At 46.0% G+C, this 144,179-nt stretch overlaps 4 protein-coding genes across 5 annotated transcripts in view; 2 read left to right on the top strand and 2 right to left on the bottom strand.

Annotated features, from left to right (window-relative positions):
* Positions 1–37,326: 37,326 nt before the first annotated feature.
* On the bottom strand, positions 37,327–72,140 carry TBC1D16 (TBC1 domain family member 16). 2 transcript variants are annotated; one of them, XM_075279407.1, is made up of 12 exons: positions 71,826–72,140; positions 60,849–61,058; positions 60,076–60,541; positions 55,519–55,707; positions 52,865–53,012; positions 51,813–51,977; positions 50,672–50,820; positions 43,856–43,990; positions 39,944–40,130; positions 39,625–39,804; positions 37,944–38,090; positions 37,327–37,863 (listed from the first exon to the last, which is right to left on the bottom strand). In XM_075279407.1, the coding sequence occupies exons 2-12, from the start codon at positions 61,018–61,020 to the stop codon at positions 37,618–37,620; spliced, it is 2,184 nt and encodes a 727-aa protein (XP_075135508.1). In that variant the 5' UTR covers positions 61,021–61,058; positions 71,826–72,140; the 3' UTR covers positions 37,327–37,617. The 2 variants fall into 2 exon arrangements, with proteins under 2 accessions (XP_075135508.1, XP_075135509.1); XM_075279408.1 differs by lacking the exon at positions 71,826–72,140 and adding an exon at positions 71,716–71,731.
* A 144-nt stretch (positions 72,141–72,284) lies between these two features.
* Positions 72,285–95,963, top strand: CCDC40 (coiled-coil domain 40 molecular ruler complex subunit). The gene is made up of 19 exons (XM_075278217.1): positions 72,285–72,326; positions 72,579–72,636; positions 75,035–75,131; positions 77,201–77,277; positions 77,498–77,581; positions 78,482–78,701; positions 81,956–82,113; positions 83,629–83,751; positions 83,839–83,960; positions 85,196–85,439; positions 86,448–86,630; positions 86,720–86,965; positions 89,376–89,589; positions 91,187–91,356; positions 91,436–91,527; positions 93,776–93,896; positions 94,377–94,565; positions 94,891–95,049; positions 95,631–95,963. The coding sequence occupies exons 1-19, from the start codon at positions 72,310–72,312 to the stop codon at positions 95,892–95,894; spliced, it is 2,838 nt and encodes a 945-aa protein (XP_075134318.1). The 5' UTR covers positions 72,285–72,309; the 3' UTR covers positions 95,895–95,963.
* A 6,089-nt stretch (positions 95,964–102,052) lies between these two features.
* On the top strand, positions 102,053–130,203 carry LOC142210326 (lysosomal alpha-glucosidase-like). The gene is made up of 20 exons (XM_075279404.1): positions 102,053–102,109; positions 110,426–110,858; positions 110,944–111,089; positions 114,800–114,965; positions 115,140–115,236; positions 115,577–115,696; positions 116,887–117,005; positions 118,027–118,158; positions 118,274–118,384; positions 119,540–119,653; positions 120,378–120,462; positions 120,934–121,051; positions 121,132–121,265; positions 121,349–121,500; positions 121,711–121,859; positions 122,877–123,018; positions 125,044–125,142; positions 125,430–125,594; positions 125,714–125,866; positions 127,282–130,203. The coding sequence occupies exons 2-20, from the start codon at positions 110,436–110,438 to the stop codon at positions 127,342–127,344; spliced, it is 2,688 nt and encodes an 895-aa protein (XP_075135505.1). The 5' UTR covers positions 102,053–102,109; positions 110,426–110,435; the 3' UTR covers positions 127,345–130,203.
* A 4,223-nt stretch (positions 130,204–134,426) lies between these two features.
* Positions 134,427–144,179, bottom strand: part of SGSH (N-sulfoglucosamine sulfohydrolase) — a 10,767-nt gene continuing 1,014 nt past the window's right edge. The window contains exons 2-8 of the mRNA XM_075279411.1: positions 143,733–143,893; positions 141,472–141,577; positions 141,242–141,392; positions 140,655–140,811; positions 139,707–139,788; positions 135,289–135,492; positions 134,427–135,170 (exon numbers count right to left, since the gene is read on the bottom strand). Coding sequence (XP_075135512.1) covers positions 134,614–135,170; positions 135,289–135,492; positions 139,707–139,788; positions 140,655–140,811; positions 141,242–141,392; positions 141,472–141,577; positions 143,733–143,893 — 1,418 coding nt within the window. The 3' untranslated portion in view covers positions 134,427–134,613. The remainder of the gene's footprint in view (positions 135,171–135,288; positions 135,493–139,706; positions 139,789–140,654; positions 140,812–141,241; positions 141,393–141,471; positions 141,578–143,732; positions 143,894–144,179) is intronic.

Raw genomic sequence — 144,179 nt, 5'->3', positions numbered from 1 at the left:
TATATAGATAGTCATAAAAGATACTCACCTCCTCTTATACGCTTGCCTGTATAGATAGTCATAGAAGATACTCACCTCCTCTCATACGTTTGCCTATATAGATAGTCATAGAAGATACTCACCTCCTCTCATACGTTTGCCTATATAGATAGTCATAGAAGATACTCACCTCCTCTCATACGTTTGCCTATATAGATAGTTATAAAAGATACTCACCTCCTCTTATACGCTTGCCTATATAGATAGTCATAGAAGATACTCACCTCCTCTCATACGTTTGCCTATATAGATAGTCATAGAAGATACTCACCTCCTCCCATACGTTTGCCTATATAGATAGTCATAGAAGATACTCACCTCCTCTCATACGTTTGCCTATATAGATAGTCATAGAAGATACTCACCTCCTCTCATACGTTTGCCTATATAGATAGTCATAGAAGATACTCACCTCCTCTCATACGTTTGCTTATATAGTCACAGAAAATACTCACCTCCTCTGATATGTTTGCCTATATAGATAGTGATATAAGATACCTCCTCTCATACGTTTGCCTATATAGATAGTCATAGAAGGTACTCACCTCCCTTTATATATGTATTTAATTTATGTAGATGGATAATCTTAGAAGGTACTCACCTCCCCTAATATATATATGTATCTCGATAAAAAAAAATATATATATATTCCCACATTAGTATAGCATCAGTTCACATTGGGATGTGCAGTCTGAATTTTCTTTTACGCATGTATCTAGATAGATAGCCATAGAAGGTACTCACCTCTCTCTCTATAGATAGATAGTCATAGAAGTTACTACTCACTTCTGCTCATATATATACAGTATGTATCTAGATAGTTAGCCATAGAACGTTCTCACTTCTTCTCATAGGAACAATGTGAATGGTAACACCCGTACATTTCTAGGAAGAATAACAGAGGAACGGCACAAGGAAATCAATCAGATACTTTCATGCTCTAGCCATGTGGATAGAACATAGATGTTATTAATGGAGGACTCCTTGTGTTGTTGCCGGTATGTTACAGATGTCGCCCCCTGCAGGCGACTAGTTCAGCTATCTATACCGTGTCTGGTATGTGCGCCCTTTATAGCTCTATTATTTTCCCCTTGTAAGGCTCGGTTACTTCTAATACTATATATGGTCCTGTCCTCTCAGTGTGTGATCACTAGTATTCCTGTCCCGGCTAAGCCTGATTATATATATATGTGTGTGTGTGTGTGTGTGTGTGTGTCTATCTATATATATATATCTTGGATATTTTATATAAGTTTGAATACGTTTCATACAAAACATATTTACTATAGAATATATATATATAATTTCGGATCATTCCATAGTTTACAAAGAATTCCGTATTATATGGATATGTTTATGCTTTTCGTTCCCTTAGGCGAAGATTAGAATAAAAAAATTTCTCAAAAAATATTCCTTACACCGCACGTGTATCAAGACTTTGTGAATACAGTTGTAAAATCCTCCAGTCATGAAGGAGTTAACACTGATGAACTTATCCCTTATTGATAGGATAGAAGATAAGTTCATGATCGTGAGGGTTCAAGCCCTGAAATGTACAGTATTCGGCTACATTGAGCACCGCATAGAGATAACGTCATCACTTGGTAGTAGTAGCCCTTTATGGACATAACATGGCTGTATGTTACAGGGCTGTACAAATTGCTTAGGTCTCTCTGATCAGGGTCGTGGCTATAAGGCGTATAGTGATACCCGGGCCGATGGCGTATGCTAGGTAGAAAACACTTATAGGTTTAATTTTGGGGCTCAGGATCTTTAACCTGTATAACCTGCAGATAGGACACTATATACAATCTGCTCCTCCTGTATAACCTGCAGATAGGACACTATATACAATCTGCTCCTCCTGTATATCCTGCAGATAGGACACTATATACAATCTGCTCCCCCTGTATATCCTGCAGATAGGACACTATATACAATCTGCTCCCCCTGTATATCCTGCAGATAGGACACTGTATACAATCTGCTCCTCCTGTATAACCTGCAGATAGGACACTGTATACAATCTGCTCCTCCTGTATATCCTGCAGATAGGACACTATATACAATCTGCTCCTCCTGTATAACCTGCAGATAGGACACTATATACAATCTGCTCCTCCTGTATAACCTGCAGATAGGACACTATATACAATCTGCTCCTCCTGTATATCCTGCAGATAGGACACTATATACAATCTGCTCCTCCTGTATAACCTGCAGATAGGACACTATATACAATCTGCTCCTCCTGTATATCCTGCAGATAGGACACTATATACAATCTGCTCCCCCTGTATAACCTGCAGATAGGACACTATATACAATCTGCTCCCCCTGTATATCCTGCAGATAGGACACTATATACAATCTGCTCCCCCTGTATATCCTGCAGATAGGACACTATATACAATCTGCTCCCCCTGTATTCCCTGCAGATAGGACACTATATACAATCTGCTCCTCCTGTATAACCTGCAGATAGGACACTGTATACAATCTGCTCCTCCTGTATACCCTGCAGATAGGACACTATATACAATCTGCTCCTCCTGAATATCCTGCAGATAGGACACTATATACAATCTGCTCCCCCTGTATATCCTGCAGATAGGACACTGTATACAATCTGCTCCTCCTGTATAACCTGCAGATAGGGCACTATATACAATCTGCTCCCCCTGTATATCCTGCAGATAGGACACTATATACAATCTGCTCCTCCTGTATATCCTGCAGATAGGACACTATATACAATCTGCTCCTCCTGTATAACCTGCAGATAGGACACTATATACAATCTGCTCCCCCTGTATACCCTGCAGATAGGACACTATATACAATCTGCTCCTCCTGTATAACCTGCAGATAGGACACTATATACAATCTGCTCCTCCTGCTCTATACCCTGCAGATAGGACACTATATACAATCTGCTCCTCCTGTATATCCTGCAGATAGGACACTATATACAATCTGCTCCTCCTGTATACCCTGAAGATAGGACACTATATACAATCTGCTCCTCCTGTATATCCTGCAGATAGGACACTATATACAATCTGCTCCTCCTGTATACCCTGCAGATAGGACACTATATACAATCTGCTCCTCCTGTATACCCTGCAGATAGGACACTATATACAATCTGCTCCTCCTGTATATCCTGCAGATAAGACACTATATACAATCTGCTCCTCCTGTATAACCTGCAGATAGGACACTATATACAATCTGCTCCCCCTGTATAACCTGCAGATAGGACACTATATACAATCTGCTCCTCCTGTATAACCTGCAGATAGGACACTATATACAATCTGCTCCTCCTGTATAACCTGCAGATAGGACACTATATACAATCTGCTCCTCCTGTATATCCTGCAGATAGGACACTATATACAATCTGCTCCTCCTGCTCTATAACCTGCAGATAGGACACTATATACAATCTGCTCCTCCTGTATATCCTGCAGATAGGACACTATATACAATCTGCTCCCCCTGTATAACCTGCAGATAGGACACTATATACAATCTGCTCCTCCTGCTCTATAACCTGCAGATAGGACACTATATACAATCTGCTCCTCCTGTATATCCTGCAGATAGGACACTATATACAATCTGCTCCCCCTGTATATCCTGCAGATAGGACACTATATACAATCTGCTCCTCCTGTATACCCTGCAGATAGGACACTATATACAATCTGCTCCTCCTGTATACCCTGCAGATAGGACACTATATACAATCTGCTCCTCCTGTATATCCTGCAGATAGGACACTATATACAATCTGCTCCCCCTGTATATCCTGCAGATAGGACACTATATACAATCTGCTCCTCCTGCTCTATACCCTGCAGATAGGACACTATATACAATCTGCTCCTCCTGTATAACCTGCAGATAGGACACTATATACAATCTGCTCCTCCTGTATATCCTGCAGATAGGACACTATATACAATCTGCTCCCCCTGTATATCCTGCAGATAGGACACTATATACAATCTGCTCCTCCTGCTCTATACCCTGCAGATAGGACACTATATACAATCTGCTCCTCCTGTATACCCTGCAGATAGGACACTATATACAATCTGCTCCTCCTGTATATCCTGCAGATAGGACACTATATACAATCTGCTCCTCCTGTATACCCTGCAGATAGGACACTATATACAATCTGCTCCTCCTGCTCTATACCCTGCAGATAGGACACTATATACAATCTGCTCCTCCTGTATATCCTGCAGATAGGATACTATATACAATCTGCTCCTCCTGTATACCCTGCAGATAGGACACTATATACAATCTGCTCCTCCTGTATATCCTGCAGATAAGACACTATATACAATCTGCTCCTCCTGTATAACCTGCAGATAGGACACTATATACAATCTGCTCCCCCTGTATAACCTGCAGATAGGACACTATATACAATCTGCTCCTCCTGTATAACCTGCAGATAGGACACTATATACAATCTGCTCCTCCTGTATAACCTGCAGATAGGACACTATATACAATCTGCTCCTCCTGTATATCCTGCAGATAGGACACTATATACAATCTGCTCCTCCTGCTCTATAACCTGCAGATAGGACACTATATACAATCTGCTCCTCCTGTATATCCTGCAGATAGGACACTATATACAATCTGCTCCCCCTGTATAACCTGCAGATAGGACACTATATACAATCTGCTCCCCCTGTATATCCTGCAGATAGGACACTGTATACAATCTGCTCCTCCTGTATAACCTGCAGATAAGACACTATATACAATCTGCTCCCCCTGTATATCCTGCAGATAGGACACTATATACAATCTGCTCCCCCTGTATATCCTGCAGATAGGACACTATATACAATCTGCTCCTCCTGTATATCCTGCAGATAGGACACTATATACAATCTGCTCCTCCTGTATAACCTGCAGATAGGACACTATATACAATCTGCTCCCCCTGTATATCCTGCAGATAGGACACTATATACAATCTGCTCCTTCTGTATACCCTGCAGATAGGACACTATATACAATCTGCTCCCCCTGTATAACCTGCAGATAGGACACTATATACAATCTGCTCCTCCTGTATAACCTGCAGATAGGACACTATATACAATCTGCTCCTCCTGTATAACCTGCAGATAGGACACTATATACAATCTGCTCCTCCTGTATATCCTGCAGATAGGACACTATATACAATCTGCTCCTCCTGTATAACCTGCAGATAGGACACTATATACAATCTGCTCCCCCTGTATATCCTGCAGATAGGACACTATATACAATCTGCTCCTCCTGTATACCCGGCAGATAGGACACTATATACAATCTGCTCCTCCTGTATATCCTGCAGATAGGACACTATATACAATCTGCTCCCCCTGTATATCCTGCAGATAGGACACTATATACAATCTGCTCCTCCTGCTCTATACCCTGCAGATAGGACACTATATACAATCTGCTCCTCCTGTATAACCTGCAGATAGGACACTATATACAATCTGCTCCTCCTGTATATCCTGCAGATAGGACACTATATACAATCTGCTCCCCCTGTATATCCTGCAGATAGGACACTATATACAATCTGCTCCTCCTGCTCTATACCCTGCAGATAGGACACTATATACAATCTGCTCCTCCTGTATACCCTGCAGATAGGACACTATATACAATCTGCTCCTCCTGTATACCCTGCAGATAGGACACTATATACAATCTGCTCCTCCTGTATACCCTGCAGATAGGACACTATATACAATCTGCTCCTCCTGCTCTATACCCTGCAGATAGGACACTATATACAATCTGCTCCTCCTGTATATCCTGCAGATAGGACACTATATACAATCTGCTCCTCCTGTATACCCTGCAGATAGGACACTATATACAATCTGCTCCTCCTGTATACCCTGCAGATAGGACACTATATACAATCTGCTCCTCCTGTATATCCTGCAGATAAGACACTATATACAATCTGCTCCTCCTGTATAACCTGCAGATAGGACACTATATACAATCTGCTCCCCCTGTATAACCTGCAGATAGGACACTATATACAATCTGCTCCTCCTGTATAACCTGCAGATAGGACACTATATACAATCTGCTCCTCCTGTATAACCTGCAGATAGGACACTATATACAATCTGCTCCTCCTGTATATCCTGCAGATAGGACACTATATACAATCTGCTCCCCCTGTATAACCTGCAGATAGGACACTATATACAATCTGCTCCCCCTGTATATCCTGCAGATAGGACACTGTATACAATCTGCTCCTCCTGTATAACCTGCAGATAAGACACTATATACAATCTGCTCCCCCTGTATATCCTGCAGATAGGACACTATATACAATCTGCTCCCCCTGTATATCCTGCAGATAGGACACTATATACAATCTGCTCCCCCTGTATAACCTGCAGATAGGACACTATATACAATCTGCTCCTCCTGTATAACCTGCAGATAGGACACTATATACAATCTGCTCCTCCTGTATACCCTGCAGATAGGACACTATATACAATCTGCTCCTCCTGTATAACCTGCAGATAGGACACTATATACAATCTGCTCCCCCTGTATATCCTGCAGATAGGACACTATATACAATCTGCTCCTCCTGTATACCCTGCAGATAGGACACTATATACAATCTGCTCCTCCTGTATAACCTGCAGATAGGACACTATATACAATCTGCTCCTCCTGTATATCCTGCAGATAGGACACTATATACAATCTGCTCCCCCTGTATATCCTGCAGATAGGACACTATATACAATCTGCTCCTCCTGCTCTATACCCTGCAGATAGGACACTATATACAATCTGCTCCTCCTGTATACCCTGCAGATAGGACACTATATACAATCTGCTCCTCCTGTATATCCTGCAGATAGGACACTATATACAATCTGCTCCTCCTGTATACCCTGCAGATAGGACACTATATACAATCTGCTCCTCCTGCTCTATACCCTGCAGATAGGACACTATATACAATCTGCTCCTCCTGTATATCCTGCAGATAGGACACTATATACAATCTGCTCCTCCTGTATACCCTGCAGATAGGACACTATATACAATCTGCTCCTCCTGTATACCCTGCAGATAGGACACTATATACAATCTGCTCCTCCTGTATATCCTGCAGATAAGACACTATATACAATCTGCTCCTCCTGTATAACCTGCAGATAGGACACTATATACAATCTGCTCCCCCTGTATAACCTGCAGATAGGACACTATATACAATCTGCTCCTCCTGTATAACCTGCAGATAGGACACTATATACAATCTGCTCCTCCTGTATAACCTGCAGATAGGACACTATATACAATCTGCTCCTCCTGTATATCCTGCAGATAGGACACTATATACAATCTGCTCCCCCTGTATAACCTGCAGATAGGACACTATATACAATCTGCTCCCCCTGTATATCCTGCAGATAGGACACTGTATACAATCTGCTCCTCCTGTATAACCTGCAGATAAGACACTATATACAATCTGCTCCCCCTGTATATCCTGCAGATAGGACACTATATACAATCTGCTCCCCCTGTATATCCTGCAGATAGGACACTATATACAATCTGCTCCCCCTATATAACCTGCAGATAGGACACTATATACAATCTGCTCCTCCTGTATAACCTGCAGATAGGACACTATATACAATCTGCTCCTCCTGTATATCCTGCAGATAGGACACTATATACAATCTGCTCCTCCTGTATAACCTGCAGATAGGACACTATATACAATCTGCTCCCCCTGTATATCCTGCAGATAGGACACTATATACAATCTGCTCCTTCTGTATACCCTGCAGATAGGACACTATATACAATCTGCTCCCCCTGTATAACCTGCAGATAGGACACTATATACAATCTGCTCCTCCTGTATACCCTGCAGATAGGACACTATATACAATCTGCTCCTCCTGTATAACCTGCAGATAGGACACTATATACAATCTGCTCCCCCTGTATATCCTGCAGATAGGACACTATATACAATCTGCTCCTCCTGTATACCCTGCAGATAGGACACTATATACAATCTGCTCCTCCTGCTCTATACCCTGCAGATAGGACACTATATACAATCTGCTCCTCCTGTATATCCTGCAGATAGGACACTATATACAATCTGCTCCTCCTGTATACCCTGCAGATAGGACACTATATACAATCTGCTCCTCCTGTATACCCTGCAGATAGGACACTATATACAATCTGCTCCTCCTGTATATCCTGCAGATAAGACACTATATACAATCTGCTCCTCCTGTATAACCTGCAGATAGGACACTATATACAATCTGCTCCCCCTGTATAACCTGCAGATAGGACACTATATACAATCTGCTCCTCCTGTATAACCTGCAGATAGGACACTATATACAATCTGCTCCTCCTGTATAACCTGCAGATAGGACACTATATACAATCTGCTCCTCCTGTATATCCTGCAGATAGGACACTATATACAATCTGCTCCTCCTGCTCTATAACCTGCAGATAGGACACTATATACAATCTGCTCCTCCTGTATATCCTGCAGATAGGACACTATATACAATCTGCTCCCCCTGTATAACCTGCAGATAGGACACTATATACAATCTGCTCCCCCTGTATATCCTGCAGATAGGACACTATATACAATCTGCTCCCCCTGTATATCCTGCAGATAGGACACTATATACAATCTGCTCCCCCTGTATAACCTGCAGATAGGACACTATATACAATCTGCTCCTCCTGTATAACCTGCAGATAGGACACTATATACAATCTGCTCCTCCTGTATATCCTGCAGATAGGACACTATATACAATCTGCTCCCCCTGTATACCCTGCAGATAGGACACTATATACAATCTGCTCCCCCTGTATATCCTGCAGATAGGACACTATATACAATCTGCTCCTCCTGTATAACCTGCAGATAGGACACTATATACAATCTGCTCCTCCTGTATACCCTGCAGATAGGACACTATATACAATCGAATCCTCCTGTATATCCTGCAGATAGGACACTATATACAATCTGCTCCTCCTGTATAACCTGCAGATAGGACACTATATACAATCTGCTCCTCCTGTATAACCTGCAGATAGGACACTATATACAATCTGCTCCTCCTGTATATCCTGCAGATAGGACACTATATACAACCTGCTCCTCCTGTATACCCTGCAGATAGGAAACTATATACAATCTGCTCCTCCTGTATACCCTGCAGATAGGACACTATATACAATCTGCTCCTCCTGCTCTATAACCTGCAGATAGGACACTATATACAATCTGCTCCTCCTGTATATCCTGCAGATAGGACACTATATACAATCTGCTCCTCCTGTATACCCTGCAGATAGGACACTATATACAATCTGCTCCTCCTGTATAACCTGCAGATAGGACACTATATACAATCTGCTCCTCCTGTATAACCTGCAGATAGGACACTATATACTACCTGCTCCTCCTGCTCTATACGCTGCCCCCTACAGACTGCACTGCATTTCCTTGTCACACATTTTCTTCAGCAGTTGTTTCCAGGGTTTCTCTTTGCTTTCCTGCTCTTGTTACTAGGAACATTTTTGACACGTTGTACAACACTGAATAAAACTTGGACTGTTAAATTAAAGGGATCTGTCACTTTAAGATAATTTTCTGTAATGAGCTGTATCCAGCATTATACGGCACTAATATATTGTTATTATGCGATCAGCCCCTATGTCCTCTGTAAATCGCTGCATCTTTGTTTCGTACGCTCTTCTTCTGTCTCTCGTTCATCAGTAGCCTCCATAGAATAACATTGGTAAGTGCATTAGTTTCCCATTCCACGCACAATGTTATTGCCCCGTTTTTTGGGGCTTTTTTTACGAGGACTTTTGGATTTCAATGGTCAGACAACTTAGCCTCCATTAATTCATAGTGTGATTCGGCAATCCATTTACTTATAAATATTGATTCTCCTAAATATCTCTCGCCTTCCGAATTTGCCGCTCACTTCCTGTTACCATAGAAGTTTCATTTTTAGAAACCAACAGGATTAGTCTCTACATGTTTCCAGAGATGTCCACAGCTTCTCACACCTATATAGAAAGCCTACTTACTTCTGACTAGCTGCTTGTGTTATTGCAGATGGGACGTCACAGACAATAGGCATCTCGTCTGATTGGGCTCAAATTTCTCTTTTCCAGGAATCCATTTAGCCGTATCATAATTGAGATTCGCAGTCCAGTGTCCCTGGATCTCCTCTATTATGTTCACTTGGATTTATCTAAGCTATTTGCTTGGTATTATACAGTTACTCCTGGAAGAAGTACATGAAAAGAAAATAGTAGTTGTCAGGAATCTCAGTTTAGCTGCTGTTGTCTTGAGGTTACTGTGCTGACCTATGAAGTTACTGCAGTGTTCAGACATCTTCTAGGCTTAATCAATTAGCAGCTAAGGAGGGATATTTAAACCCTCTTCCTCCTCAGCCAGGTGCCTGCTATTTGGTTGTCCCTAGTGTGGCTTCTATAACCTGATTGTTTGTGCTAGACTACTCTATATTGACCTTTGGCTTGGTATTGGAAATCCGCATGTCATCTGATTTTGGCTCTGACGTTACCTCTCGGACTGACTTTTGTCTTGGGCGTTTACTCTCCTGATTTATCCTCCTGGTTTTGATCTGCCTTGTGAGTTTATCGTGGGTTTTGGTTTGACTTCAGTTTGTAGCCCCAAATTCCGGCTGGCACTGGTGGAGGCATTTGGGTGCCTGGGATCTATCTCACAGTGCTGTATAATATTTGAACAGCTAGTTCTACTGCTCTCTGTCGTCAGCCAGATCCTGCAATTTCTAATATTTTTCCAGAGACTCTATCATCAAACAGTAGTAATAATGGATTGAGTGGACAGACTGTTTTGTATTGGACATGTTCCCTGCCACAGAGAGAAAAGTAAAATGTGCTGCAGCCATAATGGAGCTAATAGCAGCAGAAAATCTGATAGGACACCAGGTATGGAGGTTCTCCAGACAGAGAACAGACTGCCCAGCAGAACCCTGCAGATTAAAGCTCAGGTGCCCTTTACCCAGTTATAATCCCAGGTCCTGATCCTCAGAATAGTCACCAATTAACAACAAGGAACATCAACAATAAGGTTCAGTCCACAGATATTTCAGGTTGACTTATTTATCTTGAACCAGAACTGCTATCATTATACTTTGTAGTCTTTTTACACATCACCCAAGAGGCCAGAAGAGGCCAGAGGAGGATCCCGAGGGAGCACCAGACATCACCAGGATGCCCAGGAGAGGTGAGGGAAGATGCGTATAACTGTCTATTAAATTATGCATCCCTACTTATTATACCATTTGTCCGGAAATTTGTTGCACACCTAATGAACTAACACTGGTGTGGTATACCGTATTTTTCGGACTATAAGACGCACTGGACTGTAAGACGCACCTAGGTTTTAGAGGAGGAAAATAGGGAAAAAAATTTTGAAGCAAAAAATGGTAAAATATTTAATATATGGGAGTTGTAGTTTTGCAACAGCTGCAAGGCCACATTGAGAGGTGACCCTGCAGCTGTACGGGGACGCATAGAGTGGGTTTTTTTGCGGGGCCAGAAGTACTTTTTAGTTATACCATTTTGGGGAATATCTATTGCTTAGATCACCTTGTATTGAAAAAAACCCGGTGGTTTATGATATATGATTTTCTACTTTTATATATATATTCTAGGGACAGGAGGTGATTTAGAACTTTTATTTATTTTATATTTTTATTATATATTTTTAAAGCTTTTTTTTTTTTTTACTATTTTATTCCCCCCCGGGGGCTTGAGCCTGCGGTCACTTGATTGCAAGTCCCATAGACGGCAATACAACTGTATTGCCGTCTATGGGACATTCTGTCTATTAGTATTACGGCTGGTCATAGAGACCAGCCGCAATACTAATATAGCCGTGACAGGCCGGGGAGCCTCATTAGGCTCCCGGCTGTCACCCGAACAGGTCGGCTCCTGCGATATCGCCGTGCAGGAGCCGGCCTGCAACTTTATAGGGGGACAAGGGGCCACCGATACTGACCCGGCATCCACTGTACTAGAGAGGCGGATGCTGGCACGGGATAGACGCCGGGGCCTGAGACATCGCTGCGCTCCTCTGCCCTGCATGAAGCCAGCGGCGGGGGGGACGGAGGAGCAGAATAGCATCGCCCCTGCCGCTGCTGGCTTCATGCAGGGCAGAGGAACGCAGAAATGTCTCAGGCCCCGGCACCTGTGCCGGCGTCTATCCCTTGCCGGCATTCGCCTCTCTATTACGGCGGGCGCCAGGCGCTACATTCAGACTATAAGACGCACACCTTCTTTTCCCCCCAAATTTTGGGGAAAAAAAGTGCGTCTTATAGTCCGAAAAATACGGTATATAGTCAGGGTGTGGGGTTGCTAGTTGGGGTGGCATAGACACAAAAGTCCAGATTCTTTAGTCCAAAACAAAGGTAGAGTTTATTTTCACTCAAAAAGGTAGTGCAGCAACAAAAGGGAACAATACAAAAATAAATACCTGCCTGGATACGCTCTAACTAAACATAGAATAGGTTACCTCACCTAGAATAACAGAAATCCAAAAAAAAAACCAGTTGAATCACTAAGGACACAGCTCCACAAATATGACCTCTCAGTTGGCTCTCCAGCCAAGCTCTGCCAAAGTATTGCTGCTGGACCTGGCTTCTTAAGCCTCCCTTGATGAGCAGACTCTCTGCAGCTCAGTCGCTGCCAGAACATCCCCAAAGTGTGGACTGGAGGGGGGTGGAATGACAGGTCCCACTACCAACCCAACATGTCAGGTTTTTCTGTCCGCTTGAAAAGTTGGACATCTTTACATGCGGACAGTGAAGGACAGGCACGGAATGCAAAATAACGCACCCGATTGCCATTTAAATAAATGACAGGTGTCACGGACACAGCTAGTGTCCGCTCTTAATGTCCGTGCCAGATTTTGAACGGACACTAGGAGCGGACACTACCTGTCGGACACAGACGGTAGTGTGAACGCCCCCTTAGACTTCACCTTCTTCCTCCTCTGTAATTGGGAACATTCCTGTCACGGGATGGTTAGAGTCCGGCAATAGGCAATGTGTAATATATATTTCATGTGGAATGTATTCTCTAACCTGTTATATACATCAGTGTGTAGTTGGCTGATTCGGGTCTAGTGTGTTAGCACATTGTATGCAAATACCTCTAACTAGTGAGGACCAGTGAGGACAATGGGTGGAGATAATCTGATCAGTGTCTCCAAGAAAATGTTGGATGGTGCATTGTCCATAGTAGACAGGGAGTCTGCTCTCCTTGGTATAGGTGAGGGGGGAAGGATCTGTGACTCAGCCCTTCCCACCCACAGATATAGGTGTAACAGTTTTAGTATATAGTTGTAGCTGCAGTTAGTATGTGTTAGCCGGCCTGTGCACAGCTCTGCAGAGAGCCAGGATTTAGTTACAGGACCAAGGAACCAAAGCTATCATTGAGTTGTGACTTCTGTGGACTTATTGTTATTACGGTTGATGTGACCGCCGCCGGCTACTAACTTTGTGGATTACAATAAATTGCTGTTGTCTCCCGACCTCTTGCGTCCGTGTTGATTCAAAAGACCTTCCGGAGGAAGACGTATACCTTTGCTCCGTGACAACTGGTTGGCAGCGGTGGGATCAACAGCGGACAGCGAGATGGACTACAACAGCTCAGCGATTAATGGAGCCACAACCTCAGAATACAGGAACTGGACTATGGCAAGTCTACAAGTAAGGGCCCAGGAACTAAACCTGAGTTACCAGGGAAGAACGAAAGAGCAACTGATCGAGGCACTGGAGGAGATGACCCTGCAAAGCGACCATGAGGAGGGCTGCCCCCAGGAGACAGTAGAGATACGGGAGTGGCAGGTACAGACCCAAAAGAGCAGATGGGTTGTTTTGTATGAGGAGGAATTGGCAGTGCTGGGGCTAGGAGCAACTGCAGAGCAAAGGAGTAGAGCATTACAGAGGGCTCAGGAAACGGAGAAGGAGGAACAGAGAATGGCGTATGAAAAGGAAAGAATGGCGCATGAAAGGCGAATGGCTGAGATAACTACGCGGAATTATAATCAAACGCCGACCCCCAGCCCAACAGTGAGAGAACCACCATATGTCTCCCATAAACACTTCAAGACCTTTGAGGAAGCGGCTGGGGATGTTGATGGATATTTTCAGGACTTCGAACACCAGTGCCGCCTGATGGAAGTCCCAGAGAAGGATTGGGTCCGGTATCTGGTGGGGCACCTACGAGATGGGGCTGCGGAAGCTCTCAGAGCCATGGACCCTAGTGATCAGCGGGACTATGAGGCCATTAAAAGAGCGGTGCAGAAGTATTATGCAGTCACTCCAGAGTCCTACCGAGTTCAGTTCCGCTCTTTGTCTTACAATGGGGGAAGCTCCTTCCACATGTTCGCCCACAAGTTGAAGCAAGCATGCAAGCGCTGGCTAGAAGGAGAGGAGGCTGTCACAGTCGATAAGATCCTCCAAGTCATACTTAAGGAACAGTTCTTTTCCCAGTGCCCCGCTGAGATCCGTGAGTGGGTGCTGGAACGGAACCCAGCCACAGTTGAGCAAGCTGCTTCTCTTGCAGATGAGGGCCTGACCATCAAGCCGCAGTGGAAGAGGTTGTTTGCAGAGGAGCGGAAAACTACCACAGTCCGCCAGACACCCTTCAGCCAGCCACCCACCTTTCGTGCCCGGCCTCAGGATTACAATTTCCCCTCTACCCTTGCCCCAGCCCATCGGCCTCCAGCTATGAACAACCCTGTCCCTAGACAACGACCTACTGGAAGAATGCTAGAGCGCAGATGTTTTGGTTGCGGGCGGCCTGGACATTTGCAAGCTAGTTGCCCTGTTAACATGGGGGCACGGGCCACCGTGGCATCTCGGCCTATTCACTACCTGGGAACCACCCCTAGGACAGAAAGTTTGGCCCCATGTCCAGATGACTCCATGAATGACCCATCTGTTCCACCTCCAGGGGTCTATGGGATTCAGCCTTCCGCCACACATCCCGCAAACCCTCAGCGGAAGCACTTGCAGGAGGTCCTCCTGGATGGCCGAACAGTTGTTGGATTCCGGGACTCGGGAGCTTTCCTAACGGTAGCGGACCCCCGAGTTGTGCGACCCGAGGCCCTAGAGGAGGGCCCTGGCATTTCTATCGAGTTGGCAGAGGGTACTCGGAGACGTATTCCTAAAGCTACCGTGGAACTTGACTATGGTTATGGACCAAAACGATGCACAATTGGTGTGATGAGCGGGCTGCCGGCCGATGTTCTGTTAGGCAACGATGTTGGAAATCTACAGTGCCATTTTGTGGGAGCAGTGACCCGAAGCCAAGCTCAGAGAGAAGCCAACATGGATCCACCGGATTTTCTGCCAGATTCCAGCCCAGCGGCCCCAACTTCCCAACTGGTGAGTGACTCTTTCCTCGGGGCTAATAATCCTGCAATTTGGGACAAGGCACAGTTTAGGAGGGAGGTAGAGACGGACCCTACATTGGATAGTTTCCGAGCACGGGCTGAGATTGGACAGATAGGAGAAAGTGGTGAGAAGATTATTAAGGAAGATGGACTCCTCTACCGGGTTACAGAGGCTTGCTCTCCAGATAAACCCTGGACTTATTGTAGACAGCTTGTTGTGCCCCAGCGATACCGGGCCTCCCTACTGCACCTTGCCCATGACATTCCCATGGCTGGCCATCAAGGGAAAACTCGCACAGAACGGAGGCTTACTCACTTGTTTTATTGGCCTGGGATCTCTCAGGCTGTTGCGCAGTTCTGTCGGACTTGTGATGTATGTCAGCGTAGAGGCCGACCAGGGGACCACCCAAGAGCCCCCTTACAGCCTTTGCCCGTCATCGATGAACCCTTCCAACGAGTGGCTGTTGATATCATCGGGCCTTTGGCTAGACCTAGTAAATCTGGGAAACAATATATATTGACAGTAGTCGACTATGCCACCCGATACCCGGAAGCTGTGGCACTATCCTGTATCTCTGCCACCAAAGTAGCCGAGGCCCTTGTGACTGTCTTCACCAGAGTTGGATTCCCAAGTGAGATCTTGTCAGACCAGGGTACCCAATTTATGTCCGAACTGGTACAGTGTCTATGGCGTACCTGCGGGGTGCGGGCGATCCGGACCACCCCATACCACCCCCAGACCAATGGACTATGTGAGCGTTTTAATGGTACTCTAAAGAACATGTTAAAAGCCTTTACTGAGACTGATCCAGACTGGGAAAGGTACCTACCACATCTCCTGTTTGCATATCGGGAAGTGCCCCAGGAATCTACTGGATTTTCCCCCTTTGAACTGCTGTATGGCCGGAAAGTTCGTGGTCCGTTAACCTTAGTCAAGGAGCACTGGGAGGGGACAGTGGAGGATACCGGAATTCCTGTTGTCCCTTATGTTCTGAAGCTTCGAGACACGCTGGCCCAGTTGGCCCATTTTGCTAAAGAGCAGGTCCAGAGGGCGCAGACTCGACAAAAGACTTGGTACGACCGCAAAGCACGCTATCGGGAATTTACTGAGGGGCAACAAGTTCTTATGATTGTCCCACATCCCCAAAATAAGCTACAGACCACCTGGGAAGGGCCTTTTAGAGTCCTCCGAAAGCTCAATGACACCAACTACCTCTTAGCACTAGATGAGCAGGGGCTCCGACAAAAGACTGTCCATATTAATATGATTAAGGAGTATCACGATCGGGCTCCACCTATGATTGCCATGTGCCAACTTGCCTCTGAGGAGCGCTCAGAAGGAGACTCCCTCCCGGATCTCCTAGAAACGGCCCAACGCATCACCACTGTAGAAGATGTCCCTCTAAAGGACCACCTGCACCCAGCACAGCGAGAGGAAGTGTCCAATATACTTCATCAGCACAGGGCTGCGTTCTCCTCCCGACCAGGGCAAACCAGGCTGACCCAACACAATGTGGACACCCCCGGTGTCCCACCAATGCAACAAGCACCTTACCGGGTCCCTGAATCTGTCAAAAACACCATGTGCAAAGAGCTGGAGGATATGCTAGCCCTAGGGGTTATCCAAGCCTCGCACAGTCCCTGGGCTTCTCCAGTGGTGCTTGTACCCAAAAAGGATGGCAGTACGAGATTTTGTGTGGACTACAGGCGACTGAATGACCATACTATGAGTGACCCCTACCCTATGCCACGCATTGATGAGCTTCTGGACAAACTCGCTGCAGCTGAGTATGTCACCACCTTGGATCTCAGCAAGGGGTACTGGCAGATTCCCCTGACCGCTGCAGGGAGGGAAAGGTCAGCGTTCATAACCCCTTTCGGACTGTTTGAATTCCTAAGCATGCCTTTTGGAATGAAGAATGCCCCAGCAACCTTCCAGAGGATGGTGGACCAGCTACTTCAAGGATGCAGAGACTTTGCCTGTGCTTACTTGGATGATATCGCAATCTTTAGCCACACGTGGGAGGACCACTTGCATCATGTTGAGGCTGTTCTAGATCGGATACAGGAGGCCGGCCTGACAATTAGACCAGACAAATGCCAGATAGGTCTGGGCGAGGTGCAATACTTGGGACATAGAGTGGGAGGGGGAAAACTGCGACCAGAGCCCGCTAAGATACAGGCTATTAGAGACTGGCCCATACCACAGACCAAGAAACAGGTCATGGCGTTCTTAGGTACTGCTAGTTATTACCGAAAATTTGTCTCTAACTTCAGCTCCGTGGCCAAGCCCCTGACGGACCTGACGAAGAAGAACCTGCCCAGAGTGGTGAGCTGGACCCCGGCCTGCGACAGAGCTTTTAACCAACTGAAGGACGCCCTTGCCTGCTCACCTGTCCTTGCTGCCCCGGATTATAAACGAAGGTTTATTGTTCAGACAGACGCCTCCACATATGGACTGGGAGCCGTCCTCAGCCAAGTAAATGCCGCGGGGGAGGAGCACCCCATTGCCTACCTCAGCCGGAAGCTGCAGGACCGGGAAGTAGCATATGCCACTATAGAGAAGGAATGCTTGGCAGTAGTTTGGGCCCTCAAGAAGTTACAGCCGTACCTGTATGGTCGGGAGTTCACCGTAGTTACCGACCACAACCCCCTCACTTGGCTGCAGAGAGTCTCTGGGGACAATGGACGACTGTTGAGGTGGAGTCTGGCCCTTCAACCCTACAACTTTACCATTCAGTACCGCCGAGGGAGCCAACACCAGAACGCGGATGGGTTATCCCGGCAGGAGGACATATGAGCTATAGAGACTGTTGTGCATTCCCCAATTTACCTGTGTAGGCCAATTGTGTCATGCACATGTTTTGAGAGGGGGAGGGGTTGTCACGGGATGGTTAGAGTCCGGCAATAGGCAATGTGTAATATATATTTCATGTGGAATGTATTCTCTAACCTGTTATATACATCAGTGTGTAGTTGGCTGATTCGGGTCTAGTGTGTTAGCACATTGTATGCAAATACCTCTAACTAGTGAGGACCAGTGAGGACAATGGGTGGAGATAATCTGATCAGTGTCTCCAAGAAAATGTTGGATGGTGCATTGTCCATAGTAGACAGGGAGTCTGCTCTCCTTGGTATAGGTGAGGGGGGAAGGATCTGTGACTCAGCCCTTCCCACCCACAGATATAGGTGTAACAGTTTTAGTATATAGTTGTAGCTGCAGTTAGTATGTGTTAGCCGGCCTGTGCACAGCTCTGCAGAGAGCCAGGATTTAGTTACAGGACCAAGGAACCAAAGCTATCATTGAGTTGTGACTTCTGTGGACTTATTGTTATTACGGTTGATGTGACCGCCGCCGGCTACTAACTTTGTGGATTACAATAAATTGCTGTTGTCTCCCGACCTCTTGCGTCCGTGTTGATTCAAAAGACCTTCCGGAGGAAGACGTATACCTTTGCTCCGTGACAATTCCATTAACGTAATTAGCCATTATCTTAGAATTCTTCAATCACCTTCATCGGGGAAGGATCTTCATGAAACTGGATCTGATAGGAAATGTCAACTTTACTGGCATTCACCAAGGTGAGTAGAGGACGGTATTTAGTAGTCGAGATGGCCACAGTGCACTCCACTCCGGATTAGTCCCGGAATCCATGACAAGATAGGGCATCTTCACTACACATTGGTTATTTCTGAATGGCCACTTTATTAGAGACAATCGTCCTTCCATTATTGGAGCTTCCTGTATGGACATTAGACTTGTGATTCCAGAGAGCAGTATAATATCATGTACGTCTTCAATAAATCTAAGTCAGTGTGAATCCACATTACAATGGGAAGATAAAGCAATGGAGTGAGGCCTGGTTATCGGTGGTAGATGGGCCGGAGCCAGGATTTAAAAAAATTGCCAACCTCATAGAGTCTTCTCATAGAATGGTATTAAACGTGCACAAAGAGATAGTTAAGGAGGTAAAACATCCAGAGAAAGGGAATCCTGAGGATGTAAACAACTCATCAATGAAAGACGGGCAACTAATGTGTCCGAGCACCCAACTCATGGTTCTTTAGCAGGGATCGGGCCAGATACAACAGGGGATGGCCGGTTAGAGCAACTTTGATGTGTATAGGACACAGTAATGGTCCATCAGAAGACACCCACATTTAGAGTGTCCTATGGTCTATTTCCTAGGGTCTCAGAATTACATTATCTATTTGCCCAACGAACTTCAGTCTGATGCAGAGACCATGGAAGAAGGCAATGGGAGGCAGAATCTGGGTAAAATCTGCTGCTGATATGGAGTCAGAATCTGCCCCCAAATCAGCATCAAATTCCTACATGTGACCTCCCCATAAAGTTTCATTTTGGATAGATTGTGTGTGTAGAATATTCACAAATGAACAATTCAGCAGAATCTTCCCGGGGATGTGTAAGTTTACAAGCAGTCGATTCTTTTTTCCCAGGTGCCTAAGATGTTTGCACAATTCCCGTAGGTCCCAAATGTCTCATCTCCACATCTGCTTCTGATGCAGCGCTCCGGGTAGATTGCACGATCTTACATCACCACTTGTGCCCTACGGACACAGAACACGTTGGGGGGGGCAACTGGTCTAAGGATTGTTATCTCAAACAAAAACTGTTTCTGTCTTCAGGATAAAATTCTATTACCCGAAAAATACTGGAAAGAGAATTTCTACTGTGCAGGTGACATTTTTGGAATATTGAATTTTTGTATTTTATGTTTCAAATTTTTCAAACAATTCTGCATATTTTAATTTTTTTTAAAAAATTCTGCAGTTATCATAATTTCCACATTAGATAATTCAAGATTGAATCAAATGGGAATTCCAGTCACTCACGTCTAGTAACCCCCTATCCTGTCGATGCTGATCAGTTGGGGGTTTGACCTCTGGGATCCCCACTGACCATAAGGACAGGAGTATTTTGTACCCCAATTTGAATAAAGCGGTGGTTGGAAATACCTGCGCAGTTTCGGAGTTCCGACTACTGAGATTGCACTGGTTAGCAAAATCTAGTCTGTGTTTCCGCAACATGGAGCCTCAGCCTTAGGCATTATTAATAATTAGAGATGAGCGAGTAGTACTCGATCGAGTAGGTATTCAATCGAATACTACGGTATTCGAAATACTCGTACTCAATCGAGTACCACTCGCTGTTCGAATGTAAAAGTTCGATGCAGAACCAGCATTGATTGGCCGAATGCTATACAGTTGGCCAATCAACGCTGGTTCTTCTCCTACCTTTAGAAGTCTTCTCCGTGCAGCTTCCCCGCGGCGTGTTCCGGCTCTTCAATCACTCTGCCAGGCATCGGGCCTGGGTAGAGCCGACCGCGCATGTCTGCTTGTAGTGCGGGCATGCGCAGTCGGCTCTGCCCAGGCCCGATGCCTGGCAGAGTGAATGAAGAGCCGGAAGACGCTGCGGGGACAGAGGTGAACCTACCCCTTTAGCCGCCCGAGGAGGGGCGGAGTGAAGGGCGTGGCTGAGCGAAGGGGGCGTGGCGGCACGAAGGGGGTGGGGCTTAGCGCCGTTCGCAGGCAGAGAGCAGGCACGGATAGGACCTGCTCTCTGCCTGAGCGTGAGGGGAGGCTGCTGGAGCAGCGCTGCTCCAGTGGCCTCCCCAAACCAAAGCTCGGTGCTAAGCCAGTCCTGGACAGCTTGTCCTGGACTGACTTAGGTAATCAAAAATGCCGCCCTCCCTGGGGTCCTGACATAGCGCCGCCTGAAGCGCTCGCTTCAGGTTGCCTCACGGGAGGTGCGGCGCTGCGCGGGGATGCTGCACGGAGAAGACTTCTCGGAGGATCCAGCCCGACCCTCACTCGTGGACTTGGTAAGTGTAATTTGATCGAACGTTGCCTACCCCTGAAATGAGCATTTTCCCCCATAGACTATAATAGGGTTCAATATTTGATTCGAGTAGTCGAATATTGAGGGCTCCTCGAAACGAATATCGAATCTCGAACATTTTACTGTTCGCTCATCTCTATTAATAATATTATTTACTTTATTGAAAGAATATTTGGGGGATTTTGAGTTCTTTTTAGCTATAACTAGAAGTGGAAAACAAAAGATATTCAAAATGAGATTATATTGAGGGTACGTAAGCCCCCGCCATCCACCAAAGGGAAAGTAGGGGCTGCCGAACCGAACCAAGCCTCCTGGCGTCTGTAGCATCGGTAACAAACAACTACGTTTTTTATTTTTTTTGGTTGGGGGTTAGGTGCTTAAATGTTTATGAACCCTTCCGAATTTTATAGATTTCTGCATTTCATCTAGAACTACATCAGATTTTCACACAAATCCTAGAAGTAGATAAGATATACAGTGGGGAAAAAAGTATTTCGTCAGCCACCAATTGTACAAGTTGTCCCACTTACAAAGATGAGGTCGACCTGTAATGGACATCACAGGTAGACCTCAACTATGAGAGACAAAATGAGAAAACAAATCTAGAAAATCACATTGTCTGATTTGGAAAAAATGTATTTGCAAATTATGGTGGAAAATAAGTATTTGGTCACCTACAAATAAGCAAAATTTCTGGCTCTTACAGACCTGTAAGTTTTTCTTTAAGAGGTTCCTCCGTCCTCCACTCCTTACCTGTAGTAATGGCTTCTGTTTATAAAAGACACAACCTCAGTCAGACTCCAAACTCCACTATGGTGAAGACCAAAGAGCTGTCAAAGGACACCAGAAATAAAATTGTAGCCCTGCACCAGGCTGAGAAGACTGAATCTGCAATAGGCAACCAGCTTGGATTGAAGAAATCAACTGTGGGAGCAATAATTAGAAAATGGAAGACATACAAGACCACTGATAATCTCCCTCGATCTGGGGCTCCACGCAAAATCTCACCCCGTGGGGTCAAAATGATCACAAGAACGGTGAGCAATGATCCCAGAACCACGCGGGGGGACCTAGTGAATGAACTGCAGAGAGCTGGGACCAATGTAACAAAGCCTACCATCAGTAACACACTACGCCGCCAGGGACTCAGATCCTGCAGTGCCAGACGTGTCCCACTGCTTAAGCCAGTACATGTCCGGGCCCGTCTGAAGTTTGCTAGAGAGCATTTGGATGATCCAGAAGAGTATTGGGAGAATGTCCTATGGTCTGATGAAACCAAACTGGAACTGTTTGGTAGAAACACAACTCGTCGTTTTTGGAGGAGAAGGAATACTGAGTTGCATCCAAAGAACACCATGCCTACTGTGAAGCATGGTGGAGGCAATATCATGATTTGGGGCTGTTTCTCTGCAAAGGGACCAGGATGACTGATCCGTGTAGATGAAAGAATGAATGGGGCCATGTATCATTATATTTTGAGTGCAAACCTCCTTCCATCAGCAAGGGCATTGAAGATGAAACGTGGATGGGTCTTTAACCATGACAATGAACCCAAGCACACTGCCAGAGCAACGAAGATTTCAAGGTCCTGGAGTGGCCTAGCCTGTCTCCAGATCTCAACCCTATAGAAAACCTTTGGAGGGAGTTGAAGGTCCGTATTGCCCAGTGACAGCCCCAAAACATCACTGCTCTAGAGGAGACCTGCATGGAGGAATGAGCCAACATACCAGGAAGTGTGTGCCAACCTTGTGAAGACTTACCGTAAATGTCTGACCTCTGTCATTGCCAACAAAGGAGATTTCCGAGGACCTCAGAGGAAGAGTTGTTGATGCTTATCAAGCTGGAAAAGAGTTGGAATCCACAGTCAGATACAGATGGAGGAAATTCGAGACCATTATAAGCATTGTCCCCTAACTTTTATGGGATCAGTTTGGATATGTCCCTTTTCTGGTCCAGACTATGCCTATGCCTCAAAGCAAGGTCCATAAAGGCATGGTTGGCTGAGTTTGGTCCTCCCAAAGTCCTGACCTCAAACCCGTCCAAAACATTTGGGATGATCTAGAATGGAGAATGTCATGCCCTCTCTCTCAACATCAGTGTCTGCAAAAATTCCTACAGACACTTCCAAAACTTGTAGAAAACTTTCCCAGAAGCAGTTTTAACTGCAAAGGAGAAAGAAAAAAGAGAAAGAGACACCGAGCGCACTAAGTGTAGTAGTATTACAATCGATGAATAGATAAGAATAAAGAGTGACCAATAAGCCTCTCACCTGGGGGGGTTGTGATGAGATCACAACACCTTAAATCTCCATAAAAAGTCCCTTCTGGTGAGAGTGGCAGCGGTTCCAAGACTATACACCGGAGGACCGGGGAGGCAAATGTAGAGAAGAAAAAAGCGAGGATCCGCGCTCAAAAGGTCATATAGAGAAAACTAATCCACTGGTGGAATTAGATCAAAATTTATTAAAATCAAGTACAGAAAGAGCACAACGCGTTTCGGGTAATTCCAACCCTTTTTCAAGTGCGTAAAATACCAAAGAACAAGTCGGGCAGGGATGCTTGCTAGCATCCCTGCCCGACTTGTTCTTTGGTATTTTACGCACTTGAAAAAGGGTTGGAATTACCCGAAACGCGTTGTGCTCTTTCTGTACTTGATTTTAATAAATTTTGATCTAATTCCACCCGTGGATTAGTTTTCTCTATATGACCTTTTGAGCGCGGATCCTCGCTTTTTTCTTCTCTACATTTAACTGCAAAGGAGGCAACGCTTTGGAGTTGGAGTTATGGATTTAGAGTCAGGACCAATTTGGGGTCGGAAAAAACTTACTCCAACTCGAAAATAAAATGATTATTATAAATGATATTATAGAATTATTAATATACTATAAATAATTAGATACATAGTTGTATGTTTGCCCGACGTGTATCTGTGATTTGTGCACTTGAAAAAGGGTGTCTAAAACCCGAAACGCGTTGTGTGATACTGTTTTTATTCCATTAAAATTGGTCTTATTATTATGATCGTCTCTTGCTCCTCACGACCTTTGAGCGCGGATCTTTGTCTCCACTCCCAGTCCAGACAAGACTTTTCAGGAGGACACAGGTTGTAACCCCGGAACAAGGTGTCAGAAAATAGGTTTACTTATAAGCAAGGACCAAACAGAATCCCTATGGTGAGCAAAGAGAGAGTAATCTACAAGCCAGGGTCAAAAACCAGGAGAGTATGGCTAAAACAATAGCAGAGGCCTCAGTCAAATCCAGGAGGTCACAGATAAAGCCAAAACAGCGGGAGAAGAGTAAGCCAAAATCAGTAAACCAGGAGAACAGCAATGAAAGGAATGGTGGGCGAGAGTTCAAAGAACACAGAGCCTGAAAACTAATGTAATCACAGGCAACTGAGCAAGGAAAGTGTCAGGGTAAATGGGTTTTCCTTTCTCAGAATTTCTCCTCTTCTTTCTATGTCCTGGCTGTCAGCACAGTTATCTATGGATTTGTAGGCAAAGATAACAGGTTCGGATCAGTAGAGAGAGAGAGAAAGAGAAGAAATTATAGGTGGCCAAGAAGAAGCCCGTCATCATGACATCATCAGCCTGACCACTAGATCCAGAAAAGAGAGGTGGTCCGTAACCTAGGCAGTGAGCTATACAGACTGAGGAGACATAATCAGCAGTATCTGGCAAATCAAACAAGACAGATAAAGCAATGTATTGGGTAAAACTCGTAAAGCTTATTGATGACCTTAGTGATGGATATACCCCTTTAAAACACCCCAATTGGCTCTGAATCTCAAGTCACTGACTGGTTGAACAGACCCAGCCAAAGTTTAACCTATAGGCATAACAACCTTAAAGCAACAGTCATACAGAAAATGCAGATACTGAAGAGAAGAGAATGAAGCTGCTGGGCGGAGAAGTAGGAATGAAGAAGATATTTAGATGATGATGATGACTATTGATAGCATGACCCATGTATGGAAAACTGCCTTATTGTCCTCTTTCCTCCATTAGGATACCGTCAGCTACACTCTGACATGCCAACCAATAGCTCTGTATCTGTATTTTGCAGGTATCTCTATCACAGGACAGAGAATGATCTCGCTGGTGTCTCCTATTGGAGTTAGCTCCTTTATTGCAATATCTGACCCTCAAGGCTCAGCTTAACATTATGGATAGCAGACAAGACCCTCGCCCATATGCAGATGGCAGGGGGTTTATCCTTCATAAGCACAGAGTAGGATTTTGCTGACTGAGTGAGATACTTAAGATATCGCTTTGGGCGGTATTGACTTTCCTTCATCAGGATTACATGGAGATTTTTCTTCTACATTTGAATGCAGAAACCAACCCAACCATCATCTATTAGCATTAAAGTCAATGAAAAACTCCCACACATGGTACAGATTTGTCCAACGCTTCAATTGACTTATGGTGGGGTTGTTAAAACCTTCAGAATGCTAATATGCAGATTTTTTCCATAGACTTCTACATCCACATGATACAATGGGAGGTTTTTCTCTTACTAAACTTCAACATTGTATGCTTACTATTACTAAGAGAAAAACCTCCCATTGAGAGTAATGGAAACAATGGCTGCTTTATATGTGAGATCTTGGGGTTCAAAAGCTTCAAATTTTTATTATATATAATTTATGAATATATTTTATGCTTAATTAATATATATCTAGAGTTGATACAATCTTGAGATTTTAGGATCATTTTTAAAATCTGATTTTCGATCATTTTCCAGCCGATCCCGATCGTGAAATTTGCTCGATCGCTGATCGACATCTGATCTTTCCCGATCGTTCAACCCTATCTATATCTTAAAAATTACTAACATTTTAGGGAAAAAATCCCAATAAACTTATTTTAATAATACACTTATTAAATGACTGTCCCAAACGTTGACATATTTGGTATCACCCAAACCGTTGTGGACCATTTGCAAATTGACCTGTGAAGAGTGCTCCAAGGTTGACGTCTCTAGAGATGTCAAACTGGTACCAGAGACAACGTGAAGTGTGTTGTGAAAAATCAAAATGGAGTGTGGTAAAGGGTGGGACAACATTACATCACAGGAAATTATGTACTACGGGTGGATTCTTCATGTGTAGAAATACCCAAAGCAAAAATGGCTTCCAAATTTGCACCAAAACCCCCATCTACTTGTATAAAAACCCGCAGCAAAATCCACACAAGTTGGTGCAGATGTAGGTGCAGATGTTCCTCGTGCAACTCCTGATTGTGTCCTTAGGTGATGGTGTTTTTTAAAAAGTAAAAACGCCTGATTCCTAAAAGACGGGTCCCGACCTAATCTGGAAGCCGTCTCAAATCCTCACCTTAAAAAACAGAACAGACTCAAGTGTAAACATGTTCTGTCTACCTAATGCAATGCACTCAGGTCCCAGGTCGCCAACACTAAAGACAGCGTCAGCCAACAATCCAGTAGATTCTGGCCATTGCTTGACGTTGCGGTGGGTTGGGTGAATGGGCTTCTAGTATCTACCTCTGACTATCTAGAGACATGACCCGGTGACTGGCTTTGGTCATCTAGGGAGATGGGATATCTTAGTGAGCAAGCACTGCCATTGACCCAATGTACTGGGCACAAGAGCATTATGGAACAATAGAAACAGTGTCCTGGTCAGTGGATCATGTGTTCTTATACACGATGTGGACGACTCTATGTATGTGCATCTCATGCATTAAGTTCTTCGGCAATTTCGCCACTGTAGATCTGTTGGATCGGACAAGTCTTCACTCCCAACCCACATTGGTAAACCATAGCCACCCATCACCATGCTGCCATTTCACCGATTGTCTTTCCTTTGACCACTTTTGGCCAAAGGAACATTGCAGGAACATCCCACAAGACCAGCCATGTTGACTAGAGATGAGCGAGTAGTATTCGATCGAGTAGGTATTCGATCGAATACTATGGTATTCGAAGTACTCGTACTCGATCGAGTACCACTCGCTATTCGAATGGTAAAGTTCGATGCAGAACCAGCATTGATTGGCCCAATGCTATACAGTCGGCCAATCAACGCTGGTTCTTCTCCTACCTTTAGAAGTCTTCTCCGTGCATCTTCCCTGCGGCGTCTTCTGGCTCTGAATTCACTCTGCCAGGCATCGGGCCTGGACAGAGCCGACTGCGCATGTCCACTTGTAGTGCTTGTAGTGCGGGCATGCGCATGTACGCTTGTAGTGCCCGATGCCTGGCAGAGTGAATTCAGAGCCGGAAGACGCCGCGGGGACGCTGCACGGAGAAGACTTCTCGGAGGATCCAGCCCGACCCTCACTCGTGGACTTAGTAAGTATAATTTGATCGAACGTTGCCTACCCCTGAAACGAGCATTCCCCCCCCCCCCATAGACTATAATAGGGTTCGATATTCGATTCGAGTAGTCGAATAGTGAGGGGCTACTCGAAACGAATATCGAATCTCGAACATTTTACTGTTCGCTCATCTCTAATGTTGACCCAGTCATCCAGCCATCCCATTTTGACAATTGTCAAACATACCAACGACCCTTTGCCATGTGAACTGAGCCTTATCAATACAAGAACAATTTTTTCAGATCCCAATAAGTTATTGAGGTTTTTGATGTACATCGTAGCAAATTACAGTCCAGTCCAATGCAATTGTTTGCTGGTATTACCAATGATTGTGTCATCCATCAGCACCAGGCGGCCTCCTGTACTATTACGGATTCTCCGAGGCGCCCGAGTCACCTGCGGCTGGGCTCTATTTCCAGCCATACATTACAGTCAACCGACCAGGGATTTACAGGGACTCGGGAGACGTGGCTGACATCAGATGAATTATTCTGCCGGTCCCTGCTCTCATCTTTTTTTTTTCTGTTAAAGCTGCAGCGACTCTACGATCTGTATAGGGCCAGCAATCCCCTCTTACTGACACTCTTAAAGGGTTTACGTTTTTTAACCCCTTTACATATGTTTTACAATACCTTTTAGTTTTCCAGTGTCAACAGGTTTGTGAGTTGTTGACCTATTTTATGGACCTAGACAATTTTTGATGTACATAAGTCTAAAAAACTGCCCATCTATGTCTCCGTCTCGATTGGTGCACCATCCCATTCACCTGATATAAACGCTCAATCCATGGATGGCGTCCGTTTAGTGAAAGATCAATATCACGCTTTGTCCACACACGAGACAGAAAAAAAGTGCTCACTAGGACATGTTCAACTGTAAGCTCTCTCCAAACAGCAAAGGGCCCCCATAAACCTATTCCACAGGCTTACAAATTAAGAGGTCCTTCAAAGGTAGCGGTAGGGGATCAAGAGTCCCCCATGGAGAAGATTCCATCTGGACTTCCATCCCTAGCACCCACCACGAGCCAATAAGGTTTGGTTCTTACAAAAGGGGAACCCAAGATTGCAGGTGGGGAGGTTCATATAGACCGGCAGGGTCATCTGTTCCTGGGATCATGAATACCAAACTAAGAGATAAGATGGCCGGGTGGGTTTGGGGAGATAAAGGGAAATTCTATCTGCAACAGAAGGACAACATTCTGAGTTCTGGAACAGATGTTGGGTCTTAAAGTCATAACCAACACCATAACTGTAACACTAAATTCAGGGGACCCTAATGATGAAGAGCTAGACTTCGGTTTCACCTATATTATATTATATTGACTTTAATGGCGTCTGCCAAGTGTCCGTCCGCTGTCCACCATTTCAAAACTGAAACCAGCGGAGAGAAAAGTCCTCTCCACCAATTTTCTGCAGTTTCTCCAACGAAGACTCCAATGCAGATGTGACCCTCAGCCTGGATAATCTAGAAAAATGATCCATGCAAAAGAAGCTATGGTGGCGTGAAGAAATTTACCAAGATGGATCCAGTAGCTTCTAAGTTCCAGACAGTCCGATGGGAGATGGAAGGACATGTCATGGGCCCTATAGAAGTTGGTATATACTGATGGTCTTGGTGTATCTGAAATGTCCGCAATCTTGCAGTGGTATAGTACACACAATACAATATATACAACTAAGTGGCGGGGTTTCTTTGTAAGTGTCTCCATATCTGGGCCCTACTGATCGGCAGTCTTATCCCAAACATCGGCCCTCCTTCTAAGTCAAGTTGACATGTTTGTCAAGGAGGACCGAATATAAGACCAGTGGATGGAGGGGAGAAGTACGTAACAGAAGGCAGGAAAGTCACAGAGGGAAGAAGTAATTAAAGGGTTTATCTGGTTTCCATATCCGACACCCAGGACTCCCACAGGTCACTGGTACTGAGACATTTTGGTTCGGGGTATTGTTTACATATTTTACATACATAAGATTTCAATGGGACATCACTGCAGTACCTACACCTGACGCTAAGGTTTGTATGAGTGAGCAGTATGGCTCTTGGTATGTAAAGAACCGTACCGGTGACCGGGAGGGGGTTGTCCTGGATGTCAGATCCTAAGGACAGGCCATCAATGTTAGAAACTTGATAACTCCTTTAATAATCTGGACTTGCAGTACATTATACAGTCCTATGAAAAAGTTTGGGCACCCCTATTAATCTTAATCATTTTTAGTTCTAAATATTTTGGTGTTTATAACAGCCATTTCAGTTTGATATATCTAATAACTGATGGACACAGTAATATTTCAGGATTGAAATGAGGTTTATTGTACTAACAGAAAATGTGCAATATGCATTAAACCAAAATTTGACCGGTGCAAAAGTATGGGCACCTCAACAGAAAAGTGACATTAATATTTAGTAGATCCTCCTTTTGCAAAGATAACAGCCTCTAGTCTCTTCCTGTAGCTTTTAATCAGTTCCTGGATCCTGGATAAAGGTATTTTGGACAAACAATTCAAGTTCAGTTAAGTTAGATGGTCGCCGAGCATGGACAGCCCGCTTCAAATCATCCCACAGATGTTCAATGATATTCAGGTCTGGGGACTGGGATGGCCATTCCAGAACATTGTAATTGTTCCTCTGCATGAATGCCTGAGGATTTGGAGCGGTGTTTTGGATCATTGTCTTGCTGAAATATCCATCCCCGGCGTAACTTCAACTTCGTCACTGATTCTTGAACATTATTCTCAAGAATCTGCTGATACTGAGTGGAATCCATGCGACCCTCAACTTTAACAAGATTCCCGATGCCGGCATTGGCTACACAGCCCCAAAGCATGATGGAACCTCCACCAAATTTTACAGTGGGTAGCATGTGTTTTTCTTGGAATGCTGTTTCTTTTTGGACGCCATGCATAACGCCTTTTTTTTATAACCAAACAACTCAATTTTTGTTTCCAAAATGAAGCTGCCTTGTCCAAATGTGCTTTTTCATACCTCAGGCAACTCTATTTGTGGCGTACGTGCAGAAACGGCTTCTTTCTCATCACTCTCCCATACAGCTTCTATTTGTGCAAAGTGTGCTGTATTGTTGACCGATGCACAGTGACACCATCTGCAGCAAGATGATGCTGCAGCTCTTTGGAGGTGGTCTGTGGATTGTCCTTGACTGTTCTCACCATTCTTCTTCTCTGCCTTTCTGATATTTTTCTTGGCCTGCCACTTCTGGGCTTAACAAGAACTGTCCCTGTGGTCTTCCATTTCCTTACTATGTTCCTCACAGTGGAAACTGACAGGTTAAATCTCTGAGACAACGTTTTGTATCCTTCCCCTGAACAACTATGTTGAACAATCTTTGTTTTCAGATCATTTGAGAGTTGTTTTGAGTAGCCCATGATGCCACTCTTCAGAGGAGATTCAAATAGGAGATCAACTTGCAATTGGCCACCTTAAATACCTTTTCTTATGATTGGATACATCTGGCTATGAAGTTCAAAGCTCACTGAGGTTACAAAACCAATTTTGTGCTTCAGTAAGTCAGTAAAAAGTAGTTAGGGGAATTCAAATCAATAAAATGATAAGGGTGCCCATACTTTTGCACCGGTCAAATTTTGGTTTAATGCATATTGCACATTTTCTGTTAGTACAATAAACCTCATTTCAATCCTGAAATATTACTGTGTCCATCAGTTATTAGATATATCAAACTGAAATGGCTGTTGCAAACACCAAAATATTTAGAACAAAAAATGATTAAGATTAATAGGGGTGCCCAAACTTTTTCATAGGACTGTATATCAAGAGGAACCAGAATAGGAAATTCCTGGGAAGGTTCAGTCCTTCCTTTAAAGGGGTTTTCCAAGAATTGGAGCCACCTGGGCGGCAGCCGAGTGAGGCGTAACATAAAAAAGAAAAACATACTCAGCTGTCCTTGGCGCTCCGTTGTCCACCATTGGTGTCTGTTCAGTCTTGTGCAATGAGGATGCTGAGACCAATCGAGTGGTCGCTGGTAAGGACCCGGTTATGTTTGTGTCTGACATCAGTGACCACCGCGGCCACTGATTAGTCTTATGGGCACAGGACATGGCAATCCATTTGCTGGCAACCCATCGCAAACATGGATCATCACCATTGCCTATTTGGTAAGATCTCCCAATATCCCCGATGCGTAATTATAATAATCCACAATTAACGACCCTAGTAATAAAGTGTATAGAGTGGATTATAGAGCCGGTATCTGAGCCCAGACGTCTCCGTAATTGGCGATACGCTCCCTCCGATTCTTCTCATTAACCAGCGAAATGGAAATCTTAAGAATAATATTTGTGGCTGTGAAGCCGAGGTCGACACAAGAATATTCCACAAACATAAATACAGAATCGCCTCCTCCGACATGTTTCTCCATAACCGGCGTCATAACCCACGTCTTCAGAAAAAAGAGGCAGATAAGAGGTTCGCCTCCCCCATGTATCCCACACAGTTGTCTCATTATAGGAAAGCTACCAAAATCCAATAAAAGCCTTCCGAATTTCACCCATGAAAGGAAAAGCGAAATCGTGATGGATTAGATACAGCTCATATGGGGTTATGGGGAGACAAAAACCAACAAGGTATATATAACAGGTGTCTGCGCTTGTACCTACAACAGGATTGTCCGACTATCTAAGCCAGGGGTCCTCAAACTTTTTAAACAGAGGGCCAGTACGCTGTCCCTCAGACCAATGGAGGGCCGAAATATAGTTTTAAAAAAATTAAGATTATACGTTCCACAGTAATTCCCCCATTGTATTATACACTCCACAGCAGGCCCCCCCCCCCACAGTATTATATGCCTCTCAGTACACCCCCCATACACACAGTATTATATGCTCCTCAGTATGCCCCCCCACACAGTATTATATGCTCCTCAATACAGCCCCCTCACTCACACAGTATTATATGCTCCTCAGTACACCCCCCCACAGTATTATATGCTCCTCAGTATGCCCCCCCACACACAGTATTATATGCTCCTCAATACAGCCCCCTCACTCACACACACACCGTCAGTGCCGCACCTCCCATGAGGCGACCTGAAGTGACCGCTGTGCCAGGGCCACAGAGAGGGCGGTATTTTTGCTGACCTAAGCTGGTCCAGGACAAGCTGTCCTGGACTGGCTTAGGGTCACCGTCACTGAGCGGTGGATTGGGGAGGTTGCTGGAGCAGCGCCTGCTCTATGCCTGCTAAAGACAATCGCTCCACTCGGCGCCGCCCCCTCAGCGTGGCCCCGCCCCCTCTGCTCGGCCCCGCCCCATTCCACTCGCCCCCCCCCCCTCCTCGGGATGGGGGGGGCGGCTTTCTGACGTCTGCTTCAGGCGGCAGAAAGCCATGGTTCACCCCTGCAGACAGTATTATATGCTCCTCAGTACACCCCCATACACACAGTATTATATGTTCCTCAGTACACCCCCCCCCCACAATATTATATGTTCCTCAATACCACACACACACACAGTATTATATGCTCCTCAGTGCACCACCCCCACACAATATTATATGCTCCTCAGTACCCCCCCACAGTATTATATGCTCCTCAGCGCATGCACACACAGTATTATATGCTCCTCAGTACACCTCCCCGCCCCACAGTATTATATGCTTTTTTTTTTAAATTATTTTTTATTTTTAAAGTGATGCCAAGTTGTCACCACAGCAGTTTCGGCTTAAGCTGGCCATGCATGAAATATCTGTTGGCCAAATAAGTGTTCAACCAACAGCCCAATTCTCTGATACACATGCACACTTGGCCTAATAGGCATAGGTTTAGAATAAGAAGCAGGGAGTTCATTGTTGACAGACACCCCAAGAACAAAAGCATTGGGCATCAACATGCATGACGCATCTGACAACCATCGAAAAAATTTGGTATGGCCCCAACAAACATTAGATGCCAGAAAAGAGGTGCATGACTGCTGAGATGGGTGTGCATGTGAATGGCGGCGTTGGAAGGAATGGCTTCAAACCACCTGATTGTTCACTAGCTATCTGAAGTAAGTGTCATGCTTATACAGGTATATAGGTATGAGCGTGCCAAACCGCTATCTGCCTCCTTTCCCATGAAGATACCGGTCGCGGGATGTTAGGGGAGGCGATTGTGTATTTCCACTTGCAGGGGATCGTATTCTATAAACAGGGGCATTGCCAGGAGATAATTTTTTGTTTTGAAGCCGATTTCCGAATGACGATTTTACAGGTTTACACTTCACTGGTAATTTAAGAGCAGAGATGGCGGGGAGTACGTCTCCAATTACCGAGACGGTTTGGCATTGACATCTACGTGAGTAATTAAGTTTTCATTAGCTGGAAGATAAAAGGGAAGGATTTTGGTCTGACAGGTATCTGAGTATTTATAGCATGTCGGCCCTCCCGAGCTCTGGGGTGAATTTTTTAATATGTAATTCAATTAAAATCAACATTTTTTTGGGAATCTAAGGACACTCTAATGTCATAGGTGACATCACACACCACCGCCTCGCTCTTCTGAGATCTCCAGGGATGAAGCGTTCCTCTGCTGGTCTTCCAGGATACGATATAATCCCTGGTTCCAAAAATCAGGGATCCACGCAAGAGAAATGTTAACCCAACTTGCCAGTTTTGGTGGATTGGTTATGCAAGGTTCACATGGGTGCCATGGTCTCCGTCGTTTGGCTCCACCAAGGAACTCAAAGAACGGAGAGCTGGACCCCTGTGAGCAGCGTTTACACAGACACGTATTTATAGTCATTGGGGTCCGCCATTGTAAACCATAAAGGTGGTGAAGGACTTTTCTCTCCGCTGATTGTCGGCAGTTTCTGCAAAGGAGTCTTCAACCGCAGATATGAACCCAGAAAGAAGCAAGGTCACATGTCTACCTGCCGACACCGAAGTATAACTGAGCCTGTAGCGCCACCTATTGGAGGGTAGATCCCTATAAATCAGTGGCCAAGGTTTAAGAAGGCTTGTAACATGACGTATCTACCCAACCATTACCTTGCTCTGAACTGACGAAGGGCAATGATCCTAAAAAGCGCATTATTGGGGCTATCAAGGACGTCTGAAGTCTTATGGATGGTGTTAAAGATTCTTATAAGAGACGCCTGGCTATGAACTGTCTCAAGTTCATCCTTTGGAGGACTGACCGCTTTCTCCTCACCCCTTGTAGTGCCTGTTTTTCAATAAAGTTTTGGGCCTGTGATTTCCCTGTCCCCAATCCCTCATCATCCGTCACTTATTGATTGACATGTGAAGCTTTATTGGAATCTTGGTACAGGATGTAATATAGTACACGGTGTAATATATAGTGCAGGGTATAATATATAGCGTAGGATCTCTCACAATACACATACAGCTGCTAATAGGGTTGAGCCGATCTTGAGATTTCAGGATCAATTTCAAAATCGTGAAATTTGCTCGATTGCCGATTGGGATCCGATCTTTTCCGATCCTGATCGTTCATCCCTAGCTGCTGTCAGTGTAGGCCACAGGCACGCGGCTTACACGGACTGCAGAGTATAACCTTCTGCCCCGACACAGGTGCGATGATGTCATTCATCAGCGCCTGCAGTCAGAAGAAGGACAACGCTCTTCGTGGGACGTCAGGTAAGTAGTAGATAATACTGTATGGGGGCCAGAGTGGAGCATATAATACTGTGTGGGGGCCAAAGTGGAGCATATAATACTGTATGGGGGCCAAAGTGGAGCATATAATACTGTATGGGGGCCAAAGTGGAGCATATAATACTGTATGGGGGCCAGAATGGAGCATATAATACTGTGTGGGGGCCAGAGTGGAGCATATAATACTGTGTGGGGGCCAGAGTGGAGCATATAATACTGTGTAGGGGCCAAAGTGGAGCATATAATACTGTGTGGGGGCCAGAATGGAGCATATAATACTGTGTGGGGGCCAAAGTGGAGCATATAATACTGTGTGGAGGCCAAAGTGGAGCATATAATACTGTGTGGGGGCCAGAGTGAAGCATATAATACTGTATGGGGGCCAGTACAAAGTTGTTTGTATTATTGAAAGCTCTCTAAAGCTCCATTTAGATCACTATATCGTGTGCATCTGCCCAGTATTAAAGGTTAAATTGCCGCATTGGCACTTTGCGATGATTTAGTGCGTTTTGGATTGCAGTTTGGGCACTCGATCTCTAAAAGGTTCCCAATCACTGGTGTAGGATCTCTGCCTTTATTGTATGCTCTGCTTCTGTGCCATCATATATTGTAGGGTGTAATAATGTAGGATCTCTACCTTTACTGTATGTTCTGTGTTATTGTACAGTGCGGGGTGTAATATATAGTGTAGGATCTCTGCCTTTACTGTATACTCCGCTACATTATATGATTGTGTTACTTAATGTACTGTATTATAGCTTGCTATGTGTTACAGTACTCTGTACGTTTGCAGTTTGATGACATTATAAATAAAGATATTCCGTCAACCCAAAGCTGCCATCTGGGTGTCATTGCCTTTTGGCAGAAAATTTTATAGCTTGGTTTATACCAGGGGTAGGGAACCTTTGGCTCTCCAGCTGCTGTGAAACTACAACTCCCAGCATGCTCCATTCACTTCCATGGGAGTTCCCAGAACAGCAGAGCCAGTATGCATGCTGGGAGTTGTAGTTTTGCAACAGCTGGAGAGCCGTACGTTCCTTACCCCTGGTTTATACCACTAGGTTGGCATTACAGGCGGCGTTCTCCTTTTTTTCTATATATTTTTTCAAAATTTCCAGGTAAGCATTTCATGGCTAGACCTATATGTCGTCTCCAGCCGAATTGGTCATACTACGCGCACATACCAAATGTATTTGTTTCACTGTCATTAGATTTATGGCTTGTGATTGACTATTGTAGAAACAAATGTCTTCTTTGGCTCTCTGAGATTATATTATTCTTTGTACTTAAGTATTGTTCCTAATCTTTTAGCATTGGCTGGAAATTTCCAGACGTGTAACTTGAGATGATCAGCTTTTCAAAACAACATGATTTTGTAATATTGTCACACAAGGTTTCTTTTATAAACGTGTGAAGCCACCCAGTGGTTGTGTTAGGTATTGCAGGATTTCCCTAGCATTACGCAACAAGCAAAGAAAAATTGGAGTCCTGCACCAAACTCAAGACAAACTTCAGAAAGATTACACAGAACAGACTTCATGTAAATCCTGTTTGTCCTTGACTATGAGATTCCTGCGACATGTTCACTACTTACCAAGCACAGCGCCGTTCATGGTATAGTGGCTGTGCTTGGTATTGCAGCTCAGCCCCATTCGTTTGAATAGAGTGAAACTGCGGCAGTGTCATGTGATCAATGGACAAGACATCACTAGTCTGAGAAGAGGATTTGAGGCTCAATATGACGCCTTTATCACTAGTTTAGGGATCAGTGATTGTAAGACAATTGTTTCGTGCAAAAATAAAAAAAAGAATTAAAAATAATGAAAAAAAGAAAAAACAGAAAACATATAATTAAAAATAAAATTTAATTAGAAAACACCGATTGGTTAAAATTCCATTAACAGATTTATTTGATTTTTTTTTTTTTTGTATATTTTTACGTTGCGATACGAGTTTAGGGGAGAGAAGAGGATCAGGATTGTGCTTCGCTGGCAAAGGCTTCGTCACGAGATCTGAAAAACTTTCCTGAAAACTTTATCACCAATGGAAAAGGATCCTCATCAGTCCAATATAAAAGAAAACCAGCCCCCAACCCAACGAGTCCGACTATACAGTAGTGTAAAGGGTGGCCAACCCGCGGACGGTGCGGTACAATGTGGCGTCCTCCGGGACGTTCCAGTTCAGAGGCAAGGTCTCTATTTCCTGAAGGTGAAGACGTCAAGCGATTTGTGTTTTTTTTTGCTTTCTTTGGGCGACGTTGGCATCGACTCTTCTACGGTTCCTCCATATAAACAACTTTTGGGGTCCGGGTGTTCCCCGGTGCATTCTATGGTGGGTATATAGCCACTGTCCCACATGCCGGGCCCACACAACTTACACAGGTCATGAAGGCTGCAGGGGATTTTAGGCAAGAGACGAAACTGATAGAGCAAACTCCTCGCCTGTGCACGATAAAAACAATAGGTAAGAAATGACGCAACACTATTTAGAGTACAGCAAGGTACGGCCGAAACGTACTCACCTTCTTGAGGACCAGCTCTCCGTTCATGTGCATAGCCAAGTTACTGAAGTGCAGCAACATCTGATCAGTCGGCAGCTGCTGCTCAATGACGTCCTCGCCATATAGGACAATTATCGCAACGCAGAGAAAAAGGTGGAAATAATCTGTCTATAAGGAGAAACATTGTAAGTCACAGCAAAAGATGTTCGAACACATCCCAAAACATCCAGCCATGACTAGGGTCGAGCCGATCTTGAGATTTCAGGATCGATTTTAAAATCCGATTTCCGATCATTCCAGCCAATCCTGATCATGAAATTTGCTCGATCGCCGATCAGGATCCGATCTTTCCCGATCGCTCAACCCTATTTATGATATATACATGAATAGGGTTGAGACGATCTTGAGATAAATTCTGACCTCGATCCCACCAGAAAAGATCAGGATCGGAATTCCGATCGTGAAATTTACTAGATCGCCGATTGGAATCCGATCCCGATCGCTCAGCCCTATCCATGACTCAAAGTGATCCAAGTCTATTCATAACTTAGGTGGCCTGAGCTGCAATACCAGACACAGTCCATGCACAAAAGTGGCGCTGTTTCTGGACTGTTTCACAATACCCCCTTTCCTGTGGCATCTGTTTATGTCTATGGCTTGTGGAAGGTATCGGTGTGTCCGGTTTTCTCACTTTTCGCACAAATACTCTCCGCAGAGTCTCATAGTGATCTACTCTGTGTACAATGGCACCTCCTACTGGTATATAATAAATAGAGATGAGCGAACAGTGAAATATTCGAGATTCATTTCAAATTATCCCCTCAATATTCGACTATTCAAACGAATATCGAACCCCATTATAGTCTATGGGGAAAAATGCTTCTTTTCAGGGGAAGCCACACTTCGACTCAGGAGAGTCACCAAGTCCACTATGTCAGCCCAGGAAATGATGCCAACACCCTGGAATGCAACTGGGACAGCAGGGGAAGCATTTCTGGGGGCATCTAACGTGCCCAAGTCCCTGTATTATCTCGTCGGGATCCCTGTCAGCTTGCGATATGCAGGAGCTGACTTTTTCCCATAGGAATGCGTTGACCACCGTTGATTGGCCGAATGCCATACAGAGAACAGCATTCGGCCAATCAACGCTGGTTCTGCCGGAGAAGGCGGAGTCTAAGATCAGTCCACAGAAGTCTCCATTGTGGTCCGATCTCAGATGTAGCAGTGTTGAGCGCACAGGTGTGTTGAGCTGGCCGTGCGCTGAGCTCTGCTACACCCGAGATGTAGCAGAGCTGAGTGTGCGCTGAGCTCTGCTACACCCGAGATGCATCTCTGGTGTAGTAGAGCTCAGCGCACGGCCAGCTCTGCTACATCTCGGGTGTAGCAGAGCTCAGTGCACACTCAGCTCTGCTACATCTCTGGTGAAGCAGAGCTCAGCGCACACTCAGCTCTGCTTATGCCGTAAGTATTGACGCAACCGATATTGAATAGTGACGTATTCAGTTTTTCTAGGTTTAGTAATGGACTTCTTTGAAACACCCCCAGATTTGTGATCAGTGTGGGGACCGAGCTGTCAGACCCTCAACAATCAACAAGTCCAGAGGACGGGGGCAACTTCCTGTTACCAGAATACCCCTTTAAAATTCATCAGTGCCAAAAAGCCGCCATACATAAGGTGATGTCATGTAACAATGGCTGGTACCTGGTAGTGAGCCCAGCACGCCTCCCACATCCTCAAGGCTTCAGAGTCCGAAAATTCTCTTTTGAAACACAGGAGGATCCAGCGGTGGCAAAACAGCATTTGGAGGCCATCTTCTCCCAACAACAGCAAGTGCTTGTGGAAACGCGGATGCATGAGGCGAAGTAATTCACGGAGATACAGCTGAAAAAAGATGATATGTGATGGTTCACAATAAATGTAATCCAGGACCAGAAGACCGGAATAAACCATAGAAGAGGGTCTGTCTAATGATGGACAACAGACCCGAGGAGCCCCACTGATTAATTGGGGGGTCACTTACTAATTGCTTCTCCATGTCCTCATCACAGGGCGAGCTGATAAAAATCGTATTCTGCATAAGGCCGACAAAGCACCAAAACGTGTCGGACTCATCAAGCACTTCTGTCAGCAGCGGGGCGACCAGGTCGGACATTCCCTGCGAGTAGCCGACCCCGGGGCAGTACACCGCGAAATTCAGTAGTATCCTCCTAGAGAAGAGAAATCAGACACAAGGAAAGGTAATAGAGAGCAATAGACGGAGAAAGACACTGACATAGGACACTATATACAATCTATATCCTGCAGATAGGACACTATATACAATCTGCTCCTCCTGTATAACCTGCAGATAGGACACTATATACAATCTATATCCTGCAGATAGGACACTATATACAATCTGCTCCCCCTGTATACCCTGCAGATAGGACACTATATACAATCTGCTCCTCCTGTATATCCTGCAGATAGGACACTATATACAATCTGCTCCTCCTGTATACCCTGCAGATAGGACACTATATACAATCTGCTCCTCCTGTATAACCTGCAGATAGGACACTATATACAATCTGCTCCTCCTGTATACCCTGCAGATAGGACACTATATACAATCTATATCCTGCAGATAGGACACTATATACAATCTGCTCCTCCTGTATATCCTGCAGATAGGACACTATATACAATCTGCTCCTCCTGTATATCCTGCAGATAGGACACTATATACAATCTGCTCCTCCTGTATAACCTGCAGATAGGACACTATATACAATCTGCTCCTCCTGTATATCCTGCAGATAGGACACTATATACAATCTGCTCCTCCTGTATAACCTGCAGATAGGACACTATATACAATCTGCTCCTCCTGTATACCCTGCAGATAGGACACTATATACAATCTGCTCCTCCTGTATAACCTGCAGATAGGACACTATATACAATCTGCTCCCCCTGTATAACCTGCAGATAGGACACTATATACAATCTGCTCCTCCTGTATATCCTGCAGATAGGACACTATATACAATCTGCTCCTCCTGTATACCCTGCAGATAGGACACTATATACAATCTGCTCCTCCTGTATATCCTGCAGATAGGACACTATATACAATCTGCTCCTCCTGTATATCCTGCAGATAGGACACTATATACAATCTGCTCCTCCTGTATACCCTGCAGATAGGACACTATATACAATCTGCTCCTCCTGTATACCCTGCAGATAGGACACTATATACAATCTGCTCCTCCTGTATACCCTGCAGATAGGACACTATATACAATCTGCTCCTCCTGTATAACCTGCAGATAGGACACTATATACTACCTGCTCCTCCTGTATATCCTGCAGATAGGACACTATATACAATCTGCTCCTCCTGTATATCCTGCAGATAGGACACTATATACAATCTGCTCCTCCTGTATACCCTGCAGATAGGACACTATATACAATCTGCTCCTCCTGTATACCCTGCAGATAGGACACTATATACAATCTGCTCCCCCTGTATACCCTGCAGATAGGACACTATATACAATCTGCTCCTCCTGTATATCCTGCAGATAGGACACTATATACAATCTGCTCCTCCTGTATAACCTGCAGATAGGACACTATATACAATCTATATCCTGCAGATAGGACACTATATACAATCTGCTCCTCCTGTATAACCTGCAGATAGGACACTATATACAATCTGCTCCCCCTGTATACCCTGCAGATAGGACACTATATACAATCTGCTCCTCCTGTATATCCTGCAGATAGGACACTATATACAATCTGCTCCTCCTGTATATCCTGCAGATAGGACACTATATACAATCTGCTCCTCCTGTATACCCTGCAGATAGGACACTATATACAATCTATATCCTGCAGATAGGACACTATATACAATCTGCTCCTCCTGTATATCCTGCAGATAGGACACTATATACAATCTGCTCCTGTATAACCTGCAGATAGGACACTATATACAATCTGCTCCTCCTGTATAACCTGCAGATAGGACACTATATACAATCTGCTCCTCCTGTATATCCTGCAGATAGGACACTATATACAATCTGCTCCTCCTGTATACCCTGCAGATAGGACACTATATACAATCTGCTCCTCCTGTATAACCTGCAGATAGGACACTATATACAGTCTGCTCCTCCTGTATACCCTGCAGATAGGACACTATATACAATCTGCTCCTCCTGTATATCCTGCAGATAGGACACTATATACAATCTGCTCCCCCTGTATAACCTGCAGATAGGACACTATATACAATCTGCTCCTCCTGTATATCCTGCAGATAGGACACTATATACAATCTGCTCCTCCTGTATACCCTGCAGATAGGACACTATATACAATCTGCTCCTCCTGTATACCCTGCAGATAGGACACTATATACAATCTGCTCCTCCTGTATACCCTGCAGATAGGACACTATATACAATCTGCTCCTCCTGTATACCCTGCAGATAGGACACTATATACAATCTGCTCCCCCTGTATACCCTGCAGATAGGACACTATATACAATCTGCTCCTCCTGTATATCCTGCAGATAGGACACTATATACAATCTGCTCCTCCTGTATACCCTGCAGATAGGACACTATATACAATCTGCTCCTCCTGTATATCCTGCAGATAGGACACTATATACAATCTGCTCCTCCTGTATACCCTGCAGATAGGACACTATATACAATCTGCTCCTCCTGTATATCCTGCAGATAGGACACTATATACAATCTGCTCCTCCTGTATATCCTGCAGATAGGACACTATATACAATCTGCTCCTCCTGTATACCCTGCAGATAGGACACTATATACAATCTGCTCCTCCTGTATATCCTGCAGATAGGACACTATATACAATCTGCTCCTCCTGTATATCCTGCAGATAGGACACTATATACAATCTGCTCCTCCTGTATATCCTGCAGATAGGACACTATATACAATCTGCTCCTCCTGTATAACCTGCAGATAGGACACTATATACAATCTGCTCCTCCTGTATACCCTGCAGATAGGACACTATATACAATCTGCTCCTCCTGTATACCCTGCAGATAGGACACTATATACAATCTGCTCCTCCTGTATACCCTGCAGATAGGACACTATATACAATCTGCTCCTCCTGTATATCCTGCAGATAGGACACTATATACAATCTGCTCCTCCTGTATATCCTGCAGATAGGACACTATATACAATCTGCTCCCCCTGTATACCCTGCAGATAGGACACTATATACAATCTGCTCCTCCTGTATACCCTGCAGATAGGACACTATATACAATCTGCTCCTCCTGTATAACCTGCAGATAGGACACTATATACAATCTGCTCCTCCTGTATAACCTGCAGATAGGACACTATATACAATCTGCTCCCCCTGTATAACCTGCAGATAGGACACTATATACAATCTGCTCCTCCTGTATAACCTGCAGATAGGACACTATATACAATCTGCTCCTCCTGTATAACCTGCAGATAGGACACTATATACAATCTGCTCCTCCTGTATATCCTGCAGATAGGACACTATATACAATCTGCTCCTCCTGTATAACCTGCAGATAGGACACTATATACAATCTGCTCCTCCTGTATAACCTGCAGATAGGACACTATATACAATCTGCTCCTCCTGTATACCCTGTAGATAGGACACTATATACAATCTGCTCCTCCTGTATACCCTGCAGATAGGACACTATATACAATCTGCTCCTCCTGTATACACTGCAGATAGGACACTATATACAATCTGCTCCTCCTGTATACCCTGCAGATAGGACACTATATACAATCTGCTCCTCCTGTATACCCTGCAGATAGGACACTATACAATCTGCTCCTCCTGTATACCCTGCCCCTTGTACTAAATCAGTTATCACCTCATGGCCTCCACATTGGGATTATCTTCTCCTCGAAAAAACTGATTACTCCGATCTGTTCTCACAACATCCTTGTCCACAGTAAACTGGACGCTCCTCCAGAAAGATTTTTGGGCATCAGGACTCATGGAAAGTCTGAAGATTGAGAAAAAAATGTGAGTGAAGTAAAAAATTTTTTTTATACATATATATATATATATATATATATATATATATATACATATATATATGTATAATATATATATATATATATATATATATATATATATATATATATATATATATATATATATATATATATATATTGAAGTGCCAATACAGATGTACTATTAGGCTGAGGGTCCATATTGCGGAAACGCAGCTTTATTTGTTGTGGTTTTTTGAACCAAAGCCAAGAGTGGATGGAGCAGAGGGGAAAAGTATAAGAACTTCCTATATACACTCACCGGCCACTTTATTAGGTACACCTGTCCAACTGCTCGTTAACACTTAATTTCTAATCAGCCAATCACATGGCGGCAACTCAGTGCATTTAGGCATGTAGACATGGTCAAGACAATCTCCTGCAGTTCAAACCGAGCATCAGTAGGGGGAAGAAAGGTGATTTGAGTGCCTTTGAACGTGGCATGGTTGTTGGTGCCAGAAGGGCTTGTCTGAGTATTTCAGAAACTGCTGATCTACTGGGATTTTCACGCACAACCATCTCTAGGGTTTACAGAGAATGGTCCGAAAAAGAAAAAACATCCAGTGAGCGGCAGTTCTGTGGGCGGAAATGCGTTGTTGATGCCAGAGGTCAGAGGAGAATGGCCAGACTGGTTCGAGCTGATAGAAAGGCAACAGTGACTGAAATAGCCACCCGTTACAACCAAGGTAGCCAGAAGAGCATCTCTGAACGCACAGTACGTCGAACTTTGAGGCTACAGATGGGCTACAGCAGCAGAAGACCACACCGGGTGCCACTCCTTTCAGCTAAGAACAGGAAACTGAGGCTACAATTTGCACAAGCTCATCGAAATTGGACAATTGAAGATTGGAAAAACGTTGCCTGGTCTGATGAGTCTCGATTTCTGCTGCGACATTCAGATGGTAGGGTCAGAATTTGGCGTCAACAACATGAAAGCATGGATCCATCCTGCCTTGTATCAACGGTTCAGGCTGGTGGTGGTGGTGTCATGGTGTGGGGAATAATTTCTTGGCACTCTTTGGGCCCCTTGGTACCAATTGAGCATCGTTGCAACGCCAAAGCCTACCTGAGTATTGTTGCTGACCATGTCCATCCCTTTATGACCACAATGTACCCAACATCTGATGGCTACTTTCAGCAGGATAATGCGCCATGTCATAAAGCTGGAATCATCTCAGACTGCTTTCTTGAACATGACAAAGAGTTCACTGTACTCCAATGGCCTCCACAGTCACCAGATCTCAATCCAATAGAGCATCTTTGGGATGTGGTGGAACGGGAGATTCGCATCATGGATGTGCAGCCGACAAATCTGCGGCAACTGTGTGATGCCATCATGTCAATATGGACCAAAATCTCTGAGGAATGCTTCCAGCACCTTGTTGTATCTATGCCACGAAGAATTGAGGCAGTTCTGAAGGCAAAAGGGGGTCCAACCCGTTACTAGCATGGTGTACCTAATAAAGTGGCCGGTGAGTGTATATGTCCCATTCCTTTTGTCCTATATAACGTATATACTCGAGTATACAGTTTTTGTGCTGAAAAAGTGCGCCTCAGCTTATACTCGCGTCAATATGGTAATTGAAAATGTCACATGACTGGTCCAGAGTGTAAGACACCTGTGGGAGGCCGCTGGAGCAGCGCTGCTGCCGATAGGTGAGTGGTAAGGCAGCGCTGCCTCCAGGACCGCCCCAAAATGTTTCCAGAGCATCTTCTCTGCCTTGGAAACATCTTAAGGCGGCCCTAGGGACAGAGCTGTCTCACCGACCATCTATCGGCAGCAGCGCTGCTCCAGCGGCCTCCCACAGATGTCTTTTACTGCTGACCAGTTAAATTACCACTCGAGTCAATACGGTAACTGACTCGACCGTATTGACTCGGCTACAGCCGGCCTCCGCTCCAGTCCCGGCCCCCTCCCTCGGCTACATCACACGCCGGGTGACATGGCCACATTAGCGCAGGCCCGCACTCAGCGTGTGTCGATGCGTGTGTCACGCCCCCTACACTGAGACGCAGGAGCAGTGGCGGCAGAAGATGAGCATCGGCAGCAGCGGGAGGTCGGTAAGTATGAGAACTTAATGTTTGTTTTACAATAGTCCCCTACCTGCTGAAGTATTCCCAGCAGGTATCGGCCTATTTAGCAACCTCCCCGGGCCTGCTCACTGCCGACCCCCACGTCACCTAATACTTTAGGCCGCGAAGGCCGGCAGTGAGTAGTTGGAGGCCTGAAGTAGCTGGCTTCAGGCCTATATGGTAATGCCCAGATGTCACGTGGTCTGGGATATTACCATATAGGCCCAAAGCCTGTGCTAGCAGTACCATATAGGCCAAAAGCCTGTGGTAGTAGTAATAGCCTGTTACTGCTAGCACAGGCTTTGGGTCTGTATGGCAACAGGCTGTTACTGCTACCATAATGCTTTGGCCTATATGGTAATATCCCAGACCACGTGACATCTGTGATATTACCATATAGGCCTGAAGCCAGCTAGAAGTAACATGAGCACAAACAGAATGTCATGCATTTTCCCCCCTCGGCTTATACTCGAGTCACGAGTCAAGTTTTCCCCGTTTTTTGTGGTAAAATTAGGGGGGGGGGTTGGCTTATATTTGGGTCGACTTATACTCTAGTATATACGGTATATCCCATTCCTTTTGTCCTATATATATCCCATTCCTTTTGTAGTCAGTCAGCAGGGGACAGAAGGGTTCAGCCGACCCCCTTATATTTCTGATGGACGCTGCTGCCCCTGGAATGGTGTGTGGATTCATAGGGGGAATTTATTGTACTTTTTACACCAGTTTCTGGCTTAGTGTAAGCGGAGAAAAATTACAATTACAGCTATGTGCCAAAAAATGCAAGACACCCTCCCCCGAGTTGTGTTGTGGTTGCCACTTTCTTAAATGAAGGTGGAGGTTCGCAAAGCAACAAATTTAGCACTGGGTGAGTAACTGAAATCTGCAGCGCCCCCTGGTTAAGGTAGATTTCAGCTTCAGGAGCTAGGACCATCCAAGATGTGCCAGAAGTATAAAGAGCGGCACCTACAGTAATAAAGGGATACTATTATTAGAATCCCATTTTAATGACAAACCCACGTAGGAATAACCTTAAAGGGATCCTATCATTGGATACTTTTTTTCTCACTAACATGCAGGAATAGCCTTAAGAAAGGCTATTTGTCTCCTACCTTTAGATGTCTTCTCCGCACCGCCATTCGGTAGAAATACAGGATTACTTGGGTTTCAATCTTCTAGGCCTCAGGTCGAGCTGACTGCGCATGCCAGGACCACAAGAAATTGGCCACTTACACCAGCTTACTGTATAAGCGGCCATTTTCTTGTGGCTGCGGGCATGCACAGTCGACTCTGCCGAGGCCTAGAAGATTGAAACCCAGCTCCAGAAGAAGACGCGCAGGGAGGGGGCGTTCCAGAAGAAGACGGAGGCGGCGCTGGAGATTTCTCTTGCATCATTGGGGACGCCCCCAGTGCTGCGAGAGAACTCATTTGCATACTGAAGAAAACCGGGATTATATACCGAACGGTGGTGCGGAGAAGACCTCTAAAGGTAGAAGAAGAATAGCCTTTCTTAAGGCTATTCCTACGTGGGTTTAGCTAAAAACAGGATTCTAATGATAAAACCGCTTTAACCCTTTCCCGACATCCGCTGTACTAGTATGGCACATGTCGAGTGTTTAAATATGGTGGCCGCCCGGGAGTCGGGCGGCCGCCATAGCCGCCGGGTGTCTACTGTGTTGCACAGTAGACAGCCAGCGCTAATGCCTTGGATCGGTCCTCGGACCGATCGGAGGCATTAACCCCTCCGGCACCTCGGTCAAAGGCGCCATTTTCCCGGCGGCACATGGGCGGTGCCATTTTGCCGGTGATCGCCGGCGCCTTGAGCATGCTCCAGGGCCGATGTCCCGTTTCCATGACTTCCGGGAGCCTTGTAAAGGCCCCCGGGCTTGTCTGCATTGATTTCCTTTTGCAGGCTGGTCTATGCAGCCTGCAGAAGAAATGCTGATTTATTGCATTGCATTAGTGATCAGACCCCCTGAAAAAAAGTAAAAAAAAAATATAATTTTTTAAAAAAAAAAGTATTAAAAATTCAAATCACCCCCCTTTCCCTAGAACACATATAAAAGTAGTTAAATACTCTGAAACATATACATGTTAGGTATCCCCGCGTCCGAAATCGCCCACTCTACAAATCTATAAAAATATTTTTCCTGTTCGGTAAACGCCGTAGCGGGAAAAATAGTCAAAAGTGCCAAACCGCCTGTCACGGAGCAAAGGTATACGTCTTCCTCCGGATGGTCTTTTGAATCAACACGGACGCAAGAGGTCGGGAGACAACAGCAATTTATTGTAATCCACAAAGTTAGTAGCCGGCAGCGGTCACATCAACCGTAATAACAATAAGTCCACAGAAGTCACAATCCAATGATAACTTTGGTTCCTTGGTCCTGTAACTAAATTCTGGCTCTCTGCAGAGCTGTGCACAGGCCGGCTAACACATACTAACTCCAAGCTACAACTATATACTAAGACTGTTACTTCCTCTATCTGTGGGTGGGGAGGGCTGAGTCACAGATCCTTCCCCCCTCACCTATACCAAGGAGAGCAGACTCCCTGTCTCCTGTGGACAATGCACCGTCCAACATCTTCTTGGAGACACTGATCAGATTATCTCCACCCATTGTCCTCACTGGTCCTCACTAGTTAGAGGTATTTGCATACAATGTGCTAACACACTAGACCCTAATCAGCCAACTACACACTGATGTTTACAACAGGTTAGAGAATACATTCCACATGAAATATATATTACACATTGCCTATAGTATAGACTCTAACCATCCCGTGACAACCCCTCCCCCTCTCAAAACATGTGCATGACACAATTGGCCTACACAGGTAAATTGGGGAATGCACATCAGTCTCTATAGCTCATATTTCCTCCTGCCGGGATAACCCATCTGTGTTCTGGTGTTGGTTCCCTCGGCGGTACTGAATGGTAAAGTTGTAGGGTTGAAGGGCTGGCATCTGTCAGAAAATCCGGTGGATCCATGTTGGCTTCTCCCTGAGCTTGGCTTCGGGTCTGTACCTGCCACTCCTGTATCTCTCCAGTCTCCTGGGGGCAGCCCTCCTCATGGTCGCTTTGCAGGGTCATCTCCTCCAGTGCCTCGATCAGTTGATCTTTCGTTCTTCCCTGGTAACTCAGGTTTAGTTCCCGGGCCCTTACTTGTAGACTTGCCATAGTCCAGTTCCTGTATTCTGAGGTTGTGGCTCCATTAATCGCTGAGCTGCTGTAGTCCATCTCGTTGTCCGCTGTTGATCCCACCACTGCCAACCAGTTGTCACGGAGCAAAGGTATACGTCTTCCTCCGGATGGTCTTTTGAATCAACACGGACGCAAGAGGTCGGGAGACAACAGCAATTTATTGTAATCCACAAAGTTAGTAGCCGGCAGCGGTCACATCAACCGTAATAACAATAAGTCCACAGAAGTCACAATCCAATGATAACTTTGGTTCCTTGGTCCTGTAACTAAATTCTGGCTCTCTGCAGAGCTGTGCACAGGCCGGCTAACACATACTAACTCCAAGCTACAACTATATACTAAGACTGTTACTTCCTCTATCTGTGGGTGGGGAGGGCTGAGTCACAGATCCTTCCCCCCTCACCTATACCAAGGAGAGCAGACTCCCTGTCTCCTGTGGACAATGCACCGTCCAACATCTTCTTGGAGACACTGATCAGATTATCTCCACCCATTGTCCTCACTGGTCCTCACTAGTTAGAGGTATTTGCATACAATGTGCTAACACACTAGACCCTAATCAGCCAACTACACACTGATGTTTACAACAGGTTAGAGAATACATTCCACATGAAATATATATTACACATTGCCTATAGTATAGACTCTAACCATCCCGTGACACCGCCGTTTTTTCACTCTTTCGATTCTGATAAAAATTAGAATAAAAAGTGATCAAAGCAATAACATTTCCCGAAAATGGTAGAACTAAAAAGTACACCCGGCCCCGCAAAAAAAGACGCGTGTACACACACGTATAAAAAAGTTACGGCTGTCAGAATATGGCGACTTTTAGAAAAAAAAAAATGTAACACCGTTTTGGATTTTTTTTAAAGGGGTTAAAATGTAAATAAAACCGTATAAATTTGGTATCCCCGAAATCGTGATGAAACACAGAATACAGGGGACATGTCATTTTGGTTGCACAGTGAATGCCGTAAAACCGAAGCCCGTAAGAAAGTCGCAGAAATGCATTTTTTCTTCAAATCCACCCCATTCTGAATTTTTTTCCTGCTTCCAAGTACATTATATAGAATAATTAATGGCGGCTTCATGAAGAAAAATTTGTCCCGCAAAAATTAAGACCTCATATGGCTCTGGGAGCGGAGAAATAAAAAAGTTATGGGGTTTAGAGGGAGGGGAGTCAAAAACGAAAAATGAAAATCAAAAAATGCCATCGGCGGGAAAGGGTTAAATAATACAGGCATATTATTAACACTTTCATACTGCACAATCGTCCCCCATAGACTTCTATAAGCCACTCGCTCCTCTCATCACGTGTATCGTATAGAAACATCACAATCCCGTTTTTGACCTTTTATTCTGGATCTGAGCGTACTCCTCTCTTCTCTGAACCCGCAGAGCTTCACGTTCCTCTGATGTAGACTCCCAGTTGTAATATCCAAAAAGAAACGGCCACACTTCGCCTCTAAGGGACGGTTCAATACCACCGAAAAATATAGCCTGGAACAGAATTAAAGGGGAGGTAAAAACACATCACATTGACCCTACTGCAGAGGAATATCATGGGAGCCAGCTGGATGAGATATATATATATATATATATATATATATATATATATCCTCTTATAGGATTATTAATATGGTTATCCTATTAGGGGGCTGTTCTCATCAGGATTTTTAACGTCCCTTTAGGGATTTTCTGGAAGACAAATAATAACCTTAGGATAGGTCATCAATTTCAGATCACAGAGGTCCAGTGAAGTCTGGTCTGCCGGCATCTTGGATCAGCGGAATCCTTTTCTTGGAGCCATGTATTGGATCACACAGGAGATTTTTTTTTTTAAGCTCAGTCTCATTTACTTGGCTGGGACTGAGCTCTGAACAGGTCATGTGACCAATCTCTGATCTATAACATGGGATTGATTCTCACCCAAGCAGCTGATCTGTGGGGAACCCGGATATCAAGCCCCCATCAATCAGATAAGGAAGGGGCTGAGGCGCTGCATGTACTGGAGCCTGTCCCCGATTCCTCCTATCACTGCACAAGCCTAATAAAAATATACAATGGCCTCGAGACTCATGCGCCCCGCCAAGGACGAGTGAATTATGCCGACAGGTTCTCCCGGTGGGAAGGAGGAATCCCAAGGACATCATCTTCTCTATCACTTCTAGTAACAGACTCCTGCAGTGTTGAGCAGGCGCTGGTATCTCACAGTGCTGCCGCCCCCTGCTGGACACAATGGTTAGATCTTTCCTCTTAGAGCAGACCTAACCATTGTGTCCAGCAGGGGGCGGCAGTTCACCCCTGACCACATATCTATGGTCCTACACAGATCAGCTGGTCGGGGGTGCATCAGGTGCATGTAGCCCGAAGTTCTTTGCTACGTGGCCTGTATATCATGTGGCGGCACTAACTCAGCTCTGCTCCCATTTCTGTATTCCTTATAGGGAACGTGACACAGCGCTCTTCTCTCCGTATACACTTCTGCTCACCTTGCGTAGTTTATATTCTTCTTCCACCTGTCCCGCCTCATTGAGATGCTGCAGCCACCGCGTGACGTTCAGTCTTTGGTAAACGCCTTCTTCAGGATGAGACTCCGAGGAGAGGACGCTCGGCCTTTGAATTGAGAAATGTAGACAAGTCTTCTCCTCCGTCACCTGATACACAGCAAGTAAGGAAAGGATTAAGAAAACTCAAGATGAAATACAGGTTTATTTCTTAAAGGTAGAGTCCTGGGCATTAAAACCCCCCAAAAACAAGGGACCAATTGAAGATCAATTCTTACATAGACGCCCTATTCAGGGTGGGGAGGCTGATTTCAGTCACGAAATCCTAGAGTCCATGGTACATGCACGGGCCCGTGTTAAAACATGGCTGCTTATATGGAGCCATCGAGACGAATGGTCGTTATACTAGCCATGAATAACATGTTGGTAAAGTACAGAGCTTTAGGGGTCTTTCAAAACCTCTTGGACCCACTGAGGCACGGACTCAACGAGACCCCTTAAGGTCTCCTGTGGTATCCAACAGGAGATACTTAACGGAGTAGCCCCATGAAAGACAGGAATAAGCGACACAAAACTGGGGGTTCAGCCTCCGGGTGGTCCATCGATCAGGAGAATGGAGACCCGATTGTTCTCTTATACCCTCCCTGTGAATGAAGCTTCAGTGCACTTGTGACCGGCACTCCGCTCATTTCTATAGGTGCCGTCTTGGCCGTCCTATTGTAGTCTATGGAGTGCCGGTCATGCAAGTTACGCTTCATTCACACGGAGGATGCCAGGGGGACTTTAGGCCCCATTTCTCCCAATTGCTGGGGGCTCTGTGGGTAGGGACAATTCCTTTAAGTCCTGTGAGGTGGGATCGCCAGGGATCAGATATATCTCAGACGTTATTAGGAGGACAGAGTTGTCCAAACCAAGGAGGCCCTTTAATAACCTAGCCCCATAGATCACATCGGTCCAGTATTCCTCTCCTCTTAGTCCAGATTTCCCACTAGCTCTGGCTCCTTGTAGATCGCCTTTTACCTTTCGCTCCTTCTCACCTTCTCCTTCAGTTGAGCCTCACGGCAATATTTCCACTGCTGGAAAACTTCCGATAACTTGCCCAGACCACCATGATGGAAATGGAAAACTTTGTATTGACTTTCCCTGCTGGCGATGACGAGCTGTCCACTGGTACAGGCGTCATCACTAGAGACAAGGAACAGAACAAGATGGATGTGGTGGACGTGTAGCCTCACTGTATACTTATTATACATTGTGCTTTAAAATGCTTAAAGGGGTTTTCTGGTCCCCAATGTCCACAGGATAGGTCAACAGTGTCTGATGTGTAGGGGTCCGACATCTGCTGGAGTATAACCTAAATCAAAATTGCAATTAATCAGGGACTTTACCTGATTACAATTATTATTAATTAGAGTTTGGCTAGTATTATCAGTCCCATAGACTCTATATAAAGGTATGATGTATGCATGACTGTTCTAGTCACGTGTAGGACACCAATAATTGGTAGCGGGACCCCGAATAAACAGACACCTCTGTCCTGTGGATAGGTAATATGTTATGATTCCAGGAAACGGGCCGCTTTAACTTCAGGGCCAACGGTGGACTTATACCGGGCCCTATGGTAGTGGGGGGCCTGTGGGAAAGTGAGACAGTCCTGCATTAAAGGGATTCTACCATTACAACCTCTTGTTTTTGTGGATAAGACGTCAGAATAGTCTTTAGAAAGGTTATTCATCTCTTACCTTTAGATGTGATTGCCGCCGCGCCATTCCTTAGAAATACCGTTTTTTACCGGTATGTAAATTAGTTTTTCTGGCAGCGATGGAGGCGGGCCCCAGCGCTGAAAATGCGATGGGGGTGTCTCCACTGCTGCTCGAGAACAGGATCAAGCAACGCCTCTATCCTCGGCTGGATCCTCCCCTTCTCTGTCGTCTTCCTCCTGCGTCACCTCCGACACCTGCGCAGTTGGCTCTGCCAGTGAGACACTAGTAGAGCCGACTGCACATGCCGGCCGGCAGCCATTTTTGGGAGGCCGCTCTTGCTCTTGTAGTTCAATGCAGGAGTGGCTTCCCAAAAATGGCTGCCGGCCAGCATTCACACTCGGCTTTGCTGGTGTCTCACTGGCAGAGCCAACTGCGCAGGCGTCGGAGGTGACGCAGGAGGAAGACAGCAGAGAAGGGGAGGATCCAGCTGAAGACAGAGGCGTCACAGGATTGTGTTCTCGAGCAGCAGTGGGGCCCGCCCCCATCGCTGCCAGAGAACTAATTTGCATACCAGTAAAAACCGGCATTTCTAAGAAACGGCGCGTCGCAGATCACAGCTAAAGGTAAGAGACCTATAGCCTTTCTAAAGTCTATTCCAACATCTTATCCACAAAAAAGAGGTTTTAAAGGGGCTCTATCAGCAAAATTATGCTAATGGAGCCCCAAATATGCGTGAATAGCCTTTAAAAAGGCTATTCAGGCACCGTAAATGTTATATTAACCCCCATACCGTTTTTAAATAAAAGCAATAAAAACATATATGCAAATCTTACCGAACGTGCACCATCGGCATCCACGATGCGACGTCAGCTTCGGGCACGCCTCTTCTGTCTTCTTGTAGTGACGCCCTCTGGTTCCATGTCTTCTTCCGGCTTCTTCTCTTCAAATCCCTCCGGATCGCTACTGGGCAGGCTCAATCGCCATTTTACTTAATGGCAGTGCGCGAGTGTACTGCGCATGCGCAGTACTCTTGCGTACTTCTACGGGAACTGAGCATGTGCAGTACACTTGCGAACTGCCATTAAGGAAAATGGGAAATACCTGCGCAGTAGCGCTCCGGAGGGAAGCGCTACTACGCAGGCGCGGGATTTGAAGAGAAGAAGTCGGAAGAAGACGTGGAACCAGAGGGCGTCACTACAAGCAGATAGAAGAGGCGTGCGTGCACCGTGCAGCCCCGCTCATGAAGCACGTTTGGTAAGATTTGCATATATGTTTTAATGCTTTTATTTAAAAACGGGATGGGGGTTAATATAACATTTACGGTGCCTGAATAGCCTTTTTAAAGGCTATTCACGCATATTTGGGGCTCCATTAGCATAATTTTGCTGATAGAGACCCTTTAATGGTAGAATCCCTTTAACCCTAGAACGCATACCCATAGAAATCGGGTCCGCCAGGACGGGATTCTGTAATGGATCTGGACCTCCTGGCCAGGCCTGCGAGGCCCCAGGTATGCGTTTTAGGGTTAAGAATGCTGTAGCGGGCCCTCCTGTTATGCCATGGCTCCTCCGGGCGCAGAAGAGTTGCATACAACAGTGCAGCAGGAAGACGTCCACTTCCCGCTTCACCATTCGGTCACGGTCTCGGCTTCTGGTGTCCTCGGAGCAGAAGGCGCGATGTCGTGACGTCTCTTTATACTGTGAGTAAACGGAGAGTGACATAATATAATGTCCGAGGGGCGTAATATTGTATGGGGCCACTAGGGAAGCAATATACTGTGTAAGGGCCGATGGGGGGGGGGGGGGGGCATTATAATTTGTGAAGGTAAGTTAGGTGGTGGTAATGGGGAGGACCCACTTATGAAAACTTTACATTGGGCCCATCAATATCTGCCAGGAAGAGAGTGATGGCTGAATAGTACTAATAACTTTCTGTATTGTTGCGTAAACCCCCCCCTTTGCTTCAGCTAAAACACATTGTACACACACCTGAAGAAGAGTCGCAACGAACGCATCTGGCCCAAATCTACTCGGAAAACGCCGCACGTCTGCTCCAGAGCCAAGAGCTTCTGCTGCTCCTCCCATTTGGCAGGACTTCCGCGGCCATTGAGTTCGGAGCACTGCGAGATGTTGTCAGGACTAGACGCATAGCAGGCCATGTGACCGTCCGCCTCCGGTCTGACAACAGGACACAAAGAAAGACGGAAATCTGCATTGTCAGCAAAGACGCAAAAAGCCATATACTAATAATGTAATAAGACAGAAGGGAACCTAAATTATAGGGCTCCAAATAGGATTTAGGGGTCTGGGGTCTGCAGTAGCTGGTTTGGTTCCGCACTCATAAGATTATATATATATATATATATATATATATATATATATATATATAAAAATCCCTATTGCCCCCCCTCACTCCCCAGCTGCCTCACAGTTTCTCTCATTAACCACTTCTCTTGGTCTCTCACAATGTTCTTCTTCTGCCACACATGTAGGTGGAAACACGATTGATCTTGTCTTCCATCGACTCCTCACAGTTTCTAAATTTACTAACTCTGCTCTGCCCCTCTCTGATCATAATCTTCTGTCTCTCACCATCAGTGCCCTCTCCCCTTCACAAGACGCCCCTACCCAACACACATATAGGAACTTGCGTGCTATCGACACCCAGCACCTCTCAGATACTCTACAGTCCTCTTTGTCCCCCATCTCCTCAATCTCCTGTCCCAATCTGGCCACCAGTCACTATAATGAAACCCTTAAAAATGCATTGGATGAGGTGGCTCCCCCCTCCACTCGTAAAGTCCCACATAGGAGGCAGCAGCCCTGGCACACGTCACAGAAACAAATTCTCCAGCGATGCTCTAGGTCTGCCGAACGTCTCTGGAGAAAATCACGCTCACCTGCAGATTTCCTCCACTTCAAATTTATGCTTAAAACATATAGTTCTGCCCTTTACCTCGCCAAACAAGACTATTTCACCTTCCTCATCTCTTCTCTCTCCAGCAACCCTAAAAGGCTTTTTGAAACCTTTCACTCCTTACTCACACGCAGGGTGCAGACGCCATTCACAGACCTTAGTGCTGATGACCTGGCCATGTATTTCCATGATAAAATTGATAAGATCCGTCAGGAAATTACTGCCCAAGCCGCAGGTGGCATTGATCCCACCACCTACCATAGCAATGATCCCCTCACCAACCGCACTTCAGACTATCCATTCTCATCTTTTGAACCTGTTACAGAAGAGGAAGTCTCCCAACTACTTTCTTCATCTCGCCCTACAACCTGCAGTAGTGACCCCTTCCCCTCACACCTTCTCCAATCTCTGTCGCCTGCTGTCACTACATACCTTACTAAAATATTTAACCTCTCTCTCTCTTCTGGAATCTTCCCATCCTCCTTCAAGCATGCTGTTATAACCCCGCTACTGAAAAAACCCTCCCTGGACCCGTCCTGTACTGCTAACTATCGACCCGTCTCTAACCTCCCCTTCATCTCTAAACTCTTGGAACGCCTGGTCTATTCTCGTCTAATCCGCTATCTCTCTGCTTGACCCCTTACAATCTGGTTTCCGCGCTCTGCACTCTACTGAAACGGCTCTCACAAAAGTCTCCAATGATCTCCTAATGGCTAAATCCAATGGTAACTTCTCTCTTCTTATTCTTCTGGACCTCTCTGCAGCTTTTGACACTGTTGACCATCATCTCCTCCTCACTATGCTCCGCTCAGTCGGCCTCAATGACACTGCGCTCTCCTGGTTCTCCTCTTATCTCTCAGACCGCACCTTCAGTGTATCATTTGCGGGCTCTGTTTCCTCCCCTCTTTCCCTTGCTGTTGGGGTTCCTCAGGGCTCGGTCCTAGGCCCCCTGCGCTTTTCTCTCTACACAGCCCCCATTGGACAAACTATTGCCAGATTTGGCTTCAGGTACCATCTTTATTCTGATGACACCCAATAATACACATCTTCCCATGACATCACCCCTGCACTCATACAGAACACCAGCGACTGTCTCTCTGCTGTCTCTAATATCATGTCCTCGCTCTATCTGAAACTAAATCTCTCCAAGACTGAACTACTGCTGTTTCCACCATCTAACAGATCTGTCCCTGATATATCCATTGCAGTCTCAGGCCTTACTATAACTCCTAGGCAGCAGGCCCACTGCCTCGGGGTCATGTTTGACGCAGACCTTTCCTTCACCCCTCATATTGAATCACTCGCACGTCCATGTCACCTCCACCTCAAAAATATCTCCAGAATACGCCCTTTCCTTACCAGAGATACATTAAAGACACTTATTGTCTCTCTGATTCATTCTCGCCTTGACTACTGTAACTCCTTACTAATCGGTCTTCCCCTCACTAAACTCTCCCCTCTACAATCTATTCTGAATGCAGCGGCCAGGCTCATCTATCAGGCTAGACGCTACAGCGATGCCTCGGGTCTGTGCCAGTCACTACATTGGCTGTCTATTCATTATGGAATACAATATAAAGTTCTCCCCCTCCCCCACAAGGCTCTCCATAATGCCGCACCTCCCTACATGTCCTCCCTCATCTCTGTCTACCGCCCAACCAGTGTTCTCCGTTCACTGAATGACCTAACACTTAAATCCTCTATTATCAGAACCTCCCACGCTCGTATACAAGACTTCTCCCGAGCTGCACCACTTCTCTGGAATGCTCTACCCCGGACAATCAGATTAACTCCCAATTTCTACAGCTTCAAGCGCAAACTAAAGACACATCTTATCAGACAGGCCTATCACAATGTCTAACGTAAACCCTTAACCCTCCTCTGTCCCCGCTCCCACATTTCCCCACATGATATGACGTCGTCTCAGGATAACTTTATCTGTCCAAGCTCCATCCACATGTTACAGGACACGACTGGTGACGGCTCAAAGTTTTATGTTCATGTAATGACAGTCACTTCTATTACAAAAGTGTCTGACCTCTGTATAAGCAATGCCGCCCCTGCTACCTCTTGTGTCACCCCCTCTACCTCATAGATTGTAAGCTCTTGTGAGCAGGGCCCTCAGTCCCATTGTGTGAAATGACTTTCTTTGTAATGTATCTTTCTGTTTGTATTTGAACCCTACAAATTTTACAGCGCTGCGGAATATGTTGGCGCTATATAAATAAAATGCATATATATATATATATATATATATATATATATATATATATATATATATATACACATACATACATACACACACTGCGCTCTACTACACTGATCAAAGGGGGGACAGCATTAAATAGTCACCGAACTCTAATGCTACACTACAGGAATGCTGTGCTGTCATACGCCGCTCCTACCTACCCAGAACTCGCAATGACACAATTCACTAAATGACAAGTTATACTCAATCTTTTCTCAAATAACTGTATACAATCTGCTCCTCCTGTATACCCTGCAGATAGGACACTATATACAATCTGCTCCTCCTGTATATCCTGCAGATAGGACACTATATACAATCTGCTCCTCCTGTATATCCTGCAGATAGGACACTATATACAATCTGCTCCTCCTGTATAACCTGCAGATAGGACACTATATACAATCTGCGCCTCCTGTATACCCTGCAGATAGGACACTATATACAATCTGCTCCTCCTGTATATCCTGCAGATAGGACACTATATACAATCTGCTCCTCCTGTATAACCTGCAGATAGGACACTATATACAATCTGCTCCTCCTGTATATCCTGCAGATAGGACACTATATACAATCTGCTCCTCCTGTATAACCTGCAGATAGGACACTATATACAATCTGCGCCTCCTGTATACCCTGCAGATAGGACACTATATACAATCTGCTCCTCCTGTATATCCTGCAGATAGGACACTATATACAATCTGCTCCTCCTGTATAACCTGCAGATAGGACACTATATACAATCTGCTCCTCCTGTATATCCTGCAGATAGGACACTATATACAATCTGCTCCTCCTGTATATCCTGCAGATAGGACACTATATACAATCTGCTCCTCCTGTATAACCTGCAGATAGGACACTATATACAATCTGCTCCTCCTGTATACCCTGCAGATAGGACACTATATACAATCTGCTCCTCCTGTATATCCTGCAGATAGGACACTATATACAATCTGCTCCTCCTGTATATCCTGCAGATAGGACACTATATACAATCTGCTCCTCCTGTATAACCCGCAGATAGGACACTATATACAATCTGCTCCTCCTGTATATCCTGCAGATAGGACACTATATACAATCTGCTCCTCCTGTATATCCTGCAGATAGGACACTATATACAATCTGCTCCTCCTGTATATCCTGCAGATAGGACACTATATACAATCTGCTCCTCCTGTATACCCTGCAGATAGGACACTATATACAATCTGCTCCTCCTGTATATCCTGCAGATAGGACACTATATACAATCTGCTCCTCCTGTATAATCTGCAGATAGGACACTATATACAATCTGCTCCTCCTGTATATCCTGCAGATAGGACACTGTATACAATCTGCTCATTGCACGGTCTCCAGTACTTACCTGGGTTCATTCTCCAAAAACACAGAACTATTGTTTTCCTCCAGGGCTTCACATATAGGGGACATGCAGAAAGGCGAAGAGAAAGCGTCAGAGTCAGAGTCCAGAGTGCTGTCTTTACTGACTTCATCTGAGGATATATCTAAGGAGCGCTCGTCCTCTCCTTGCTCTCCGGCATCTGTGGCTCCCTCTGTAGACCCCTCATACGCACTGCGCTCTGTCAGGGGGTCCGCCTTGCTTGGACTTGGGGCGTCCCCAGAGTTTTCTTTGGTAAAAACAGAAGATTTCTGAAATGTAGAATTAGCGATGTGCCGATTCCTTTTATGAGTCTTCCGGACGGGGGAGCTCTCTGGGGTGATATAGCGTAAGGCCTCCTCATCCTGGCGCTGTATGCGAGTGTTAGGGACCCAGGCCAATATCAGTGTCGTACCCAAGGACTCGTCTTTCTCCATGTACACACACAAATATCCTGAAAGATGCAAAGGAATTGGCTTTAATATACACAGAAAAAAAAAAAAAAAGCAACCTGCATAGACTATAATGGGATCTGCCTGAAGACACTCCCTCCTCCGGACTAGGCCCATTCATTTGGGCCTAATCCGGAGTGGAGTGTCGCGACTGGATGCCGGTGCACTGCACTCGACATCCAGTCGCGGCTACCCGTATTTTCGTCCGGAACCTGAGGCGGCCTCCGGCTCAGGTTCTGGTCCAAAAAACCCCGTGTGAACCCGGCTTAACAACTCCATGGGTCACTTGTAGGAGGCGTCACCACTTACCTGGATGGTGGGATGCGACATTATGAAGCAGCTCTGGGGGGTGGACGCACACATTGTTTTTGGAGAATATGATCTCTCCATCCAGTATTGTAGAGTTTTCTCCCCCAGAGCCTAAGGTCAAGAAGTCGGAGGCCTTGGATGAAGCACGACGAAGAAGCTTTCCCAAAGACATGGCATCAATTCCATCGTCTGCTGAGCGACAGACTTTCTCTGCAAAGCAAGACAAAGCTAAGTGACTACACGTGGTGTAAAGCAAATGCTTAATAAAGTGAATCCTATCCTTATGTTTGTTACTCAATCATGCAAAACGGCTGAACGGATTTGGATAATATTTGGCACATAGATAGTTTGTAACCTCGATTAACACATAAGCTATCCTGGTAAATGACATGGCTTCGTGACTGCTACGAATTTATGTTCACATACTATATTACACTGCTCTTATCTCAGCTTCTGATAAAGCCAGGTCTGTTATCTCTCTGTGTAAACACTCAGCTAACACCCAGTGGATTGTGTACAAGAATTTGCATATTATCTGATCTGCTCCAGGCAGTGCTGACATACTGGATGGGAAAACACCTTTAATCCAAATTGTCAGTTTGCTACTTTTAAACATGCTGGGGAAAAGAAAATCTAATTTGTTGCAAAATTCTAAAACAACGAGAGCTGTGAAGGTCAGAAGTCACAGAGTTCTCCTCAAGCAGAGCTGAGGGGGATCATCGATACCAACAATATGCTCATTATATGGCATCCCAGCGAGCTGCTGAGATGCCAAAACAATCATGGGCACAGTGCAAGGAATGAGTTCAGTGGCAGGCTAGCTTCACAGCTGCCGAAACGCTGGAGCAGGTGAATTATCAATGCCAACAACACACTGATTATATGGCGTCCCAGCGAGCTGCTGAGATGCCAGAACAATCACAGGCACGGTGGGAGGAACAAGTTCAGCAGCAGGACAGCTTGAGAGCTGCCAAAATGCTGGAGCAGGCGGATCATCAACAGCAGCAATTTGCTGAATATAGGCGGATCATTGACGCCAACAAGAAGCAGACAAAAATATACAATATTATAGAAAAAAAACAACAAACAAACTCATAAGCAAAATGTAAATTGGGGCCTACGGGAGTTACAAGGACATCACTGATCAGGGACATCCACAAGTAGGGGCAGAGCTATATGAGGTACAGTCACTCCTAGGCCCTGGACCCTAAGGAGGCCCCAAAGGTTCCCCTGTGACCTACAGATTGTGAGGAGGTGACTGCTGTGGCCTGTAACTGGCTGCAGGGTCCTCCTGGCACAAACAGCCCCGATCTGTATACACAGGGCTGCCGCTACTAGTCATGGCGGCGCAAGAAGAAGTGAGGCCTGGTCTGTTATGTTTAGGACCCCTCACCAGCCGTGCTAAATAATAGGAGTCTGACATCCCCTTTAACAGGAAGCCAAAAATCTGCAAACAAATGTTGAGGTGATGAATTTTAAAGGAATTTTCTGGCCCCATGGGTGTCTGACCTACAATGCGATGTTGTCATTATGTCTGCGTCCTGCGCGGCGCTCGCCATTAGATGTGACAGAAGTGCCGACAGCTGCTCCCGGCTTTATACAGAAGTGTGAACAGAGCTCAGACAAGCGAAGGCACAAAATAAAGAAAAGAAGGTTGTGTTTATCCACCATTATTGCACGATAAGGTCCCGGAACCTGTCAGTCCGCTATGGCGCCGCGCCAACGTGCCAGTCCCATTGTGTAAACAAGGTCTTAATTGTACTTAGTAAGTGGCACTTATTGTTATTCGGCAGCGCAGATTTCCGAGCTCCTAGTGCACCCTGCCGGCAGAGACTTGGCCCTTATTCACACACCAATGATTTCCGTCTCAGCACACAACCGCACTCTATAGTATAGGTCTCTTTTTTTTCCCCTGGAGTAAAATGGACGTGTGAATAAGTGCAGGATCCGGTCACTTACATGCAGCCGTACGTTGTTGTATTCGCTCTTTACACCACCAGGGACCGGTCACAACAGCTGTGCAGCTCCCTGGGAAATATCTCCTGCTGTATACACATATATACTGCGTCCAAGTAGAGACTGAGCAAATATCACTGAGCCAAGGCCAAGGGAACCCGCGACTGAACATTCAGCACAATGTACAGGCAGCACAGTGTATGGTGGTATATAGAGCAGGAGGGGCAGAGCAGGTGGATATATAGCTGTATGCTGGTATATAGAGCAGGTGGATATGTAGCTGTATGGTGGTATATAGAGCAGGTGGATATATAGCTGTATGCTGGTATATAGAGCAGGTGGATATGTAGCTGTATGGTGGTATATAGAGCAGGTGGATATATAGCTGTATGGTGGTATATAGAGCAGGTGGATATGTAGCTGTATGGTGGTATATAGAGCAGGTGGATATATAGCTGTATGGTGGTATATAGAGCAGGTGGATATATAGCTGTATGGTGGTATATAGAGCAGGTGGATATATAGCTGTATGGTGGTATATAGAGCAGGTGGATATATAGCTTTATGGTGTACGGCGGTATATAGAGCAGGAGGGGCAGAGCAGGTGGATATATAGCTGTATGGTGGTATATAGAGCAGGAGGGGCAGAGCAGGTGGATATGGAGCTGTATGGTGGTATATAGAGCAGGAGGGGCAGAGCAGGTGGATATATAGCTGTATGCTGGTATACAGAGCAGGAGGGGCAGAGCAGATTGATATATAGCTGTATGGTGGTATATAGAGCAGGAGGGGAAGAGCAGATGGATATATAGCTGTATGGTGGTATATAGAGCAGGAGGGGCAGAGCAGGTGGATATATAGCTGTATGCTGCTATATAGAGCAGGAGGGGCAGAGCAGGTGGATATGTAGCTGTATGGTGGTATATAGAGCAGGAGGGGCAGAGCAGGTGGATATATAGCTGTATGCTGGTATACAGAGCAGGAGGGGCAGAGCAGATTGATATATATCTGTATGGTGGTATATAGAGCAGGAGGTGCAGAGCAGGTGGATATATAGCTGTATGCTGGTATATAGAGCAGGAGGGGAAGAGCAGATGGATATATAGCTGTATGGTGGTATATAGAGCAGGAGGGGCAGAGCAGGTGGATATATAGCTGTATGCTGCTATATAGAGCAGGAGGGGCAGAGCAGGTGGATATGTAGCTGTATGGTGGTATATAGAGCAGGAGGGGCAGAGCAGGTGGATATATAGCTGTATGGTGGTATATAGAGCAGGAGGGGCAGAGCAGGTGGATATGTAGCTGTATGGTGGTATATAGAGCAGGAGGGGCAGAGCAGGTGGATATATAGCTGTATGCTGCTATATAGAGCAGGAGGGGCAGAGCAGGTGGATATGTAGCTGTATGGTAGTATATAGAGCAGGAGGGGCAGAGCAGGTGGATATATAGCTGTATGCTGGAATATAGAGCAGGAGGGGCAGAGCAGGTGGATATATAGCTGTATGGTGGTATATAGAGCAGGAGGGGCAGAGCAGGTGGATATATAGCTGTATGCTGGTATACAGAACAGGAGGGACAGAGCAGGTGGATATATAGCTGTATGCTGGTATATAGAGCAGAAGGGGCAGAGTAGATTGATATATAGCTGTATGGTGGTATATAGAGCAGAAGGGGCAGAGTAGATTGATATATAGCTGTATGGTGGTATACAGAACAGGAGGGGCAGAGCAGGGGGATATATAGCTGTATGGTGGTATATGGAGCAGAAGGGGCAGAGTAGATTGATATATAGCTGTATGGTGGTATACAGAACAGGAGGGGCAGAGCAGGGGGATATATAGCTGTATGCTGGTATATAGAGCAGGTGGATATATATAGCTGTATGCTGGTATATAGAGCAGGAGGGGCAGAGCAGATGGCTATATAGCTTTATGGTGTATGGTATATATTACATGATGGTCACAGCTCACCTCCGCCCCCTCCCTGCACAATGATTTTCGAACAGGTCACAGAGCATGGTCACACTGCCATATAAGTCAAATAATTCCTGGCTATAGGTTTTTGCCTTCCATGAAGCTGCTTTAAAAGGGGACAGAATTTTACCAGGAGCTGCAATACAGTAGTAATGTAGACTATTATAGAAGCAACCTAATTATTGCTGGTTCAAACCCTGTACAGGAGCTCAAATGTATAAAAAAAAAAAAAAAAAAAATAAAATAAAATAAATAAATTTAAAATAAATAAAAATTAATTATATATATATATATATATATATATATATATATATATATGAGGAATATGCAAATCTGACTCCCAAGATGTAAATAGGGAGACAGTGCCTCTGTTACTGCATAATGTGGGATTTTTACCAAGGCAGTTTCTCAGCTACGGACGGCTGTTTCTGTCTGGTTGGACCTCGTCAGCGCAGCGTAGAGACAACTGACTTGGTAGAGGTGAGAGGCTGAGAGACCAAATTATGGGGATAATGCCACTTGGTAAAATGCCCATGTTATGCAGTAAAGGCTTCCGGGAAAGTCGGGCATGATGTTCAGGGTGCTTCCTATAGAGGGCAGCATAACAGAGGCACTGTCTGCCTATGTACATCTTGGGAGACAGATTTGAATATTCCTCCCATGATGACTTACAGTGGAGCGACTATGGCTGTAGAAGTCTCCACACACCTAATAGGTGGTCTCTTCTTGAGGATGGACATTATCCCCCATAATCTCTCTAATAAAATAAGTCGGGAGAACCTTCCATTTTTGTCCCCCACTAGACCCAGTTACAGGAGGAATACCCAGCAGCTCCTGCAGGATCACATGACTACTTTACAGGGAGGAAGTGGCAACATGGAGGCTCCCATAGCTGTATACAATGGGCTCATTGAGCATTATATACGCAGTGTAAAGGTAGGTCAGACCGCTCACAGCTCCAGAATACTTCTGTGCAGCAGCTTAACTCTGCAAAAATGTGCAGGTATGTCCTTGCAGAGTTACCCCCCCCCCCCCCAACCGTAGACGGCCAGCAAGTGGTTAATTTCCATTCAAAAACCGCCAAATGTACTTTCCTTACAAAGTCCCCCAAATGCAATTTGTATGAAGTCTCAGAAATATGTGGTCTGACCTGATCAATGTGGCCCGGTCTGACCACGTTACTGAAATACCAAGTAACGGCTCAACTCACAAGTCAGCATTTATGAGATAGCCGAATACCCAGAGGAAGAACAGAAATACTTCACCGAGCGAACATGAGATACTAATCTATAGTGTGAACACTGGCATGGCTATGAGGTAACACAAAGTGGTAACAATATCCGGCTCCTTCAGGATACACGAAGGGTTAAAAGTAAGAAATACCTAAGAAGTGGACATGCCCCGATGAATCTGAATAATAAATGGAGTCGGAGGTGCAGCTTCTTGTTCTCTATGGTGTTACACAGTAGGAGACATGTGAAGGGAGTGGGGCGGGGGGGGGGGTAGATAGCCAAGTGTGGAGCCTTGTAGCCCAGGCAATACTCCAAAGAGACAGAAAGGTTTGCAAATTAGATCAGTTTCTAAAATAGAAAACAAGGGTCTCTAGCGCCACCTTGTGGGGTAGCAATCCTTGAAGTCAATGACCGGCCCTTTAACAGGCCTTGCAATATGACTACCGTGTATACTCGAGTATAAGCCGAATTTTTCAGCACAGTTTTTGTGCTGATTTTCCCCCTTTGCAAAGCAAATCCACACCAAAATGCGTGACAAATCTGCAGAAATTCTAATTCATGGCAAATTCCACCGCAGAAATTCTGTTGTTTGAAGTACGTCCCTTGTTTAAAAACCCTTAGGCGAAAAAATTCTGCTTCAGTAGAGGAATTTTTGCACTCGAACAAATCTGCTGTGGAATTTATCATTGAGTTTAGAAATGACGTATCAAATTCTGCGCGGGACAGGCTGTATTTTTGTGCTAACAATTCATTTGGATGGGAATCCTGAGGCAGAATCCGCCTGATGATTGAGCAAGGGAAAAGAATAGAATAAAATAATAGAAAATAAATAAGTCAGATACAGGAAAAAAATAAAAAAAATAAGATAAAATAATAATAATAATAATAATAATAATAGTATAATACACAGTATATATATATTATATTTGATAGAGGTGGATGCTGATATATATCTATATATACTGTATATATATCAGCATCCACCTCTGTCAAATGAGATGAATTCAGGCAGAACTCCTCTGTGTGAACACACCCTTAGGTTTTGTTGACATTCACTATATTAGTGTATGTATAATATTATAATATGATGTTGTAACAAGTAACATACAATAATACTGCAACATGATAATACTAAATATTAGAACAAAACACATCTGTGCGGGAGTCGCCATTGCAGAAACTGTCAAATAACGGCGAAGAAAAGAACCCCCCCCTTCAAAAAAAAAAAAAAAAAAAAAAGAGTCCTGGAGGACCCTGTTATAGTCAATGGTCTCCATATGTAAGCAATGGCTAGCGGTCCGCCTCTCTGTCTTTTCGGGTCCCCTGGCGGGAAAGCTAGTGTGAGCCCATTGCACATGACATGAGAATACTAAATATCGCAATATAAGACTACACAATATCAGGACATGATATCACTAAATATTGCAAATAATAATAATAAATATTACAAAGTAACACAAAGTAACACATAACACTAAATATTGCAACATGAGAGTTATTATGTTACGTTATGTTGCAATATTTAGTATTATGTGTTAATCTGATTATTAGTATTTTGTAATATTTATTATTATTATTATTTGCAATATTCAGTATTAAGATGTTTTTTATTCTGTTACTTTCTCATCATGTTAATACTAAATATTGCAACATAATAAATGTTACAAAAATCGTCTTACCACATACTAGTAACTATTGCCACATCACAGATAATGTCACATAATAAACATGATAATAATTAGAGAATATTGTTGGGATCAGTTAGACCTCCTGTCCGGACATTCAGGGGTTGTCCTAGACTCACAACTCATTCCTATGGATAGGTAAGACATTGTCTGGATTATGGGGGTCCCTCTGTGCCCCCCCCATCATGTATATGAGCTGTTCCGCTGTTGCCTTGTTCATGTCTATGGGTCGCTGGAGATGGCCCAGTATGGTGCTCGCCCGGGTTTGTCAATGCCATAGACTTGATGCCACCTCTAGGGGCCCTCGGGTGGGGCCCTCAGCGATCACTTATTCCTTTGGTGAGAACCCTTCGCTCAGCTACTACGGCGCGGCCTTTCCGATCGTACACATCTGGGACCCGGCGGGGAAGCGGCTGGTAAGTGCTCATTTCCCCTGCAGGAAGCATTAAACAGTACTTGGCCTTGCAATGTAATGAATGGACAAGATGGGCCCTTAAAGGGGAATTCCAGCCCCAACAGTGTTTTTCAGGATAATCCATCAGTATCTGACTGGTGGGGGTCCAACTACTAGACCCCGCACTGATCAGCTGATGCGGCCGTCTCCAGGCACTGCTTATATGCAAGTAATATATGGAGAGCTGCAATACCCAGAGTCACCACTATACATGGAGGGGGCAGCAGCTCTCTGTCTATTACTTGAATAGGCCCTGGTGACACTAGTATCTTCCAGTGAACCAAGGCAGCCAAATCAGCTGATCAGCATGGGGGCTGGTTGTCAATCCCCCACCAGATACTGATGGCATGTCATGTGAGTCTTTCTGCCTTTGCTACCAGAAGCTTCCTGAATGTCTAACTGGTTTACTTGTCCCAATACCAAATTTCCAAATACCCCAAACCCTCTTAGATCAGACCCCAGACCAACTCCCTGATTCCATCCTAAATTTGCCCCAAGGTAATCACTGATTATAATTTGGTTAGTTGGGGGTGACACAGTGGGTAAGTGCTCCAGCATCAGACTCTGGCATCTCAAAGTGGTTGGAAAGCAAATTCACCGAACGGCTGTAACTAAATAAATAGTGCTAGAAGAACAGTAAAGCGAGTAACACTCCTGCTGCAAAGACAAGCCACATGCATCCTAAGGAGAGGCAGAGAGGGGGCGCCAGAGAGCTGCAGCACATACAAGGTTCCAGTGGTGGCCACTGCATTGCGTCCTCTGGACTATGAGGCCTGGGTACATCTCTGACCCCTGGAAGCGCACCAATGAAAATACAACCATACAGCTTAGGCTACATCTGCACATGGGTTTCCGTTGGGGGGGCTCCACTTGGGGACCCCCTGAATACAATACAAAACACTTCCTATTATATCCTGTTTACATTCAGCTCTGTATCTGATTTATTTTCAGGTCATTGACCACAGCTGTGACGTTTTGTTTGCAAGCTCGGTACCCCTCCCTGTGAGCAGTTGAGCCAGCAAATGAAACATCACAGCCTGGGCATGATCTTGGATGCGGGAGGGATTTATTACCTGCGATTTCATTGCAGAGAAGAGTAGAGAAGGGAGGGGTACGCAGAGAGCGAGAGCAGGCAGATGCATCATGGGACATGTAGTTTGTCCACAGACTCACTGCATGTAAATAACAGGGATACAAGGGGCAGCAAGTACAATAAAGCCAAGCAAAGGCTGCACAAGGGAGCAGTGAGGATACAGCACTGCTGTGGAGGGATTTGCAGATAGTTTTTGGAAGCTGGAAACCCCCCATAACTAGACATTAAAGGGGGTTACTTTAGTCAGGTTTTCAATTCCTAAATCTTGAGAGCTCCAGTTACAGAGCGAGCTGACAGGACGGCGCGGACTCCCAGCATCTGATGTTACGGTTTCCTTCCCATGTGGAGATCACGAGTTTCCCTGTATGTAATTATATGAGGGCTGCGGGGGAGGGGGGAGAAGTCAAACACCCTGACAATGAGAGTGCGCAGGTTTGGTGTTCAGGCACCTCCATCTGCCACCGATCAGCCCCTACCAGGCCGGACCCCTCACCCCCGTACCCATTATATAGTAAACTCTAACCCCACATACATTACGCACCTATGGGCACCCCCCTGAATACTGCAGGATTTACACCCAATGGCTGCTGCGGTTCCAGCATCAGATTGGAAGTTTCTTACATGTCATCTACTTTGCTGCCCCTCAGCCGAGTACATGAGATTAGAGGCCTGTGCACACAGTCAGAATTTACCTGCAGATTTGCCGCACAGATTTCAATTCAGAAAATCACCAAAATCTTTCATAATCAAAAATTATATTCCTTATTCACATGATGCAGATTGTTCCCAAATGGAAACTGACCTAGGGCACAAGCCTGCTCGTGTGCATGAAGACCTATAGGGGGTGTTGTCTATCCTCAGAGATGGTAGGGGGGGTTATATACTGCAAGAAAGCTGACTATACGTAATAACTATATACTACACACATGTACAGTATAAGATATGGAGTATAGTCTATTATATACAGGAATTTACAGTATAGACTGTATACAAAGTACATAGACTATGCTATAACTACTAGATGTCACATGTATCTAAATATACACATCTCATACAGTATATATGTATATGGACTAGATGCTGGCTACTATATATTATCATACATGTACAGTATAGTGTATATAGGGACTGTATGGTATGACTAACATGCATTGTATACAATAAAGTATAGTAGGTAATACTCAGTACATTATATATACACACATTAATAGAGACACACAGTAATACAGTCATGTATACACATATATACAGACACGTGCATATAGAAAAATACAGACATGTATAGAGTGTATATATACCTATGCACACAGACAGTAATAGACTAATGTGCATATATATGTAATAAACACTAGTATAGCCATGTATATACAGTACTATATAGACCACCTATATACAGCCACACGTGTATAGACATATATATACAGTACTATATAGACCATACACACAGCCACACTAGTATAGACCTGTATATACAGTACTATATAGTCCACCTATATACAGTCACACTTGTATAGCCATGTATACACAGTACTATATAGACCACATACAGCCACACTTGTATATACAGTACTATATAGACCACCTATATACAGCCACACTTGTATAGACCTGTATATACAGTACTATATAGACCACCTATATACAGCCACACTTGTATAGACCTGTATATATAGTACTATATAGACCACATACAGCCACACTTGTATATACAGTACTATATAGACCACCTATATACAGCCACTCTAGTATAGCCATGTATATACAGTACTATATAGACCATACACACAGCCACACTTGTGTAGACATACATATATATACAGCCACACTTGTGTAGACATACATATATATACAGCCACACTTGTATAGACCATATATATACAGCCACACTTGTGTAGACATACACATATATACAGTACTATATATAAACCATATACACACACACTAGTATAGCCATGTATATATAGTACTATATAGACCACATACAGCCACACTTGTATAGACCATATATATACAGCCACACTTGTATAGACATACATATATATATACAGCCACACTTGTATATACAGTACTATATAGACCACCTATATACAGCCACACTAGTATAGCCATGTATATATAGTACTATATAGACCACATACAGCCACACTTGTATAGACCATATATATACAGCCACACTAGTATAGACATACACATATATACAGTACTATATATAAACCATATACACACACACTAGTATAGCCATGTATACACAGTACTATATAGACCACATACAGCCACACTTGTGTAGACATACATATATATACAGCCACACTTGTGTAGACATACATATATATACAGCCACACTTGTATAGACCATATATATACAGCCACACTAGTATAGACATACACATATATACAGTACTATATATAAACCATATACACACACACACACTAGTATAGCCATGTATACACAGTACTATATAGACCATATATACACAGCGGGTTCGGGTAGTGTGGCCCCTGTGTGGTCAGTGAGGGCCCCGGCCAGTCATTGGCTCACTACCTGCGGATACAGTGCGGCTCCCTCGCCCCCGGCGCCCCCTACCTTCTCGGCTCCCCCGCTGTCTCTCCGCCCGCGGGTCACACTGTCCGGCCACGAGCTGCCTCCAGTGACGGGCGGGGCGGATCCGGGTAACCCCTTCCCTGCCGGGCGGCTGCAGGTGTGGGCGGCCTCAGTGTGTCACATCTGTACAGTCTATACACAGAGAGAGATGGGGAGGGGGGCTCAGTACTGGGGCTCAGCCCGGGAGCTCCGGCCACACAGCGCCCCCATACAGCCGTCACCTAGTGCTGTGCCCCGGCTCTCCTCACACACAGCCCGGCCTCCTCCTCCTCCATCACCTCCCCCGGTGTACAGTAACACTGAGAGACCTCCGCATTATTACAACTTTATTAATATAACCAGACACACACAGACAACAACTATCCCGAGTCACAGCATCCCCACCCCTGCCTGAGAGTGGTACAGTCTGCGGAGGACACGCCTCTCCCGGAAGTTGACAGTGTTGCTTAGCAACAGAAAGACTAAGATGTCTGGAGCGGGGAGGTGAGTCTGCGGTACCGCATTATACAGACTGTGCGATTATTGTGCGATCTGCACCGAGGGGTGGTGGTGGTAACCAGGGGCGACCAGAGTGACCTATAACATGTGATAGTTGCAGAGTCCGCCTGTACGACTTATAGCCACAACTGTCTTCTGTCATATCAAATACTGTGTCTCATATATACACACACAGTATATAATATATGTATAAGCCCCAGTTTTATTCATAGTGTGTTCTATCCCTTTATGTCCTAGGTCTGAAGCAGAAGATGTCTGTGAGCCGGAGCAGGATGTCCAGGACACGTCTGAGGAGGTAGAGACCCTACAGCTAAGGGGGAGAAGACTCTGTAACTGTATGTATTACAGGGTGGTCCCCATACAATGGAGGGCTCAGTGAAAAACATGGATGACACCCCAATACCAATCCGGCTGTCATCACTGACCCGCAGGCTGCACATGATCGTGTCCGTTACATTGCAGTCTTGTAAATGAGCTGTTTGGTGCACCAGCGCATACCTCCCAACCGTCCCGATTTCCGCGGGACAGTCAAGATTTGGGTGACATGTCCCGCGGTCCCGGTTGGAGGGAGGTATGTCCCAATTTCAACTCAGATCTGCGTCCAGAGGACGCAGATCTGAGTTGAACACATATGCGGCTGAAGCAAGGAGCTGACACAGGTCAGCTCCTCGCTCCGCCGCTGCCCGCCTCTCTCCCTGACACACGCGGCTGAAGCGAGGAGCTGACCTGTGTCAGCTCCTCGCTTCACTGCTGCCGCCGGCTCCTGGCTTGTAGACGCGATGTACAAGCCAGGAGCCGGCGGCAGCGGCGAAGCGAGGAGCTGACACAGGTCAGCTCCTCGCTTCAGCCGCATGTGTCAGGGAGAGAGGCGGGCAGAGAGCGGCGAGGGAGCGGAGGAGAAGGTAAGTTTAATGTGGAGGTGGAACGTGAATCTGGGGAAGGAGAGGACGGCATGACACTGGGGGCAGACATGGAGAGGACATGAATCTGGGGGCAGAGATGTGGGGACATGAATCTGGGGGCAGAGATGGGGGGACATGGATCTGGGGGCAGAGATGGGGGGGACATGAATCTGGGGGCAGAGATGGGGGACATGAATCTGGGGGCAGAGATGGGGGGGACATGAATCTGGGGGCAGAGATGGAGGGACATGAATCTGGGGGCAGAGATGGGGGGACATGAATCTGGGGGCAGAGATGGGGGGACATGGATCTGGGGGCAGAGATGGAGGGACATGAATCTGGGGGCAGAGATGTGGGGACATGAATCTGGGGCAGAAATGGAGAGGACATGAATCTGGGGGCAGAGATGGGGGACAAGAATCTGAGGGCAGAGATGGGGGACATGAATCTGGGGGCAGAGGTGGAGGGAACATGAATCTGGGGGCAGAGATGGAGGGGACATGAATCTGGGGGCAGAGATGGGGGGACATGAATCTGGGGGCAGAGATGGGGGACAAGAATCTGAGGGCAGAGATGGGGGACATGAATCTGGGGGCAGAGGTGGAGGGACATGAATCTGAGGGCAGAGATGGAGGGGACATGAATCTGGGGGCAGAGGTGGAGGGACATGAATCTGAGGGCAGAGATGGGGGGGACATGAATCTGGGGGCAGAGATGGAGGGACATGAATCTGGGGGCAGAGATGGAGGGACATGAATCTGGGGGCAGAGATGTGGGGACATGAATCTGGGGGCAGAGATGTGGGGACATGAATCTGGGGGCAGAGATGTGGGGACATGAATCTGGGGGCAGAGATGTGGGGACATGAATCTGGGGGCAGAGATGGAGGGACATGAATCTGGGGGCAGAGATGTGGAGACATGAATCTGGGGGCAGAGATGTGGGGACATGAATCTGGGGGCAGAGATGGGGGGACATGGATCTGGGGGCAGAGATGGGGGACATGAATCTGGGGGCAGAGATGTGGGGACATGAATCTGGGGGCAGAGATGGGGGGACATGGATCTGGGGGCAGAGATGGGGGGGACATGAATCTGGGGGCAGAGATGGGGGACATGAATCTGGGGGCAGAGATGGGGGGGACATGAATCTGGGGGCAGAGATGGAGGGACATGAATCTGGGGGCAGAGATGGGGGGACATGGATCTGGGGGCAGAGATGGAGGGACATGAATCTGGGGGCAGAGATGTGGGGACATGAATCTAGGGGCAGAGATGGAAGGGGGACATGAATCTGGGGGCAGAGATGGAGGGACATGAATCTGGGGCAGATGAAGGGGGTATATGAAACTGGGGGAGAGATAGAGGGGGGACATATAATTTACGGGTGACTGTAGGAGGATTATACTGTGTGCGGGCACATGAAAAATTAACGAGTGGGCGGAGTCAACACAAAAGTGGGCGGGGCTAAATTTGCCGCTACGCACGCCACACAGTTTGTCCCTCTTTCAGTTCTTCAAAAGTTGGGAGGTATGCCAGCGCCTCCCACATTGCCCATTATCACACGTTATCTCGCATTTGCATTTTCGGATTTTTACTTCCTGAGGCCCCATATTGCAGAAATGCAGCAATTATGGCTGCCCCGTGAATATAAACGCCGCCACAGGGTAGGTCATCATTATGTGATCTGTGGGCATTTGTCATCTGGACCCTGCACAGATCAGCACTGGCAGCAGCCTCCGCTATATATAATTGTGTACATTGATTAGAGTGTCATATGTTTTTTTCACAGACCCAAAGGGATAACATAGCCGCTGAAAAAGAGGATGATATGGAGACCCCATTGGTGAATAGCGCTGTGAGGAACGCCCCCTCCTCCCCTGCAGCTGGTATGTCCTGGACTGTCGTGTCTCATGATGTGGCCCCAGACCCAGTGGTCACTAGTAGAGATGAGCGAACACTGTTCGGATCAGCCGTTGCGAACAGCACGCTCCCATAGAAATGAATGGACGTAGCCGGCACGCTTCCATTCATTTCTATGGGAGCCTGCTGTTCGGAACGGCTGATCCGAACAGTGTTCGCTCATCTCTAGTCACTAGCACTGTAAGGATGGCCGTCACCTCCCCCGCAGCTGATATGTCCTGGTCTGTCGTGTCTCATGATGTGGTCCCCAGACCCCAGTGGTCACTAGCACTGTAAGGATCACCCCCTCCTCCCCCGCAGCTGATATGTCCTGGTCTGTCGTGTCTTGTGATATGGAGACCCCAGTGGTCACTAGCACTGTAAGGATGACCCTCACCTCCCCCGCAGCTGATATGTCCTGGTAAGTCTCATGATGTGGTCCCCAGACCCCAGTGGTCACTAGAACTGTAAGGATCGCCCCCTCCTCTCCCGCAGCTGATATGTCCTGGTCTGTCGTGTCTCATGATGTGGCCCCAGACCCAGTGGTCACGAGCACTGTAAGGATCGCCCCCTCCTCCCCCGCAGCTGATATGTCCTGGTCTGTCGTGTCTTGTGATATGGAGACCCCAGTGGTCACTAGCACTGTAAGGATCACCCCCTATGTCCTGGTCTATCCTGTCTCATGATGTGGCCCCCAGACCCAGTGGTCACTAGCACTGTAAGGATCGCCCCCTCCTCCCCTGCAGCTGATATGTCCTGGTCTGTCGTGTCTCATGACATGGAGACCCCAGTGGTCGCTAGCACTGTAAGGATGACCCTCCCCTCCCCCGCAGCTGATATGTCCTGGTCTATCCTGTCTCATGATGTGGCCCCCAGACCCAGTGGTCACTAGCACTGTAAGGATGACCCTCCCCTCCCCCGCAGCTGATATGTCCTGGTCTGTCGTGTCTCATGACATGGAGGGCCCGTCAGTCTCACTATCTTACAGATTTCTATTTAAAGACTCTTTATCATCTGTACTCGCTGTTCTCTGATATAGAAGCACCGACTTCTTCTGGACACTCGCCCACTTCTTCATCGTGTTTATTTCTGGGTGTTGTCGACATCAATCTTCTTTCTATGCCGAACAGTATAATGACAGATGTGGAACAATATATTACGGCATGAATCACGACAATGTAAACTTTAATTATATTGCACTGCAAAGTAATAATAATGAGTATATCCCATATCTCACTGAGTAGAGCGATGGCGGGGCATGTGCGGGTCCCCCAGCTATCAGACATAGAGGGGTTGTCTGAGATGCATCGATAATGGATACTGGTGGATCAGTATTAGAACGGTGGGGATCAAACTCCCGGGACCTGTACCGATCAGCTGATTCAGTGCCCTTCAGTAATCTGTATACAGCTTCGAGTTGCGTATACTGTAGTATTGTCGCCGGTGAAGTACAGTTAGGGTTTCCTAATGCCCACCAGTTTAGAGATCTTATCCGCGGTGACCCTGACCCTTAACCTAGGGCTGGGTGATGTATATTTTTGTGTCAGTCTTGGTGCCAAGAAGCTGTTTGGTGCCCCCGGCCTTGGTCTTTCTGCCTAAGCCATGTAGGACAACCATACGCTTGCTCTGGGGGTTGCCGTGGGTGCAGCGGACGCCTCATTTGCATATGGATATTTAGATTGATTTTGTCAGCAGTAAGATTGCACTTTGACACCAGAAAGGCTTGTGCACTAAATCACTGACCCACCCACAACAGTATATAAGGGGCTTAGAAGGGACTTTGGAGTTGGTAGAGTTACTTTAAGACATGTTATCTGCCGGCTAGATTTACTTGAAGGGTTGATGGATTATTCTGTAACTTCTAAAGGCTTAAGTAGAAAGGGGGCCGCACCATCTCCATAGAATTGTAAGGAATAGTGACAAATCTGAATCGGCAAATAGGGGTAACAAGACCCCTGTTCTGATGATAGGTGGAGGTCCCGGAGGTGGAACCTGCACCAGTCATGTACTAATGGCGTATCCTGTAACTATCGCATTATGTCTTTACATGTTCTAGAAGAAGAAGGGCCTCTGAAAGACCAGAAAGAAGATGAAGAAGAAGAAGAAGAGCTGGTGGTGTTGGATCCAGATCACGTAAGATCTATATACAGTCTATATGCACATCTATGGCTCAAACATGGGGCCCCATTCTCATGATCAGTGAGGGGTCCCATGTTTTGAGGCAACCCCTGTAAGCACAACAGACTTTGACTGTCCTTTTATGATGCAGCTTGAGCAGATTCCATATACATACACAGAGTAAATGATGAAGTACGGTAAGTGCTGATAATGACATCTGGAATTTTTTTGGCAGCCCCTGATGATCAGATTCCAGACTGCTCTTAAGAATTACCTCGCCAAGCAGATACAGAGCCTGGACATGGAACTGCGTGAAATGGTAAGTGTATACATGGCCTTATACACAGTCCAGTCACATTAATGCGACCACCTGTCAAAATCCAGAATAACCCCCTTTGGCAGAGCGGACCGCTGCGAGACGTGCAGGAAGAGAGGGGATGTGGCGATGATGATCACTGGCCATGCCGACTCCAGTGCCGTGGCCAGCTGCGGTAGAGCATCCATGGGCCGAACAACCCGATTGAGGTGGTCCCACAGGTTCTCCATTGGGTTCAAGTCTGGGGAATTTGCTGGCCAAGGGAGTGCGGTAAACTCATCCTGGTGCTCCTTGAAACACTCACGTACGCTGCGAGCTTTATGACACGTCGCATTGTCCTGCTGGTAGATGCCATCATCCGGAGGAAAAACAATTCGCAAATAGGGGTGAACATGGTCCGCAAGGATAGATGCATACTAGTGTTGATCCATCGTGCCTTCCACAATGATGAGTGCACCCAGATGGCGTATGACACGTGCCTTCTGCCATTGGTTATTTAACGTTGACGTCAAAAGTAGGCGGTGGTCACATTAATATGACTAGACTGTGTAGTAGAGATCAACTATTCGAGTCCTATAGTAGGGGCCAACAATACATGACCTTATAGTAGAGCCTGACAATACAAGGCCTTATAGCAGAGGCTAACACATCAACCAAAACATCCAACAGCCCGCTCCTTCTTTCCCCGGACATCTGCCATTGGGTGAGAGACAGTCCTTTAACCCATTAGATACTTGTCCAGTGGACTCAGCCATCGTTACCCTATAATGTGCACAGACAAACTATGGCTGCTCTAAAATTGGGCATCAACCCAAACTGGTTTACTGTATTCTGGTCAAGCCCCAACAGGACATTTCTCATCCCTCTAACTGTATATGTTTCTATATACTCCTGTGTTCGCAGGGTACGTCACTGAAGAAAAATAAAAGTGAACGTGAAGATCTGGGTGTGATCCTGTACGGTATACAGCAGGAGCTGGCCCGTCAGCAGATGGGGCTGGAGAAGCAGCACGATAAACACGCTCAGATCGCCATCTTACGTAGGCAAGTGGAGGAGGAGCTGGAAAATATCCGAAATATGTACAAGAAAACACATCAGACTTCAGACAGTGAGCGCAAGAAAAGTGAGTTTAGGGAAAACGCGGTTTATAGCTCACAGAATACGCCTTTATATTGCGGTACAATGTGTAGGCAGGTCATGGGGCTTTCTAAAATTTTCATTAGAATAAGCAACCAACGTATGATCAGGGGAGTTAGTGATGGGGCCCAATAAGCAACCATGGGGGTCTCATAGCAAAATATGGCATAAGAAGGTTCTCCACCATGACAATACTGAGTAGAAAGTTCAGAACATGAAAACTTTATGATTATGTTGATACAAACTGATGTCACAGTACAGGATAATACACAGTGATGTCACAGGATAGGGATAATACACACAGTGATGTCACAGTACAGGGATAATACACACAGTGATGTCACAGTACAGGATAATACACACAGCGATGTCACAGTACAGAGATAATACACATAGTGATGTCACAGTACAGAGATAATACACACAGTGATGTCACAGTACAGGGATAATACACACAGTGATGTCACAGTACAGGGATAATACACACAGTGATGTCACAGTACAGAGATAATACACACAGTGATGTCACAGTACAGAGATAATACACACAGTGATGTCACAGTACAGGGATAATACACACAGTGATGTCACAGTACAGGGATAATACACACAGTGATGTCACAGTACAGGGATAATACACACAGTGATGTCACAGTACAGGGATAATACACACAGTGATGTCACAGTACAGAGATAATACACACAGTGATGTCACAGTACAGAGATAATACACACAGTGATGTCACAGTACAGGGATAATACACACAGTGATGTCACAGTACAGGGATAATACACACAGTGATGTCACAGTACAGGATAATACACACAGTGATGTCACAGTACAGGGATAATACACACAGTGATGTCACAGTACAGGGATAATACACACAGTGATGTCACAGTACAGGTATAATACACACAGTGATGTCACAGTACAGAGATAATACACACAGTGATGTCACAGTACAGAGATAATACACACAGTGATGTCACAGTACAGGGATAATACACACAGTGATGTCACAGTACAGGATAATACACACAGTGATGTCACAGTACAGGGATAATACACACAGTGATGTCACAGTACAGGGATAATACACACAGTGATGTCACAGTACAGAGATAATACACACAGTGATGTCACAGTACAGGATAATACACACAGTGATGTCACAGTACAGGATAATACACACAGTGATGTCACAGTACAGGATAATACACACAGTGATGTCACAGTACAGGGATAATACACACAGTGATGTCACAGTACAGAGATAATACACACAGCGATGTCACAGTACAGGATAATACACACAGTGATGTCACAGTACAGGATAATACACACAGCGATGTCACAGTACAGAGATAATACACACAGTGATGTCACAGTACAGGATAATACACACAGTGATGTCACAGTACAGAGATAATACACACAGTGATGTCACAGTACAGGGATAATACACACAGTGATGTCACAGTACAGGATAATACACACAGTGATGTCACAGTACAGGGATAATACACACAGTGATGTCACAGTACAGGGATAATACACACAGTGATGTCACAGTACAGGATAATACACACAGTGATGTCACAGTACAGGGATAATACACACAGTGATGTCACAGTACAGGGATAATACACACAGTGATGTCACAGTACAGGGATAATACACACAGTGATGTCACAGTACAGAGATAATACACACAGTGATGTCACAGTACAGGATAATACACACAGTGATGTCACAGTACAGGATAATACACACAGTGATGTCACAGTACAGGATAATACACACAGTGATGTCACAGTACAGGATAATACACACAGTGATGTCACAGTACAGGATAATACACACAGTGATGTCACAGTACAGAGATAATACACACAGTGATGTCACAGTACAGGATAATACACACAGTGATGTCACAGTACAGGATAATACACACAGTGATGTCACAGTACAGGATAATACACACAGTGATGTCACAGTACAGGGATAATACACACAGTGATGTCACAGTACAGGGATAATACACACAGTGATGTCACAGTACAGGATAATACACACAGTGATGTCACAGTACAGGATAATACACACAGTGATGTCACAGTACAGGATAATACACACAGTGATGTCACAGTACAGAGATAATACACACAGTGATGTCACAGTACAGGGATAATACACACAGTGATGTCACAGTACAGGATAATACACACAGTGATGTCACAGTACAGGGATAATACACACAGTGATGTCACAGTACAGGGATAATACACACAGTGATGTCACAGTACAGGATAATACACACAGTGATGTCACAGTACAGGATAATACACACAGTGATGTCACAGTACAGGATAATACACACAGTGATGTCACAGTACAGAGATAATACACACAGTGATGTCACAGTACAGGGATAATACACACAGTGATGTCACAGTACAGGGATAATACACACAGTGATGTCACAGTACAGGATAATGCACACAGTGATGTCACAGTACAGGATAATACACACAGTGATGTCACAGTACAGGATAATACACACAGTGATGTCACAGTACAGGGATAATACACACAGCAGGGATAGCCCTGGGATTTATGACGGGGTTATACTCAGTTTTTGATCAGTCATACTGCACCTTATAAGTGGAGATGTTTAGTTGTTGGGCCCCATAGCAGCTCTTATGTCTTTCAGCCTTCTAAGCCCAATACTTCCGCCAGTCAGCAGACACATTCTGAATTGTGATTGGTAGTTGTGCTGAGCTGCTCATATGAGTGGACTAAGCTGCAGTACCGGGCACAGCCATGTTTGCATGTCCTACTGATTGGTGCTGATCTCTAAGGATTTGCCATAAGTAGTAAATCCATATCTGATCAGCCATTCCAAAGATATAAGCCCTGTCAGTGCTGATGCAGTTTTGGGTCTACTAGTCAAGTAGGTGGTAACAAGACTGTGATTCCTCGGGGGCGGGGTCTCTGTGTGCTGTTTGTCATACAGTGTTGCCGCCCACTTGGCTATTATACTCTAATTTATATAAACTCTAACAAGGTTTATATCTTTGAAATGGCGGAACATACTTGGGTACACAAAACACCAAGATGAGGCTGGTTATTGTTCTTCTCAGACCTGGTGAGGTAGATCTTACAGAGACATTCTGTTGTTAGTTTCCACATCTAACGTAGCGCTTTTACTCACTGATCCACTTTCGTCCTTTCAGTCTCCTCTATGCAAACAGAGGTGGAGAATTTGGCGTTGCGTTTATTCTACATGGAGAACATGTCCAGCGACGTGCGTTCAGACATCTCGGTGATGAAACGCGCTGTTCAGAAGACGGAAGCCGAGAGAATCCAGGCCGAGGTGGAGAAGCAGAAGCAGGTGCGGCCACGTCTTGGCTTTAACCCCTTCATCCCTGCCCTATAAGAATTTTTTTTTTTTTTGTGGGACGAGGTGTATTTTTTATGGCACCATGAATATTGTATCACAACATTTTTGGGGGGTGACAACCTGTTTTAGTTTTTTGGGGGGATTTTTATTAACTTTATTGTACAGATTGTTACAATTATACGTATATCAAATGTATATTTTTTATATGAAGCTAGTTTCACAGCATGGAATATGGAGAGGTATTAGACACGGTCTTCCACCTCAGGCAAGGTTTATGTGGGCTTTTTTTGGTTCGGAACCTGAGGTGGAGGCCGACTCAGGTTCCGGACCAAAATACGGGTAACTGCAACTGGATGCCGATGCAGTGCACCGACAACCAGCCACGCACTCCGCCAGGGGTGAACCTGGGCTTTCTGCCGCCTGAAGCGGCGACAGAAAGCTCCCCCCCCCCCCCCACGGAGGAGGGGCGGAGCTGAGGGGGCGGGGTCACAAGAAAGGGACGGGGCGAGCAGAAATGGGGCGGGGACGAACAGAAAGGGGGCGTGGTCAAGCGGAGCGAGCGGCGTTCACAGGCAGGGAGAGGACCTGCTCTCTGCCTGAGTGTGAGGGGCGGCTGCTGGAGCAGCGCTGCATCCAGCAGGGTCGCCCCAATCCACCGCTCGCTTCCCGTGTTGGGCTGCAGACACAGTGACGCTAAGCCAGTCCAGGTCAGCTTGTCCTGGACTGGCTTAGGTCAGCAAAAATGCTGCCCCCCCGAGGCCCTGGCATAGCGCCGCCTGAAGCGGTCGCTTCAGGTCGCCTCATGGGAGGTGCGGCGCTGCACTCCGCTCTGGATTATGCCCAAATGAATGGGCCTAGTCCGGAGGAGAGAGTGTCTTCAGGTGGATGTCGCAAAGCGAATCCGCCTGAAGAATGAGCATGTTGCTTCTTTTTCCGGGAGCCGGAACAAACGGCTCCCAGAAAAAAGAACCGACCGGCTCCCATTGACTTCAATGGGAGCCGTCTTTTGGTCAGGATTCTGAGGCGGATACGGTCTTCAAATCCTGACCAAAATACCCGTGTGAACTTACCCTTAGATTTTTTTCCAAATTCCGACTCTGTGGATCCCACAGCAGAAAGCTGAGGCAGAGCTGATCATGCCCAAACACAATGGGGCTAGTCAGTCTGAGCCTTGGACTCCCGATTCTGCAGTTGAATCCACAGACGGATTCCTCTGCTGCAAAATCTTCGACAATTCGGTTTTGATGCCTATTTAGAAGTCAATGGAGAAAATCTGCAAGAAATCCATGAGCAATGTATAACATGCAGAAATCTTTCAATTCACCCTCATGAACCTGCTTCAGATCAAGATGGAAAATCTGCATCATTTCTGTCCTGTGTGAATATACTCCATATGTATTCGGACAGGGAATGGACTTTGGTGAATTTGATCTCCATGAGGCTCATAATACATCAAGGTGAATTCATAATAAGATTTATCCTTCACATTGTGCGTCTGTTTCCTAGGACTTATTTGTGGATCGACTAACCCGGGAGGCCGACAGACTCAGGGAGCAGATCGCTGTGTATGAAGCGCAAATTTCTGCTCAAAAAGAGGACACGAAAGCGGCGCGAGAAGCCGTAGCTGAGGTTAGGATGGATGCTTCCTGACCTAGACTCTGTGGGATTTTTGAAGAGTCAGGGTTATCTAGAAGGCATTGTTCACTTTCTTTACAGGCCAACATGGAAATCGAAGCTGTAGGACTTGAAAAGAAGCAACTGCTGCAGCAGTGGAACAGCAGCCTGATAGGAATGAGCAGGAGGGATGAGGCCTACGCCGCCATTCAAGAAGCTCTCAGGTGTGTAAGGACAAGTGTTTAAGGGATTGTATCAGGTTTGCAATGATAGTTTATCCACGGAGTTGGTTAATAAGGGTCTGATCAGTAGGGTCCGCTGCGGGAACCCCTACCAATAACCAAAACAAGGGGCCTGTATCGCCCTGTGTGCATGGAACAATAGTTACTGCATTCTTCTCACTATGGGACTGACAAACACGAGCCAAAATAAATATAGTGGTAGCATGCATGGCAGGGCTCATTCACATCTGCGCCCGGTCTCCGTTCTGCAGGTTTCCGTTTCCTGCACAAAACAGAGGCAGGAGACGGAAAGCTGCCGGCATGCTTCTATCCCATTCATTTGAATTGGCTTGAAAAGTGTCCGGCTGTGAGCGGCGGTGAGCGTTTTATGCTCTCCGTGGCGAAACCATTTTTTTTTAAACCGGACACAGAGTCGGACATGCAGTACTCTGTGTCCGGTGTAATAAAAAATGGTTTAGCCGCGGAGCGCATAATACGCTCACTGGCGCTCACGGCCGGACTCGGCATGACAGTTTCCAAACGGAGATCGAACACTGGTGTGAACCCAGCGCCACCTGTCAGACCTGTCACTGAGTACTGAAACCGCTAAATGAAAGTGGTGGGGTAAGTTCACACGGGGTTTTTTTAGTCAGGATCTTGAGGCTGTATCCGCCTCAAAATCCTGACCAAAAAGACGGCTCCCATTGAAATCAATGGGAACTGGTCAGGTGTTTTTTCGGTAGCCATTTGTTTCAGATCTCAGAAAAAAGAAGCGACGTGCTTATTCCTCAGGCCGATTCGCCTCGCAACATCCGCCTGAAGACACTCCCTTCTCCCGACTAGGCCCATTCATTGGCCCTAATCCAGAGTAGAGTGCGCGACTGGATGCCGGTGCAGTGCAGCGGCATTCAGTCGCGGCTGCCCGTATTTTGGTCTGGCCGTCTCAGGTTCTGGACCAAAAAACCCTGTGTGAACTTACCCTCAGAAGTACTTAGCTGACTTTGTGCTGGTTCAGGTCTCGGAGTATATAGTGAGCGATGTATATACTTTACATGAGTCCGTACTCCGCTCTCTGAGGAGGAACAACTTCTGTCCTTTCATTGTAGCGATGAGTAAGAATTTTACTTTGACATATCAGAAGTTTTGTCGCAGGCCAGTTGCACTTTGACCAATGCTATTAATAATATAATAATAATAATAATAATAATAATAATTTTTTATTTTTTTTGCTTTTTCAGCTTGGCCCAGCAGGAGCTTCTCTCCTTGGAGACAGAGATAGAAGGCTACAAGAAATCTGTTACAAAAGAAGAAGAGACTCACGAGAAACTCGCCTTCATGATTAACCGCGCAGAGAGCGATGCCGCCATGACCAAAAAGCTGATTACTCAGTGTCAGGCAAAGCAGGAAGCGCTGAGGGTGGAGTTCAATACGTACATGCGGACGTTAGAGGAGACCGAGCAAGCTCTGAACAGGGTCACCGCGGTAAGTAGGTTACCACATGGCAGCAAGGAGCGGTTTTAATATACTAATGTATCAAGGACTAGAGATGAGCAAGTAGTATCCGATCAAATACCTCCCTTCTATAGGTATTCGTGTAAGCGGCCGAACACCAAGGGGTTAAGCGCATCGAATATTCGATGCATTTAACCCCTTTGTGTTCAGCCGCGTACACGAATACCTATGGGGGGGAGGTATTCGATCGAATACTACTCACTCATATCTATCAAGGATGCATCACCCGTTAAGACTTCCATCTTTCCTTGAGTAGATAGAGCGGAGACTCACTGACTTTCCCTAGTAGTCACACCAGAGCCGTTGTTCTTCTCCAGTAGAGCTGCAGTGTCTGTATCACCCCTATTCCAATTCCAGCTCACTAGCCCCCCTCCATCACCCAGTAGTCATCAGATTATCTCCTACTTACCCTTTATAGTCACAGCAGTGCCTCCTCCTTCACAGGACACCCCCTTACTCCCTTCACTAGTCACAGCATGGACTCCCTATATGTTTCCTTTAAATACAGCCATTGAGCACATGGACATTACGACTTTGCTGCAACCTTATTTCTCCATATTAGCATACCCCCCCCCCCTTCTTCCATTACAGTAGTCACAGCAGGGCCTCACCAACCTCTCCCCAATAGTTACAGCAAACCTAGTATTCTTAACCTATAAAGAGACTCTGTCACCCTTTTTCCATAGAAGCTACAGCCCACTAACCCTGCTCTACTGCCCTATAAACCAATGAGTATCTCCTTCTTACCCATTGAGAGTGTTTGTGCTTGTCATCACAGCTCAGCCCCATTCACTTGAATGGGACTGAGATGTGAGCAGGCCATGTGACCAATGAAAGTGGCATCAAATGGCCTGTGAAGGGGAAGCAGATAAGTAAGCACCTGATATGTGGGGTCCTGGGTGTCGGACCGCTACTGATATGCCCAGAAAACAGGCAATAATGTAATACATCTCTCTGCACTTTCTTGCTTCACTTTAGGAAAGAGCAGGACGTTGGAGCGAGCTGAACTCTCTGCGGAAGCAAATCGAGAAGGAATCCCAAATGAAAGGTAACCTGGAAAGTCAGATATTGGAAAAGCTTCAAGAAAAAATGACGTCTGACAAAGCGGCCAAATATTCATCGCTGCTGACCGAGAAACTGCAGAGGAGAAAGCTCGAATTGGTACATAAAGGCGCCGAGCAGCCAGATACGTGTCCACTATGGACGGAGCGCACATCAGTTCTCATATCCATCCATGTTGTCTCTTATAGGAGATCGACTACACCAAGGTAGAGAACGAGAGCGCTCAGGTACAGCTGGAACTCAACCACAGCTTGTCGCGGATCCAGGCGCTGCAGAGGACGGCGGCCGAGCTGGAGAAAAAGATTGAGGCCACCAATGAGCTGATCTCGCGCAGCCAGAGCGAAATCGCAAAGCGGACTATAGCCATCGAGAGGAAGCAAGCCAGCATCAACTTATACAGCAAGCAGATTGAGACCACACTCGCGGAAATTGGGGTAAGGCCAGTTACTAGACTGCAGAAATATCATTGGAGGTACATGTTAGGAAAATTTCCTGACGTGTTCCTGCAATGGACACCACTGTAAGCCTATACCTATAGATTTCTATTGTAAAAATAAAACGTAGAACACACAGTATAGTGTACCGCATCCTTCTATAGGGAAGAGTGCGACAAACTGTACAACTCCATACAGGAATATATACCAGCTCAACCTCTGGGGAGTATAGTGAATATCTACATGGATGTGTTTGATGAAATGCCCATTCAACATGTGGGCACTGCAGAACACAGTGTGAATGCATCCTTACTATTTCCATCTCCAGGATCATATTTAAAGTTGTAGCTTAAAGGGACCCTATCATTAAAATCACATTTTTTTCTCGATCACACGTAGGAATAGCCTTAAGAAAGGCTATTCTTCTCCTACCTTTAGATGTCTTCTCTGCACTACCGTTCGGTAGAAATCCCGGTTTTCGTCTGTTTGCAAATGAGTTCTCTTGCAGCAGTGGGGGCGGTCTCCAGCGCTCAAACAGCACTGGGGAGTCCCCAATGCTGCGAGAGAACTCTGCATGTTGTCTTCTTGAGCTGGGTTCAAACTTCTACGCATGTGCAGTCGGCTCTGCCATCAGGCCTCGGGCAGAGCTGACTGCGCATGCTCACAGGTTACAAGAAAATGGCCGCTTACACAGATTACTGTGTAAGCGGCCATTTTTCTTGTGGCCACGGGCATGCGCAGTCTGCTTGGCCCAAGGCCTAGAAGATTAAAACCCAGGACGGAAGAAGACGCGCAGAGAGCCCGTTCCTGAAGAAGAGGCATCGCTGGAGATTTCTCTCACAGCATTGGGGACGCCCCCAGTGCTGTTTGAGCGCTGGGAACCGCCCCCACTGCTGTGAGAGAACTTATTTGCATACAGATGAAAACCAGGATTTCTACCGAACGGTGACGCAGAGAAGACATCTAAAGGTAGGAGAAGAATAACCTTTCTTATGGCTATTCCTACGTGTGATCAAGAAAAAAATGAGATTTTAATGATAGAATCCCTTTAAAGAGGTTGTCCAGGATGTAGAATTCTTTGCAAGAAGGCCGGGGAAGGTGAGAAAAAACAATACCCATACTAACCAATGTCAGTTGCTTCAGTGTCTCCCACCGTGGTCTGGTCTTGCTGCACCCGGGGTCTGCCGGAAGTCCTCACCATACATGACCACTAAGGCCTAAGGAAAGGAACCGGGACATTGCTCACATAGGTCACCTATGACATCACGTGTCCTTTCCTTAGGCCACTGTTTGGCCTCAGCGGTCACGTGAGGTGAGGATTTCTGCCGGGGTGCTGTGGGGGAAACACCGGAGCACTGGGAACTGATGAGTATGGTTTTTATTTTTCACCTTCCTCGGCTTCTTTGTGAAAAATTGTAAATCCTGGAAACCCCTTTAAGCTGCCTGAAGTGTTTTGTCCACAATACATTGCTTTAGCGGATTCTGTCTTCTCCATGTTTACGGCTCATTGCCTGGGCTTCAGACCACCTCTGCTATTTAGCAGCAGTGGCTGGGCTGGTCACTTCTCTTCCTCTTATATAATGCTCTTATAATCCCTATCTCTATGGCGTCCAGATTCCCTACTGAGTATATGGAGGTAGTTTTTGTGTTCATGAAACTTCCCCTTTGAGTTGAAATTTAGTGGCTGTCGAGTGTGACCACAGATTCTGGTTTCATAAATTTGCTTATACCACTGAAGAGTATTTTTGGGACCTTCAGCTATCTTGAGAGTGTCAGTCAGAGACCCAACAACTATGGCCACTGTGACTGGCGCGGAGGCGGCACGTGTCTGACCCTCTCCATTCTTTTCTATAGAACACTCGGCTGTTTTTGGAACCTCCATAGAAGTGAATAGAGACTAGAGAGCGCTGTGCGCATGCGCAGCCATCTGTTCATTCAACACAACCATAGAACTGGGGTCTCTGATTCCCTTTTTGGATAGGGTCCCAGAGAGGGGCTCTCCATCTATTAGACATCTATGTTCTATTCTATGGACACGCCATACATGTCAGTGATGGGAAAACAACTCTCGGGGTATGTTCACAAGGTATTTGGCGCTGACTTTGAGGTGAATTCCATCTCAAAATTGCCACCAAATTCTGTGCCTGATCTCGCTGCGGATTCTGATTCAGCTGCAGAATCTGCGGTGCGAGACTTGGCCCGCGTGAGGCTAATCTGGGAGTGAAGGCCATGGCAGAAATCCAAAGGGGCAGAAAATGGAGAGGAGTTTGAGGCAGAAGTCCTGGTCACTTTCCACCACGTGAATAGACCCTAACCGTATTATTTCAGTCTTTGGCCACGTTTCAGGTTCCAGGTGACTGACGTTTCTTATATTAGTACCTATTCCAGCTGACATGTTGCTTTTCTTCAGGGTAAGGAGCTGGGACCTCTGGAGATCCAGGTCACTGCCTTGACCAAGCAGATAGAGGAGTGTAACCTGGAGATCGCCTCCGTCCAGCAGTATTGGCTGCGGCTGCAGACGGAGATGGTGCGACTGAGCCGGCAGAGAGAGGAGCAGGCCGCAGCCGTGGAGATGCTAAAGAAGGAGCTGACTATCCTGCAACAGAGAAAGGTCCGGACAGAAAGTGAGTGGCCGCTAACAACGCTGTGTAGCCAGAGGCTTAACTATAATGGCCAGGAGCCGACACGGTGCCTCCTTCTTATACATAGGTATAAAAGGGTCTTCTGAGATCCCAAAAGATTTGGCCAGAGAATGGTATAAAATAAAAGAAGAACCTATACCTGATACATTGCTGGGTGCTCCAGTGGGTCCTACCACATGACCACGGCAGCCAGTGTCGGCACAAGTATAGGTTTGGGCTTTCTGAATGTCAAAATGGCCAATCCTTTTGTTCTCATGGGATATAGGCCCCCACTAGCTTCTGCTCCTGTCCATAGTAAGAACACATGCACACCCAGCTGATTCCAGTGTGCATGTGTATGAAAGGTGAAAGGAAAAGCAGCGGTCTTATAGTTATCCATTCTCCTGTCAGATGTGCAGGGACGAGTACACACCATAACCATGTGATGCCAGGATAGTAATTATTAATAGGGTCCATGTATGGGGCTCTCCGGCCACCATGTACTAGAGCAGGGGTAGGGAACCTTCAGCACTCCAGCTCTCAGAAACTACAACTCCCAGCATGCACACTTGCTTTACTATTCTTGGAACTCCCATGGAAGGGAATGGAGCATGTTGGGAGTTGTAGTTTCATAGCAGCTGGAGTGACGAAGATTGCTGACCCCTCTTGCCCAGTGTCACATTAGGCTGGGGAATTGGAGGGAAACTTTAGGTCCTTAAATACTCCTCTTGGACAGTTACTGCAGGAGGTCAGTATGGCGGTAGGTTGTGGACAGTATGGCTGTAGATTGTTTTTTTTGTAATGTAGATTGTGAGCCCCATATAGGGATCACAATGTACATTTTTTTCCCTATCAGTATGTCTTTGTAGAATGCGAGGAAATCCACGCAAACACGGGGAGAACATACAAACTCCTTGCAGATGTTCCTGGCGGGGGATTCGAACCCAGGAATCCAGCGCTACAAGGCTACAGTGCTAACCACTGAGCCACTATGTTACCGCGGTTGTAGATTGTGTCGCCCTGCAACACTTGCGTCCTGGGTTAAAATACAGACAAGGCCAGATTGTGGCTGATATTTCTTGCACCCTCCACAGTGTTCTCTACTGCTCCCATTTCCCCCACAAACTTGCTGATACATTATTTGACTTCCTTCATGAGATAAAGAGATTAAGCTGTCAGGGACTGATGTAAGTGATCTCTGTGCAATTCTGCTGTATAAGGTACAGGAAACACATGTCTATAATGTATATACTGCCCTCTTCAGACAGACAGAAGTACTGCAGCTGCAGTCTTCAAACACTGTCTTAGGATCTGACTATGGGAACATACACAGCATGTACAGTAGGGACCCCCATCACAATTGTTCCCTACACGCCAGTGCTCCTGTTTACCCATTTATATAGTAGCTGCAGCCGGTGCCATTCACTTGAACTTTACTACAGTTCCTGGCACAACCATCTTGGCCGGAGTGCCGCTGTGCAGGTAAATCAGTGCTGCTTCTCCTTTCTTATGATCTGCAGAGATCCTTAACATCAGACTAGACGTTTTAGTGATCTGCCATAAGATGGATCTCGGTGACTAACATTATATTACTCGGCAGATGACATAGAACAAGAGAAAAACGAGCAAAAGGATATTGAACATCACATGAAGAACCTGAAGAACGACATGCTGCGTCTGAATATGCTCCTAAGCAAAAAGTCAAGCTCTAAGGAACAGTTACTGCAGCACAACCAGCTGATGGAGAGCGACTTTGTGCGATCACTTCGGGTCAGTACCAGTAGACCTACAGTATGCTGCCAGGGTAAGGTGCAGAATGGAGGCCTAAATCTCCCACTTGTATTTTTAGGAGGCAGAAAAAGAGTCAATAGAAATGCAAGAGAATCTGGAAAACGTACAGGAGGAGAAAGAAAGACTTGTACATAGCCTGGTGGAAACTGAGTGAGTGTGAATACTGGTCCTATACCCCAGCGGTTTTGTATACTGAACGTAGGCTTTAAGAAATATCTATTTAAGCTGTAAAAATCTGGAGGTAGCATTCATTAGTAAGTGGAGACTCCGGCATCTGTCATAGTCAGACGGGCAAAAGTCAGGACAGGTGAAGCAGACAGGATGAGGTCAGGGCAGGCAGAGCAGACAGGATGAGGTCAGGGCAGGCAGAGCAGACAGGATGAGGTCAGGGCAGGCGAAGCAGACAGGACGAGGTCAGGGCAGGCGAAGCAGACAGTACGAGGTCAGGGCAGGTGGAGCAGACAGGACAAGGTCAGAGTGAGCTGAGAAGACAGGACGAGGTCAGGGCAGGCGAAGCAGACAGGATGAGGTCAGGGCAGGCAGAGCAGACAGGATGAGGTCAGGGCAGGCAGAGCAGACAGGAAGAGGTCAGGGCAGGCGAAGCAGAGAGGATGAGGTCAGGGCAGGCAGAGCAGACAGGACGAGGTCAGGGCGGGTGGAGCAGACAGGACGACGTCAGGGAAGGCAGAGCAGACAGGATGAGGTCAGGGAAGGCAGAGCAGACAGGATGAGGTCAGGGCGGGCACAGCAGACAGGATGAGGTCAGGGCAGGCGGAGCAGACAGGACGAGGTCAGGGTGGGCGGAGCAGGCAGGATGAGGTCAGGGCAGGCGGAGCAGACAGGACGAGGTCAGGGCGGGCACAGCAGACAGGACGAGGTCAGGGCAGGCAGAGCAGACAGGACGAGGTCAGGGCGGGCAGAGCAGACAGGACGAAGTCAGGGTGGGCGGAGCAGACAGGACAAGGTCAGGGCGGGCCGAGAAGACAGGACGAGGTCAGGGCAGGTGGAGCAGACAGGAAGAGGTCAGAGCAGGCGAAGCAGACAGGATGAGGTCAGGGCAGGCGGAGCAGACAGGACGAGGTCAGGGCAGGCCGAGCAGACAGGACGAGGTCAGGGTGGGAGGAGCAGACAGGATGAGGTCAGGGCGGGAGGAGCACACAGGATGAGGTCAAGGCAGTTGGAGCTGAGACGCTGTGATAGGCGGGCAGAGATTGGGGCTGGGCAGTTCATTCACCCCGAAGGTTTCCGACAATTCTGTTTGTTTAACAGAATTGTCTAATTCAATTTTTCCTGACATATGTCATGATCATACAGCAGATGACGGAACTTTAAAAAATATATGTTTAAAATAAATGTTAAAATTCAAATCCCCCTTCTATAACACGTAAAAATACATAAAACATATTAGACATCCCGGTGTCAGAAAATGCCCGGACCTTATTACCTTATTGCTTATACACTAAAAGGTGGGGCTAATGGTCCATAAGAAGACCAAGACCAATGGGCATTAGTTTGGGAGGGAGTGCCCCATGTGTGTGCTGAGTCAGCGCATACCTGGGGCAACTTCAGTAGTAGGATCATGGTAGGGAACAACATAGTGGGCACAGAGACCCTGAGCAAGAGAGCGGCAGGAAAAGAACACCAGGCATGAAGGTAGAGAGTGACAGAGGAGCGCGGGGCACCAGGTAGAGAGTGACAGAGGAGCGCGGGGCACCAGGTAGAGAGTGACAGAGGAACGCGGGGCACCAGGTAGAGAGTGACAGAGGAGCGCGGGGCACCAGGTAGAGAGTGACAGAGGAGCGCGGGGCACTAGGCAGAGAGTGACAGAGGAGCGCGGGGCTCCAGGTAGAGAGTGACAGAGGAGTGCGGGGCACCAGGTAGAGAGTGACAAAGGAGTGCAGGGCACCAGGTAGAGAGTGACAGAGGAGCGCGGGGCACCAGGTAGAGAGTGACAGAGGAGCGCCGGGCACCAGCTAGAGAGTGACAGAGGAGTGTAGGGCACCAGGTAGAGAGTGACAGAGGAGCGCCGGGCACCAGGTAGAGAGTGACAGAGGAGCGCGGGGCTCCAGGTAGAGAGTGACAGAGGAGCGCCGGGCACCAGGTAGAGAGTGACAGAGGAGCGCGGGGCACCAGGTAGAGAGTGACAGAGGAGCGCGGGGCACCAGGTAGAGAGTGACAGAGGAGCGCCGGGCACCAGGTAGAGAGTGACAGAGGAGCGCAGGGCACCTTACCCTGTCCATGATAATACATGGGTGGGTATAATGGGCCATCAGAGTATAATGCATCTATGTGGGTCACACACATGGAGCCCAATACCCCTTTAAGTCTAGGTGTTAAGAGTCCGAAGAAGTGCTATAGTTAATATGTCTGCTCCTTTGTATTATGTACCTCTTGTCAGACATCAAATCATGCTTTGGGAAAAGAAAATTCAACTGGCGAAGGAGATGCGTAATGCGGTGGACTCCGAAACTGGCCAAGGAGAGATTCGAGCCATGAAAGCAGAGATCCACCGCATGGAGGTAAGCAGGAGGTCTACGGGGCTGATTTATCAAGACAATTTCAGATTCATTGGACAGATCCTAAAAATATAATCAATGTTTTCTAGTTATATTATGATGTTCACTAACATAGTATGGCGCCATATGGTGTTCAAAATGTATAGAACCTTGTATGTCCACCTATTGAGCTGAGTGCTGGTGGATGCACATGCTCATACTTCCCATAGTCAGGTCTCTGCATAGCAGCCAATAGGAATCACTTTCTGCCATGCTGGTCAGGGAATTGACAAAGCCAGTATAGGGTCTATATTGTCGACTACCAGGGGGGGAAGGAGACTGATTCTGTCCAATGAGGTCTTATTTGCATGTTCCTTACCCAGCATAAGATTATGAAATATATCTCTGCTATATTATATTGAGAATAGGAGGGTGTACAAGGGACTATAGAAAGGAAGTAAAGACAAGTCCCAAGACTTCTGATCATTCTACTTGTGCCTGCAGGTCCGATACGCACAACTGATGAAGCAGCAGGAGAAAATGATCCGCGACATGGAAGCTGTTGTTTCTAGAAGGGAAACCATCATGATGCGGGGTAAAAACCAAAGTGAGAAGGACAAAAAGAACCTGAGCGCGACTGATTTCCAGAGTAAACTACAAGAGCTAAGAAAGAAAATCAAGGAAATCCTAATGGTAAGACATTCTAAGGGTGCGCAAAGTGTGAGTGCAAAAATGGGTTACGGCGGCTTTATGGGGTGTTACCTGTATGAACAGGTCAAAGTCACAGTGTAGATGGGAGTCGAGGCAATGTAGACTCTATGGGGACAGATTGAGGGTCTATTATACTTCCATCGTGACCTCCCATTCATACAGAAAGCACTGTGTGCATCAGAGGAGCACGAAGGAGATCTGTCCTCCTGACTTATCAGGGTAGGACTTGGCGCCTTGTGTGCACGGATCTCCAGTCTGATCCCATTCACTCCGCTGATTACACTTTGTATGTCTTTGTATTGCATAGAATACAGATGAATGTAACCAGGCCATCTCACATCTAGAAGACTCTCAGAAGACGCTCAGCTCAGACATTTCCGAAAAGCAGCATCGTATCTCCACCCTAAAGATAGACGCCAGCTCCATGGAAAGTGATATCGAGCAACTACAAGAGAAGAAGCGTCAGGTAACTTCATATTATGCTTATATTATACATGGCGCTTTAAAAGGGAGTCTCTGGATCTTACTGTTTGATGTCCCATCCCGTAGCTGTTCGCCTTAGGGTGCCTTCACACGGTGTAGCGCGCCGCTCCTTTAGACACGTATACACGTGTCCGAGCGCAGCGCTTCAAAACAGAGCCCGTTAATTTAAATGGGTGCCGATATACGCGCGCTACCCATTGAAATCAATAGGTAAAAAAGCCTCCGATTTATTTCAATTGGTAGCGCACGTATATTGGCATTTTGAAGCACCGCACTCGGACACGTGTATACGTGTCTAAAGGAGCGGCGTGCTACGCCGTGTGAAGGCACCCTTAGCCTCTTCCCTGTGTCAATGATATCACATTTATTGGTCACATGGTACAGCAGCAGCTAAGTTCCATTCAGGGGACCTGCAATACCAAGCACAGCCACTAAACAATGTATGGCGCTGTGCTTGGTATTCAGTGATAAGGCAGAATGCTGCGACCTCTTCAACCAGCTGATCAGTGGAGGTCTCAGGTGTCCTGATGAAGTCCTTACATTCTTTCCCTGTTTCCCATCCAGAACCTGTCACAGATCGTGGCCTTTCAGACTCGCTTGAAGCATTTGCAGGCGGTGAAGGAAGGTAAATACGTCCCGGTTTTCAGCAGCCCGCAATCATTGGAAGCCGAGCAGCAGAAGCAGGAGGCGCGCGTGCACACGGTCAGCACCATCATCCACCAGATCCAGCAGGAGTATCCGCAGTATCAGAGCGTCCTCCATAACATAAGCCTCGCCCTGGACACCAGGCTGGAAACCCAGGAGAGCGCGACCGAGAGAGCGCCGTGACTCTTAACCCCTTCTAGTATGTTTAAGAATGTGGCCTAAATATGCTGATAATTAAAGTCTATGTACAATAAAAGACAAACCCTTCCCATGCTGTCCATCATACCGTCCGCTATATTACATATCTGTATAGAATATTGAGGTCTGTTTGGATTGACCTTACTAAGTGGTGAGAGAGCGCACAGTCTGCCATGTTATCTGTTTAATGAATGGGATAGAGTGTGTGGTTATTGGAATAGCCCTTTAAGAGGCTCTTCAAGGAGTGTTTCCATACGTACCTCCAGTGGGTTCTATCATGGACAAGCCACAGGTTCTGCGCTGGGGTCACATGATCAGAACCAACACCTGAGTCCCTCCGCCTCCTCGATGTGTGTTGTTACCTATATTATGGGGCGGCCAGGCCACGTAATGTAGGTCAGTAGTGGTGAGAGGAAGCGGAGCAGACTCGAGGGTCAGATCCTGGATCTCATCACATGGTGAACATTTTTAAAGGGTTTCATGGTTGGAAACAGTTTTGTTTTGTTTTTTTAAATGGCTTACAATGGGTTAAAAAACATACCGTGTTGGCCAAAAGTATTGGCACCCCTGCAATTCTGTCAGATAATACTCAGTTTCTTCCAGAAAATGATTGCAATCACAAATTCTTTGGTATTATCTTCATTTAATTTGTCTTCAATGGAAAACCACAAAAAGAATTGTCAAAAAGCCAAATTGGATATAATTCCACAGCAAACATAAAAAAGGGGGTGGACAAAAGTATTGGCACTGTTTGAAAAATCAGGTGATGCTTCTCTAATTTGTGTAATTAACAGCACCTGTTACTTACCTGAGGCACCTAACAGGTGGTGGCAATAACGAAATCACACTTGCAGCCAGTTGAAATGGATTAAAGTTGACTCCACCTCTGTCCTGTGTCCTTGTGTGACCACATTGAGCATGGAGAAAAGAAAGAAGACCAAAGAACTGTCTGAGGACTCGAGAAGCAAAATTGTGAGGAAGCATGAGCAATCTCAAGGCTACAAGTCCATCTCCAAAGACCTGAATGTTCCTGTGTCTACCGTGCGCAGTGTCATCAAGAAGTGTAAAGCCCATGGCCCTGTGGCTAACCTTCCTAGATGTGGACGGAAAAGAAACATTGCCGAGAGATTTCAACACAAGATTGTGCGGATGGCGGATAAAGAACCTCGACTAACATCCAAACAAGTCCAAGCTGCCCTGCAGTCCGAGGGTACAACAGTGTCACCCCGTACTATCCAGCGTCAGCGTCTGAATGAGAAGGGACTGTATGGTAGGAGACCCAGGAAGACCCCACTTCTTACCCAGAGACATAAAAAAGCCAGGCTGGAGTTTGCCAAAACTTACCTGAGAAAGCCAAAACCGTTCTGGAAGAATGTTCTCTGGTCAGAGGAGACAAAAGTAGGAAAAGGCCTCAACATAGAGTTTACAGGAAAAAAAAGAGGCCTTCAAAGAAAAGAAGACGCCCCCTACAGTCAGACATGGCGGAGGTCCCTGATGGTTTGGGGTTGCTTTGCTGCCTCTGGCACTGGACTGCTTGACCGTGTGCATGGCATTATGAAGTCTGAAGACGACCAACACATTGTGCAGCATCATGTAGGGCCCAGTGTGAGAAAGCCGGGTCTCCCTCAGAGGTCAGGGCTCTTCCAGCAGGACAATGACCCAAAACACACTTCAGGTCAGCACTAGAAAATGGTGGTGAGAGAAAGCACTGGAGACTTGTAAAGTGGCAGCAATGAGTCCAGCCCTGAACCCCATAGAACACCTGTGGGGGAGGAGGAGAGATCTCTTGGTGGCAGTTTGGAGAAGGCCCCCTTCACATCTCAGGGGGGACCTGGAGCAGGAGCCAAAGAAGAATGGTCTAAGATTCCAGCAGAGCCTTGTAAGAAACTCATTGCTGGTTACCGGAAGCGGTTGTGCGCAGTTATTGTGTCTAAAGGTTGTGCTACCAAGTATTAGGCTGAGGGCGCCAATACTTCTGTCCAGCCCAGTTTTGGAGTTTTGTGTAAAATTATCAATGATGTGACTTTTTTTTCATTCTCTTTTGTGTTTTTTCATTGCAAGCAAAATAAATGAAGATATTAATACCAAAGAGTTTGTGCTTGTAATCATTTTCTGGGGGACACCGAGGATTATCTGACAGAATTGCAGGGGGGACAATACCTTTGGCCAACACTGTACATGTGGTAGTAGTCATCTCTGATTTCGGTTCCTATACTTACTGGATCGTCGCTGGTCACTACTCCCTGATCCTGTCCCTAAAGGCCTGGTTCACATCTGCGTACGGGCTTCCGTTCGGGGGGTCCGCTTGGGGAGAGATATCGATGCCGAAAACAACAGCACCGATCTCTGGCACCCGGACACGTACCAAGAAATCTGACAATTTCCTTGCGGATCATTCAGCAGCAGATTCACATTGGCGGCACAGGCGCAGATCTCTCCGTTCAGTTCTATGGCATAATCTTGTGCATGCGCCATACTTGTCTGAGATGGCCCCATGCTGGTGTGTGTGGCGGTACTATGGCTCGTCGTTCACGGGCCCCTTTCTTAGTTGCTCTAAATGGAGAAATCTGTGGGATAAGGCAGGAAACATATCTTATGTACAGTTTTTAACAAAGGGGGGGCAGACAAATTAACGAGGGGAATTTATCATCTCATCAGCGCCAGTTTTCTGTGCAATTGTGGCATATGTTTCCCGCACAGACCTTTCTTGCACCCAAAATGCGCCATATTGTTTCTTCTGTGACTAAGACTGCACTTGCAAAAGTGGGCAGAGAATAAGGTGGGACGGACAGAAGACAGGTGTGGGTTATACGTGAAATGTACACCCATTCCTGACTGGCACAGATTTCAGTTCCGGCACCCGGGTGTGCGCCTAAATTATTAAGAGGCCGCAGTCTGCCCATAAATTTCAGACAGTACACACTTGTACTAGACCATCTTATACTACACCAGATTTATCACAGTGACTGATGCTATTACGCCCCACACTCTGTTTGCGGGGGTGTTAAGCCAAAACAATTAGCGAATTTAGCAGAAAGGGGAGGTATAAGCAGGGGGGATATACTATTCCTTCTCTGTCTCTATATACTCTTCCTTCTCTGTATATACTATTCCTTCTCTGTCTCTATATACTCTTCCTTCTCTGTCTCTATATACTATTCCTTCTCTGCCTCTATATACTCTTCCTTCTCCATCTCTATATACCATTCCTTCTCTGTCTCTATATACCATTCCTTCTCTGTCTGTATATACTCTTCCTTCTCTGTCTCTATATACTATTCCTTCTCTGTCTCTATATACTATTCCTTCTCTGTCTCTATATACTCTTCCTTCTCTGTCTCTATATACTATTCCTTCTCTGTCTGTATATACTCTTCCTTCTCTGTCTCTATATACTATTCCTTCTCTGTCTCTATACACTATTCCTTCTCTGTCTCTATATACTATTCCTTCTCTGCCTCTATATACTATTCCGTCTCTGCCTCTATATACTCTTCCTTCTCTGTCCGTCTCTATATACTATTCCTCCTCTGTCTCTATATACTATTCCTTCTCTATGCGTAAGTCTATATACTCTTCCTTCTCTATCTCTGTCTCTATATACTCTTCCTTCTCTATCTCTGTCTCTATATACTCTTCCTTCTCTGTCTCTATATACTCTTCCTTCTCTGTCTCTATATACTCTTCCTTCTCTGTCTCTGTATACTCTTCCTTCTCTGTCTCTGTATACTCTTCCTTCTCTGTCTCTGTATACTCTTCCTTCTCTGTCTCTGTATACTATTCCTTCTCTGTCTCTGTATACTATTCCTTCTCTGTCTCTGTATACTATTCCTTCTCTGTCTCTGTATACTATTCCTTCTCTGTCCGTAAGTCTATATACTCTTCCATCTCTATATACTCTTCCTTCTCTATCTCTGTCTCTATATACTATTCCTTTTCTGTCTCTATATGTGGCTGTTTATGTGAAAAGGGCCCACACTGTCGATATGGAGTTCTTGGTATCATTGTAACGGTTATGGTGTAACATTGTCCGAAACAGCAAAAAAAAATTTATTGAAAGCACAATTGACATATTTTTAAATACAATTTTTGCATAAAACAAAATTGTGATTTTTTTACCCAAATATGTTTTGGACTATTTTCTCTATAATTAGTATCGAGGATCTGTGCCCTTTTCACGTAAACAGCCACATATACTCTTCCTTCTCTGTCTCTGTATACTCTTCCTTCTCTGTCTCTGTATACTCTTCCTTCTCTGTCTCTGTATACTCTTCCTTCTCTGTCTCTGTATACTCTTCCTTCTCTGTCTCTGTATACTCTTCCTTCTCTGTCTCTGTATACTATTCCTTCTCTGTCTCTGTATACTATTCCTTCTCTGTCTCTGTATACTCTTCCTTCTCTGTCTCTGTATACTATTCCTTCTCTGTCTCTGTATACTATTCCTTCTCTGTCTCTGTATACTATTCCTTCTCTGTCCGTAAGTCTATATACTCTTCCATCTCTATATACTCTTCCTTCTCTATCTCTGTCTCTATATACTATTCCTTCTCTGTCTCTGTATACTATTCCTTCTCTGTCTCTGTATACTATTCCTTCTCTGTCCGTAAGTCTATATACTCTTCCATCTCTATATACTCTTCCTTCTCTATCTCTGTCTCTATATACTATTCCTTCTCTGTCTCTATATGTGGCTGTTTATGTGAAAAGGGCCCACACTGTCGATATGGAGTTCTTGGTATCATTGTAACGGTTATGGTGTAACATTGTCCGAAACAGCAAAAAAAAAATTTATTGAAAGCACAATTGACATATTTTTAAATACAATTTTTGCATAAAACAAAATTGTGATTTTTTTTACCCAAATATGTTTTGGACTATTTTCTCTATAATTAGTATCGAGGATCTGTGCCCTTTTCACGTAAACAGCCACATATACTCTTCCTTCTCTGTCTCTATATACTCTTCCTTCTCTGTCTCTGTATACTCTTCCTTCTCTGTCTCTGTATACTCTTCCTTCTCTGTATACTCTTCCTTCTCTGTCTCTGTATACTCTTCCTTCTCTGTCTCTGTATACTCTTCCTTCTCTGTCTCTGTATACTATTCCTTCTCTGTCTCTGTATACTATTCCTTCTCTGTCTCTGTATACTCTTCCTTCTCTGTCTCTGTATACTATTCCTTCTCTGTCTCTGTATACTATTCCTTCTCTGTCTCTGTATACTATTCCTTCTCTGTCCGTAAGTCTATATACTCTTCCATCTCTATATACTCTTCCTTCTCTATCTCTGTCTCTATATACTATTCCTTCTCTGTCTCTATATGTGGCTGTTTATGTGAAAAGGGCCCACACTGTCGATATGGAGTTCTTGGTATCATTGTAACGGTTATGGTGTAACATTGTCCGAAAATTTTTTTTATTGAAAGCACAATTGACATATTTTTAAATACAATTTTTGCATAAAACAAAATTGTGATTTTTTTACCCAAATATGTTTTGGACTATTTTCTCTATAATTAGTATCGACGATCTGTGCCCTTCCTTCTCTGTCTCTGTATACTCTTCCTTCTCTGTCTCTATATACTCTTCCTTCTCTGTCTCTATATACTCTTCCTTCTCTGTCTCTATATACTATTCCTTCTCTGTCTCTATATACTATTCCTTCTCTATCCATAAGTCTATATACTCTTCCATCTCTATATACTCTCCCGTCTCTATCTCTGTCTCTATATACTATCCCTTCTTTGTCTCTGTATACCATTCCTTCTCTATCAGTAGGTCTATATACTCTTCCTTCTCTATCTCTATATACTCTTCCGTCTCTATCTCTGTCTCTATATACTATCCCTTCTTTCTCTCTGTATACCATTCCTTCTCTATCAGTAAGTCTATATACTCTTCCTTCTCTGTCTCTATATACTCGTCCTTCTCTATCTCTGTCTCTATATACTATCCTTTCTTTCTCTCTGTATACCATTCCTTCTCTATCAGTAAGTCTATATACTCTTCCTGCAGATTATTCCGCCTGCACCAGCAGATCTGCAGCCTTTCCCCCAGTGCTGACTCTCACTATTCTGCCCTCTGCTCACTTCCCCATGCTCGGGTCTCTTCCTCTCCCGTCACATGGTCAGGGGGGGAGGTCACATGACTTGTTGTTATTAAAGGACCTGGTGCTGAGAGATCCGGGCGCACTGGCTGTGGGAGGGTAAGTGAAATCAGAGCCTGCAGATTTTTATTTCGATGTGATTTCCATCATGTTATTGATGATTTTGCCCCCGCCTGTACACCGGCACCTTAGTAGTTTAGTAACTTGTATTATTTACATTGTATACAAACACTTTCACTTTCTGTTACAATGTTTTCAGCGATGTCACAGAATCCAGCAGCCATGACCCCTCTTTGTTCCTGTGATGACCTCTATGGCTGTCAGTATTTTCGGCCAGGGGTCGGCTCCTCTTGGCTTGTTTACAGGCGCCTGATACGTAGTTTTTACTATTTGCTGCTATTGTTAGATGGGGCAGATTGTTGTAACATGTAAGGGCTCGTTCACATCTGCATCTTGTCTCGCTGCTTCTGATTCTGTTGCAGGGTCTCCGCGTGTCCATTGTTTTTGTCCTGACATTGCTGGAGAAAAATGTCCCATTTGTAGGAATTTTTTATTTAGTCTTAGTTGTGTAAATCCTGTCTACTACCTGTGGATCTTATCGACTATCAGGAGGACTCGGCTTTGCACGGGTATATTTCAGTTTTTTTGTGTAGTGGCCCCATAAGAATTGCCCAGTTCTGCAGCGGTGTATTGTGTATGTTGTTTGTGTGTGTCCATAAGCGTCATGTGATCCTGTATCTCACCTATTTCTGGTGGCGATATATCCTGCAGCTTCCAGAGCCCGGAGTATATAGTATTGTTTGCAACTACAGATCTGTGACGGCCACACATGGTGCAGTGAACGGACGCCAGGGTGAGACTGCTGGAGAGCGATGGCCTGGGCTCCTCACGCTTTGCTCATATAACCAGGCCTCTCAACCGTCCCAGATTCTGCGGAACATTCCCAGTTTCAGGGGGGTCCTGTCCCGCAGTCGGCGGCAGGTATGTCCCGGTTACAACTCATTTACATCCTCCGGACGCATATGAGTTGAATACACTGGAGAGTGAAGCAGAAGCTGTGGTACACCCTGCGTGTCTGCGGGCCCAGACGCTGTAGGCGTGATGTGATGACGTTAGGGCTCGTTCACATGGGGTGGATTTTGGCGCTGAATCCTTCCCCTCACAATAGAGGTCTATGTAGACCGCTAGCTTACTGAATCAGCCGCGGCGCCCGACACGGCAGCACACTCTGAACTAGGCCCATTCATTTGGGCCTACTTCAGAGCAGGAAGCCGCAACTGTCGGAAGTCATGGCAGGAGTATTTTGGTCCTATTCTGACGTGGCTTCCCGCATCAAAATCGGGACCAAAATACACCCCCCTTACCCTGTGTGAACTAGGCCTTACTCACATCGCGCCTACAACTCTGGGAATGAGACTGCGGAGCGAGCTGCAGGGGACTGAAGAAATGTGAGTATCACTGGTTTTTATGTTAAACATTGAGGGGGGCACATGAGACTAGGGACAGATGAAGGGGGGGACATGATACTAGGGGCAGAGATGGAAGGGGGGACATGAAACTAGGGGCAGAGATGGAAGGGGGGACATGAAACTGGGGGCAGAGATGAGGGGGGACATGAAACTGGGGGCAGAGATGGAAGGGGGGACATGATACTAGGGGCAGAGATGGAAGGGGGGACATGATACTAGGGGCAGAGATGGAAGGGGGGACATGATACTAGGGGCAGAGATGGAAGGGGGACATAAAACTGGGGGCAGAGATGGAAGGGGGGACATGATACTAGGGGCAGAGATGGAAGGGGGGACATGATACTAGGGGCAGAGATGGAAGGGGGGACATGATACTAGGGGCAGAGATGGAAGGGGGGACATGATACTAGGGGCAGAGATGGAAGGGGGGACATGATACTAGGGGCAGAGATGGAAGGGGGGACATGATACTAGGGGCAGAGATGGAAGGGGGGACTTGATACTAGGGGCAGAGATGGAAGGGGGGACATGATACTAGGGGCAGAGATGGAAGGGGGGACATGATACTAGGGGCAGAGATGGAAGGGGGGACATGATACTAGGGGCAGAGATGGAAGGGGGGACATGATACTAGGGGCAGAGATGGAAGGGGGGACATGATACTAGGGGCAGAGATGGAAGGGGGGACATGATACTAGGGGCAGAGATGGAAGGGGGGACATGATACTAGGGGCAGAGATGGAAGGGGGGACATGATACTAGGGGCAGAGATGGAAGGGGGGACATGATACTAGGGGCAGAGATGGAAGGGGGGACATGATACTAGGGGCAGAGATGGAAGGGGGGACATGATACTAGGGGCAGAGATGGAAGGGGGGACATGATACTAGGGGCAGAGATGGAAGGGGGGACATGATACTAGGGGCAGAGATGGAAGGGGGGACATGATACTAGGGGCAGAGATGGAAGGGGGGACATGATACTAGGGGCAGAGATGGAAGGGGGGACATGATACTAGGGGCAGAGATGGAAGGGGGGACATGATACTAGGGGCAGAGATGGAAGGGGGGACATGATACTAGGGGCAGAGATGGAAGGGGGGACATGATACTAGGGGCAGAGATGGAAGGGGGGACATGATACTAGGGGCAGAGATGGAAGGGGGGACATGATACTAGGGGCAGAGATGGAAGGGGGGACATGATACTAGGGGCAGAGATGGAAGGGGGGACATGATACTAGGGGCAGAGATGGAAGGGGGGACATGATACTAGGGGCAGAGATGGAAGGGGGGACATGATACTAGGGGCAGAGATGGAAGGGGGGACATGATACTAGGGGCAGAGATGGAAGGGGGGACATGATACTAGGGGCAGAGATGGAAGGGGGGACATGATACTAGGGGCAGAGATGGAAGGGGGGACATGATACTAGGGGCAGAGATGGAAGGGGGGACATGATACTAGGGGCAGAGATGGAAGGGGGGACATGATACTAGGGGCAGAGATGGAAGGGGGGACATGATACTAGGGGCAGAGATGGAAGGGGGGACATGATACTAGGGGCAGAGATGGAAGGGGGGACATGATACTAGGGGCAGAGATGGAAGGGGGGACATGATACTAGGGGCAGAGATGGAAGGGGGGACATGATACTAGGGGCAGAGATGGAAGGGGGGACATGATACTAGGGGCAGAGATGGAAGGGGGGACATGATACTAGGGGCAGAGATGGAAGGGGGGACATGATACTAGGGGCAGAGATGGAAGGGGGGACATGATACTAGGGGCAGAGATGGAAGGGGGGACATGATACTGGGGGCAGAGATGGAAGGGGGGACATGATACTGGGGGCAGAGATGGAAGGGGGGACATGATACTGGGGGCAGAGATGGAAGGGGGGACATGATACTGGGGGCAGAGATGGAAGGGGGGACATGATACTGGGGGCAGAGATGGAAGGGGGGACATGATACTGGGGGCAGAGATGGAAGGGGGGACATGATACTGGGGGCAGAGATGGAAGGGGGGACATGATACTGGGGGCAGAGATGGAAGGGGGGACATGATACTGGGGGCAGAGATGGAAGGGGGGACATGATACTGGGGGCAGAGATGGAAGGGGGGACATGATACTGGGGGCAGAGATGGAAGGGGGGACATGATACTGGGGGCAGAGATGGAAGGGGGGACATGATACTGGGGGCAGAGATGGAAGGGGGGACATGATACTGGGGGCAGAGATGGAAGGGGGGACATGATACTGGGGGCAGAGATGGAAGGGGGGACATGATACTGGGGGCAGAGATGGAAGGGGGACATGAAACTGGGGGCAGAGATGGAAGGGGGGGACATGATACTAAGGGCAGAGATGGAGGGAGGAGATGAAACTGGGGTAGATGAAGTGGGCACTTAAACTGGGGGTATAATAAGGGGTCTCTATCACTAGATACACGTTCTAAAAATAGGCCTGAATAGCCTTTAAAAAGACCCCCCTCACCCTGTTTTTATTAATTACTTTGGTAATCGATATGTAAATGAGCTTGATCGTGCACTCCAAGTAGTTTGCTGCCTCCAAGCCCCCCCTCCCCCCCTCCTTCTTATTCACGGTGGTTTCTATTGAAAGCACGCACGTGCGCAGTAGCGCTCCCTCCGGCGCGCTACTGTACACACTCCAGCGCCATTTTCCCATAGAGAAAAAAAAATCACTGACCGCAACGGATCAGATTTTTTTTTTTTATGTCTATACAAAGGATGGCTGTCTAGTTGTGTCCGTTGTCGCATCCATTAACAAAAATCCAAAGCTCTGCAAATAAAACAATTTCTTAAAGGCATCCTATCATTGGATACCTTTTTTTTTTTTTTCTGACTAACAGGTAAGAATTGGTTTAAGAAGGGCTATTCTTCTCCTACCTTTAGAGGTCTTCTCCGTGCCACCGTTCGTTAGAGATCCCGGTTTTTTTCAGTATGCAAATGAGTTCTCTCACAGCACTGGGAGCGCTGTCGGCTTTCCCCATCTGTGCCCCGGGTACAGAGCTTTCGGTCCCGGTACCGTAGCTCTTTACAGTCAGAAGGGCGTTTCTGAGAGTCAGTCAGGTACGTCCTTCTCCACAGCAGTGCCTATCGCGCTGTACAGTGTGAGCGGGGAGGAACGCTTCACAGTACAGCGTAATAGGCGCTGCTGTGAAGAAGGACGTAACTGACAGACTCTCAGAAACGCCCTTCTGACTGTAAAGAGCTACGGTACCGGGACCGAAAGCTCTGTACCCGGGGCACAGATGGGGAAAGCCGACAGTGCGCTGAATTCAGCGCACTTTCGGCTTTCCAGCAGAATATAGAACTGCCTGTGCCCCGGACCATGAAAGGTCCTCTTTAAAGCTATTCCTACATGTTAGTCAGAAAAACAGGGTATCCAATGATAGGATCCCTTTAAAGGGGCTCTATCAGCAAAATCATGCTGATAGAGCCCCACATATGCTTTAAAAAGGCTATTCAGGCACCGTAAATGTTATATTAAACTACCCCCCCCCCCCCCTCCCGTTTTAAAATAAAACCCTAAAACAGAATGTGCTCTATGTTCATCCACGCCTCCTCTTCCTCCAATGTCCTCCAGTCCCGTCCTCCTCCGGCGCTCGCGAACGGACATTGATAAAAAAAAAATGACCTGGGCGCATGTGCAGTAGCCGTAGTAGAAGCCGCATGCTACTGCACATGCACCCAGGTCATTTTTTTTTTTTTTATCAAAGTCCGTTCGTGAGCGCCGGAAGAAGACTGGACCGGAGGACATCGGAGGAAGAAGAAGCGTGGCTGAAGAAGACGGCGCACCCTGAATGCCCGCCCAGCGTGCACGTTCGGTAAGTAGAGCACATTCTTTTTTAGGTTATTATTTTAAAACTGGGGGGTAGTTTAATATAACATTTACGGTGCCTGAATAGTCTTATTAAAGGCTATTCACGCATATGTGGGGCTCTATCAGCATGATTTTGCTGATAGAGCCCCTTTAAAGTCACCATATTCTGACACCAATAACTTTTTTTTTTTTTTTTCTTCATATATTTCTGTGTACGGGGATGTATAGGGTGCCTGGTTTTGGAGTTACTGTAGAGCTGGGTCTTACTATGACTTAAGCCTCCCCATAATGATCATAGCCAGCCTAAATTCTCCCTAAGGCCTTTTTCCCGTGCCTGCTTTTTTCATAGCATATATATCCATTTCACTGTGTTTTTTCACACATGGACTGTGGGTACATCTTTGATCTCCTTTCGTATGTCTGTCAGTCTGCGCATCATAAATGTATCCCCTCTGGATTGAGCAGATTTATGATGCACAACCTGCCACTGTCAGAAAGGAGAAAATGCCTAAAGCAACAGTTGGTCAATGGCATATAGTTAAGTTGGGATCTTTTGGCTAACACATGTGCACAGTTACTTCATGAGGATGGCAAAGATGAGAACCTTGTCTGGCCCAGACCGCCATGATGTGGAGAAGTCTTCCTGGTGTTCTGGGCCAGATAGAGAAGGAAAGAGTAATGAGCACACACCATCGCTCTGTCTGTGATGACCCGTCAGACTCTGACTTACTAGTATGACAATAGATTCACATTGATTCAAAAACTTCCAAGCTTGCCTCCTATGGGTGTAGGCTGTACCCGTCTGATGGGATGGTTATGGCTTGGAGAACGGCCATGTGGGATTAACGTGTCTAACATGTTATTAGGATGTGGCCTAGTTTGGAGTTCACTCAGGTTCTTTTTGTTTTTTCGTTCTCTCTAGATATGAGCGAGTACTGTTCGGATCAGCCGATCCGAACAGCACGCTCGCATAGAAATGAATGGACGTAGCCGGCACGCGGGGGGTTAATCGGCCGGCCGCCGTCAAAGCGTAAGTACCAGGTGCATCCATTCATTTCTATGGAGCGTGCTGTTCGGATCGGCTGATCCGAACAGTACTCGCTCATCTCTAGTTCTCTCCATTCCAAAGCCATAATTTTTTATTTCTCTATGGACATATATGAGGGTCTTGGTTTTTGCAGAATGCGACATATTTTTAATGACTCCATTTTGGGGTCCCTATAACATTAAATAACATCATCTATATTTGTTATTTCTTGTAGAATGGTAAAAAAACAAAACAAAACCCATCAACCAGAATTTTTTTAAAATTTAGTGAGAGATATGTTAATTCTAATTTTTTACCCTTTTTTTCAGTTACAAATAATGGACCTCCATTGAGCCCCATTATAGTCAATGGGGTCCTTTTGAACGCCATTCGGGTCTGCTATGTTTGTGGCCCCGAACCTGTGAAACCTGGCTCAGATGTGAACACAGCCTTGGCGTTACACTGACCGGCAGCCATTTAGATCTTGCTACTTACGGGGTTGTGTATACTGTTATACATGGCAGACCTGGAGGTCATCGTGTGACTCCTGGATTCTGTCTTATCTTCATATACATGATAACTGTGATGATCAGTGTGCTGTAAGTGAGGAGACTGCTGCAAAGAAATCTACAGGAAACAGGAAGTCTCAGCATATTATCTGCCCTAGTGGCCAAAGTCTGACTTGCAGGATTTTTAGGAATTTAAAAAAAAAAATGTAATTAAAAAAAAAAAAAACTTATCAAAAATTCCTTACGAATATGTTTTACGTCAAACTAGAAAAAAATAAGGTAGTTTTCTGACGACCCGTTCCTAAAGTGGTTGTCTCACCAAAGACATTTATTAAAGGGAACCTGTCAGCAAGAAATCACAACCCAAACCAGCTGGAGCATGAAATTGATGTCCTCCTTATGGTCCGGCATTGCTATAATGTGTAATAAGAGACATTTTATTCCATGTGCTAATAATTTTTATAAAGTCAGGGGTTAGAGGGTCACGAATAAAGTCAGGCTCTCTGAGCCGCCTGTGGTTTCATTGATGTCCCTCAGTACAGAGATGCCACTACACAGCTTCCCTGTAATCCGACGCATGTGCCATGGTAATGTGCCTGATTCTCCTGGCGCATGCGCAGAAAGAAGGAGCTAGGGAACGTCTACCCAGGCAGACAGTACTTGCGCCAAAATCAGGATCACACTGTCACAAAGCGCTTCACCGTGGCGCATGCGCAGAGAGCAGAGTAAGCTTAGGGAACGTCTACCCAGGCAGACAGCGCATGTGCCAGAATTAGGAGCACGCCGTCACCAAACAGTTCACCATGGCCCATGCGAAGAGAACAGAGTATGCTAGGGAACATCCAACCAGGCATACAGCGCATGTGCAAGAATCGGGGCACACCTTCACCAAACAGTTCACCATGGCGCATGCGCAGAGACCAGAGTAAGCTAGGGAACGTCTACCCAGGCAGACAGCGCATGTGCCAGAATCAGGAGCACGCTGTCACCAAGCACTTTACCATGGCACATGCGTAGAGAACAGAGTAAGCTAGGGAACATTCAACCAGGCAGACAGCGCATGTGCAAGAATCGGGGCACTCCTTGACCAAACACTTCACGATGGCGCATGTGCAGAGACCAGGGTAAGCTAGGGAACATCCAACCAGGCAAATAGCGCATGCGCCAGAATCAGGAGCACACTGTCACCAAGCACTTCACCATGGCGCATGCGCAGAAAATAGAGTAAGATAGGGAACATCCAACCAGGCAGACAGTGCATGTGCAAGAATTGGGGCACGCCTTCACCAAACACTTCACCATGGCGCATGTGCAGAGACCAGAGTAAGCTAGGGAACATCCAACCAGGCAAAAAGCGCATGTGCCAAAATCATAAGCACAACGCCACCAAACACTTCACCATGACGCATGCACTGGGGATTTCTGGAAAGCTTTGCAGTGATGTTCCTGTGAGGTCAATCAATCCACATAGGGTTTGACGAGAACATGAGAACAGTGATGGGGTACGTTACCCTAATATGTCTGCACCTTGAATGTAATGTTATGATTTGTGTTCTTGCAGGCGGCTCACAATGACCAATCGAAGGAGTTTTGGAAGAAGGAAGTGGCGGCCTGATACTATGTTGTTGGGGCTCAGTGTCTTTGCCTTGGTCAGTACACTTGGCAGTGCAGTTCCCTCTTTTAAGAAGGGGTCTGATGCCTGCGCGGTGGGCCCTGACAGCCGATTTGACTGCGGACCACACAAAGCTATCACAAAGGAAGAATGTGAAGCTCGCGGTTGCTGTTTCGCTCCAGCACAAAAAAATCCGGGCATTGGACAACCCTGGTGTTTTTTCTCATCGACCTATCCAAGTTATAAGGTGACCAACAAAACGGAGACAGAACATGGATTCATCGCCACCCTCGTCCGATCCAAGAGGACCTTCATGCCGAATGATATCATGACTCTCCAGCTGGAGGTTTTATATGAGACGGATGAGCGACTGCATTTTACTGTGAGTAGTTTTTTTATTTTTGGCTTGTTTTTGGGAGCTCGTGTGTTTTCTAGATGGTTTTATTATTCTTTTCACTTGTTTGCAGATTACTGACCCGGCTCAGAAGAGATATGAAGTGCCCATAAATACTCCAAAGGCAAATGGAAAAGCGGCCAATCCTCAGTATGAGGTCCAAATTATTGAGGACCCCTTCAGCCTCGTAGTGAAAAGAAAGAGCAATGGACAGGAACTGTAAGTGGTTGGGAATAAGTAATGTATTAGGATAGACAGTGCAATAGATTATTTATAGGCTGTACTTGGGACTATGCACTTATAGGAGGTCTCTTACATTCTGGTGTCCCACAAAGAGAGCTATTTTTCTATAACTATGGGATGTGCCTATGTGTGATGGGTGTATGGATCATGCCTATGTCTAATGAGTCTATGGGGCATGCCTATGTCTAATGAGTCTATGGGGCGTGCCTATGTCCAATGAGTCTATGGGGCGTGCCTATGTCTAATAGGTGTATGGGGCGTGCCTATGTCTAATGGGTGTATGGGTGCGTATGTCTAATGGGTGTATGGGGCATGCCTATGTCTAATGGGTGTATGGGGCATGCCTATGTCTAATGGGTGTATGGGGCATGCCTATGTCTAATGAGTCTATGGAGCGTGCCTATGTCTAATGGGTGTATGGGGCGTGCCTATGTCTAATGAGTCTATGGAGCGTGCCTATGTCTAATGGGTGTATGGGGCGTGCCTATGTCTAATGAGTCTATGGAGCGTGCCTATGTCTAATGGGTGTATGGGTGCCTATGTCTAATGCGTCTATGGGGCGTGCCTATGTCTAATGGGTGTATGGGTGCCTATGTCTAATGAGTCTATGGGGCGTGCCCATATCTAATGAGTCTATGGGGCGTGCCTATGTCCAATGAGTCTATGGGGCATGCCTATGTCTAATGAATCTATGGGGCGTGCCTATGTCTAATGAGTCTATGGGGCGTGCCTATGTCTAATGAGTCTATGGGGCGTGTCTATGTCTAATGAGTCTATGGGGCGTGCCTATGTCTAATGAGTCTATGGAGCGTGCGTATGTCTAATGAGTCTATGGGGCGTGTCTATGTCCAATGAGTCTATGGGGTGTGCCTATGTCTAATGGGTGTATGGGGCGTGCCTATGTCTAATAGGTGTATGGGGCGTGCCTATGTCTAATGAGTCTATGAGGCTTGCCTATGTCTAATGGGTGTATGCGGCATGTCTATGTCTAATGAGTCTATGGGGCGTGCCTATGTCTAATGAGTCTATGGGGCGTGCCTATGTCTAATGAGTCTATGGGGCGTGCCTACGTCTAATGAGTCTATGGGGCGTGCCTATGTCTAATGAGTCTATGGGGCGTGCCTATGTCTAATGAGTCTATGGGGCGTGCCTATGTCTAATGGGTGTATGGGTGCCTATGTATAATGAGTTTATGGGGCGTGCCTATGTCTAATGAGTCTATGGGGCGTGCCTATGTCTAATGAGTCTATGGGGCGTGCCTATGTCTAATGGGTGTATGGGTGCCTATGTATAATGGGTTTATGGGGCGTGCCTATGTCTAATGAGTCTATGAGGCTTGCCTATGTCTAATGGGTGTATGCGGCATGTCTATGTCTAATGAGTCTATGGGGCGTGCCTATGTCTAATGAGTCTATGGGGCGTGCCTACGTCTAATGAGTCTATGGGGCGTGCCTATGTCTAATGAGTCTATGGGGCGTGCCTATGTCTAATGAGTCTATGGGGCATGCCTATGTCTAATGGGTGTATGGGTGCGTATGTCTAAGGGGTGTATGGGTGCGTATGTCTAAGGGGTGTATGGGGCGTGCCTATGTCTAAGGGGTGTATGGGGCGTGCCTATGTCTAAGGGGTGTATGGGGCGTGCCTATGTCTAATGGGTGTATGGGGCGTGCCTATGTCTAATGGGTGTATGGGGCGTGCCTATGTCTAATGAGTCTATGGGGCGTGCCTATGTCTAATGAGTCTATGGGGCGTGCCTATGTCTAATGGGTGTATGGGTGCCTATGTATAATGGGTTTATGGGGCGTGCCTATGTCTAATGAGTCTATGAGGCTTGCCTATGTCTAATGGGTGTATGCGGCATGTCTATGTCTAATGAGTCTATGGGGCGTGCCTATGTCTAATGAGTCTATGGGGCGTGCCTACGTCTAATGAGTCTATGGGGCGTGCCTATGTCTAATGAGTCTATGGGGCGTGCCTATGTCTAATGAGTCTATGGGGCATGCCTATGTCTAATGGGTGTATGGGTGCGTATGTCTAAGGGGTGTATGGGTGCGTATGTCTAAGGGGTGTATGGGGCGTGCCTATGTCTAAGGGGTGTATGGGGCGTGCCTATGTCTAAGGGGTGTATGGGGCGTGCCTATGTCTAATGGGTGTATGGGGCGTGCCTATGTCTAATGGGTGTATGGGGCGTGCCTATGTCTAATGGGTGTATGGGGCGTGCCTATGTCTAATGGGTGTATGGGGCGTGCACATGTCTAATGAGTCTATGGGGCGTGCCTATGTCTAATGGGTGTATGGGTGCCTATGTCTAATGAGTCTATGGAGCGTGCCTATGTCTAATGGGTGTATGGGTGCCTATGTCTAATGGGTGTATGGGTGCCTATGTATAATGGGTTTATGGGGCGTGCCTATGTCTAATGAGTCTATGGGGCGTGCCTATGTCTAATGAGTCTATGGGGCGTGCCTATGTCTAATGAGTCTATGGGGCGTGCCTATGTCTAATGAGTCTATGGGGCGTGCCTATGTCTAATGAGTCTATGGGGCGTGCCTATGTCTAATGAGTCTATGGGGCGTGCCTATGCCTAATGAGTCTATGGAGCGTGCCTATGTCTAATGAGTCTGGGGCGTGCCTATGTCTAATGAGTGTATGGGGCGTGCCTATGTCTAATGGGTGTATGGGTGCCTATGCCTAATGAGTCTATGGAGCGTGCCTATGTCTAATGAGTCTGGGGCGTGCCTATGTCTAATGAGTCTATGGGGCGTGCCTATGTCTAATGGGTGTATGGGTGCCTATGTCTAATGAGTCTATGGAGCGTGCCTATGTCTAATGGGTGTATGGGTGCCTATGTCTAATGGGTGTATGGGTGCCTATGTATAATGGGTTTATGGGGCGTGCCTATGTCTAATGAGTCTATGGGGCGTGCCTATGTCTAATGAGTCTATGGGGCGTGCCTATGTCTAATGAGTCTATGGGGCGTGCCTATGTCTAATGAGTCTATGGGGCGTGCCTATGTCTAATGAGTCTATGGGGCGTGCCTATGTCTAATGAGTCTATGGGGCGTGCCTATGCCTAATGAGTCTATGGAGCGTGCCTATGTCTAATGAGTCTGGGGCGTGCCTATGTCTAATGAGTGTATGGGGCGTGCCTATGTCTATGGGGCGTGCCTATGTCTAATGAGTCTATGGGGCGTGTCTATGTCTAATGAGTCTATGGGGTGTGCCTATGTTTAATGAGTCTATGGGGCGTGCCTATGTCTAATGAGTTTGTGGGGCGTGTCTATGTCTAAGAAGTCTATGGGGCGTGTCTATGTCTAATGAGTCTATGGGGCGTGCCTATGTCTAATGAGTTTGTGGGGCGTGTCTATGTCTAATGAGTCTATGGGGCGTGTCTATGTCTAATGAATCTATGGGGCGTGCCTATGTCTAATGGGTTTATGGGGCGTGCCTATGTCTAATGAGTCTATGGGGCGTGCCTATGTCTAATGGGTGGAGCTCGTTCATAAGACCGCTTTGACCAATCATGCTATAGGGATTTTCCGTGTTACCCACAACCAGAAATTGTGTAATAGTCACCAATTGAATTCCAATCTTCCTTGCCATACTTTATCTCCTCGGCCGCACCACGACCCCCTGGATTTGATACCATTTTCTCTAACTGTGTTATTGTTCCTTTTTGTCCTTTGCAGTGTGAATACGGGCTTGGCTCCACTTCTGTATGCTGATCAGTTCTTACAGATCTCCACAACCCTTCCCTCTCACTATATATATGGTCTGGGGGAGCATCTGACCTCTCTTAACCTAAACACTAATTGGTCCCAACTAACTTTTTGGAACAGAGATATAAATCCTCAGGTAAGGCAGGTCGGGCACTGGTGATGACCTGATATTGGGATGGTTGGAATCGTAGTCCTGAGTATCTCCAGATCTGTAGAGATGACCTTGGCCATCTACATGGTGTCTCTAGAACGTTCTGCAGGGCTCAGGATTTTCTACAGTAGGTTCAGGTTTTTTCTGTTGCTTTTGTAGAAGGAAACCAATTTGTACGGTTCTCATCCGTTCTACTTGGCTTTGGAAAAAGACGGTTCTGCTCACGGAGTCTTCCTGCTGAACAGCAATGCCATGGGTAAGTCCTAGTCTGGATTTCCCATGGGTGTCATGTCCTTGTGTATATCTCTTGCAGCTTTAACTGAACTTTTTGGAATATTGAAGGGATATTTCCATCTCGGAATATGCCTGATCGATGCCAGTCACAGCGATGGCATCTCCATCTATCTTGAGAATGGGGCTCTGATTGTAGCCACAAGTCAATGAGAGAGGGCCACACATGCCCCATTGTCTCCATTCTCTTGTATGAGACTTCCAAATAGAACTGAGACTAACTTATTACTAATATTATTGGGTTGAATTAGTCCACAATTACCGCATTAACTGTATTATTTTTTTCTCCCAATGTTTTTGCCTAGATGTTCTCCTTCAGCCCACCCCAGCCCTCACCTGGAGAACTATTGGAGGCATTTTGGACTTTTATGTGTTTTTAGGTCCAGAGCCCAAGTCTGTGATCCGCCAATATCATAATGTAATTGGTAAGAAAAACAACATGTATTAGAAGGGACTTGGTCTGCTACTGTATATATCTGGGGTACATGGAAGGGTTAACATTTCTTGGTTGCTTGGCGGTCATAGTTACATAGCAGTGTTGGAAAAATTCAAAGTAAAGTTTAATTTTATATTAAAATAAAAAGGAGCCCTGACAGTGTTCTAAACTGTTTTATAGATAGGTTCCTAGGAGCCCTGACAGTATTCTACACTATGTTTTATAGATAGGTTCCTAGGAGCCCTGACAGTATTCTACACTATGTTTTATAGATAGGTTCCTGGGAGCCCTGACAGTGTTCTACACTATGTTTTATAGATAGGTTCCTAGGAGCCCTGACAGTGTCCTACACTATGTTTTATAGATAGGTTCCTGGGAGCCCTGACAGTGTCCTACACTATGTTTTATAGATAGGTTCCTAGGAGCCCTGACAGTATTCTACACTATGTTTTATAGATAGGTTCCTAGGAGCCCTGACAGTATTCTACACTATGTTTTATAGATCGGTTCCTAGGAGCCCTGACAGTGTTATACACTATGTTTTATAGATAGGTTCCTAGGAGCCCTGACAGTGTTCTACACTATGTTTTATAGATAGGTTCCTAGGAGCCCTGACAGTGTTCTACACTATGTATTATAGATAGGTTTCTAGGAGCCCTGACAGTGTTCTACACTATGTTTTATAGATCGGTTCCTAGGAGCCCTGACAGTGTTCTACACTATGTTTTATAGATCGGTTCCTAGGAGCCCTGACAGTGTTCTACACTATGTTTTATAGATCGGTTCCTAGGAGCCCTGACAGTGTTCTACACTATGTTTTATAGATATGTATAGTCCTAGGAGCCCTGACAGTGTTCTACACTATGTTTTATAGATAGGTTCTTAGCTATAAAACAAAGTGTAGAATACTGTTAGGTTTGTTTTTTTTTGTTTTTTGTTATTTTACTTTTGGTATCATATCTGATATTAATAAATATACTTCACTAGTGGGTCTTGAAGTGGATTTCAACCCAGAAAGGAATCAAAATCCATTTAATAAAGTAGAATATAATATTTATTGATGTCACAAGTTATTCTATAGTTTAGATAAATTTTAGATACATTTTTTTGTTAATAATCTATAATTTGTGTCCCACATATGTGATGCCGGACATAACCACGGCTCTGCTGTTTCTCCAGGACTTCCCTTTATGCCTCCCCTCTGGGGTCTTGGATTCCATCTCTGTCGCTGGGGATATTCAACATCAAATATGACCCGGGAGGTTGTCAGAAATATGAGCAAAGCCAGTATGCCATTGGTGAGAGGAGACAAGTCACAGTCTCATAGTCGCACTTGTTGTCTGGTTACACGACCTTGCTCTATGACGGTGTAGTCTCTGTCTCTTTCTGTTTGTTTCTGTGTTTCTATGCCTCTGTCTCTTTCTGTTGGTCTCTGTGTCTCCATGTCTGTTCCTCTGTATCTGTACAGTATACGCTATACTTGGCTTATAAATGTGGTTCCCACTTCTTGAACCTGCATTTGGCTTTAAAATGGGGGACCCCCAACTCATGACCCCTAGTCACTACAAATGGAGGGGTGTCCATATACTTCTATGTGATAATACTTAGCTGTTTCCATAACTCCCGTAGACATTAGTAAAGCTGTGCACACTTGGCCACTATTCTCCTTAGCTACAGGTGCGGGGACTCTTGGGATGGTGGGACTACAAGTAACAGACATATATACATATCTGGTGGCTTTGGCCTTAATGTATATGTTATTGTTGCATGTACAATAGTCCGTGGCGTCCTCTTATATCAGTAGATCATCTAGTAAGGTGACGATGATGGCGATGACCACCATATACTTACTGTGCACCCTGAAATCTAATAATGCCGCACGAGGCGTCACCAGTAATATGGTCAGTCCTACGTTATCCTTAAAGAAGCCGACGCCACACTTTTCAGGGGCCTTTGAATGACATTGATTCGGTCGCTCCTCAGGGATTCCTGGAGCTGAAGGCTCAGCTGTCCGACCAGCGGATTCACAAAGTGCTCCATCATGATAAACCCGTTACAGTGATGGCTCCGAATCTGATCCTCGACCTCACATTTGTCAGCTCGGTGCAATGTTCATTGGATTATGGATGATTGAGATGGATGAGAAGGTTTCATGTTTAAAGCAAAAGTCCAGATCACAATAATGTGTAGATAAAATCCCCGGAGCCCCCCTGTAGCCCCCTCTGTAGCCCCTCTGGTCAGCTCCTTCTGTATAATGGCCACTGTGCTCTGGTAGTCTGAAGAATATTATAATGCAATAGTCGTTGCGATGTTTTCCAGGACGTGCAATGGAACGACATTGACTACATGGACCACTATCGAGACTTTACGTACGACAAAGAACGCTTTGGGGATTATCGTGCCATGGTGGACGATTTCCACGCGCAAGGACTTAAATATGTCATGATTGTGGTAAGAAAGTGTCGTCTATCACAGGGCGGGGGCTATCCGGAGACATGGAGTTCACCGGTCTCTAATTTGTATATCTATATCTATGTATCTGTATCTATATGTTTGTATCCTTTAGGATCCGGCCATCAGCACTACAGGCCCTCCTGGTACTTACCTACCCTACGACGATGGACTAAAAAGAGACGTTTTTATTAAAAATGCAACTGGCCAGCCGCTGGTGGGGAAGGTACGTGACGTGCTTTTTTATTTTTTGCACAGTGCTGCATTGCAACGTATATTACACTCCTATATACAGTCCTATCCCTGTAAATGCCACTTGTGTATAGTCAGTGATATATGAGAAATCCTATGGAGTGCTCTGCTGCCCTCTGCTGGCCAGTGTGAGAACTGTATGATTTCTTATGTGTTTTGGTTTTGGTTTTATGTAGATTGTGAGCCCCATATAGGGATATACATATAGGGATCACAATATACATTTTTTTTTTTCCCTATCAGTATGTCTTTGTAGAATGGGAGGAAATCCACGCAAACACGGATGTTGTTCCTGGCGGGATTCAAACCCAGGACTCCAGTGCTGCAAGGCTGCAGTGCTAACCACTGAGCCACTGTGTTGCCCCTGCATGATTTCATATGTGACCTTCTATAGCTTTGTGGAGCACTAGCACTCATAAAGGAGATTCACCTAGTATATGGGGTATTTATGGGGGAGGAATCTGCACATTAGCATGCAACCGTGTGCAGTCTGCGGGTGTCGCGTGGTTTTCATTGACCCATCCATTCTATTGAATGAACCAAGATGCAAATTCAGACAGGAATTGGACTCGCTCCAGTATTTGTGGCTCTTAAAGGCATCCTGGACACCCAGCTGCAAATACTATGGCAGATGTGTATATGGGCCCATTGAAATGTACTTGTGTCCGCCATTGAGGATAAAATTGCAGCCGGTTGCACGAGGCCTTAGGGAAAAAACTTTCTAAGGCCGGGTTACCATCTGCGCCCCGGCCTCCGTTTTGCAGGTTTCTGTTTCCTGCCCGAAACTGGACAGGAGACGGAAACCTGCAGTCCGTTTTCAAACCTATTCATTTGAATGGGTTTGGAAACTGTCCGCCGGTGAGCGCCGGTGAGCGTTATGTGCTCTCAGCGGCGAAACCGTTTTATTTTAACCGGACACAAAGTCGGACATGCAACAGACGGAGATCGGGCGCAAATGTGAATGAGCCGTAAGTCAAGAAGAGGCAAGAAACTGCTGACATGTCGGGTTGAAGACGCTTTGCTGGGTCGCTCACTGACTTCTATGGTTGTTGCCTATAGGTGGCACTAGAGATTGTCTGTTGTCTTCCTTCTAAAGGTCTTGAGTTGGTGACGTTTTCTCCTCTCGTAGGTCTGGCCGGGTCTAACGGTGTTTCCTGATTTTACAAACCCGGAGACGTTTCATTGGTGGTACGATATGGTGCAGAGCTTCCACGAGCAGGTGCCTTTTGATGGCATGTGGATAGTAAGTAGTTAATCTATATAGGGCTCCATGAGGTGGGGAGAAAACTTTAACCTGCAGTAGTGTAACTAGGAATGGTGGGCCCCATGGCAAAGTTTTGACATGCCCCCTTCCCCCCCTGACCAATGCCGAAGACCCTGACCGGCCAACCCCCCCCCCCCCCTGCATTCCTGCACACAGTATTATGCCCCATAGTGGTCCTGTACACAGTATTATGCTTCATTGTGGAAACCCATGAACAATTATTATATGGGGGGGGGGCCCAAGTATAATAATCCGAGACCCAGGAAAGGGTACAGACTTAAAAAGACACTGTTACTTACCTATCCCTGGCCCCGGTGCGGTCCCTGCTGACGTCAGCCATCCACAATGACGTATGGGACATCGCTTGATCCGGGCCTGCGTCGCGACGCATAAGTACGCAGGCCCGGCCATGTGACATCAGGGACTTCGCACAAGTAAATAGGTCCCGTTACTGCAGCGGTAACAGCTGTCGCCGGATCCCCTAATGTCTTGGGCCCTGTGGCAGCCGCCTCTGCTGCTACCCTGATGGTTACGCCCCTGATAACCTGGGTAACCGGTAGTCCCACACTCTTCACATCTGCACTGCTATTCTTTTTAACAAATCTGCTAATGTTCCGAAGAACTTCTTCTTTATTCTGAGACAAGGAGAGTTGAAGGGCATATTATTCCTGCCATTTACTCCAGTCTTCCATTTCTCTCACAGGACATGAACGAACCCTCTAATTTTGTCCCTGGTTCAGTAGACGGCTGCCCCGACAATAATCTAGAAAATCCCCCCTATGTTCCAGGTAAGTTTTTCATGATCTTGAACCGATGTGATTAATACATGTTACGCTGGGTTCACACCAGCGTCTGGACTCTGTTATCAGGTTGCAGAAGACTGAGACCTGTTATGCCGAGTCCGGCCGTGAGCGCTGGTTAGCTTTTTGAGCTCTCCGCAGCAAAACCGGCGAAAGAGTACAAGAGGGCTTAAATCCATCATAACACCGTATGACTAGGGCTCCGCCAAGATTTTGACTGCTACCCCTGTTAGTGAATGGAGTCCTATAACAATCCCTGAGGGTGATGTGACTTCAAGTCGAGCAGTGTTTGACTTGAAATCGCATCACCTTCTGGGTCACCATGAGATTCTATTCACTAACATTTGTGAAGGAATAACTGGCTGACCCTGGTTGCGTGAAGAGAGTTGCCGCCAAAATCGCCTAAAGCAGGGGCCACCGCCGCCGATGGTCATAGTCTGTATTGTGCTTATGTTCCAGCGGTTGTGGGAGACTCATTACTACACGCTACGCTCTGTGCTTCAAGTCAGCAACATCTCTCATCCCATTATAACCTTCACAATCTATATGGACTGTCTGAGGCCATCGCATCCCACCAGTAAGTGACCAGAGAAGATCCCACCTCGTGTCTATTGTACAATGTGTCTCATGACGAAAGCTTTTTACGTTTCTTCGTAGCGCTTTGATAAAGGTTCGGGGAAAACGGCCTTTTGTTATATCGAGATCCACGTTTTCTGGTCATGGCCACTACGCGGGTCATTGGACCGGTGATGTGCACAGTTCTTGGGAGCAGCTCTACTACTCCGTACCAGGTAGGATGGGTTATCAAACATTACACAAAAACATATCCACGCCCGCGCTATCTTATCTTGTATATCTTGTTACACCTTTTCAGCCATTCTGCTTTTCAACATGTACGGCGTCCCCTTGGTTGGGGCGGACATATGTGGTTTCGATGGGAACACAAATGAAGAGTTATGCGTGCGATGGAGTCAACTTGGTGCGTTCTACCCATTTATGAGAAATCATAACAATCTCAACGCTCAGGTAAGACAATACTGCGATGATCAATTATCGTTAAGAATAATGGACACCTGATGGACCATCTTAGAGTCAAGGGATTCCCTTGGGCTCCATTTTGTGTCCTCTATTTTTGTGATCTCTGACGGACCAGAAGAACAGAAACTCACACATAGGTTTAACATAACTCCGGTATTGAACTTTGTCTCTAATTTTTCGCAAAATTTTATTTTTCAGTCACAAGAGCCATATGTATTTTCGAAGGATTCCCAAGTTGCCATAAGGAACGCTTTGAACATTCGATATTCTCTGCTCCCTTATCTCTACACGTTGTTCCATAAGGCGCACAGTTTGGGAGAGACGGTGGCTCGTGCGCTTTTTCTTGAGTAAGTCATTTCGGGAGTGCTGTACTGCCTTGCTTGAGACCCTTGTTAAAGTAATCCAAGGAAGGACAAATGGTGATCTGCTGGTGGGGTAATGGATGCCCAAGGTGGACTGATGCTTGGGCCCATATGGTAAAGTCCTACAGAAGAGCTATTGTAGCCCAGTATGTTGAAAGGGTTAAAGGGGTATTCTCATCTCAGTCTTTCATACCCATTTTCCTAAGTGTTAGGAGATATGGAAATGACGTAGCTCGCTGTGCTGTGCTGTATCTGTAGCTCACATCTACTTGTATGGGAATTATGGAAACAACGTAGCACGGCTGCGTTCGGCCATTCCCATAACTCCCCAGTCTTTTGGCCACGACCTCAACACTTGTTGTATTCTGATTTCCCCCATGATTGGCTGAGATGGGAATACCCCTTTAATGTTGGACAGGTTTGGTGGTCTTGAGTGCCTACAACAATGGGTCACAGCTGTTTTGGTGAAATGGCAAGACCATTCCAAGAGGTGTAGTAGTGGCTACTACATTTCAATTTCTCAACCGATTCTCTCCAGCCTTGAAAAACCATATCCAAAAAGAGTAAATCTGAAATTTTGTGGTGCCAAGCAGCGTTGTCTCGTAGTCTGGATCTTGGTTGAACTGAACTCACTACATCAATAGTGTATGACGCTGTGACCTCCAGCCCGCAGGTCTACCGTCCTATACTCACAGCATCATTTCAGTAAAGCACAGTAGTCCTGCGGATAGGCTGGATCTCACATCATCGTAGATCACTAGGTTATGGTGAGTGTGGTTCAGCCAACTTGCTGGCGTCCTGGGATATGTGATACCACTTGGATCATATTACTTGGACTGTATACGTAAATGTGTATTTGCCCTTCTTCATTAAAGGGCTAGTCCTGTGACTAAGTACCACAGTCTCTGTCCTAATGTGTCGGAGTAGAAGCCCCATCTATGTATATTATATATTACACACACACACGGTTTATCAGGATCTGAATTTTTTTCTCTTGTTAAGGTTTCCTACTGACCCAAACACTTGGACAATTGACCGTCAGTTCCTTTGGGGAGATTCTCTGTTGATCACCCCAGTCCTCGAGCAGGGAAAGACTGAAGTAAATGGCTACTTTCCTGCGGGATCCTGGTTTGCCCTGCTAACGGTGAGTGCCACATCTACATCGTGTTTCAAAAGGGTCTTCCACCAGTTTAGTTTCAGATTGAACTTCTTCTGTCTTGACCAGACGTTCCATTATTATACTCCAGGGTTTCTTCAGACCCCAGGGTATAGTAATCCCTCACCTCTCCCGAGATCCCTCATGGCGTCTGGTGTCCTTTCCCTGTTGTCTTCAGTGGTCCTCCAGGCCCTTTGACATCACCCAGGAGGTTGGAAGACCACAGAAGTCCAATGATAGGCCTCAGAGGTTCCTCCACCAAGACGCCCAAGGACAAACAACGGAGAAGTGAGGGAAAAGGAGTAATTTTTTCATGACACCCTGGGGCCTCCACTTATACTCTGGGGACTGAAGACATCCTATAATATACAGTATAATAAGGATTTGAGAGTTGCAAACTAGTTGCAAAACCATTACCAACCACGTGAATTGTGCCTCATCCTACCCAGAAGTCCATTGGATGATCCTACTCGGTGACTGACCACCTCTCCCTATACATGCTCCTATAAGGACGGCTGCCCACCGAGGTGTTCGAGTAGGAACGTCAATCAAAAAATTACACGTTCTACTGAATTTTTAGTTAGATTACCGTATATACTCGAGTATAAGCCGACCCCCCTAATTTTACCACAAAAAACTGGGAAAACTTATTGACTCGAGTATAAGCCTAGGGGGGAAATGCAGCAGCTACTGGAAAATTTCAAAAATTAAAATGGTTGGAGTTTTTGGGTGCAGTAGTTGCTGGGGAGGGGGGGGGGGGTGTTTTGGTTGTCTGTCTGCCCCTTCCCTGAGCTTGAGGACTGTTTTTTTTCCCCCCACTTGGAATTCAGTCTGGCTGAATATAGGGGATCTACAGTGCTCCTATTAACCCCTTCCCGACGGAACAGGAGCACTGCAGATCCCCTATATTCAGTAGACCGGGCACTGTCAGACACAGGGATACCTAATGTGTTTGTGTTTCACAGTAATTTTCTACTTTTATATGTATTCTAGGGAAAGGAGGGATTTACAACTTTTAATTCTGTATTTTTTTTTAAAGCTTCTTTTTTTCCCCCCACTATTTTATGGGAGATTCTATACATTGATATTGCGGCTGGTCATAGACCACCCCCCCCCAAAAAAAAAAAATAAAAAAAAAAAAAAAAAATTTGCTGACTTGAGTATAAGCCGAGGGGGGCTTTTTCAGCACAAGGGAGAAAGGGGGAGGGGGACTTCCCTCTACAAGAGGTCAAGCATCTGAAGGTAATGTTGTTGTGGTGTCTGAGCCATGGCAACCATATTTTCTTAAATTTATCATGCGTACCTCTAGACCAGCTTAACAATTCCTCAAACCGCGCAATTTGGTGTGTTTTTTTTTTTTTTTTTTGTCTACCCAATGCGCTATAGAGGGAGTTACAGGTTGTATCCAGTAGTGTGAAACAATCACTTTTGCTGCTTCAACTAATAAAGTAATAAGATCTGTTTTTGTTTTTTTTTTTTTTTTTTGGTGTTCTATCCGCTTGGGATTTCACCACCCCCTTTGCAACGCAGCTCCACTGATTCCAGCACAGTTGGAATTTTTTCTCTAGCCCCCGCCATTCCTGAGCAATCAATGCTGTTCATTTCAGTACACTTCAGGTGGGCGGGCCCTATCTTTCTGTTTCAGGCCAGAACCGCCCACCTGACAGTAGAGAGCATAACTGGGCTGAAACGATCAGAAATGATTGCTCAGGAATGGTGGGGGCTAGAGAAAAAAATCCGACTATGCCAGAATCAGTGGTGCGGTGTCTATAGAAGGATGCAAAAAGTTGGTGCTCTTTAAGGTCTAAGCTATATTTGGACATTGTCATGGACGTATCGACTTGACCTTTCTAGCAATTATTTTGGGTATTGGCTGTTCTCACTTGATATCAGAGTGCGGGTCTGACCAGTGTCCTTGTAGTGAGGAGCGGACATATTGGTGGACTAATATTCTTGTATATGGCGGTCATACTCTATATAAAGCATTTACAGGATGTTTCTTCTGATCCTCAGGGTGCCCAGATTACAAGCAAGGGCCAGTGGATCGATCTCCCAGCACCGATGAGTACGATTAACGTCCATGTTAGAGGCGGCCATATTCTGCCTGTACAGGTAAGATGAGCCTCAATAGCTCTGTGCAGTTTACTGCAAAAATATGATTAACCTAAAGACTTGGTTAAAAATCGGCCATTTTTTGGTGTCCGTACGCAATCTGATACTGTCCAGTCAGTGATCTTGTACAAAGTAAAATCGTACCGCCCACTTGTCAATTTAGTCATACCACTGAGAATAGCCCTGTCTGCATCCTGCTCCATTCTCTGTGTATGTAAACCTGGGAACAGCTGGTCGGTGGGGGTCAATATTTTCAACCCCTTTAAGCATGTTGTCTTTGGATGCAGATGCCAGGTATGACTACAGAGGAGACTCGCAGGAACAGTCTGACCCTAGTCGTGGCCCTTACCCCGGAGGGATTTGCGCAGGGCGATCTCTTCTGGGATGACGGCGACAGTTTGGCGACTTTTGACAGGATGGATTATACGCAGGTGGTGTTTATTGCTGCGAATGTAAGTATCGCCCTGAGGTGTCACACATGAAAGCTACACTGTCACATACTGTCATGATACCTGTGATCTATACGGTCTATACTGGATACCTGTCCGCTGACATTGGTTCCTTGTCACAGAACGCCCTTGTGAGTGAGCTGGTTCATGTGAACAGTGCCGCAGACAACCTCACCCTGGAATCCGTGCACATATACGGGCTAGCAAACCCTCCCAAGAAGGTTCTGGTAAATCAAGAGCCCACCGATAATTTTGCATTCAGGTCGGATACCAAGGTATGGAACGTGTGATTTTTTTTTTTTTTTTTTCCCCCCCTCTTTGGGATATTGCATATTCTAGAATATTATTTGTCTGTTTTTGTGATGTCACAATATCTCGGCATTTTGCCCATATTGTACCGGGATCAGCTTTGACTTGAGCAGGAGCATCCCATACAGAAATTTCAGAAAATTTCCTCTATATCTACTTGCACTAGGTTCTCACTAGCGTTCAGGCGAATCCGCCAGTCGAAACCTGCTGCTCCCCATTATAGTCTATGGCGTCTGCCGGTTTCTGCAGGTAACCACTTTTTTAGGCGGACAGGGTATCCGTTCTTCGGACTTGAAGGACAGAAACCAAATGCTAATGTGAACCTAGTGTTAAAGAAGCGCTGCAGAGAAAACCTATTTATTCCATCCTTTGACCCTCACCGGATTGTGTGTTACACCTGGATTTCTGTCCCTGTACTATGTTATCAATCCCATGATGTCTCAGCACAGCATCACATAGGCAGCTAGAGACAGTACCATCTGTGCTTGCTGGGGGGGGCAATGTAGGGCAGCTAGAGACCATCCATGTCTGCTGGGGGACAATGTAGGGCACCTAGAGACAGTACCATCCATGTCTGCTGGGGGACAATGTAGGGCAGCTAGAGACAGTACCATCCATGTCTGCTGGGGGACAATGTAGGGCAGCTAGAGACAGTACCATCCATGTCTGCTGGGGGACAATGTAGGGCAGCTAGAGACAGTACCATCCATGCCTGCTTGGGGACAATGTAGGGCAGCTAGAGACAGTGCCATCCATGTTTGCTGGGGACAATGTAGGGCAGCTAGAGACAGTGCCATCCATGTTTGCTGGGGACAATGTAGGGCAGCTAGAGACAGTGCCATCCATGTTTGCTGGGGACAATGTAACGATCTGCTAGCTCCTTTATTATAACTGTCTAGTGATCAGAAGTAGCTACGATAGGACTTTGTGTCTTCCCCATGGAAAACTTGTCCATGCCATTATAGGAAGTCCTGGCGTGACTTGTGCAGAGCAGACAGGCGTGTTAGTGTCAGCGGGTCAGAGTTATTGATGGTGGGTCTGATGGCCTGAACTAGAAGCCTCATAGAACGCTATTGTACTGTACGTTTTGATCATTAGACCAGATGCGTTAAAGCTGTCTGAATTAGCACGAAGCCAGAAAAACTCCCAGCGTATAAATCAGACCTATCCATAGGCCCCTGTTCACTCGCCCAAAAAAGTTTCAAACATGGGGCCTAGAGGTGATGTACTGGAAACGTGCATGGGGGACGTATATCAAGAATCCTTCAGAAGTGTCTCAGACATACAGTAGCCATGCAGTGTGAATTGGCCTCTGACAAGATGTAACATAAATCGTCATCATCATCATCATCATTAATTTTTTTAATTTATTTATTTACAGGTTTTGATCGTATCGAAGCTCTGTCTCCAAATAGGAATTCAGTTTTCGATTACTTGGTCTTGATTCTGCTGCTCAACCTCAGGAAATAGGAAGTCTTCCGAGTTCAGAAGTTTCTTTAAATATGTTTTTTTTGTTGTTGTTGTTTTTGTTTTGCACTTGAAATTGTTCAAGAAGACCTTTCACCACCTCTTTGCATTCTTCAATAGTCTGCGCACCATTGATTCTGGAGCAGATGGAATTTTTTCTCTAGCCCCCACCGTTCCTGAGCAATCCATTTTTTAAAATTTTTTTCAGCAAAGTTATGCTCTTTGCCGTCAGGTGGGCGGTCTTTGTCTTTCTCCTCCAACCTAGGACCACCCACCTGACAGTAGAGGGCGCAATTGTGCTGAAAGTAACATGAATAATTGCTCCGACTGCAGCGGAATCGGTGGAGCAGAGCCTAATGACGGATGCAAAGAACTGTGTTACGTGAGATGCTGCTGTAAGGGAACGTTTAGGATAGTCAAAATTTAAAGGGATAAATTGAGGTTTTCACTTCATTCTGGTCCTCAAGTGTGTCACATGACCGAACCACACATAAGATGCTGCGTCTGCTGGAGAGTCTGATGGTCATGTGACACATCTGAGGACCCAGAGAGAGCACATAACTCCCAAATATAGCCATCGGCCAGAAACTACCTGCGCTACAACTTCTATCATATCTCTCAAGCAGGCTATAGAATAACAGATTTTGCGGGTGTAATACTTTAAGCATTTATGGCACATTGGATATGTTGTCAGATCTACAGACGGCAGATTATAGAGGGGGATGGGCCGAGACTGATGTGGAGTTTTGTCAATTTTGTTCCAGTATACTTTGTAATATATTTATTTAAATCTGAGCTCTCAGTTCTTTGGAGTCCAGTAGGCGGTCCTACTGTCACTCACTGAGACTTCCCACCGGAAGTAGGACCGCCCACTGGATTCCAGTCACTAAGTAGGACCGCCCACCAGATTCTAATCACTAAGTAGGACCACCCACCAGATTCCAATCACTAAGTAGGACCGCCCACCGGATTCCAATCACTAAGTAGGACCGCCCACCGGATTCCAATCACTAAGTAGGACCGCCCACCGGATTCCAATCACTAAGTAGGACCGCCCACCGGATTCCAATCACTAAGTAGGACCGCCCACCGGATTCCAATCACTAAGTAGGACCGCCCACCGGATTCCAATCACTAAGTAGGACCGCCCACTGGATTCTAATCACTAAGTAGGGCCGCCCACCGGATTCCAATCACTAAGTAGGACCACCCACCGGATTCTAATCACTAAGTAGGACTGCTCACTGGATTCCCATCACTAAGTAGGGCCGCCAAGCGGCTTCCAATCACTAAATAGGGCTACTCACCGGATTCCAATCACTAAGTAGCACCGCCCACCGGATTCCAATCACTAAGTAGGACCACTCACCGGATTCCCATCACTAAGTAAGGCCGCCAACTGGCTTCCAATCACTAAGTAGGACCGCCCACTGGATTCCAATCACTAAGTAGGACCGCCCACCGGATTCTAATCACTAAATAGGACCGCCCACTGGATTGCAATCACCAAGTAGGACCGCCCACTGTATTCCACTCACCAAGTAGGACCGCCCACTGTATTCCACTCACTAAGTAAGACCGCCCACTGTATTCCACTCACTAAGTAAGACTGCCCACTAGACTCCTATGTGTAGAAAGAGGAGGGATTTAAATAAATAACATGCTAGAACATTTCTGATAAAACTCTCCCTCATTCTGTTCTATATCCTGCCACTTGGTCATCAGCCACCATGTTCTACGTGACAGGTTCCCTTTTAAGACGAGTATACTTTAGACTTAGTCTGTTGCACTGGAAATTGCATCAAAAATTAGTTTTTGGAATTTTTTTTACCTTGCTATATTTTACCTTCTCTTACTTGTATTGTCCATCTGGTAATTTTGCTTTGGCAGCTTTATTGGGCAGTCGACATTTTCTGTTACGATGTGTCTAGGGCTATGTTCAGAAACTGCAAACTGTCCTCTAATATTACTGCAGTTTTTTTGGTCATCTTTTCACATATGAAATCTCAGAGAGGTTGACTCTTCATGATGTATTGGGGCACATAGACCGTGATGGAGGGCGAGTCTACTGTTCTTGACCCTCTCTATGAAAAAAAAAAAAATGGAGAACAAGACTTGGTGACTTCCATAATGGCGGGTCCGGTCCATCCATGATGGTCACCAGATTCTATATTGTAGTGGCCGCTGCAGGGGGAGATGAAGGACTAGTCGTAGATCTTCTTTGTTTGGCAGGTTCCACATACCCATGGACTCTGCACTGGGTTGGCTTCAGATTTTCGGGGACAACCAACACCTTTAAGGTGGGTGGCCACTATCTGGCTGCTAGAAACTAGTTTCTGTAAGGCCAAGTTTACATACGTTATTGTTTACTATAGTCCTGCGTCAGTCTGCTAAAAAATTGTTGTCCAAAAGGTCCCTTTCGTTGGGTACCGTAGTGGACACCAGATAGAGTCCATTAGTCAATGCGGTTCCTTGGGATCCATTGGTGTCCGTCGTTTAACGGAACCGTTCCTTTAACAGAACAGAAAAACGGACCCCAGCAAAGTGAACTTAAGCGGAATATATGGCCCTTGGTGGCATCATGGCGGGATTCCTGGCAGTACAAGCGCAGGTGGGGGGGAAAGTTCCCATCGCTTTTATGCCACTTTTTGACTGCCAAAATTCTGAAGATGTTACATATTACATAAGGTCCGGCTATGGTCAGACGGTTATATGGAGGGTTCCATAGAACGACACAAAAATCTGCAGAATTCGGTAAATTTTTGATTCTTATTTTGGATGGTTCTTTTCCGCCATCTTGAATGTCATCGCTGCTTTTTGTACACCACTGTTACTTGCTGATGTGACAAAATAAAATATTTTTTTCATTATATTTTGAGCAAATCTGATTCTGTTTCCATTCGGTGATTATTCAGGTTACCTCTTTGGCTCCTATTGATGTGATACTGAGCGGTACTTGGTGTGGTCAGAGATTTCCGTGCTCTGTGTTTCCATCTGTGACATTTATGACATAGGCACGACAAGATTTTGGGCCACCTCCTATCCCCAAGACCTGCGACAAAAATATTTTTTACCATGACCCATGAGCTACACATTACAGGAAACATCCAAAGATTTTTGTGCTGAGTAGACAACAACATAGTGACTATTTCTGGTGTATGGCGTACGCTGCAAACTAGGAAGTTCGGGGCAAAATTTACTTTTTAACCCCTTCCCACTGTACGCCGTAATAATACATCGCTGCATGTATATAGTTCACGCTCAGCTCAGTACTATTATGGCGCTGTAATGCTGCGGACAAAGAAGCTGTACCTGCGGCATTACATCCTGTTCTCGGTTATATTACACGGCCGAGGGGCGGGACCAGCTGCCGGAGGCGGAGTATCTAGCGATCACGGCATTCAGGGGTCCAGGGGCAAGATTGCCCCCTCGGATCCTCCCGTGATGAGATCACAGATTCTGAGGGGTTGCCATAGCAGCATAGGCTATGGCCTCCTGAGTTCCTAGGCACAGTTCTCATAGGAAAGAATAAGCCCTCACCTTTAATTCTGCCAGGAGTAACTGTAAAACATCAATAAATGGCTGAGAAAAGCCCAAGTGACTCTAATATAGGAGATCTAGGACTGCAAATACGGGCTATGGTGCAGCTAAAAAGATCCCCCAGACAGAAAAAGTGAAATCTGAGCATAACTAGGAAAGCTGCTTACTGTCCAATCGCATTCACACAAGCAGCTAGTCCGGAGTATATGGAAGTACATAGATACTCTAGCTTTAACAATCTACATACTCCTCTCTGTGTGTAGGCATGTAGAGGCTGCAAAGAGAGACCTGTCCCTCCCCCTCCACTCACTATCTTAGTAGAACTTGCCACTTGTTGGTTTCTAAAGACAGATTTTCCCTAGTAACAGGGAATGACCAGTAAATTATGAAGAAGGGACACATCTAGAGGCAGAAACTGTAGGTTTTTTTTTTTTAATAAATTGAATTACATTTTGATCCAAAATCACATGATCTATTAAATGAGACTACGTTGTCTGAAAAGCTACTGACCATGAAAGTCTTTTGACAAAAATATTTACGATGTTCACAATAAATGCAAACAGACATGAAAAATTGTTGCAGTGAAGCATGCAAGAGATGGAGTTGGTGAACGGTCCTCTTTATAGGCGTTTTCTGGGCCCAAATTAATTTTTCATACTGATAACCTAGCCAAAGGGTAGGTCATCAGTATGTGATCTGTCAGGGTCGGACCCCTGCACCCCGCACAGATCAGCTGTTCTTTGGGTACTAGAAGCCGCTAGTACATGGGGAAGCAGTCCTGTCCACTGTATGGTGGTGGTCCCAGGAATACTTGTATTGGCGCTGTACGCTCCCTGTCCACTAGCAGCTTATGGCACACACAGAGGCTGCTAGAATGGGTCAGGACCATTGCGGGATTTTCGTAGCAGACCCCTAATGGTAATCCTTTTAGCCCAAATCCTGGGCTTTCACAAGTGGCGTAACTACCGCCATAGCAGCGGAGGCAGCTGCCACAGGGCCTGGGACATTTGGAGCCCGGTGACAACTGCTACCGCTGCTATCATTATACTCGGGGTGGGGTGTCTTTTCAGATCCCCGAGTATAATGATTGGCGGACCGGGAGAGGTAAGAAACATAAAAAACATGTTGCTTACCTCTCCACGATCCTGCCAGGCCTCCTTCCTGACGTCACATGAACCTGGCCTGCGTCCCGGGTCATGTGACGTACGATGTCCTTGTACAAGGACAGCAGCGCAGAAGGCAGCGGAGAAGACCGCGTAGGAGCCAGGGGACAGGTAAGTAACAGTAGTTTATGTTTTTATTCCCCTGGGTCTCCGATTATTATACTCTGGGGTCTATGGGGGATAATACTGTGTGCAGGGGCCACTATGGGGCATAATACTGTGTGCAGGGGCCACTATGGGACATAATACTGTGTGCAGGGGCCTCTAAGGGACATAATACTGTGTGCAGGGGCCTCTAAGGGACATAATACTGTGTGCAGGGGCCACTATGGGGCAAAATAGAATGTGCAGAAATGCGTAGGAGGGGGGGGTCGGTCAAGGTCTTCGGCGTTGGTCGGGGGGGGGGGGTCCCCATGTCAAAAGTTCGCCACGGGGCCCCGCCATTCCTAGTTACGCCACTGGCTTTCACCCTTTACATATAGGACTTTATGGGACTTCAAAAATGTTTTTTAGAAATGCTGGATAATTGAGGACATAATGGGGGGGGGGGCAGATATTTTTGCAGCTTCCACAAATTTATAGCCAACTTTTACTAGATCATCTGCACTATAAAAATATTGTGTACAGGACGGGCCACGGCGGCCGGGGAAAACAAACCGCTCAGATTTCAGGATTTCTACATTTCTTTGATTGGGACATAACATGAAGTTTACTTTTTGGTTTCTCACTGAAAAAAAAGAGACGTCTTCAGAGAGCGCTTAACCCCTCGAAGTGCCGGACAGATTTGGAGTGTTGGAGATACCTGAAGCTCAACATTCTTCTGTCTCCGGAACTCCCATTGAAGTGAATGGCTGTGCTGCCCCTCACAAGTCCCGCCCATATTCAGCTTGGTTATGGGCGAGGTCCTTGTTGGTTTACTTTGTGGGACAACCCCTTTAATAAAAATCTCATATGTCTTTAAAGAACACGAAATAACAAGCGAGTATCAAAAAAGTGGAAAAAATATTTATTGCGTCAAGCAAACAAATCACAAAATATACAATTATTTACATTCAGGAGATTTGGCAAATCGCGCAGAACATTGGGGTACCTATAGTTCACCTTCCTATAGGTAAGACAAGGACATGTTGTAAATTCATCTGCCTGAACATATAAGTGCTTTTAGGGTCCAGCCCCCCCCACACACACACACTGGGGAAAGGTCAAGGAGAAAACGGGGAATTCTTCTCCTTAACCCCCATCTACTCACTTGGACGCTGCATCATCATATAGGACGTTATAGAGAATACTGCACAATACTGATGTGAATAAAGCACTTGGGTGAATTATGAAACTTACTACTAGCTGCTGCAGCTTCTATTTTTGCACATTTGCTTCTCTCTCACCGGGCTGCTCTTCCCCTTTCCATAGACTTCTATGGACACTTGTAATCTGATATTTTTGTGAACTGAAAGTCTGTCTTGGGAGGCCAAGACTGATTCAGCAGAAATTTCAGACAGAGTGAAGAATTTAGGAAATGGGGAAAAGAGCCAATTAATTGCAGAAAGAAGCATTTTTGTTTTATTTGGTTGCATTGATTTATGAAAAATTTGCTGAAAAGTTGGAGACCATTTAAAGGGGTTTTCTGGGATAATGATATTGATTGCTGTGGCCCCTTAAAGGGATTCTACCATTAAAAAACTTTTTTTTCTAGGTAACATGTCGGAATAGCCTTTAGAAAGGCTATTCGTCTCCTACCTTTGGAAGTGATCTCCGCCGCGCCGTTTGTTCAAAATACCGGTTTGTACCGGTATGCTAATTAGTTCTCTCGCAGCGATGGGGGCGGGCCCCAGCGCAAGAGATGCGATGGGGGCGTCCCCATTGCTGCTTGAAAACCGACTCCAGCGCCACCTGTCTTCTGCATCCTCCCCTTCCTTCTTCGGCTTGACGTCGGATGCCTGCGCAGTACGCTCTGTTCCGCGAACTTCGCTGAACGTACTGCGCATGTGCGAAATTGCGGTGTCGGCACTATGTCTGCTGGCATGCGCAGTACGTTCAGCGAAGTTCGCCGAACAGAGCGTACTGCGCAGGCGTCCAACGTCAAGCCGAAGAAGGAGGGGGAGGATGCAGAAGAAGATAGAGGCGGCACTGGAGTCGGTTTTTGAACAGCAATGGGGACGCCCCCATCGCATCTCCTGCGCTGGGGCCCGCCCCCATCGCTGCGAGAGAACCAATTAGCATACCGGTACAAACCAGTATTTTGAAACGAATGGCACGGCGGAGAGCACTTTCAAAGGTAGGAGAAGAATAGCCTTTCTAAAGGCTATTCTGACGTGTTACCTAGAAAAAAAAGTTTTTTAATGGTAGAATCCCTTTAACTACTTACCAGGCACAGTGCCGTGCATTGTATAATGGCAGTGCTTGGTATTGCAGCTCAGCCTATTTATTTGGATGGGACTGAGCTACAGCATGACCATGTGACAGTAGGCCTCAGAAGAGGCAGCGAAGCTCAATTTCATAATCCTGGAGAATCCCTTTAATTTGCACAAGATTAAATTGGCGCCCTACAGTTCGTTATGGAGTGGTCTACATTCTGGATCTAACTTCTCTTCCAGAACCCCATCAGGCGCACAGACCCAAGGATCTGATGTCGCCCACTGCCACGTCCGCAGCATATCCTGCATGATTCGCAAAAGCACATAGTGGTCTGGATCCCCGGCGAGGTTCCTGACCTCGCTAGGATCTTTAGAGCGGTCGTAGAGCTCCCAGCGATCTCTATAATAATAGTTATGGAGCGTCTTGAACCAGTTCGTGGGCCGGCCCGATACCGTTCTGTTCAGCAAATCTTGAAATGTAGGAGATACATAAAAATCTTGATCGATGGGGAAGGGCATCCGGAAATTCAGATTGTGTATAAGCAAGTACTGCATGTGCTGGACGGACCTCATGGGGTAGTACATGGTGATCTCGTGATGCGACTGACTGCCAAACACGTCGGTCCAAAGCTGTTCAGATTCTAGAGCCGGAAGGAGAGACTTTCCAGAAAGTTTCACAGTCTTATCGAATAACTTGTAGTCGGGATACGGAACGGAGAACCAATCGAGGACAGTGGGCGTGATGTCTGGCCGAAAAACAATCAGATTACATACAGAGGTTAAAACTGAAAAGCCCTTTAAATTAAAGGGATCAGGTTTAAAGGGGTTGCACCAAGTTCTTAAGATCTATGTCTAGTGTCTTACCGAGAAGACTTGCGAAGGACTCGGTGACTTGTCCCGAGCATCGTGGGCAACCAGGAGATGAAACCAGTAAGGGCTCGGCTCTTCCTGACCAGTACAGGTTTGTGCGGCCATTGGGGAAGGGAATGCCGTTGTCAGAGGAGAATATTACAAGGGTGTCGTTGTCACGTCCGGCGCTGCGCAGTTCATCCAGAATAAGGCCGATACCTGCGGAATAGAAGCAGATACATATAGGCAAGATGGACACCGAAATGAGCAGCTCTAATATTACTATAATATATACAGTCTGCAGGGCCTGGACCCCAAGGCCTTCTTTAAAGGGAATGTGTCACCAACTCTTTATTTATTAAAACCAGGCCATGATCATGGGGGCAGCCATCTTGCCTGAGCTTCTCTTCTGCTCTAGAAAAGGAATCCGATCATTAAAATGCAATTTTTTTGTGACTAAGACATAGGAATAGCCATAAGAAAGGCTATTCTTCTCCTACCTTTAGATGTCTTCTCCGTGGCACCGTTTGGTAGAAATCCCGGTTTTCATCGGTATGCAAATGAGTTCTCTCGCAGCACTGGGGGTGGGCCCGAGCGCTCAAACAGCACTGGGGACGTCCCCAATGCTGCGAGAGAACTTTCCAGCGCTGGGGCCACACAATGGTTCAGTCGTTAACACTGCAGCCTTGCAGTGCTGAAGTCCTGGTGTTCAAATCCCACCAAGGGCATAAAACCATCTGCAAGGAGTTTGTATGTTCTCCCCGTGTTTGCATGGACTTCCATCCCATATTCCAAAGACATACTGATAGGGAAAAATGTACATTGTGAGCTCTATGTGGGACGCACAATGCCGCCGTTTGGTAGAAATCTTGGTTTTCATTGGTATGCAAATGAGTTCTCTCGCAGCACTGGGGGCGGACCTCAGCACTCAAACAGCACTGGGGGCGTCCCAAAAGCTGCGAGAGAACTCTCCAGCGTGGACTCCATCTTCTTCAGGAACAGCCTCTTCACGCGTCTTCTTCTGACGCTGGGGGTCAAACTTCTAGGCCTTGGGCAGAGCCGACTGCGCATGCCCACAGGCCACAAGAGAATGGCCGATTACTTACTGTGTCAGCGACCATTTTACTTGTGGCCGGCGGGCATGCGCAATTGGCTCTACACGAGGCCTGAGGCCTAGAAGTTTGACCCACAGTGCCGGAAGAAGACGTGTGAAGAGGCCGTTCCTGAAGAAGATGGAGGCGGTGCTGGAGAGTTCTCTCACAGCATTGGGGACACCCTCAGTGCTGTTTGAGCGCTGGGCTCCGCCCCAGTGCTGCGAGAGAACTCATTTGCATACCGATGAAAACCGAGATTTCTACTGAACGGCGGCACGGAGAAGACATCTAAAGGTAGGAGAAGAATAGCCTTTCTTAAGGCTATTCCTATGTGATAGTCACAAAAAATTGCGTTTTAATGATGGGATCCTTTTAACAGCATTTAGTGATCCGCTTTACAGCACAGTCTTGGCCATAGGCAGCAATAGTCTGGAGCCGACTCATTAAGGTCTATCGGAGAGTTTTCTAGACATGTTCTGAGCAGGGAGAGGGAGGAGATAAGGCGGATTCTGCTTCAAATTCAGCATCAACTTCCTAGGTGTGAACACTGCCCAATTCTGCTGTTTTGGTAGCAGTGTATGTAGGACTTCTATTTATGCATGTACCAATATAAGACAAACCTATACAAGTCACAATGTTGGGCCAATTCCAGATTTCTACGTTTTGGTATGTCGGAGAAAAAAAAAAATTAACAGGGAACTGAAATCCGGATTAAATATGTGGCCTTTGATGTTGTAATGTCTCATGACTGAGGGCCGAGACGTTCTACCTGTCAGCGATGGTGAGGCTAGATCCCCCTAAACTGTGGGAAAGAAAATCCTAAACGGCACAATAAAAAAAAGAAGAAAAATTGTGAGAAATTCTTTCCCCTGTGTTTTGCCATATCGAGGACACACACTATGGCGGTATAACTGGGTGTCAGTCTCCAGGGATGTAGCCTTATTTGTGTCAATGATGATGAGATGTCTCTGCTCACTCTTCTCCAGTCTATACAGGAAAGCTGACAAGGAAAATATCAGCTTATAGCGCCTATATACCTATATCAGCTTATAGTGCCTATATACCTATATCAGCTTATTGCACCTATGTATAATCGGGTTTTATTGAACATTTTTGCATAAAAACAAGAGAAACACATGAAAAGGAAACACTGGTCGGCAAACCAGGCACGCGGGCCCCAAACAGAATGAAGTGACACGGGGGAACTCCCCAGCCCAGAAATATACAGTACCGGAAGGGCCGCGCAATATCAGTACAAGGAAAAGGGTACCACAAAGACAGGCCAAAGCCAGTGAAACAAAAGAGTGGGAGAAAAGAAAACACAGCGACAATCACTATGTAAGAACAAGACAACCAACATGAAACGAGACAAAGCACGAACGGGGAGGAGAAGATAGGAACAAAGGGAAAAGGGGGCAATCAAGAAGAAGCGAGGGGAGGAAAGAGAAAGAGAGGCTAGAGACTAATCATGAAAAAAGCTTATTGCACCTATATACCTATATCAGCTTATAGTGCCTATATACCTATATCAGCTTATTGCACCTATATACCTATATCAGCTTATAGTGCCTATATACCTATATCAGCTTATTGCACCTATATACCTATATCAGCTTATAGTGCCTATATACCTATATCAGCTTATAGTGCCTATATACCTATATCAGCTTATTGCACCTATATACCTATATCAGCTTATAGTGCCTATATACCTATATCAGCTTATTGCACCTATATACCTATATCAGCTTATAGTGCCTATATACCTATATCAGCTTATTGCACCTATATACCTATATCAGCTTATAGCGCCTATATACCTATATCAACTTATAGCGCCTATATACCTATATCAGCTTATAGCGCCTATATACCTATATCAGCTTATTGCACCTATATACCTATATCAGCTTATAGTGCCTATATACCTATATCAGCTTATTGCACCTATATACCTATATCAGCTTATTGCGCCTATATACCTATATCAGCTTATAGCGCCTATATACCTATATCAGCTTATTGCGCCTATATACCTATATCAGCTTATTGCGCCTATATACCTATATCAGCTTATTGCACCTATATACCTATATCAGCTTATAGCGCCTATATACCTATATCAACTTATAGCGCCTATATACCTATATCAGCTTATAGTGCCTATATACCTATATCAGCTTATAGCGCCTATATACCTATATCAGCTTATAGCGCCTATATACCTATATCAGCTTATAGTGCCTATATACCTATATCAGCTTATAGCGCCTATATACCTATATCAGCTTATAGTGCCTATATACCTATATCAGCTTATAGCGCCTATATACCTACCGTAAGATTTTCCGTGATCACGGTTGTTATGGGAAAGAATGATCGGGTATGTTGAAGTTCAACATGCCCAATCCTTGCCTTGACAGAAGGTCCAGCACCAGAGTTGTCTGGCAGGAGGTTTCTCCCCTCACATTGTGGTGAACACATGCACACTCGGCTGAGCCCGGCATACATGTGTAGGGGTGAATGGGTGACAAAAACATCAGCTGTTGGCCAAATGAGTATTAGTCTGACAGTTTTTGAAGCTGTTTGGACCCCTTCGTTGGCCCTGCTTTTGCGTTCCCCGTTCTTCTGATGGCTGAAGGTCCCAGCAAGCTGACATTTATTCCCTCGCCTATGGCATAACCTGTTTAAGATGCAACATCACGTGCTAAAAATTGAGCCAAAATTTTGGCACAATTATATTATATATAAACATAGCTATAGCTATTATACTGTTGGGTCAAAGAGAGTCCAGGAGAGGTGATCGAACATAAAAAAGTGTTACTCACCTCTCCTGGGCTCTGGCGGGACTCCCTGCTGTCTTTGGTGGTTCAGGCTGATGTTAGTGACTGCTTGGGCCTGTGACTGGGCGTGCGCAGTCACATAGCATTGTGATGTTTGCATCTATGCGTCACAAAATCACAATTACAGGCCTCAACTGTCTCTGACGTCAGTCAGAAGCGCTGAAGACAACAGTGAGTCACGCCGGAGCCCAGGAGAGGTGAGTACCACTGGTTTTTATGTTTGATCCCCTACCCCGGGCCTCCGATCATTATACTCTGAGTCTGGAGAGCGTATAATAGCAGTTCTGATTTGGATGTAGATTCGGAGGCAGCTAGAACCTCACAAATATAAAAACTGAACAGAAATGACCAATGTGAACAAAATCACGGTATCCTGGCGGCTGTTTGGTTTCGGTCACTTTTCGATTTTTCTGTGCCCATATTTCTTCACCTGCCCCATTTTATACAAATTCCTCGTTGATGAAGTAAAGGCCATAAAGCAGGACATGTGACTAACCTTGGTCCATGCGGCCAATGGTTGTATACTGCGCCGCCAGGTCAGCCCTCGCACTAGGGGTGTCTGGAATAAAATAGGGAACCTGCAATAGAGATAAAATAGTTATTGTGGGGTATCCAAAAACAGTGGCCTTTATGAAAGAAGGGTGACCTCTTCTTAAAGGGGATGTTTTATGTCCTCTAAGATGTGCCATGTTATATACCATTGTAAAGCGGACTGTGCACATAATTCGGTGCATTTTCGGTTTTGTAGGTATCTGCTCCGGTTCTAAGGGTATTGTTGGTCTTTGGTACTGATATCACTGTAGTGTCAGAGGGGCAGGCCTTATTGACATCATCACTGGGCAGTACAAGTCTATAGAAGTGTTTTGTCTTTGGGATAGGTCATGAATATAAGATCATTTGGCGTCTGACACCCCCACAGATCATCTATTCTCCGATTATGTCACATCTTTATAGTGAACAGAGCCAGAAGCAGACAGCTCCCATCCACTGCGTACTCTGTGTGCTGGGTAACTGCAGTTCAGCTCCCAATAAAGTGAATAGGAACTAAGCTGCAATAGCGTGGCATAGTCAGTACACAGTGGACATGGCCATCTGCTTCCAGCTCCATTCACTGCATAGTTCTGAGAACAGCTGATCTGTGGGGGTGCTGGGTGTCCGACCCCTGATGATCTGATATTGATAGCCTATGCCACTCCCCTTTCACTATAGTAGTTACTGACACCGGGAGGTTGTCGAACAGCAGATCTGTGTAGGCCCAGGTGTCAGACCCCCACAGACCTATCCTAAGGATGAAACATGCTTTAGAGGCCAGAAAGCCCCTTTAATATAAAATTGCACCTTACCATCTAAGCAGTTTGCATGGGGCACACCAACAATCGTCCTGATATAACCCACATACTATACATATACACTATGTAGATGCTACAAAATGCTCAGAGCAGACCTGGACTTCGTCAGGTGTATAATATTGGGGTGTCCAGTCCGGGATTCTGCCCATACCGGGTTCACCATTTCCAAACTTCTCACAGAAAGGGCCGTACTGAGGCTGGGAGTGTCCGCAACGGTGAGGGTCATGGAAGGCAACGTACAAGAAGAACGGTCTGCACGAGAAGAAAGTGGAAAGGGAGACATATTGAAAACACGCCTGCACCTATAAATGAGCGACACATACGGTGAGGGCTCCCCAATATCCTCTGCAGCTGATATAGGTTTATTCTGTAGGTCTTGTAAGGAAAGCAAGACCCCAGGTCTTCCAAGCCGGAAGCAAGACCCCAGATCCAGATGGATTACACCCACGAGTCCTCACAGAGCTTAGTTCAGGTACCTTTGTCCATATAGGACGGACTCTCCGTGGCAATACTTAGTTGCAGGGTGAACGTTAGGGCCTGTTTTCTACCAAAATGTCAATAAGTAAAAGCCTATAACAAAAATGATCCCCAAGCACTCTGGCTGCCATTTATGGGGCGTGGCTTGTACTCATGGGTGGAGCTTACACAGAAAACACTACTGACATAAACAGTTAATTTTCACCTTTGGTCTTGGCTCTGCAAAAACTTCCTGACCAACAACTTGATGCGGGTTATGTTGCGGCCCACTTGTAGTACGGAGCTGTTCTCTTCTGTGTAGGCAAAGTCAAAGGGGTAAACGGTTTCGGGCCCCACGTGTTTTTTTCCAATGATACCTTTAACACATACAAAGGGGGATTGGAGGTTTCAGCATTTTACATCACGACGGACGTTCGCTTTACGGCTTCTTTATACCTGTCCTGATACCGGCCTGGCCAAGAAGCAACGGCAAACTTCTGACGTCATCGAAAGAGTTGAAGTGGTGGACATCTTGGTGGAGGCCGTACATACCATTCTGATGCTGCAGATACAAAGCAAAACGCGTCAGCAGATGTCAGAAAAATCTGCTGCAAACCTGGAAGAAATTCCACTACAGTAACCAGCGGCTGATCTTTGCATTTCTGCTGCTGATACACCATGATGTCAATCTTTGTGAGGCCACCCAATATGGCTCCCAGGATTGTAATATTGGTCACCTAACATTAGGATCTGCACGGGACTGACACCCAGGACCACAGCCTCGGGGGAACAGCACAGCCTTCACTGTACATTGTGCCGCACATTGAGGGCAGGGGGCATCACTAGGAAAGACTGAGCCCTCCCTAGATCTAAAGCACTCTTTCTTGGCCCCATATGGTGTATTGCCCTTTTATTGCCCCCCATACAGTATACTGCGCCCTTTAATAGTCACCAACACAATAAGTGGCCCCATTACCTCTACACAGTATAATATGCTCCACATATGTCCCTGCACAGTATAATATGCTCCACATTGGCCCCTGCACGGTATAATATGCTCCACATTGGCCCCTGCACAGTATAATATGCTCCACATTGGCCCCTGCACAGTATAATATGCTCCACATTGGCCCCTACAAAGTATAATATGCTCCACGGTGGCCCCCAGACAACTCCTGTAACTAAATGTCTTTGACCTGTAAAAAAATAAATAAATAAATACTGCACCAAAAAAAGCACATGTATTTTTCCAATATGGTTTTCCCTGCACACAACTGCATAGTGTGACCACGCGCTATCATTTGGGGAGGGGTGTGAATGATCTGTTCTGATGAGTATTTGTTCCGCTCTCTCCTCCGGTACATGGGGCAATGAGTGGAAATGACCCCCCCCCCCCCCCATATAAAAGGCCCCTTCTGGTCATTGGTTGTTTCCTTCAGTAGGCCATGAAAGGTTTTCTTTTTAATCACATTTTTGCCCCCCCCTCCGCTCGGTCACCTCGCCCCACAACCTCTGCAGTTTTCTTCTCACATCAGACATAACATGAGATGTTTATTCAAAAAACAGGATATGGAAGTGTCACGAGTGTGAATTGTGCAACCGCTCCCCAGCACCAAATCTGCTCCTGTCCAAGGCTGCAAATCCTGAGAATGCGAAAAGCTTCAGAGCGTCTTATAGATCCCAAAAATATTCAGAGAAAAATCTGTCACATTCCTGGGGATCATTCCTGTCTCCTCAGCAGAGACTTGGGGACCCTCTATATAATGTGCTCAGTGACCCTCTCTATATAATACCCAGTAATCCTCTGTATATAGTGCTCAGTGACCCTCTGTATATAGTACTCAGTGACCCTCTCTATAAATATACAGAAAAGGGATCTTTACATTTAGAGCGTCTATGAAATGTCAAACCCCAAGAGGAAGCAATGGCAGGCACAATACAGAAGGCGGCCCCTCACTTCCATATTGGAAGAATGCTTGTGCTTTTTGGTGCAGTTTTTTTTTTTTTTTTTTTTTTTTACAAGTCAAACACATTTAGTTCAGGGGGCTGTCTAGAATTTGGAGCAGCCTAGGTGCTGGGGCTCGCTGTGCTGTGGGGTTCACGTGATCACTCGTATCCTCAGCGATTGCTGGAGAGGGATCGGTGACATCACTCACATACATCGCCTTACCAGCAAACACTGCGGCCGCCCATTCTGGCGCACCAAGCCGGAACATTAGTGAAATGGGACAGGACCAGACAACATATAATCTCATGTGTATGGGAGTCAGAGAAAAGAATGATGGGGCAGATCGATCTCAACATGTCCAATTCCTTTGTTCTCAATGGAATTAAATCACCAACAGGACTGACAGCAGCTTTCACAAAGGCGGGGGTCAGAAGAAATGACTGACGGCTGAGAAAGCGATCCCAGGGGAATCAATGAGCAGCCAAATACCTGAAGTAAAAGCCCCCCCCCGTTCCTGAGTAATCAACGTTGTTAGATTCAGCATATAATATGCTATTTAGTCTCTGTACTGTCAGGTGGGCCGTCCCAGACTATCTGCTCCAGCCTGGGACCGCCCATCTGACGGTAGAGCATCATTAGCCTATTGGGTGCTGAAACGAAAAGCATTGATGGCTCAGGAACGGCGGGGGCTAGAGAAAAGGATCCAACTGTGGCAGAATCAGTGGTGGGGAACCTATTGAAGGCTGCAAATACTTGCTAAATCCGTCACCTGAGGCAGGCCAGACAGGATGGATCCCCTACTAGGAGAACAGCTGCTGACGGACGTGAAGGCGTTCTTGAAGATGACGCTTCTCCTCGCCAGCGCTCTGAGGTGCGGAGTCTGTATGACGGTGTTATTATACACGTCGCTCTCAAAGCCGGCATCATCACCTGAAAATGGAGAAAGGGTTAAAGGGAACATCACAAGATTTTGGGCTTCTGGATGAGAACAGAATTATAAAGAGTAATATAAGGATTATTCTTTGTTGCTCAGTTGCGGTATTACGAGGAGCTGCCACTCCGGTCCTATAACGTGTATAGCCTCCAGATAACCCCTTTAATAGGGCCCTTTAATACAACTGCTGTGCTTTGCTGTGTCCTGCCATAACAGACCATGTTTTATTGTCATCGCTTTGCCTTTATCCACCATCTCCTTGTTTGTATTACACGTGTGACT

Source organism: Leptodactylus fuscus, chromosome 6 (assembly GCF_031893055.1).
Source record: "Leptodactylus fuscus isolate aLepFus1 chromosome 6, aLepFus1.hap2, whole genome shotgun sequence".
Lineage (NCBI taxonomy): Eukaryota > Metazoa > Chordata > Amphibia > Anura > Leptodactylidae > Leptodactylus > Leptodactylus fuscus.
The sequence above is the reverse complement of the archived record's forward strand: the minus strand, read 5'-3'. Positions and strand labels throughout refer to the sequence as shown.

Excerpts from the sequence above, each read along its gene's own strand:
- TBC1D16 (XM_075279407.1), bottom strand. The coding sequence starts at position 61,020 with ATGTCTTTGGGAAAGCTTCTTCGTCGTGCTTCATCCAAGGCCTCCGAC. Across the intron at positions 60,542-60,848 it reads TGTCGCATCCCACCATCCAG|GATATTTGTGTGTGTACATG; the intron begins GTAAGTGGTGAC and ends TGCATCTTTCAG. Across the intron at positions 53,013-55,518 it reads TCGTTGCGACTCTTCTTCAG|TGATGACGCCTGTACCAGTG; the intron begins GTGTGTGTACAA and ends CCTTGTCTCTAG.
- CCDC40 (XM_075278217.1), top strand. Across the intron at positions 77,278-77,497 it reads TGGTGTTGGATCCAGATCAC|CCCCTGATGATCAGATTCCA; the intron begins GTAAGATCTATA and ends TTTTTTTGGCAG. Across the intron at positions 86,966-89,375 it reads CCACACTCGCGGAAATTGGG|GGTAAGGAGCTGGGACCTCT; the intron begins GTAAGGCCAGTT and ends GCTTTTCTTCAG.
- LOC142210326 (XM_075279404.1), top strand. The coding sequence starts at position 110,436 with ATGACCAATCGAAGGAGTTTTGGAAGAAGGAAGTGGCGGCCTGATACT. Across the intron at positions 117,006-118,026 it reads GCAAAGCCAGTATGCCATTG|GACGTGCAATGGAACGACAT; the intron begins GTGAGAGGAGAC and ends GATGTTTTCCAG. Across the intron at positions 123,019-125,043 it reads CCTGGTTTGCCCTGCTAACG|GGTGCCCAGATTACAAGCAA; the intron begins GTGAGTGCCACA and ends TCTGATCCTCAG.